General features: G+C 43.0%; 2 protein-coding genes and 1 long non-coding RNA gene across 5 annotated transcripts; 1 reads left to right on the top strand and 2 right to left on the bottom strand.

Annotated features, from left to right (window-relative positions):
* Window positions 1–33806: 33806 nt before the first annotated feature.
* On the top strand, window positions 33807–36062 carry LOC147453863 (putative aquaporin TIP1-1). Its single transcript, XM_086515926.1, has 3 exons — window positions 33807–33999; window positions 34831–35081; window positions 35230–36062. Exons 1-3 carry the CDS (start codon window positions 33879–33881, stop codon window positions 35608–35610), a joined length of 753 nt encoding a protein of 250 aa, XP_086372052.1. The 5' UTR covers window positions 33807–33878; the 3' UTR covers window positions 35611–36062.
* On the bottom strand, window positions 35643–113528 carry LOC147453862 (uncharacterized). The gene is made up of 2 exons (XR_015188569.1): window positions 113228–113528; window positions 35643–37867 (listed from the first exon to the last, which is right to left on the bottom strand). It is a non-coding gene; the product is annotated as an uncharacterized LOC147453862 (long non-coding RNA).
* A 23335-nt stretch (window positions 113529–136863) lies between these two features.
* LOC147453861 (uncharacterized) lies at window positions 136864–142131 on the bottom strand. 3 transcript variants are annotated; one of them, XM_086515924.1, is made up of 9 exons: window positions 141612–142131; window positions 140498–140906; window positions 139972–140204; window positions 139376–139459; window positions 139112–139267; window positions 138797–138862; window positions 137882–137947; window positions 137671–137739; window positions 136864–137592 (listed from the first exon to the last, which is right to left on the bottom strand). In XM_086515924.1, exons 2-9 carry the CDS (start codon window positions 140793–140795, stop codon window positions 137170–137172), a joined length of 1395 nt encoding a protein of 464 aa, XP_086372050.1. In that variant the 5' UTR covers window positions 140796–140906; window positions 141612–142131; the 3' UTR covers window positions 136864–137169. The 3 variants fall into 3 exon arrangements, with proteins under 3 accessions (XP_086372050.1, XP_086372049.1, XP_086372051.1); XM_086515923.1 differs by having other exon boundaries at window positions 141631–142130; XM_086515925.1 differs by having other exon boundaries at window positions 141970–142126.
* Window positions 142132–144179: the final 2048 nt, after the last annotated feature.

Here is a 144179-nt window from a genome sequence, read left to right as displayed (position 1 = left end):
CAAGAGCGGGCACTAGAAGCACCACCGCCACAACAACAACCACAACCAGTACCTACAAATGGAGAAGGTAGGGCTATCAACATCATTACCCTTGAGTATCAAGATGTGGACGTATTGGCCAATAAGAGAGCTAGGCATGATAGGGAGAAGAGAGGGAAACAAGAGCAAGGAAATGGAAGGCTAAAGTAGAAGATCAGCCAGAGAGCAGTAAGAGGTGGCGACAAAGAAAAAAAGGTCCCAAGTATTACCCTCTTGGCCGGGTGTTGAAGACTATGATATTGTTGATGACATACAAAATCAAAAGGCAAATATATCTTTTGGTTATTTGGTGGGTTTAAAAGCCAAATTGAGGTGGCGACAAAGAAAAAAAGGTCCCAAGTATTACCCTCTTGGCCGGGTGTTGAAGACTATGATATTGTTGACGACATACAAAATCAAAAGGCAAATATATCTTTTGGTTATTTGGTGGGTTTAAACGCCAAATTGAGGAGGCAATGGACAAAATGTATGAGTACACGGCTTCCTTCCAAAAAGGAAAATCATCAAAGCATGGTGTCATCCTTGAGGGTTGGTGACACAGTGGATATGGTGCCAATAGTTGAAGCTATGTTGGGAAAGGAGACGGAAGTGCAAGAATATGTGGATGGTGGTGCCCAGGTGTGTGTCATAACTGAGGCTATCATGAAGGAAGCAGGTTTCAAGATGTCAGTGAACGCTTCAATCCATACGAGAATGGCCAACCACAAAAAGGCAAGGTGTCTTGGGATAGCTGAAGATGTGAAGATAAAAGTCTTTGGATTGAATTCTTGGTTGATTGCTATGTTATGCAAGCAGGTGAGAATGCTTCCCCGATCATTTTAGGAAGGCCATGCCTTATAACCCTTGGTTCTCAATAGGATTGGGGCACGGGCTTGATCACCATCCCCGACCAAGAGAAAGGAAGGACCATTGTCTACAACATGAAGACACACGAGGGCCATACACATCCCCTAATGGAGATGCAAGATACGGATTCAAACAAAAACTACATCATATGATCGTGATTCCTTTTCTACGTCATCAAAAGAAAGTGTAGATGCAATTATGTCCAGATCTATTTGAGACAAGTGTCAAAAAGGAAGCATCAATGCATGATGTGGAGGTCAAGGAGGAGAAGGAGAATCCAAAAGCTACTGTAGAGTCTGCCAAAGTGAACGTAAGGAGCATGTTAGGAGAGGACTTGACAAAGAAAGAAAAGAAGGAATGTTTGCAGAGTTTCCAAAGCTATTTGCCACTGAATATACAAAGCTGCAAGGAGGAAAAGGGGTCAAGCATAGAATAAACCTAAAAGAAGGTGCCAAGCCAAAGGTCAAAAACGTATGAGGTTGGAGGTCATTCATGAGAGGGCACTTTGTGAAGAGGTAACAAAGCTTTTGGAAGAGGAATCTGAATGGGTCTCTCTAGTAGTTATTGTGTCCAAGAAGAATGGAAAATTTAGGATATGTGCTGATTTCAAGCCTATGAATGTAGCCACAAAAAGGAATCATTATCCACTACCCTTCCTAGATGAAATCCTCAATCAGTTTGCAGGTCATGAACGCTACTCAATCATGGATGGATTTTTTGGCTACTTTCATAGCATGGTAGCGATTGAAGATATATTGAAGATGACCTTCATTAATCCTTGGGATTGTTTTTCCTACAAAAGAATGCCTTTTTGGTTGGTTAATCCATATGCTACCTTCCAAGGGTGGATGAATAGAGTGTTTGGTCCCTAGTTGGATAACTTCACTTGAGTTTCATGAATGACATTGGATGTTCTAGCTCCAAGGTCACACATTTGGAGAAGTTGAGGTTAAGCTTTGAAAGGCTTCAACAAGAGGGTGGGCAACTCAACCCAAAGAAGTGTAAGTTTGCTCATGCTAGAGTCCATTTCTAGGAAATGTGGTTTGCCAAAATGGAATAGAAGCTGACCTAGAGAAAGTTAAGGCTTTGTTGCTTATGGATCCACCCAGCAACACAAAGGATTTGGCATCATTTGTGCATAAACTTAGGTACCTGTCACGTTTTTTTAGGATGCTATGTCAGTATTTATATCCTCTCCAGAAATTGATTCAAAGAGTTCAAGGGTTTAAGTGGAATGAATACATGCAATAGGCTTTTGATGGTATCAACGAGTTATTATGTGCTTTACCAATAGTGAGTCCTCTTGACTTGCAATTGATTTTCTATGTATCTATTAGTGTGGGGTTAGTAGCTTTTGGGTCGGTGCTCTTACAAAAGCAAGGAAGGAACTTCAAGCCAGTCTATTTTGAGAGCAAGTTGAAGAATGTAAGTGAGTTCTCCTACATGTAAATGGAACAGTGGGTATTTGCATTGGTTCATGCTTGTCGCAAGTTCAAAACATATCTATTGCCCCAAAAGTTCTATGTGCTCACCACATCAAACCTTTTTTCTGATGTAGTATAACATTTGAACTCTAGCAAGTGCATCTTAAAGTGGACTATGGAGATTCAAGAGTACGAGTTTGAGTTTAAAGTGGATCATTTCGTTAAATCTCACCTGGCGGACATAGTGGTACACAACGGAGGGGAGATGCCGTCTTACCAAAGAATTGACAAGGATGATCATGAAGAGGAAGTAGATATTACAAATGCATATACGATGATGTTTGATGGTGCATACAGGAAAGTTCTTCAAAAGGCAAGTGTCCGGGTAATCATTAAGAACCCAAAAGGCGATGTAATCTTTTCTAGAGCTTACAATCTTGATGAAGTTGAAAGTAAACAATGAGGCCGAGTATCTCACGCTTTTCCTTGGATTCAAGCAATGTGTTGAGTTTGGATTGAAGAGGGTCATTGTGAAAGAGGATGCATTGCTAGTCATAAATCAATTGCTTGGTTTGTGGAATGTTAAGAAAGACAATTTGAAGAAGTGGTTCTATGGCATTAAGAAGCTTTTGTGTGAGTTTGAGAAGATACATTTTAAGCATGTTCCCTGTGAGCAAGATAAAGAAGCTAATGATTTGGCTAGGGACAAGTTGGACGCCTTAATAGCTCCTTTAAAGGTCAAGGAAGCCTTGTATGCAAGAAGGAAATCACTGCAAGATGTAGAAGTATTTCTTGGTAAAGGGCAATGTCCAGAGGGTATGTCAAAGGTTCGGCATAAGAGAATAGTTGCAAAAGCAAGAAACTACATGTTGGTAGGTGAGGATCTAATGTTTTATGGCAGAGATATCATTCTACGGAAAGTGTCATCGTACAAAGAAGAAATAGGCTTGATTTTAAAGCACTGCCATGAAGAAACAAGCCATCAAGGTAAGGATCAAGTTGTATTTCATGTTTTGAGAGCGGATTATTGTTGGCCCTCTATGATGAGAGATGCTTATTTCTGGTGCAAGTCATTCCATGAATGCCAAGTGTTTGCAAACTGAAAGCTTTTGGTTGAGCCTCAAAAAGCTATAATTTCTTTTCAAGGATGGAGAAAAAGAATAAGAGGTTTTCAAAAAAAGAAATTAAAGAGGGAGGTATGGTGATGAGTACGATTCTTGCTTGGATTTCACTTTTCAGAAGAAGTTGAGGGACAAATGGTTGGAGCCGTACAAAGTGAAGCATGTATTTTATAACGGCACATATGATTCAAAAAGGCTCTCTGGTAAATGTTTTCACTATAGAATAAATGTTTATAGATTGAAGAAATATTTTGCAAGGAATGTGGTTCCAAATGCAGAAAGTCTCTTGTTTGAGCATAAATACTCTACCTACTTTTGGCATGTACAAAGTAGCATGTATATGCATGGTCATATGTAAATTAAGATGTAAATACATGCATTTGGTAGCTTTTCAAAGTGGTTTCAAGTTTCAAAAATGATGTGACGTGTACACATTGTAAACAGTCATGCTTGTGTTATAGCAGTTGGGCCCACATACATGCCTGGATAGCGTATCGAAGACTTGAATGTGGTCCCAAGTGGCTTCTTTTGACTCCAGGGAATTTTTTTGAGCTCTTTAGAATGTAGATAATGCAAGTGACAAGTGTAGGCACTCTCATCCCGCCCAAGAACATTGACACATGCGGTAATTGTCTATTCGTGATGCTTGATATGTAGCGGTAAACGAACCGCCCTAGAAGTGGTCAAAAGTGGAATGTGGGCATGTGGAAATTAATTTTTGGTATCAAGGTGGTGGATTTTGGAGTCCATTTGGTATGTTTCCTGTGAAAAATGTCTGTTGGGGGTCAAAACGTGTCAAAATTGGACTTAGAAAGGTCAAAAATGGTGTGAAAAGGATTCAAATTTCCACATCACTTATGGTTCCATGAAATTCTAGGCTGAAAGAGAACTTTTGAAACCAATATTCAGCACTTACACCTCTTGTGGGAGGAAGCAAGGTTCCTACAGGTGGTGTGGTGCAGTCCCATCGCATTCACGTCCTGTTTTTGAGTGTTGTGGAGGAGTGAATGAGATCTTTTTCTCTTCAATTTTTCATTTGTAAGAGTCTATGGAAGTTCTAATGTTTCCATGTATGTGTGTGTTTGTGTGTGTGTGTGTGTGTGTGTGTGTGTGTGTGTGTGTGTGTGTGTGAGGAATTGATGGAAGAAGGTGCGGCTTTCTGCAAGACTATGTGACCGTGTATCGGTGCCATTAGGAATGAAGCTACTCCAAAGAGTCCAACAGATTGGAGTTTGGTGAAGCTTTTTCAATTGTTTGAGAGAGCCCTTTCGTGGCTGGAGTTTTTGAGTTTTTGATGGGTTTTCTTATATATTCTAGACGCCATCAAGTGTGATTTTAAGTATTGATCAACTAGACTCACCTTGTAGTGTCTGCGGGCAAGCAAGGGCTTGTAGGTTGAGGGGTTTGGAGACTTAATTGAGCTTGTGGGTAGATTTTTCATTGAGCTCTATAACCATATACATGTGGTAGGATGTGTGTGAACACATTAGGATAGTCGAGGCATTTTTTCCCTCTTTAGGAGGTTTTTTCCCCCGTGCATTGTATCTATGCCCATCACTCTAGGGCTATCTATCTTTCCATTGCACACTAAGTAACACACTCTCTATTGTGTGCCTTGAGCTTCCTTCCTCTTCTCCAAGCTGTGTACGTTTCTTTGCAACCCTAATTCCAACAATTGGTATCAGAGCAGAATGCGTCCTCCTGGGTTTAGTCGCCAGCAGCTCCAGCACATGCTTGCTCACTTTCTCCGATTTTAGTGAGCTCATATTTCTGATTTGCGCTCATTATGGCCTTTGTTTCCACTACAGACAGTGCTGTGCAGGCTATTTTCTCATTTTGTGCAGAGTTTCAGTCAGTGCCATTTTTTGCAATAACAGGTGCCTTATAGTCTTCTACGGTTTGTGCTATATAGCACGTGTTGTTCCCGCTACGTTTCTCCTCTTTTCGGACGGTTTTCACATCAGGTGCAGCATTTACCATGGCTAACAACAACACAGATGTGTTCAAGATGTCTGCTACTGAGGACAGGTTGGAGGGGGATAATTGCCCTATGTGGCCTTACATGATGCAACATGTTCTCGTGTCAAACGGCGTCTAGAATATTGTGCAAGGCGTTGATGTACGTCCTGGTTCTGAGGATGCGGGCGATGTTGAGGATGTTGCAGGTCTTGCTACAAGGATTGTTGCTATTAGAGTTATTTTGCATATGGCAGAACAAGCTCGTTGGGATGTAAAGGATGTGCAGGCTCATGCATTGATTGCGTTGTCTATGAAGTGCACCATTGTTCCTCACATCCGTTCTGCAAAATCTTCAAAATAGGCTTGGGATATTTTGGCTGGTCTTTATGCAAGTCGCAATGAGGCTAAAATTACTTTGCTGTGTAAAGAGCTGGAGTCAAAGATTATGCATGAGGAAGATGATATGGACACTTTCCTTGCTAGTGTCAAGGATATCAATGAGCAACTTATTTCTGCAGGTGAAGTCATTTTAGACAGTTCCCTTGTGCAGACTGTTCTTGATGCCTTACCAGATTCTTACCAGACTTTTGCTAGTACTTGGAGACTTATGACCCAAGGAAATCCAGAAGTTGTCAAGTTTGATGCATTATGCACATTGTTGTTGCAAGAGTCACTTTCCAGAAAAAACAGGACTAGACAACGTGCACTTGAACAGGCTTTTATTGCTTCTCAAAGAAACGGTGGTAACAACAATGCAGCCACTTCTTATGGTTCTGCGGTGAGTGGCAAAACTTCTATTCCTAATGCTTCTGATGGCAGCACTTCGTCTGGCAATTCTGGTGATAAGTTCAAAAAGAAAATGCATTTCCATTATTGTAAAACTAATGATCACTTAATCAAGCAGTGTCCTAAGTTGAAGGCCAAAGAGGCTAAGAAGAAAGAGGGTGGTTCCACTACAAATGCTGGTTCCAATACAAATGCAGTCATTGTTGAGTCTTCTGTAGAAGGAGACTGTCATGCTGATGTTGATGTAGAATGGGCTTTTAGTGTAGAGTGCACTTTCAATCCTGTTGTCCATGATGTATGCATGTCAGTTGTGCTGCAGATTCACATGTGTGGTATTTCGATAGTGGTGCTACAAAGCACATTACCTCACATCGTGAATTGTTCACCTCTCTTGAGTCTGTACCTCATGGGAATTTAGTCACTTGTGCCAACAATGCCTCTTATCCGGTTTAGGGAGTTGGAAAGATTGTGCTTACTGCTGCTAATGGCAGTTCTTTCACACTTGTTGATGCACTTTATGTACCTGGGATCAAGAAGAATCTCTTGTCTATATCCGCACTTGCTAGACTTGGACTTGTAGTCAAATTTGTGGATGACAGATGTAGAGTCATGATCTCAATTTTGGTGATGAAATTCTTGCATCTGGGCTTTTGTGCCGTGGGCTGTATAAGCTCACTTTGTATGACAAGTGTGGACAAAATTTTGCAAATGCAATTGTAGATTCAAGGGCTATTTCAAGCGCAAAACTTTGGCATGCACGTTTTGGTCATCTGAATTTTGCCAGTTTGCTACGTTTGCAGAAATCTGATATGGTTGCTTCTTTGCCACCTCTTGAAGCACCTGTCAAACATGTTTGTGAAGGTTGTATTTTGGGTAAGATGCAGCGTTCTAAGTTTCCAAAGGATGGTTCAGTTCAGGCCACATGCAGGTTGCAGCTTGTGCATAATGATGTTTGTGGGCCCATGCAAACTCCGTCCTTGGGCAATTACCTGTACTTCGTGACTTTCATTGATGATTACTCCAGGCATGCATGGGTATTTCCACTTAAAGAAAAGTCTGAAGTTTTTATGTGCTTCAAACAATTTCTGGCTATGGCTGAAAATGTCTCGAAATGTACTATGGGCATCCTCCATTCCGATCGAGGGGGGGAGTATATGTCTCATGAATTCAATGCATTTCTAGCTAGTCGTGGGATAAAACACCAATGTACAGTGCCTTATACACCTCAGAAAAATGGTGTTGCTAAGAGGAAAAACAGGTCACTTACAGAAATGGCACGATGTATGGCAAAAGTCAAGCTTTGCCGCATTCTTTTTGGCTTGAGGCCATCATGTATGCCACTTATGTACTAAACAGGTGTCCTACAAAAGCTTTGCAGTCTATTACTCCATATGAAGCATGGCATGATAGAAAGCCTTCTATCGAGTATATGCATGTTTTTGGTTGTTTGGCATACTCTTTGGTGCCACAAACACAACGCAGAAAATTGGATGATAAGGCTGTCAAATGTATTTTTCTTGGTTATAGTGCTGAAAGCAAAGGTTACATGTTGTATCATCCGCAAACAAAGCATATTCTGCTTTCATGGGATATAGTGTTTGTGGAAGATTCTGTTCAACCCTTGTTGTCATGTACTAGAGACAGTAATGTAAGCTCACAGGCCATTTATGACACTTTGTTGCCTCTTTTCAGTGGTGGAAGTTCGAATGTAAATTCCAATGGGGCAAATGTACAGCCTATGGGGGTTTTTGAAAATGTTACAGATCGGCCTATTATTGATGCAGTGTACATGATGTACTTGATTAGCTTATTATTGATGCAGATGTACTTGATGAGGAAAGGGCTGAAAATGAGCAGGCTATAGGTATGTCAAAATGGCTGTGCATACATTGCGTGACAGTAAATTGGATGCACCTTTGTCTAGTCGTACTTATTCAGGCTCTCGCCATGCATCTTATGCATCAGATTTTTATGCTTTGACTGTGTCTAGCTTACATGATGTTGAGGAGCCTCTGTCTTTTGATGAAGCACAAAATTCAAAAAATTGGATGGTTGCCATGCAATCAGAATATGATGCACTGATAGAAAATGGCACATGGACTCTATGTGATTTGCCTCCTGGCAAAAAAGTCCATTGGTACAAAGTGGGTTTACAAGTTGAAACGCAAGCCGGATGGTGCGATCAATCGCCATAAGGCTCAACTTGTTGCAAAGGGTTATGCACAACAAAAAGGCATAGATTATGAAGAGACCTTTGCTCCCACTTGTCGTATGACTACTGTGCATTTTCTATGTGCATTGGCAGTTCATTTTGGTTGGGATGTACATCAATCAGACATTTTTACTGCTTTCTTGAATGGTGACATATTTGAGGAAATTTATGTAACACAGCCTCGCGGTTTTGTCAAGAAAGGACAAGAGGACAAAGTGTGCAAATGTAACAAGGCTTTGTATGGGTTGAAGCAATCTCCTCGTGCTTGGTATGAGAAAGCTGACACTCATTTGGTTAAACAAGTCTTTCGTAACAGTCCAACAGAAAGCACATTGTATGTAAAGCATGAGGGTGATGTACTTCTCATTGTGGTTCTTTATGTAGATGATTTGCTGATCACTGGACGAAATGAGAGACATATTGTTGAATTTAAGGCTGATTTGAATGCTACTTTCAAGATGAAAGATTTGGGACTGTTGCATCATTATTTGGGCATACAGTTTAAGCAATGTGATGGTGGTATTGCCTTGTGTCAAAAAAGTTACACAGAGACATTGCTATGTAAGTTTGGACTTGAGGATTGCAAACCTATTGCCACTCCCATGGAAATAGGTTTGAATTTGAGTCTACATGATGATGGTGATCATGCTGATATCACTCTTTACCAAACTGTTGTTGGTTGCCTCATTTATGTATGCAACACGAGGCCAAATATTCAATTTGCAGTCTCACAGGTCAGCAGAATTATGCATAGCCCAGGGTCTAAGCATTGGCAGACTGTCAAGAGGATTTTTCGCTAGCTTAGTGGCACTTTACATCTTGGCTTGTTTTTATCCCAAGGGGAGATCATTGCCGCCAGATTTACATGCTTTTTCGGACTCATATTGGGCTGGTTGTTTTGACACGCGAGTGTCCACAAGAGGTTTTTGTTTCATGCTTGGCAGTTCATGTATATCATGGTTAAGCAAGAAGCAACCTACTGTGGCCACTTTGAGTTTTGAGGCTGAGTACAGGGAAGTCTTCACAGCTACGGTTGAGTGTGTATGGCTCAGACGCCTTATGGATGATTTGGGTGTTGGACAAGACACTGCCAACACTATCTACACTGACAGTGAGAGCGCATTGGCAGTTGCGAGCCTGACCCAGTTTTCCATGCTTGCACAAAGCACATTGAGATGCATTACCACTATGTCAGGGAGAGGCTCTCAGCAGGACAGATCAGCTTGGCTTATGTGCCAACACAGGACAACCTTGCAGATCTTTTCACAAAGGCATTGTCTTGTGAGAAGCTTGAAGCTTTCCACAAAGATTTGGGCTTACTCCCCTTTGTGGACTGATCATGTCCTCAGGGCATGGCACTTCCCTTAACTCATGTGCCAGCTCTTGTTCACCGCATCACTCCAGGGGGGAATTTTTACCATATACATGTGGTGGTCATGTGTGTGTACACATTAGGACCATCGGAGCATTTTTCCCTCTTTAGGAGGTTCCTTCTCCCGTGCATTGTATATACGCCCATCACTCTAGGGCTATTTATCTTTCCGTTGCACACTAGGTAACACACTCTCTATTGTGTGCCTTGAGCTTCCTTCGTCTTCTCCAAGCTGTGTGCGTTTCTCTTCAACCCTAATTCCAACAAGGTCTTGAATGGTGGTGAGTGAGAAGAGGAAATTAAGTGAATACCTTATGTTGTGTTGAGGTGTCTGGGTGTGTGAGTGTGTGCATGGTGTCTTTTGCTCCATCAATGATTCCAACTTACAAAGATCTATATAGCATTGATTGTGGCTATAGGAGTGGTATTTCCAAGGGTATGACCCTGATAAAATCAAATCACTCCATGCGTGTTGATGGTCATTGATTGATCTCTTTGCAGTTGTACTATCAAGGAAAGAAGTTCAAAATCTTCCAATTGGTAGTCAATAAGTCAACTTTACAAGTTGATTACAATATTATTGGGTATGATAGACTAAGTTGGTCACTGTTTCAGCAATTTACATGTAGAATCTAACCAAGGGGTTTGGATTTCCAAGGTTCCAAGTCACATGTCAAACTTTATTAGTTGTATCTTTCAGGTTTGGCTGGTGCACTTATCTCCGGGGAAGTGAATGCTATCTTTATTCTCCAAGTAAGCCTATGTTTTGGTTTCATTTCATCCCTGTATATGATTTGAGTAAGTGTATTCGATACATTTTTGCATCATGCAGTTATAGACCTAAATGGTAGAGTTTGTTTGCCACATGTTGTCACAAGGGGTGCAACATGGCCTAGAAACTCACAGAGTTTGGTTTAGCCAGTGTGGAGCAAAGTTTACTAGGGTCCCTCTAACTCATGTCGTTGAGTGTTTACAGTTACCTCCACACACAATCATCTTCTTGGGAAATATTTATTTAAGATATATTCCATGTGTGTCGCGATAGAGTCCCTAAGTGCTGGTCCGTTTTGCATACCATCTTTAGCATGTAGTATCAGGACCGATTTCATTGGCCAAATAATTTTGCTAATTAGAGCGACTTGTTATGGTCACAAGTGCTACTAACCAACATTAATGGATGGTTATTTATGCATATAACAAGGCTATGTATTGTTAATGAAAATGTTTCATTGTTTGTACCTAGATGTGATTTATGTTTCACAATCTATTATGGTTTAAACAATTTAGCAAGACTTGCACATGATTGCAAGTCTTTAGTTTCCTCTCAGAACTATTTAATATCCTCTTTGATGTGTGTTATGAGCATCACATTTGCCATACGTATTGGCAGTTATAGTCATAAAAATGCAAGTTCATATTAGTTTTTGCTAAAGGCATGCACACTAGGTTTGCTTACCATGAGGCACATGTTGCAACTAGGTTTTGTCCCTTCATGTTTGAATCAAGTTCTTAACCTTGATCAGTAGTTATGGTGGGGTTTTCTACTGATGAAGAATGATGACAAGTCAAGGACTTATCCTTTGCTAATGATTTATGTCAGCCAGTTACTTTCATGGAAAGTGAGAAGAGGTATTCTTTAGACACCTCTTAGTTGTGATAACTCGTTTAGCATACTCAAGTGAGTTCTAAATGGAGTCTCTATGCTAAGTTGGATATGGTTTTGTTACATAAGACAGTTGCAAAGGGACAACAATGTAAAAAAATCAAGACTCTCTTCTTGATATCATTGAACGGTTTCCTACTAGACCGTGTTCTGGTCAAATGGACAGCTAGATCCATGAAGGATTCCATTGAGGAAAACATTAGTGTTCTTACGCAGATATCACCACATTTGTTTTTAGGAAAAAAAAAATTCTCCAAGGGAAGAGTAATGTCAAGCATAAGGTAGGTCTAGATAGTAAGCCAAGGGCAACAATGCTCATGCAATTTAGGGGGCTATATTTGGCAGGCTAAGGGCATATATACAGTGTGGTTGGGTGGAGAGTTGCATTCATCAGTTCCCTCTATCTCATATCTCAATGCTCACTACATCACCACAAGAACTAGTCATGCATGGACCCATCAATCCTGACTCTAGGGTAGTCATCACTCCCTCAGTGTTCGTAGGGATTGTATCCACATGTCTTGGCATCACCGTATCAGCCTCTAGCATGAGAATGTCAAAGAACTCCATATCGATCATCTCTGTGGTAAGAGGAATCTATGTCATCCTAAGAGGATCAATTTGCTATGTCTCACTAAAACATGGACCCTCTAACTCTATGTCTACAAACATGTCATGCACAACACTTTGGAGCTCATCCACAAAAGATACAAAGACACAATGCCCTCGTAGTGGGCCAAATGGGAGTAGATTAATGGATCAAGGTGTTATGAGGTGTTGAGGTTGTGGCCTTTGGCCTATACCTTTACTTGGTGTGTGAATCGTCTCTTCTAAAGTTAGCAGCCTAGTCATCATATGAGCATGTGAGTCACATGGTCTAGCATCATTAGCATGGTGAGTTGCACAAAAGTCCAAGATAGCCTCTCATATTTCTAGGAGCCACATATGGCTACTTGGTTGATTACTTGACCTTTCAAAAAGATGCTATGTGACCCTTGAGAGGTGCACCTAGCCACTTGCTACTACTACATAAAGTAGCTCATCTTGAACACTTCAAGTGTGTTGCTAGTTTATCAGCAATCAAGCTATCTTTGAGTCCTCTCTCTCTCTCTCTCTCTCTCTCTCTCTCTCTCTCTCTCTCTCTCTCTCACACACACACACACACACACACATTGAGAAATGAGTGTGTTGATCAATTATACTAACATGAATTCTATGCTTGCTAATCCCCCTAAATCTTTCAGCTAGTATTAGAGCCCATATGTAATTAGCATTTTCTAATCATGCTTTCAATCCTCTTGGTTACACATTTGGTTCATCTTTTATTAAGTGTTAGTAGAAATAAGGTACACAATTGCAACTCTCAATTTTGGTCACATTTATTGCAAGCCATTACCCTCATCTATGAGAGGAGCACATGATTAGTAGCAATTAGTGTGTGCATTAGCTTACATTTTCATTTAGATTGATTTCTTTGTGTCGATTTTGGGTAATTTGCATGTCAAATTAATTTTTTTGGCTTCATCTTTCATTTGCATGCTCATATCAGCTCAAAGAACTCTTTGCAAGCTTGTTAACAAGCCCCAAAGCTTGAATTTTGAGCTTTATTATCCCCATAATCTCAAGCTACAAAATTCTTTGGGTGGGTGGGTGGGTGTGCATGCATGCATGCGTGCGTGCATGTGTGAGTGTTTATGTGTGTGAGCCACTGCAAAGTCAAGCTTGACACTCTATTTTTTGAAGTCCTTAACAAGCAAATCCAAGAGAGTTAGAGGCTTAGGCCAGTGACTATTCTTGTTGGGGGGGGGGTTGGAATTGTCATGGGTTCAACATTCAATTCCTATTTTCAGTGAGCACCATGGGTGGATTTCAATTGGTGGAAACAAATCTGGCATCATGTGTCCAACATTCACTTCCTTTTCTTTTCTTTTAATAGCAGAACTCACAATGGTGAGTGAATTATATTGATCATGCCAAAAAATTACAAGGTCTTGCCATGCTCGTGTTGAGCCATGACATCATCCAAGGACCACAGTTACATCAGCTATATGGGCAGCCACCCCTAAGAACTGCCCCCCTATCCTTGATACACAAGGTCAATTATCATGTCCTTCTGAGAACTTCTATTTACCATTGGCCAAGGTTTTCCCCCTTCCTAGGCATTCCATCTGCTGGCAACAAGGCACCAGTAGTCCTAGACCAATCCTCTGAGTTTTGCTTGCACCCGAGCATCCATATTAGCACTTTGTCTTTCATGTATAATTTCTGCAAAGCTTGCCACCTCAGATCCACCTTCAAACACACGGTGGTTCCTTGTCTGCCATACATTATGTAAAAAGAAGTACTGATGATTTGAGTGCTGATGAGCAGGGCACGACTACCTGAATTCTTACCTCCAAGGAATAGATCAGTCTTGAAAAAACCAATTCACTTCTTATTTTAAGTGAGCACCATGGATGGATTTCAATTGGCAAAATTAAATCCGGCCTAAAGTGTTGGCAGGTTTGCAAGGGCCTTGTCCCACACCGAGTGCTTGCTCACTACCCTCCAAACCCGACCCCCTCATCGAATCCATTTTTGCAAAAAAAAAAATCTATGTTAGCGAGTGATTCCCATGCCCTTCCCTTGCTCCCTAAATCTCACTCAAGTCTTCTTGTAGGGTTGATTCGTGCAGGCTACCACAAGCTTCAAGGCCTGTAAGTGACCACTCCCACGAGATGCCAGCAAAGCAGCAAAGGCTTCCCATCAAGCTCTACCCCTTGCTCCACATCCCTATTGAAGGGTGCATTCCCAGTGCCGATGGAGCCCTCTCACTACAATCCAAGAAATCTCTCAATCTTCTCTAACCTTTCAGGGAGGTCTCACAAAACGGCAACCAAAGACATTCAAGAATAAAGCAATTTCTTTTGAGCTTTGAGAAAAGGAACTTCTCTCTCTCACACACCAAATTCCTATAGTTCAAAAAATCTTTTTGCACCCAAAGCACAATACATTGCAATGTATGTAATCGTTCTCCTTTTTGGAGATGATTTGAATATGTGCTACTATGAGGAGATAGACACTCCCCTTGAAGAGTTTTCAAGTGGTAAGACCTCTCCATTTCGTACCATGGGAGAAAAGAGATATACACCTTCAAGGGGAGGAGCACCATCACCCTGCATTGCATTTACCTTTCAATTTTCCAGTATCACAATTAGTTTTTCATCCACCAATAAAGGTGTCAAGAAATGCTACGAATATAAAAATCCCAAGCATAAAGCAAAGGATTGTTGAAGACTAAAACAGTGTACACATTGTGGAAAGATGAGGCATTCCTCTTCCAAGTGTAGAAGCATCCAAAGAGGAGCATACTAGAAGAGATCGATGTGAAGCCAGTGTCTCGTGACTTGGTAGTGACAGTGACAGCTTGTAGGTAGAATATGGGTGAACCTCATCCTCATTTTTTGGAGTCATCTTTGAGGGCATCTCAGTTTGTATGGACAACTTGGTCCTAAGAGACTCATGGTTCGAGGGGAGGAGTCTTTGGCCTCTGTGGCACCATAGTCCATTGAGTCACAATAACCTTTGTGGTATGGCCTTTGTAGCAAAATCTTTGTGGTTTGACCTTTGTAGTGTTAGCTCTTTGTAGTGGGTCATAACTTTAAACCAAAGTCCAAGGAGAGGTTTGTTGGGATTCTGGCCTTTGGCCTATACAAATAGTTGGTGTGTGAACTATCTCTTCTACAATCAGTAGTCCAATCATCATATGAGCGTGTGAGGGCACATGGCCTAGCACACTTAGCATGGTGAGTTACACAAGAGTCAAAGATAGCTTCTGATATTTCTAGAAGCGAAATGTGGCCACTTGGTTGATTCCTTGACCTTTTAGAGAGTTGTTATCTGACCCTTGAGAGGTGCACCTAGCCACTTGCTACTACTACATAAAGGAGCCTCATCTTGTACACTTCAAGCATGTTGTTAGTTTATCATCTACTCTCTCTCTCTCTCTCTCTCTCTCTCTCTCTCTCTCTCTCTCTCTCCCCATTAAGTAATTTGTGTGCTAATCAATTACGCTAACATGCTATGCTTGCTAATCCCCCCTAAACCATTCATCGAGATCCTCAGCCCTGCTATTCATGCAAAGGCCTAGGGTGCGAAATTTGTGGCCTCAATCACAAAGCAAGGCCAAGCATAGGCCATTATGACAAAGGACATGATTGACAAGGTGAAGCTCTTCTCTCAAGGTGGCCACTGGAAAGGGTTAGAGGTGCATGACAAATTGTTAGCCCCTTGGTGGTCGAGCCTGAGACTAGGTGGAAAAATGGGCGAGCTCGTACGTGAGTGTACTAGAGTCACTGAGGTACTGGAGTGGGGAGAGAGAACCAAATACTATCAAAACTCCAAAATCGATGGTCCCCTTGGATTGCTAAAGTGGGAAGCAACTCATTGAACCCATTTTGGAGAGAAATTTTCAAAAAGGTCCATAACAAAGGCCTCTGACGACTGCCCATTTTTGGGATAGCAACACCAAGAGCTAAAAAGAAACAAGCCAACTTGCTACCTAGTTTCACCTCAATGATATTGGAAGATTGTTGATCAATAGAGTTGTAAAAGGGCTCAACAACTACTTGGTGCCTATATGCAAGTCAAATTTTGAGTGGAAAGTTTGGTGGTGGCTCAAGAGAAAACATTTATGTAAGACACAAACCAAGGATATCTACCACACCATAATGTTCAAGACTCATTGGTTCCCCCCCCCCCTTAACAAGAAGTGGGGTGAGCAATGGCAGGAATCAAGATGGGTGGCAAGAGAAAAAAACATCTAGATTCCACAGTGGGCACTTTCAATGAAGATCTATTTGTGGAAGGTTCTATGGGGGGCTTTGCCAACTAGAGTCAATATTCTAGCTAGACATAGTGGATCATATAAGTGTTCGGGGTGTAAAACAACAAGTGAGGACCTCCCTAACTTATTCAATGGAGTGCCCAATGATTAGTGGTCTGGCAGGCAAGATCTGCAAATGGATTCAAAAGACTTAATACATGGGTTCTGCAAGAACAATCTATTCTTAGGAGGAAGTGGTGAAAATCCAAGCGCTTCTAATTTGTACATAAATTTTTAGATTATGTTATTTCCAGCAAGTCTAGATGCCAAGAACCGCTGAGTTTTTGAAAATGTCCTCTCTACAACTAGCTTCACAAAGATTATCCAAGAAAGTAGGGAAGTGATTATTGCCATTGGTAAAAGAAAGAACTTGGACGAGTGGAGCTCTATAGTTTTTGAAAATTTCCTCTCAACAGCTAGGTTCACAGAGATTATCCAAGAAAGCATGGAAGTGATTACTGCCATTGGTAAAAGAAAGAACTCGAACCAGTGGAGCAATGATCACCGTCATGACTACTAACAATGTGTAAGGGATCATGAGCTATGGCTCACCTCTGGATGGACAATGTAGCTTCTCGATGTATCACATGATCCCTCAAGGCTCGACACGAGCTTGAGGTTACTTTGTATATTCCTGTATGGAGAGTTTAATGCATCCACTCACGATTGTGAGTTTGGTAAAAAAAGAATTGTATGGAAACAAGCAATCAAAGCCATCACGATCTCAGTAACGACAAGATCACATCACAAAATGTAACATTTGAAGTAGCTTATGTCTATTTAGGGCTATGTACCTACATAATGTATCTTGTGGCCCCTCAAGGAACATCATGCGCTTTGTTTTTTCAAACTCACAATAGTGAGTGTATGTATTGTATTCGTCAAAATAATGTACAAAGATACCTCAAGCTTGTGTCGAGCCTTGAGGGACATAAGTGCGAGGAATTAAATTTAGTAAGAAGAAAATATTACACGGGGTAGCTCCAAGGACTAAGCCATCACTACCACAGCACCAGTCCAAAAATGTGCTTGAGGGTTTTTTATTAAATGATAAGCACAAGGAATTGAACTAGTAAGAAGCAAAAATTACACATGGTAGCTCCAAGGATGGAGCCATCACTACCACATTCCAAAAACGTGCTTGAGGGTTATTGTGCATTCCTTTTTTGGGTGAATTTTATATATCCACTTAAAGTTGTGGTATGGCCAAAAAAAACCAACAAGTGATAAAATCACCAGGCCGGCCAAGCATAGTAGAAATTTCTTTTTGACATGCAATTTTTCAAGCCCCCTTTCATATGCTTTGTGTAATGCAATCAACTTATATAATTTTCCATATATAACATTAACTCAAGGGTATAAACACAAAAGATGATAGGTAATTTTGAGATTCTAGTAGCAGTCAAATGACATGAGGTTTTATTTAAGCACTTGTTTTGATAGGCATAGCCCTTGACAAAAAAAACAAAATAGGTGTCATTTTTAGGCCTTGATCGGAGCCTTGATCCCACTTTAAAAGCTCTACATCTTTAAGCTTTTTTTTATTAAAAAAAAACATAAGCACATAGAATTGAATAAAAATAGCACCTCTAAGCTTTAGAGCCCTACACTTTAAAAATTATACATCTTTAAGCTTCAGAGCTTCGTTTACAAATTTAAAACTCTAAATTCGTAAGCTATAAATCCCACTTTAACAGCTGTAAAGTTCTAAACCCTATAACTCTAGCGCCTTGAAGAGACCCTCCGCTTACCTGTGAGTCCATGTAACCCTTTCACTTTCTTTAATTCAAATTTTTGCTTTCTTTACTAAAAAAAAACTCTAGGTCCTCATTGGAGACCTTGCTTTAAAAGTTATATATCCTTAAGTTCTAAACTTTGCTTTAAAATCTTCAAAAATAAAAATAAAATATTAAGATTCCAAAGGATAGATCGCTTGCTTACCATTATAGTTTGAACTAGCAAAAATGACAACTTTAGTCCATTACCTCAAGTTTCAACCGGTGAAGGAACTTTTTAAAATGAAAAGGTGGGTGAAAGAACTTATGAAAATGAAAAGGTGACTCTTGGGATTTTTGGAGCCACCCACTATCTTATTTCAACCAATAAACATTTTTTATTTATCAAAAAATGCTTGAAAATTTTAGTCGGTAAGAAGAAAAGGCATCTCTATAGTCTTTGCCCATTGGACGAAGCAAAGAAAGAATTGTATGGCAGTCTTTTTCTCGTGCCTAAAACCATCAACACTTATCCTAAGTTATTTATGTTGATGTGAAATCCCACGGTCCTTCATTTGCTCTACTTTAGCAAAGAGGAGCGCATCTATACCAAAAAGAATTAAGAACATTAATTTTTGTAATCATCAACCTCAAATCGGTATGGTTTTTTCACGTTAACAATGCGTTTGAAGATGATCACTCGAGACGTTTTTAGTAACACCCTTGTTTCCACGTTAACAATGCGTGTGAAGATGACCACTCCAGACGTTTTTAGTAACACCCTTTGTTTTGGTCTTTATTGTGTCCGTGTCCAATAGTTGCCCCCTTGAGGCACATGCATTGCTTGAGGGCGATTGTATACTTTTCAAGTTAATATAAATTCTCTCCACTCACAATTGCATGGCAAAAAATAAACTTTTTTCTGAATGTTTTGGTGCACATACAACTGTAAGGCATCCCGAATGCATGCAGGTTGACTTTTTATTTTTAGTTTGGACATGATAATGCAGAGAATCTCTTTACATCTCTATCTATGGGTATGTCAAAGACAAATGTAATCACATCGATTGAATGGGTGGGGCTTTGGGTACAAATAAAATGACAAAGTTGTACATGAGCATAAACCTTTTGAATAGTTAAACATCGAGTGATGCTGATGACAACAGACTATAAAAATCAGTGACCAACATCGGTGTTGAATTTTATGTATTGAGCTTTTGTGACTTATGCTTGACGTAGGCAACTTGCAAATTCCTCATTTTGCCAAGGCTTTAAAGCAGTGTTCGGGAAAATTTATTTTCACAAACATTCAAAAATCCCTCCAAGACAAATCTGAACCCGAAATTTTACAATACTAGCCAATATTTTTGCTATATTACACTATTTTCCATGTATTTTAAGTGGAATTTTCTCCTTCTTGCCCTCCCCTCAACCGGCTTCTTTGATTTTGCAACCGGCTCAAGGCTAAGCTGAGGCACACTTTTCCCGAACATTGCTTTAAAGAGTTGTAGCATGTCTATTAATCTTTCTATCTACTACACTGGTAATAGAAAAGTTAGTCCAATCTCTAGCCTCTCTCTCCCTCTCTCTCTCTCTCTCACAAGTCTCTTCATTATATGGCACAAACATATGGTCCAGATGGGATCTAGGACCAAAATTTGGGCAGGACGAGGCGGCTTTAATCTTAGTCATCGGATCATGTGGTGAACTAAGGTGAACTAGGGGTGAACTAAGGACAGGTAAACTAGGGTGCGATAATGTGTCATGCCAACATGGCCAGCAACACACGCTAGCGTGGTGGTAGAACATTCGTGTGGCAATCGAGAGGTCTTGGGTTCGATCCACACCCCGCGAGGCGGATGAACTCGAGGTGAACTTGGGGTGCCATTTTTTCCCCGAGATCACCCCTAGTTCACCTCGAGTTCACCTTTAGTTTACCACTCGATCGGACGGCTAAGATCAAAGCCTCTTTGCATCCCCAAAGTTGGGCCTTAGATCCCCCTTGATTGAGCCCATGTAAGATAGTGACAGGGGGGGGGGGGGGGGGGGGGGGGGGGGGGGGGGGGGGGGGATTTTAATGTCACTGAACAACTCTTAGAGACCAGGTTTGAAACCTCTAAACACCCTCTCCATTTAGTATTACTAATATTTGAAAGTATACTATCCAATCAATTCTAACAAACCCCAAAAACCCCCCCCCCCCCCCCCCCCCCCCCCCCCCCCCCCCCCCCAACAAAAAAAAAAAAAAAAACTACCAATCAATGTCACCCTTACTTATTAATGTTTTTTTTTCCCGAAACTCACAATCATGAGTGATTGTATTAGAATTCTATCAAGAAATGTAGAAATCCACCTCAAACTCATGTCGAGTCTTGAGTGACCGATAGTTACATCAGAGCCTAATCAATCGTACCACATATCGAACTATTAACGAACCTTCACACAGTATGGCTCAATTGGATGGCAAGAGTCACCCTAATCCATTCATCCGAGCTTTGCCCTTTTCCTACCATATACCAAACTATTAACGAACCTCACACAGGATGGCTCACTCGAATGGCGAGAGTCACCCTAATCCATTCATTCGAGCTTTGACCTTTTCCTACCACAGTTATTATCTCCTTACTTTCTTGTACTATCTCTAAGAAGCTAGCCACAGATAAGTCGCTGTCAAAAACCCGACAATTCCTGGCCTTCCAAAGATTACTGAAGAAATAGTATCTAACAATTTGAGTAGAAGCTAGAAGTGTAGGATTACAAAAATGTTTCCCACCCAAACACTAATCCTTCTTAAAGAATCCTATCATCCACGTTCTTTGTATCCATTTGCAAACCTTTCCTACTAGGCCTCTAATTGTCGGGCATTCTATGAACATGTGGGCGAGGTCTTCGCTAGCCAAGCTACACCCTGAACATCTATCAAACCCAATACCACGTGCCTGAATCTTGACACATGTCGGAAGAGCCCCTCAAAGCACCTTCCACAAAAAGACCTTCAATAATGGAGGCCACTTTGGATTCCATATGTTCTTCGTGACTTCAAGCCATCGAGCTTCTGACCATTGTAACTTCCACTAATTGTTCAATGTGGGATGAACCAATCAGCCTCCTACACTAACGCTTGGTAAATTCCCTTGGTTTGAGGTTTTAAAAAAAGGCAATTCTTGGGCCTTATCCAAGCTTTCTACTCGAAAGAAGAATCCCATACCGGCATCAAAATGTTACCCAGGCCTTCTACAACTCTACTGACAAGTAGCTTTTTCAGTCCCATCGAGTTGAAACTGGGCAGCCAGCTAGTTAGAGGATTTCTAACATTTGTTGTTTCCATCCCATAAGTTTATTAACCGTTGGAGTCCTTTATTGTTCACCCTTCTTGCAATTTCTCTCCAATAAGAGTTCAAGATTACACCAACGGTTTTTCACAATCAAGGGGACCAGTGTGATATGGAACTCTGAAAGTATCTGGTTAATTCAACCCATTCCAATACCCAAGCTGCCAGCTCTCCCGTGAGCTAGACCAACTTGGGGCTAATAGTTTGTCGTGTACCTCGATCCCTTTCGACTGAAATCCTTAAGAGAAAAGTTTTGACTTTTCTATCATATCCTTGGTCATGATAGCCCTAGGCTAGTATTGGTTGGCTAATGAGACCACAAAGTTGGGGCACAGATACTCGGCATGTACAACTGGGTATAGAATCCCGAGGCCACCCTGTAACCCCGATCGAGTGATGTCGTCCCACTTTTCCCATTGCCATGGCAGCGAGGCTTTAGTGTTGTTCCTCCATAAGAATCTTTTAACAGGTTTCAAAAACTCCTTCCATTTACATTTGGCTATTTTGAGGAGCGGGCTGGTGAAGGCAATGTAAGGAATCATAAATGAATTGATGACTTGGATTCGACTCAAGAAGGGAAGCAACACATACTCCCACCTTCTCATTTTTCTTTGTGTCTTTTCAAGGACCCAGTGGAACCTTTGCTTGACCTACAATTCTATCATTGAACAGTAGCTCAGAATGGCTACCTGCACCCAGAGTTTGTATAAATCGACAAAGGTGAGGTCCAAATCCCAATGATTTCATGACTTCTTCAATGAAGGACCACATAATCCTATCATACGCCTTGTCCATCTCTAGCTAAAGCAGAATACACTCTTGCTTTGTGAAGGCTGCGTACTCATGCCAACCATTGCTTCCAAGATATTGTCATGTATTGACCTTGCTTTAATAAAAGCGTGCTAATGAGGGGATATGATTCTGTCCAAGAGGGGGCAATTCTAAGAGCGGCCTGGCAATAATTTTGTATGCTATAGACATCATAGTTATGGGCCGCTAGTGCTTAAGCTGCGAGCAACAAACCTATTTTGGGATAGGTTTGATAAGTCCTCTTTTCAGGCTAGGATCCAGCGCCCCCTTGACTAAAGCTTGGTTAGCCATTTCGTGATTGGGACCTTGAGGTATTTCCAGAATTCCTTGAATAATTCAGTAGTCATACCAACCCAGCCATGTGACTTTTCCTTGCCAAGAGCTTGTAATGCATGTGAGCACTCCTCTTCAGAAAAGGACCTCTCAAGGTGATTGGCTTCGGGTTGAGGAATTTCCCTATTGACACTCTCGAGCAAGGTTGCTTTGCTTCATCGATGTCTTGAGAGTGGGTCTCTGGGTGGTCAATGATTTGGCTTAGATGATCAAGCATCATCCTAGCCATTTTGTCTTGGGCTTGCATAGCATTCCCATTCTCATCTGTGAGCGAGTGGATGGAGCCCCTACTTTTCTTGACTTTCAAGGCCCTGAGAAAGTGTTCTTGATTAGTAGCCTCTGGCTAGAGGAAAGTCTCCCTGGATATCAATCTCGCTCTCCTGACCTCGTCGAGTTGCTGCTCGATCAGGTTGGCTTTAGCCTGCTGTCAACTTTTGTGATCTTCTTCGGTCAACCCAATAGCTTTTTTGAACGTTAGCCGAGCAACCTCCTCTTCGAGTTGCTTCCCATGCTCTTCCCGTGCCTTTTTCATCCAAGGGCCTGAACTTTTGATCGCTTTCTGTATGCTCCGAGCAAAGAGGTCCCAAGATTCTCATTTTACTAGAGCAATATCTTTATTGAATTTACTCAAATCTTTCTTAGTCAGCCTTCTAAACAGAGGGTCTTTAAACATGTGTGCCCCAGTAACCAGCAGCTTCTTACTCCCTCTAGGGACCTGCCCCTCCCCTTTAGCTTTACCAAATTTCATGTGTAAAGAAAGGTGGTTCGACAAGCTCTTCATTGTCAATACCTTCATCTCAAGTAGTGGCGGGATCCAATCATCTTGGTGAGAGCAGCAGCATTTGTAAAGTCGGGAAGTCGTCCAAGCATACTGAAGGCTTGTGTATGTGAAGCCCGATGTGTTGTTCCAGGGGCACGCCTCCCACAAGTCCATCATAGCCCATTTCTCACAGAGACCCAGCCATTTAGTTTTTTCATAACCCGCCAACAGGCTGGTGGATCCTATTCTGTCCTTGCCTTTTTCCACCATTTAAAGTCACCTACTAACAAAAGCCACTCCCCTTACATCGGGGAATCCTTCAGGTGCATCCACAATTTGGCTCTATCCTTGGCATTGCAGGGGCCATAAATGTTTACTATGGTTATATGTTGGCCTTCCCACATGACTCTCACTCCTAGGACTCTCCCAGAGGGATGATTAAATACCACTTTGGGCTCCAAGTCCTTGTCCACAATAGAGAGAACACCACTGAATCCGTCCATTCCCTCTCCATAGAAAACCAACTTCTTCTCTAATGCCTGTTTTCTTTTGTTGTAAGCATCCATATGATGCACTTGGATGGCCCAACAATTAACTTCCTTATCCTTTCTAAATTCCTCCCATAAGAGGGTGTGCTTCTTCCGGGTCTTTAAACCTTTCATGTTCCAAGATTGGATAGCTAGAACTTATATCATTGGGAGAGCGGGACAAATTCCTCAACCTCCAATTCATGTCAAGCCTCTTGGTCCTCCCTGACTCCGAGAGAATCCGGAGGATCGCCTTGGTCAGGCGATTTTTTTCCTTGAAGGACGGTGAAGGGGTTGTGAAGTGGGATGGAACAAGCCCCGCTTCTAAGTTGATCGGGGGTGGGGAAGAAGTCTTTCCCTTTCAAGTCTCCAGTACCCTCTAGTTTCCTAGTCTCTCTCGCCACCATTGCTTTCACCCTTATGACCCTTTTCAGACCAGGGATTTGCACAGTCGACAAAGTTGTTACAGTCAGAGGCTTATGTGTAACGCGAGAAACACGAGGGCGTTCTCATAGTGTGTCCTTTGTGGGATATTCACTGTGAAGATTTGTTTCTCCATAGTCTTCTCTTGCAGTTTGGTGACCTCTTTGTCATAGACCATAGCCTCTTTTTCCTCCCTTGCTCTTATACCTTCGCTACTCTTTAAATGTTCCTCGCTCTCCATCCCAGTTGGACTCTTGGTAGTGTTCTGATTGTCGCCTCTTGATCTGGAGTCCTGTACTATGGGATCCGCATTTGCTTTTACCTTCATGGGACAGTCCTTTGCAAAGTGCCCAAATTTATTGCACTCAAAGCAAGCCCCAAAGTACGTTTCAAAATTGAGCGCAATGGTAATCAACCCAGCTCCCACATCGATCACCATGCTCTTTGGTGGGGTCTTAGATATATTCCAACCTATGCAAACCCTATTAGAGGATCTTCCCAAACCCCTCTGGTTGGGGACAAACAAGGGGGTGCCCAACTGAATGGTCACCAGCCTAATATTATCCCAGAGCCATATAGGCAACCCTGCGAATCCAACCCAACTAGATGAATCCCCTGGAGGGATTCGGTCAAATCAAAAATACAATCCCAAGATACGACACAGACAGTTGTTCTGTTAAACAGTAGGGCACCTTCCTCCAGAATCTTCAAAACATCAGATTCCTCCTTGAACCTGATTGAGCAAAATCCCTTAGCGAGATAAGAATTATTTTCGACTGCTCCACCATGCTCAAGGATTTGTGGACCCTGAATCCATTGAATTATCTTGTACCTATTAGGAACTCTCCCACTGAAGCCAAAGACAAGCATGAGCTTAGCTTGCATAGCTAACTGCTTTTTAATGAGTGCAGGTGGAATCGCCATAGTGACCGCCTCCACCTGTTGCGATGGAGCCTTCTTTAAAGCACTATAGGCTCTATCCGCAAGACCATCTTCTAGAAGCCTCGTGCTATTTGCCTGTGAGCTAGTTCTTTTATTATCGTTGGTGCCAGCCTCCAAGTGCATGTTCACTTCTTTGAGTTCCTGTTTGAGACGAGCCTTAGTGCTCTTCAGCTTTTCATGATCTCGAGCACATGCTGCCTCTACGGTTTTATCGAAGTCGCTTACCATATGGGTAGGACCCTTCAGAATGCTAGCAAAAGAGATGCCTGGTCTCAGGGATGCGGCACCGGCACCGACCTTGTTACTAGTCGTGTAGATCGAGCCCTGAGGTTCACCTTCCCTAAGTGTTTTCACCTCAAAATTGATGCCTTTTTCCGATTGATCAGTCAATTTCTCCTTTCCTTTGCCCAAGGGGGGCTCCTCCAGTGACCCTACTTTACCACCCCCTTGGTCGGACCCTTAACCGAGGCTTCTCCTGCCCTTATGTCCACGATTGATTCGTGCAGCTCCAATCCTTCCCCTTCTTCCATCGGCATGACCCCATCACAAAGTAGTAGTTTTCTACTTGCAAGCAACTGCAAAAATTTTATGAGGTCCTCTTCCATGGGTACAGAGACCGACTCCATAGCAGGCATTGCAAAAGTGCACTATGAGGCAAAACAGATGAGCGGGCACCCTACACCAGGGACTAGCTCGAAGAGGGATCGTAAACAAAAAAGTGTGAAGACCCTCTTATGAACACCCACCAAGCCATAAGAGGCGCTAAAGATTTTAAAAGAAACCACGTTGAATATAAGCCACCACCACAAATACAAAACGTTGGGAGTAGCTCATAAAAAGGCAATTGGTGCGTGTCCGAGATGCGTACCTCACTTTATAGGATAGCAACAACGGGTCATAAAAAGACGCTCGCCACTTGTGCAAGTTGTCACTATCAAGCGTCTTACTTTTCTGGTGGTGACAGTGACAATTTCACCAAAATGGTTTTCATGGACATTTTAAAAAATGAGACAAAAGGATTTTTCTACTAACGTTAGCCTTCTTTTCAATGGCTAAGGAGCATTCTCTCACTAGGGCTAAAAGGACCAAACATGAGTCCATTTCTTTGCTAATGTGGTTTCCAATAGAGATGATCACTTCCTTGCTTTGTTGAATAATCTCTTTGAAATTGGCAAAAGCATATAATTTGTGCGCAAATAAGGATGGCTTAGTTTTTCCAACACTTCCCTCCCAATAGCAAACCGTTCTTGAAGAATAGAATCTTCCAGGTCTTCTGTATCCATTTACATATTTCACCATGAGGAATCTTGTAGTTGGACAATAATAGAACAGGTGAAGGGGATCCTCACTAGACGCTTTGCACCCGTAGCATCTATCAGAGCATATCCCTCTAGCTATTATTTTGTCCCCATTAGACGTGGCTCCCCATAGAACTTCATTCTTAAGGGCCATTGAGGGTCCCAAGTGTTTTTTGTTGTCCATGCCCATTTGGATTCTAGCTAGTGCTTCCTCCACTGACTATTTGGTGGGGAGAACCAATTTTCTTTGAACATAAGTTTGCGGTAGATTGACTTGGTTTATAGTTTGGTGAAGTTTCTGTTCTCGGGCCACTGCTAGGCTTTCCAATCCAAATTAGCCTCACAAATTGGCTTAAGCACCTTGCTAAGACCTTGGACGGCCTAGTTGATCAGAAGTTGTTCACTTCCATTGAGATTATACTGGGAAGCTAGCTGCTCTGCTTCTTTCCATCCTCGGCTGCTTTCGTACCAAAAGTTGGTCAAATGTATAAGTCCGTTATTGAATTTCTTGCAAATTCTCTCCAAAAAAAATTTAAAAAATCATTTCCCACTTTGAAAGCCAAGGTGACCAGTGTATTATGGAGTTTTTTAAATATCTTGCTATCTCTCCCCATTCAAGTGTTTTTTATGCTTTTGAACGTGTGCATACCAATCCACTCGTATTACCACCCAGTTTCAGGTTTGTCCATCGAGGTGCTAGCAGTTTGCCAAGGATCTCGACCTCTTTCCATGAGCCCCCTTGGGAAATTAGCTTCACCTTGTCCATCATGCCCCATGTCATGATGGCCCATGATTGACCTTGTTTGGCAATTGAGACCATAAATTTAGCACACTGGGCTTCAACATGAATTGCAGGGTCGAGGATCCCAATGCTGCCTTGCTCCTTGGGTTTAGAAAAACACTCCAATTTAGCTCAGTGTCAGGGTCTCGTATCTTTGGTGTTATTTTTCCATTGGAATCTTTTCACTAGTTTCAACAAAATGCAATTAAAATTCCTTCCAATTGCATTTTGTTATTTTGAGAAGAGGCCCAACAAAGGACATATACGGGATCATAAAACAAATTGATTACTTTCACCCATGTTGTGGAAAGGGAGGAGCACATATTTCCACCTTTGCATCTTGCTCCGAACTTTTTCCGTGGCCCATTGGAACCTTTGTTTCTGAGATACTCCTACCCCTAGTAGGGCTCCGAGGTGGCAGAAGACTATTCATTTTGATATAATCTCTCTTGACCATTCAAAAGGGTCGAACAAGTCATTTTGTGACAAAGAGATCATTTCTTGATTTTTCCTTGTTGTACTTAGATCAAAGGTTGTGGAAAACGTTTGGACAAATTCTAAAGCTTTTCTCAACAGCTCAAGGCCTAGATTTTAAGAAAATTAGTGAGTCATCAACAAAAATCTTGGCCAAGAGTTACTTGTTATTAGGCAATGGCAGTCCTTGAATTTTCCCTCTTGCAGCACTATGGTGGCCAGGGGATGAGACCTGATTGCAAACAATAGAGGGGCTAGTGGGCGACCTTGTTTGATTGATCTTTTAATTTCGAAGGCACCCACAATCTTGTTGTTAAACAATAGCTCGGAGTGTCCACCTACTGTGTGAGGGTGTGCATGATCTCACAGAGCCGAGAACCAAAACCTAGCACTTTCATGACGTCTTCTATGTACGACCAAAGGAACTAGTCGTACGCTTCGTCTAGTCAAGTTGTAAGAGGATACATTCTTGATTGATGAAGTTTGCATACTCAATGTCGACCATTGTTGCCCATATGTTGTCATAAATTGATCTTTGTTTGATAAAGTTGTGTTGATGGGGGGTGATAGCTTTATCCAAGAGTGGAGAAAGCCTAAGGGAGATAGCTTCATCAATGATTTTATATGCTACTATCATCATTGTGATGGGTCGCCAGTGTTTTACATGAGAGCAGCAAACAAGCTTTGGGATAGATTTAATGAGACCACTTTTCTCGCTTGCATCCATCATCCCTTCTACCAGGGCTTTGTTGGCCAAACACGTAATAGGTCTCTTCATATTCTTCCAAAACTACTTGAAAACTTGGTTGCCATTTCGTCCCGTCCAAGAGACTGTGCAGCACTAGTGAGCATTCGTCTTTGGTAAAGGCCTTCTCCAACAAGCCGGCTTCTAAGAATATTATTGTTCACTTGACAGTGTTTAGGAGTGCAGTTTTTGCTTCTTCCAAAGTTCTTTTGACTAAGCTTCTGGTTTTCCAATGATTTGACTTAAGTGATTGAGCATTCGCTTAGCCATACCATCAAGGTCATGCACTACATCGTTCGTGATCGTGTTGATGGTACCCAGACATTTTTAAACTTTGAATGTTGTAAAGAAATGTTTTTACTTGACAACGTTAGGTTGGAGGTAAATTTCTCTCGATAATAATCTTGTTTTTCTTGTGGCATCCAAATGTTGTTCTATCATAGCTGCTTCTTCTTTGAGCCACCTCCTATGTTCTATTTTGAAGGCCGTCCCCTAAGTTTTTTGTTGTTCAACATTTCTACTTCCTCTTTAGCTTGTTTGTTGTTTTCCTCACAGGACTTCTCCACCTCACGGCCTCTCCTTTTAATCTTTGTTTATCATTCCGATCAAAGACATCCCAAGCTTTAGGATTCTCCAATTCCTTGTCTTTGTTGAGTGTTCTAAATGCTTTTTTGGCCAAACTTTGGAAGAGTGGGTCTTTGAAGAGGTGTGCCTCCATGATTATCTTCTTGTTCATTTCTTTGGGATAGGAATCATTCCCCTTGGATTTTTTAAGTGTAATGGAAAGTGGTAGGTGATCTGAAAAGCTTTGCAAAGTACCTAAGTCCAGTCAGCTTGATGGAACCGTGGCACCTATCAAGTCTGAGGCCGTTTGTGCATATTGCAAGCTTGCATAGGTGAAGCCTACTGTGTTGTTCCACGTCCCTACCAACTACAAGCCCACCAAGGCCACTTCTCATAGGCTTTTCCATTTTTCCTTTTCAGAGTTTGCAAAGGGACATGATGAACCGATTGTGTCTTTTCTATTCTCCACCATATTGAAGTCTCCTACCAAACACTAATCACCCTCAGCAAGGGAGTCATTGTTGAGATATACGTTTGGCTCTATACTTGGCATTGAAGGGGCCATATACATTAATAATGGTGATTGGTTGCACTGCCCAATTAATCTTTACCCCTAAGATTCTCCTGAAAGCATGGTTCAGGACCACCTATAGCTCTAGGCCTTTATCCACAATGGTGAGGACACCAATGCAACCATCTGCTCCCTCTCCATAGAACGCCAGCCTCTTGCCAAATTCTTACTTCATTCTGATGGAGGCATCAAGGTGATGCTCTTGAATAGCCCAGCAATTGACTTCCCTGGCTTTCCTTATCTCATTCCAGAACAAGGTATATTTCTTGTGGGTTTGATTCCCTTCACATTCAAAGACTGAATAAAGATGTATTCCATCATTGACAGAGGGAAACAAACTCCTCCACCTCGGGAGACTTGCCTTTTGTGTTCTATTTCAATGTGTCTTCCTCCATAAGCAGTTTCTCAAATTCAATCTAGGAGATAGCGAATTTGGTTGCCATTAGGTTCTTGAGATTGGCATCCTATAGGACCTCCAAAAGGTTCTCATACAAAATTGAGACTTTTGGGATATCATGAGTGTTTCCTGTAGTTGCCCAAGCTCTACTTGGGATTTTAAGCACTTGCACGAGATGTTGGAGAATTTTTGGCATCCTTCATGTGCCAAAGTTATGTAAAATTACCTTCAAGTCGGCCCCAATATTGAATACCATATTTTTGGGTTGGGTCTTATGTCCCAACATATGCACACCTTGTTTGCTACAATGCCTACTTTCTTTCAGGAGGGTACAAACAGCGGGGTCCCCAAGAAGGCTACCAAGTCTTTTAGATTATCCCTAAGCTAGATAGGAGGGTTGACAAACTCCTTTGAATCCCTCGATAGTTTTAAGGATCTTAGCGTTGTTTCTTAGTAATATGTTGCCAAGCCCTATATATTAATATGCAATCCATGCATGCTATCACCTTGTATAACGTTTAGTAGAAAAGAAACAAAGTTGCTCATAGAACGGAAGTCCATGATCTTCATTTTCTTGCACCACTACAAAGAAGTGATTATGGCACACACTATTTTCTGTTTGCTCAAAAAAGGAATTGAATAAGTGCTTGACAGAGTCTGAAATAATTTAACAAGTCAATATGTTGTTCAAAATAGGCTTGACCAACTTGTAGGAGAATTTTCATAAGTTTACGTGTTAGGTGTAAAATTCATACGTGAAAACTTTGTATATTATGATCCTAAAATGGTCGCTCATCAAAATTCCCTTTATCATGTGCGTTCAAAAGATTATGTTACATAGGGTAGAAGTGTCAATCACTAGTGATGCTCCAATCATGACCTACAACCTCCCCCATTATACGATTCTCCGATGAGTAGTACAAGGCCAAACGGTTATATAATTCAAAATAGAGAATTTCTACAAATGCCCATGGCAACATTGCATTGCTCTTTGCCCATGCGTGTTTTTTCCCAGTGGTTCCCTTTTCTTATCAACATGATCATAATAATCCTGGGATAAATTCTTTTGCAAATAGAAAATCAATACCAATATCTTTATAATGCCCTTGACAAGACCAATCAAACAAGCTCTACATCGCTAAAAATAGCACTTTGATGAGAGAGATTTAAGTCTACACATTTCATTGTCTCCATGCATGCTCCTTTAGCCTATTGTTTTTCACACTATGGGTCTTTTTTTTATAGAAGTCTTCCTCTTATATCTACATAATATAATATGCACATCAAGTATACATTTTTAAGTAAGCATAAGCTCCTTCAAATACATTCACATAATATAATATGATACACTTTTTGAGAAGTAAGGATGCATTTATATTAGAGTTAATCCTCTCTCTCTCTCTCTCTCTCTCTCTCTCTCTCTCTCTCAATCAAACACACAAATGAATCTTAACCATTTTATTACTTAAATCTTGAAATTCAAAAAGATTCAAAGTGTAACAAAAGATTTTCCTATCTCCTTGAGCCTACATACATATAAAAAAGTAAGAAGCTACAGTGAGAAAGACCTAGATATCACTAGGACTCCAATATCGACAAGAAGTACTTGTTGTAGCTAAAGGAAGTATGGAAGACATTGAGACTATATGTCGACAAGTGCAAGAAAGTATGAAGCTACTGTGAGGACCTGCTTGCAAGCAATCATTAGGACTCCAATCAAAATGAAATATTTGTTCTAACTGAAGGTTGGAATATATGACACATTGAGATGTCGATTGTCTTACCTACAACCAAACATAAAGCATAAATAAAGCTTACTTCGTTTACTCGTTGATCTTAGGCCAAAATTTATTAAGCAAGAATATATAGCTATTTGTTTACTATTTTTGTTTGTTATAAATATAATGTTTATTTGACCATGCAGGTAATGGATGTCCTTGTTCATTCGTATTTTAGCAAAGACGCACACATGATTATGTAGAAAAGAGTTATCTTACAATCATTGCCATTTCGGAGGTAATTAGCATGCCTTAGTGGTTTAGAACTTGAACTTGGAGCTCATCATTGTGCTCTCCCCATCAATAATTAAACTAAATAAAAGCTATAAGTCTCACTTTTTGTAAGCTTTACTTTTGTAGATGGCCTCTTCATTTAAATATGTTTAGGCTATACATAATTGCATGTGTAAGCATGCCACATTTATTTGAGTATATACAGCCTATCAGACGCAAGTGTACCATACCACATGAGTTAATTGGAGAGGATCAACCAAGCCAATAGGCTTCCAAGTCAAACCACCAAGCAATGTACATGTCACACTTTTACAAGAAAAAACATGTGAAGTGTAGAGCAGAAGCATTCATTTATTGAAATGTTTGCTCTTTCATGGAAAACAATAGATAGACTTCCATGCCAAAGAATTGTCTCCATGTTTCAGAAAAAGAAAACAAGGTGAAGGTTCATGTTGGCATTTTGAATAATTTTCTTTTTGAAGAGGACCCTAAAATCAAAGGACCCATTTACAAATTGTTTAAAAATTTGTACGCCTTTCTCCCTTCTCCTCCAAAGTTCCATAGCATTCAAAACAAGGTTCAAACTCAGATGGACTTTCTAAAACAAGAGAATCTTTTTTTTGCCATACTCACAAATAGAACACCCAAATCGTGGAGTTGTTTTCGTGTGGAATCTAAGGAAGTGCTCCAGGTCAGAAATTCTCTTTCAATTTGCAAAATTGAATGGTGACAAACTTTATATTCTTTTTTTTAAATAGCAAGGCGAAACTAACCGCCTCCCAAACGATCCCCCCCACCCTCAGGACTAAGTGACACGGGCATGGGAGGGTGAGATCTACGGCGAGGGCATTGTGGGCCGTAGATCCCAATGGCGGCGCCGAAAGTAAATTGGGGCTCCGTAGATTACTTTTTATTATCTCCGTAGATTACTTTTTATAATAAAAAGTAATCTACGATACCCTAATTTACTTTCGACGTCCGCCTCTAATTTACATGTTTTAAGTAAATTAGGGCCCCCATGTTTCACAACGCACGCATATGGCGTAGTGGTTAGGGTAGGCACCTCTCATGCGTGAGGTCCCGGTTTCAAACCCAACGCCCCAAAATGAGGGTACCCTAAATTACTTCCGAAATACGGGTACCCTAGATTACCCGCATTTGGGATCTACGGCCCACAATGCCCCCGTCGTAGATCCCACCCTCCCATGCCCGTGCCACTTAGTCCTAAGGCCCCCCCACCCTTTCTACAACGCTATGTCTGCGTGTGTGTGTGTGTGTGTGTGTGTGGTGACAAGCAACGATGGCTGCAACCTGGAGGAGTCCTCTGTGTGTGTGTGTGTGTGTGATACGCTAGCGCGCGACGTCACTATTGTTCGTGCTCTATGTCGACGACGGCAACTACGCTGCTCTCCTTGTTGTGTACCCCTCCCAGCTTTGTAAAATGCTAATACTAACCTTTGTGTGCCACAAAATAATTGTGACTGGAGATACAAAACTTATGATGCTTCAAATTTGTTTTTTTCTTTTCTTTCTTTTGGGGTTGGGGTTGTTTTGGGGGGGCTGGGGGGGGGGCGCTTGCTCAAGGATTAAATAATACAAGGTGCCAAATACAAGAGCTAAGGCCACATGGGAATGATAAAGATAAAGGGTGGCAGGGATAATGGAGGTAGGCCGGCTCGAGAGCACGACAGGAACCGCCCAAACCGCCCAGGAAAGGAAGCAAGCAGTGGGGCCTCGCCTTCACCACTACAAGCCAGATACGTCGCCTTCGAACGCCTCTTTTCTATTTCCCAGCTCCCGTCTTATAAGCGCTCGCACACACACAGCCTCTCTCCAAACACATTAGCCTCTCTCTCTCTCTCTCTCTCTCTCTCTCGCCGTGGAAAGCTTGCTTTTTGCTTTTGCGCCATGCCTTTCCGAAATGTTGCTATTGGGCGCTATGAGGACGACACTCTCAAATGCGTACTTGCCGAGTTCATCTCCACTCTTATCTTCGTCTTTGCTGGGGAGGGCTCTGTCCTTGCCTTTGGTATCTCTCTCTCTCTCTCTCTCTGGTTAGGCTGGCACCTTTGCGAGAGAGTCAGCTAGACTGATTACGTACTTGGGCTCTCTCTGTGGTTAGGCTGGCACCTTTGCGAGAGAGTCAGCTAGACTGATTACGTACTTGGGCTGAGAGAGAGAGAGAGAGAGAGAGAGAGAGAGAGGACACATTCTTACGCCGCAAAGCTCAACTTACAGAGTGCTAAAAGGTAAGGTTTGCCAAGTTCATTTTGGAAAGGTTTTGTAAAGACCAGCCCTCCATCAATGGACACTCTATTCAAGATCAGAAAATTTTACTCATAATATCTACAGCTATATGTTCACTCATATCTAAACTGCCATGGAAGTGACATAATACTCTGACCGTTCAGTTAAATGCGTGTCGTTAAGCGTGTGCGCAAGTGTACGCATAGGTACATGTGTGTGTGTGTGTGTGTCTGGGTGTAGGCTTGTGGGTGGCTTTTTAACCTAATTAGTGCACCCAAAGCTTATGCCTGAACTCATAACCTAAACATAAGGAAATTTTGCGGTGCTAGCCTCTTCCTTGAATTCCAAAGAACTAGATTAGCTTAGGCATACTGTTTTGTGATAACGGTGCCAAAAAGATGTGCGGTCACCGTCTTCATAGCAGGAGGATACCACCAATCAACACACACCATAGAGTGAGTCATATTGACCTAGCTAAGGCATAGAGGGATCCCACACTAGGTGGGAGACTAACTTCAAAAGCTAATAGTTTCTTCCTCTTTATTTTCCTCTGCAGTAAAATTTCCCATGCCTGTACTGAAAAAAAAACACTGATGTTTGGCATGAAATGCAGCCGAATTAACAAGTGGTGCAGATTTGACCCCCGAGGGTCTTGTGGCAGTGGCGCTTTGTCATGGGTTAGCTTTGTTTGTAGCTGTAGCCATTGCAGCTAACATTTCTGGCGGTCATGTTAATCCTGCTGTCACCTTTGGGCTCTTTGTGGGAGGCCACATCACTCTGCTCAAGGGCATCCTATACTGGATTGCTCAGCTCCTTGGAGCCGCCATCGCTTGCTTGCTCTTGCGCCTGGTCTGCAATGGTGCGGTGAGTCTCTCTCTCTCTCTCTCTCTCTCTCTCTCTCTCTCTCAAAAAGAAAAAAAGAAAGCCTTCAAGCATGGAGTGAATGTGCGATACTTGCTTTCAACTTTCAAATGAGTTGATGGGATGAGTATATATATGTGTGTGTCTGCAGACGACATCCCCACACGCACTATCTACAGGGGAGCCAGTGTATGCGGCGCTAATATTGGAGGTGGTGATTACCTTTGGGCTAGTGTACACAGTGTATGCAACCGCAGCAGACCCTAGGTCCAAAGGCAACGTCGGCATTGTAGCACCACTTGCCATTGGGCTGATAGTCGCAGCCAACATTCTGTTTGCTGGTGCCTTTGATGGTGGATCGATGAACCCAGCGCGCTCCTTTGGGCCCGCACTAGTCGCATGGGACTTCACTAACCACTGGGTGTACTGGGTGGGTCCCCTCCTCGGAGGTGCCCTTGCCGGTATTGTCTACGAGCTCTTCATAATGTGCCCTGAGCCCTCTCACCAGCCGCTACCAACTGAAGAATATTGAGACTCTCTCTCTCTCTCTACTCTCTCTCTCTCTCCCTCTTTCCCTCCCCCCACCCCCCCCCCCCCCCCCCCCAAACATTCCCAAACCCCACCCCACAACACACACACACACACACACACACACACAAAATACACATGCTATTGCTTTGTGTTACGCACATTGTACACTGCTTTTGTCAGCTGCTCTCTCTCTCTCTTACACATGCCCGCCCCACTTTGAAAACTGCCATCCCAATTTTAATTTTCGGATGACATGGCCGAAATAAAGGTGGGGGAAAGATTCTCTCCTCTGTTTTGTGAGAACAATAAGAGACTAGTGTACAGAGATTTCCTTGATTTGGATATTTTGTCGATCATGTATTCCAATCCTAATAATAGCAAGCCGAGCGGCAGAGCCCTGATGGCTTTCTGTATGGTGTTCAACTTCAATTTTATCCTATACATATTCATGGTGATCTTGCATTGAGAGAGATTTTGTACCCACCATGGGAAACATCGATACATCTTCGTCATGCATTTAGCCTCACGTATACATTATCAGGTGACAGGCATATCCAGTAAACCATCAGCTCCGTCTGCTATGTCATGCACAAAATACAAATAGGAAAAATTGTGAGACCAACTACATAGCACCTCTACCAGCTCTCAGGATGCAATGTCATTAAGCATATTGTAATAAAGAAAATCCCTGTCAAATTTACTGGCTGCTCAAACTTTGCTTCCCCTTCATCAGTGGCAGCACTTCCTCCCAAAGATGGCATGGCCCTCACTGTTTGGGACCACTAGTTCTAACTTCTCACAATTGTCTCATGCAGTGTCCCCGCCGGAAGAGAATCCTTTTATCCAACTCCTGAACTGCAACTCAGAAGAATAAATCAGACTGAAAATTGTGCAAATCAGGGGAACGAGCAAATAAAATATATCGACATTCTTTCTTGTCCTACTAAACCATAAAAATTTTCGGCACACTCCACTCCACAAAGTGCCACTGTACTCTCTCAGACAATAATTGTTGGCAAGAGGCTAAGTAATAAATTATAATAATTGGAGGTGGCCACGCTCGTAATCTGTAGGGCCTGGATGTTATCTCGGAATTGAAAAACACATGGGTGGTATCTTCTGGGTGAGGTCGCATTGGGAACAGAATTCATCCCCACTGCCATTTTTTTGAGCTTTAGCTTGGGTCCACACATCTTTGTGCAGTATTAGCTAGATCTGTATTGATTTCTCAGTGTGCTTCGTCCTCGCATAAAACACTAGATTTCTTGTAAATCAAATGTTAAGGTAGTCACAATGATTGGCAACCCACCCTTCTTTGTCCAAGTCTCAAAGCAACACCTATAACCATGCCACCTCACACGCTGCCATTGCACGACCCTCGTACTCTTACCTTTGTACTCGAAGTTGGATCTGCCCCATGCGACAGCAGCACTCCCAAATGAGAACACGAACCTATTGGTAGATTGTTGATCAAATATGCTACCAGCCAATCTGCACGTGTATGGTGTTGCATAATTCAAAGTATCACGTACTTGTCACGATGTGCATCTTATGGCATCCAAGTGTGGCTTCTTTGGAAGTTGAGTAAACTTGCTCTCCGGTCTCAAAATTGTCTAGTAGATCAAGCTGCCCACAAAATCTTCGTATACATGGTTGCATTTTTTAAGGCCTCACCTGCAAGTGCCTTCATCTTGAAGTCCTAATCTAAGGGTATAGCAATAGCTTTGCAAACAACCACGCCATCCTTCGATAGCATACTGGCTATGTGATAGCCAAATACCCTCTTTTGTCCATATCACGTCCATGCCAAGATAATAGCAACAAGAAAGTAGCGTAGTTCTCCCAAATCTTTCATATCAAAAGTCCTGCTTCAAGAGATCCTCCTAGCCTTGTGGCTGTTCCATCTACACCTCTTCTGACAAGTCACTATGCGAGAATGCATTCTTTAGATCCCCTTTGGTGTAAGACCCATCCTCTTGAGACAGCCACAGCTATAACTAAACAAACTGTGCCAAACTTGGCTATGGGGCCGTAATTGTTCTCATAATCAATCCCATAAGTTGTGCATAACCTTTGGCAACCAATCAAATTTTTATCTGCTTCCACTACCATCTGCATTGTGCTTTACCTTGTGGACCCACTTATCCCACTTTCTTTCTTCGATCTTTCTTCCCTTTTGGCAAAAGAAGCAACTCCCGAGAAAGATTTGTATCAAGTGTGGCCATCTCCTCATCCATGGCTTGCTCCCAGTTTTATATCTGCTACAGCATCCAGAAAACATGTTAGTGCTACGTCCTGCACAATCCTTGTCATATAAGCACAGTGACTCGCCACATAGCATCACATATCAATTGTTGCTACACCACTTTTCTCTCTCTTTTGGACCTGCATGGTCCTGAATGAATCTAAGGTGTCTTGTTTCCAGCTTGTGTCCTTACACCTTGAGCCTTCACAAAAGGTATCCCAACACCTCCTCAAGACTTTTCTCTAAGCCACCACAATCTTCATCAGCATCATCATGACCTACACTCAAATTTGGCAGCTTTACTACATTATTAACCTTTTCCCCTCCTTTCCATGATACATTTGATGAACTCACAGGACTAAGTCACTGAATATCTAAAGTGGAAGAGACAAAATACATGCATCCATGTTGATCACCACTGAAAAAGAGAAACCCAGTGCAGTAGCACAAGCCAAGAGGAGTATAATTTGGAGACCCCCCTGAAGAGGAACACTCTGACCAAAAGGAGAGAAAGCTGCCACGGTGGGAAAACGGCAACAAATCCAAGTCGAGAACTGTCTCACATAGGGCGGAAGGAGCCATCTCGAGGAAACATAAGCTGCAAGGTCTGTGCTGCAACATGTTCAGCACACAATATCAGGCATAGTAGTCAGAGAAGATGCTAGCTATATATATATATATATATATATATATATATATACCTAGATGAATCCAGGATAAGCCCAGATTCACCCTTGAAGGAAAGTGCAAGGTATAGACCCATGGTAGTCACCCACAAAACAATATAACCATCAGCTCCATCATGCATAGTATTGACTAAATACCACAACATCCCCACGAACGTTGTCAGTGCCCAATAGTGGGTGTAGAACTAGGTACTAACATATGCTCCCCAACACAACACACACCACACGCACACACACATGAGCATACATCAAACGCAAAGTTCAACGTACTGAGTTTCTGTCATGCCTCCGGAGATGAAGGGCAAACTCGGTCATAGTGAAGCCTAGCACTAAAAGAAGCATAAAATCAAAAAAATTAGCACAAAAATGAGGTTGTTGATAGGGCATACGCACCACAAAAGATAGAAAGAATTAGCACAATATCAACTGGTCGTAACTCGTACTAAAACTTCACAATGTGAAGTCTGCATGTCCGTTATACGACTAAAAAATACACCTAAACGAATCCATGATAAGCCCAGATTCACCCTTGAAGAAAAGTGCAAGGTAAAGCCTATGGTAGTCACCCACAAGACAATATACCCATAAGCTCCATCATGCATAGTATTGACTAAATACCACAACATCCCCACTAACGTGGTCAGTGCTGCCCAATAGTGGATGTAGAACTACGTACTAACATATGCTCCCCAACACAACACACACCACACACATACAAACACATGAGCATACATCAAACACAAAGTTCAACGTACTGAGTTTCTGTCATGACTCCAGAGATCAAGGGCAGACTCAGCCATAATGAAGCCTAGCACTAATAGAAGCATTACATCAAAAAAATTAGCACAAAAATGAGGTTGTTGATAGGCCATACGCACCACAAAAGATAGAGAGAATTAGCACAATATCAACTGGTCGTAACTCGGACGAAAACTTCACAATGTGAAGTCTGCATGTCCGCTATACGACTAACAAATATACCTAGATGAATCCAGGATACGCCCAGATTCACCCTTGAAGGAAAGTGCAAGGTATAGACCCATGGTAGTCACCCACAAGAGAAGATAACCATCAACTCCATCATGCATAGTATTAACTAAATACCACAACATCCCCACTAACGTAGTCAGTGCCCATTAGGTGGTGTAGAACTAGGTACTAACATATGCTCCCCAACACAACACACACCACACACACACACACATGAGCATACATCAAACACAAAGTTCAACGTACTGAGTTTCTGTCATGCTCCCGAGATCAAGGGCAGACTCAGCCATAATGAAGCCTAGCACTAAAAGAAGCATTAAATCAAAAAAATTAGCACAAAAATGAGGTTGTTGATAGGGCATACGCACCACAAAACATAGATAGAATTAGCACAATATCAACTGGTCGTAACTCGGACGAAAACTTCACAATGTGAACTCTGCATGTCCGCTATACGACTAGAAAATATACCTAGATGAATCCAGGATAAGCCCAGATTCACCCTTCAAGGAAAGAGCAAAGTATAGACCCATGGAAGTCCCCCACAAGACAATATAGCCATCAGCTCCATCATGCATAGTATTGACTAAATACCACAACATCCCCACTAACGTCGTCAGTACTAACATATGCTCCCCAACACAACACACCACACGCGCACACACATGAGCATACATCAAACACAAAGTTCAACGTACTGAGTTTCTGTCATGACTCCGGACATCAAGGGCAAACTCAGCCATAATGAAACCTTGCACTAAAAGAAGCATTAAATCGTAAAATTAGAACAAAAATGAGGTTGTTGATAGGGTATACGCACCACAAAAGATAGAAAGAATTAGCACAATATCAACTGGTCGTAACTCGGACGAAAACTTCACAATGTGAAGTCTGCATGTCCGCTATATACAACTAGAAAATATACCTAGATGAATCCAGGATAAGCCCAGATTCACCCTTGAAGGAAAGTGCAAGGTATAGACCCATGGTAGTCACCCACAAGACAATATAGCCATTAGCTCCATCATGCATAGTATTGACTAAATACCACAACATCCCCACCAACGTCCTCTACGCCCAATAGTGGGTGTAGAACTAGGTACTAACATATGCTCCCCAACACGACACACACCACACGCACACACACATAAGCATACATCAAACACAAAGTTCAACATACTGATTTTCTGTCATGACTCCGGAGATCAAGGGCAGACTCAGCCATAATGAAGACTAGCACTAATAGAAGCATTAAAACAAAAAAATTAGCACAAAAATAAGGTTGTTGATAGGGCATACGCACCACAAAAGACAGAAAGAATTAGCACAATATCAACTGGTCGTAACTAGGACGAAAACTTCACAATGTGAAGTCTGCATGTCCGCTATACAACTAAAAAATATACCTAGATGAATCCAGGCTAAGCCCAGATTGACCCTTGAAGGAAAGAGCAAGGTATAGACCCATGGAAGTCACCCACAAGACAATATAGCCATCAGCTCCATCATGCATAGTATTGACTAAATACCACAACATCCCCACCAACGTCCTCTAAGCCCAATAGTGGGTGTAGAACTAGGTACTAACATATGCTCCCCAACACAACACACACCACACGCACACACACATGAGCATACATCAAACACAAAGTTCAACGTACTGATTTTCTATCATTACTCCGGAGATCAAGGGCAGACTCGGCCATAATAAAGCCTATCACAAATAGAAGCATTAAAACAAAACAATTAGCACAAAAATGAGGTTGTTGATAGGGCATACGAACCACAATAGATAGAAAGAATTAGAACAATATCAATTGGTCGTCACTCGGACGAAAACTTCACAATGTGAAGTCTGCATGTCCGCTATACGACTAAAAAATATGCCTAGATGAATCCAGGATAAGCCCAGATTCACACTTGAAGGAAAGTGCAAGGTATAGACCCATGGTAGTCACCCACAAGACAATATAACCATCAGCTCTATCATGCATAGTATTGACTAAATACCACAACATCCCCACTACCGTCCTCAGTGCCCATTAGTGGGTGTAGAACTAGGTACTAACATATGCTCCCCAACACAACACACACCACACGCACACACACATGAGCATACATCAAACACAAAGTTCAACGTACTGAGTTTCTATCATGACTCCGAAGATCAAGGGCAGACTCAACCGTAATGAAGCCTAGCGCTAAAAGAAGCATTAAATCGAAAAAATTAGCACAAAGATGAGGTTGTTGATACGGCATACGCACCACAAAACATAGATAGAATTAGCACAATATCAACTGGTCGTAACTCACACGAAAACTTCACAATGTGAAGTCTGCATGTCCTCTATACCACTAAAAAATATACCTAGATGAATCTAGGATAAGCCCAGATTCACCCTTGAAGGAAAGTGCAAGGTATAGACTCATGTTAGTCACCCACAAGACAATATAGCCATCAGCTCCAGCATGCATAGTATTAAATAAATACCAGAACATTCCCACTAACGTCGTCAGTGCCCATTAGTGGGTGTAGAACTAGGTATTAACATATGCTCCCCAACAAAACACATACCACACACACATGAGCATACATCAAACACAAAGTTCAACGTACTGAGTTTCTGTGATGACTCCAGAGATCAAGGGCAGACTCAGCCATAATGAAGCCTAACACTAAAAGAAGCATTAAATCATAAAAATTAGCACAAAAAATGAGGTTGTTGACACGGCATACGCACCACAAAAGATAGAAAGAATTAGCACAATACCAACAAGTCGTAACTCGTACTAAAACTTCACAATGTGAAGTCAGCATGTCCGCTATACGACTAAAAAATATACCTAGATGAATCCAAGATAAGCCCAGATTCACCCTTGAAGAAAAGTGCAAGGTATAGATTTATGGTAGTCACCCATAAGACAATATATATAACCATCAACTCCATCATGCATAGTATAGTATTGACTAAATACCACATCATCCCCACTAACGTCGTCAGTGCCCAATAGTGGGTGTAGAACTAGGTACTAACATATGCTCCCCAACACAACACACACCACACTCACACACACATGAGCATACATCAAACACCCGTTCAACGTACTTAGTTTCTATCATGACTCCGGACATCAAGGGCAGACTCAGCCATAATGAAGCCTAGCACTAATAGGAGCATTAAATGGAAAAAATTAGAACAAAAATGAAGTTGTTGATAGGGCATACGCACCACAAAAGATAGAAAGAATTAGCAAAATATCAACTGGTCGTACCTCGAACGAAAACTTCACAATGTGAAGTCTACATGTCCGATATCTACGACTACAAAATATACCTAGATGAATCCAGGATAAGCCCAGATTCACCCCTGAAGGAAAGTGCAAGGTATAGACCCATGGTAGTCACCCACAAGACAATATAGCCATCAGCTCCATCATGCATAGTATTGACTAAATACCACAACATCCCCACCAACGTACTCTAAGCCCAATAGTGGGTGTAGAACTAGGTACTAACATATGCTCCCCAACACAACACACACCACACGCACACACACATGAGCATACATCAAACACAAAGTTCAACGTACTGATTTTCTGTCATGACTCCGGAGATCAAGGGCAGACTCAGCCATAATGAAGCCTAGCACTAATAGAAGCATTAAAACAAAAAAATTAGCACAAAAATGAGGTTGTTGATAGGGCATACGCACCACAAAAGATAGAAAGAATTAGCACAATATCAACTGGTCGTAACTCGGACGAAAACTTCACAATGTGAAGTCTGCATGTCCACTATACGACTAGAAAATATACCTAGATGAATCCAAGATAAGCCCAGATTCACCCTTGAAGGAAAGAGCAAGGTATAGACCCATGGAAGTCACCCACAAGACAATATAGCCATCAGCTACATCATGCATAGTATTGACTAAATACCACAACATCCCCACCAACGTCCTCTAAGCCCAATAGTGGGTGTAAACTAGGTACTAACATATGCTCCCCAACACAACACACACCAGACGCACACACACATCAGCATACATCAAACACAAAGTTCAACGTACTGATTTTCTGTCATGACTCCAGAGATCAAGGGCAGGCTCAGCCATAATGAAGCCTAGCACTAATAGAAGCATTAAAACAAAACAATTAGCACAAAAATGAGGTTGTTGATAGGCCATACGCACCACAAAAGATAGAAAGAATTAGCACAATATCAACTGGTCGTCACTCGGACGAAAACTTCACAATGTGAAGTCTGCATGTCCACTATACGACTAAAAAATATACCTAGATGAATCCAGGATAAGCCCAGATTCACACTTGAAGGAAAGTGCAAGGTATAGACCCATGGTAGTCACCCACAAGACAATATAACCATCAGCTCTATCATGCATAGTATTGACTAAATACCACGCCATCCCCACTAACGTCGTCAGTGCTCAATAGTGGGTGTAGAACTAGGTACTAACAGCTCCCCAACACAACACACACCACATGCACACACACTTGAGCATACATCAAACACAAAGTTAAACGTACTGAGTTTCTATCATGACTCCGAAGATCAAGGGCAGACTCAGCCATAATGAAGCCTAGCACTAAGAGAAGCATTAAATCGAAAAAATTAGCACAAAAATGAGGTTGTTGATACGGTATACGCACCACAAAACATAGATAGAATTAGCACAATATCAACTGGTCATAACTCGCACGAAAACTTCACAATGTGAAGTCTGCATGTCCTCTATACGACTAAAAAATATACCTAGATGAATCCAGGATAAGCCCAGATTCACCCTTGAAGGAAAGTGCAAGGTATAGACTCATGTTAGTCACCCACAAGACAATATAGCCATCAGCTCCATCATCTATAGTATTGAATAAATACCACAACATCCCCACTAACGTCGTCAGTGCCCATTAGTGGGTGTAGAACTAGGTACTAACATATGCTCCACAACAAAACACATCCCACACACACATGAGCATACATCAAATACAAAGTTCAACGTACTGAGTTTCTGTGATGACTCATAGATCAAGGGCAGACTCAGCCATAATGAAGCCTAACACTAAAAGAAGCATTAAATCGTAAAAATTAGCACAAAAAATAAGGTTGTTGACACGGCATACGCACCACAAAAGATAGAAAGAATTAGCACAATACCAACTGGTCCTAACTCGTACTAAAACTTCACAATGTGAAGTCTGCATGTCCGCTATACGACTAAAAAATATACCTAGATGAATCCAAGATAAGCCCAGATTCACCCCTGAAGGAAAGTGCAAGGTAAAGATTCATGGTAGTCACCCATAAGACAATATAACCATCAGCTCCATCATGCATAGTATTGACTAAATACCACATCATCCCCACTAACGTCGTCAGTGCCCAATAGTGGGTGTAGAACTAGGTACTAACATATGCTCCCCAACACAACACACACCACACTCACACACACATTAGCATACATCAAACACAGGTTCAATGTACTGAGTTTCTATCATGACTCCGGACATCAAGGGCAGACTCAGCCATAATGAAGCCTAGCACTAATAGGAGCATTAAATCGAAAAAATTAGCACAAAAATGAGGTTGTGGATAGGGCATACGCACCACAAAAGATAGAAAGAATTAGCACAATATCAACTGGTCGTCACTCGGACGAAAACTTCACAATGTGAAGTCTGCATGTCCGCTATACGACGAAAAAATATACCTAGATGAATCCAGGATAAGCCCAGATTCACCCTTGAAGGAAAGTGCAAGGTATAGACCCATGGTAGTCACCCACAAGACAATATAGCCATCAGCTCCATCATGCATAGTATTGACTAAATACCACAACATCCCCACCAACGTCCTCTAAGCCCAATAGTGGGTGTAGAACTAGGTACTAACATATGCTCCCCAACACAACACACACCACACGCACACACACATGAGCATACATCAAACACAAAGTTCAACGTACTGAGTTTCTATCATGACTCCTAAGATCAAGGGCAGACTCAGCCATAATGAAGCCTAGCACTAAAAGAAGCATTAAATCCAAAAAATTAGCACAAAATGAGGTTGTTGATACGGTATACGCATCACAAAACATAGATAGAATTAGCACAATATCAACTGGTCATAACTCGCACGAAAACTTCACAATGTGAAGTTTGCATGTCCTCTATACGACTAAAAAATATACCTAGATGAATCCAGGATAAGCCCAGATTCACCCTTGAAGGAAAGTGCAAGGTATAGACCTATGGTAGTCACCCACAAGACAATATAACCATCAGCTCCATCATGCATAGTATTGACTAAATACCACAACATCCCCACCAACGTCCTCAGTGCCCAATAGTGGGTGTAGAACTAGGTACTAACATATGCTCCCCAACACACCACACACCACGCGCACACAGACATGAGCATACATCAAACACAAAGTTCAACGTACTGATTTTCTGTCATGACTCCGGAGATCAAGGGCAGACTCAGCCATAATGAAGCCTAGCACTAATACGAGCATTAAATCGAAAAAATTAGCACAAAAATGAGGTTGTGGATAGGGCATACGCACCACAAAAGATAGAAAGAATTAGCACAATATCAAGTGGTCGTCACTCTGACGAAAACTTCACAATGTGAAGTCTGCATGTCCGCTATACGACTAAAAAATATACCTAGATGAATCCAGGATAAGCCCAGATTCACCCCTGAAGGAAAGTGCAAGGTATAGACCCATGGTAGTCACCTACAAGACAATATAGCCATCAGCTCCATCATGCATAGTATTGACTAAATACCACAACATCCCCACCAACGTCCTCTAAGCCCAATAGTGGGTGTAGAACTAGGTACTAACATATGCTCCCCAACACAACACACACCACACGCACACACACATGAGCATACATCAAACACAAAGTTCAACGTACTGAGTTTCTATCAGGCCTCCGGAGATCAAGGGCAGACTCAGTCATAGTGAAGCCTAGCACTAAAAGAAGCATAAAATCGAAAAAATTAGCACAAAAATGAGATTGTTGATAGGGCGTACGCACCACAAAAGATAGAAAGAATTAGCACAATATCAACTGGTCGTAACTCGTACTAAAACTTCACAATGTGAAGTTAGTACGACTAAAAAATACACCTAAACGAATCCATGATATGTTGCTAATTGACTATTTTCTTATTTTTAATGATTAATTTCTTTTTGAGGATATTTTATTATGTGCACTAAGAACTGTTAAAAGATTGTAGCTACAGGAACTGCCATCAGGAACGGACAACTCTGATGTGTCATTCGATGGGTGACGGTAAACATCGCGAAGGAGTTTCCGTATGTTCGGTGGAGAGGGCCGGGTTACGAGTGCCTGTGATGCGTCACGCAATGGGTGACGGATGCATCAGTAAGGGGGCATCCCGTAGGCTAAGGAGGAAATCCGAACTGAGTAAGAAAATACGCGTAAGAACGCAAGCACAAGAATAAAGATGGGTGCAATGAAGCTTTTTACGAAAAGCAGGAACAATCGCGGAAAGGCAGACGCTTTCCCGCGAGGAATCTATGTTTGCATTGCATTCGTGCATGTGGTTGCATCCAGGGACGCCTGGGAAGTGTTGTGAAATGCATTGGTTTTAACTTATAAAGTTTTATTGAGTTTGGGCAGGTTCAGACCAATTTTAAAATATGCCGGCCGCCCACTTAATAAGTGGGCAGCCACTTAGAAGATAAAGCAACAAAACCAGCCAGCGAATTCTCTCTCCCTATTTCGGATAGAACAACGCGAATTAAAAAAAAAAAAAAACGGCCGCGATCTCTATGCGAGCAGCTATTCGTGCCGTGGCCAGGGAGCTATAAAAGCACCACATGCCCTCACTCAAAGGGGGGTACCAACGTCAGCAAGAGAAGACTCTGCCGCAAGAGATCGCGAGACTACGAAGCACGGAAGTCGCTTTTTCCCGCGCAAGAGCGACAGGTATCTATTGTGGATTCGCCATACGAATTGTTGTCGCGTGTTTGTGTGGTTTGTTTTGCAGGAATCTCCCGTCTTACGGAAAGGCCCTTCACGGGAAGTACGGCTTCACGCCTAAGTCACTTACGGGAAAGTACGGCTTCGCGCCTAAGTCCCTTACGGGAAGGAACGGCCTTGTGCCCAAGCCCTTTACGAGAAAGCACGACCTTCGGGTCTAAGATTACAGAACGGAGGGGTTTCCTCGAGTTCTCGTGCTTGTATACGAATTCTCCCTGAATAAAAGAATACTCTTAACGGGGGGGGGGGACCAGCCCATCTTCTGGTTGTCACAAAGTGATGACGTGGCGGACAACAGAAACCCTAAAATTCCTGCAAACCCTAATTTCTGCCAGAAACCCTAATTTCCGGAAATCGCGGAGGCTATTATTATAAAAAAAAGAATTTTTTTTTTTTTGGAAAATGAAGAGCGACACGAATTTTGCTTTTTTTTTATAAAAAAAGAGAAAAAGACTCTCTAAGAGAGAGAGAACTGATGCTTTTGATTTTAAAAGCTTTTGGGGCTCTGCTTTTGGGCATCCTTTGTAACCTTTAAATTAGTGGTGAGGGCCTCACTTCTCAGAGCATCTGGACGCAGAGTCTGAGAGTGAAACCATAACCGCTCTCTTGTACTTTGATGATTGATTAATACAAAAAGAAATACCGGAAGGGGCGCCAGTCTTTGGGGCCAATATCTCTAGGCACGGAACTCCGCCGGGCCAGTGCAAATCTATTGTGATCTGTGAATTGTTTTGAAGTGGTTATTTGGTGCTGTCGCGGTTGATTCTTGACTTGGAGTGTCCAAGTCTGTTACAGTGGTATCAGAGCACGGCCGATTTCTCTTCTACGGAAAATCCGATCCCCGAAATTTTTTTTCCGCGGCACCTATGGCTTCAGGCAATGATCAGTCGACTCCCTCTGCATCTGGAGATGCGGGCTGGGATCACAACGAAGATTCAGACAGAGAGTATGGCCCGCCTCGGGCTACTCAGGCGGAGCAGCAAGAGATGGAGCGTCGTCAATTGATCGGCGATGCAACAAAGATGATGCTCAATTTTGCCAAGGACCTGAAGATGGAAAAATATATGAACCACACCTCTTTGGAAGAGGTACAGATGGAGTGGCAAACAACCACAACACCACTCCCGAAACCCGCTCTCAAGAAACCTTCTGCCTCCAAGAAAATATACGGAGAAGGAACTAGAGAATGTGGTTGATGCACGGATTGCTCAGCTCTTTGACGTGCAAAAGAAAGCCAAAAAGCACGGAAAAAAAGCAGAAGAAAAGCACTGACTTTGCAGGTTATTTGGGTCGTCGGACGACTTTTGACAAGGCAAAGAAACAGAAGAAGCGTGTTCGATTTGAAGGAGTACCCAGTTCTTCTTCTTCTTCTTCTGATAGTTCTTCTAGCTCCTCGGATTCGAGCGAAGAAGACAGAAAAGGTAAAAAGCGAAGCAAGAAACAAAGCTTCGGAAAGGGCAAGTAAAAGGCAAAGAAGGCTACATCTCTCTCAGAGACTGACAGTTCTACTGAGGACTCGTCTACAGACAGCTCAGATTCCGATGACGAAAAGTTTTATGCGAACAAGAAGAATTTTTACAAAGCCAACCAGTATGACTTTCTCGAAGATAAAAGCAAGAAAGTCCGAGAGTTTAAGGAAGGTGGCCACTCGATCAAGTTTGATACTTTTCAAGATACTCAGATGCTTCGAAGGCTTTGTCTTTTATACAACGGTTTGACATCGCTTTCGCGGGAGGACGCTATTCAGAGCACTCCAAGATTCGGAGAGCTACCTCTTACCTTAAGGGGAATGCTCGTACTTGGTGGTCCACGCTTCTTTTAACAAGAGTGCGCCAGTTAAATGGCTGAAATTTAAGAAGCTTTTTATTTCTTCTTGGTTGACGCAAGAATATGAACGAGATGTACGAGCTGCTTGGAACCATCTTCGGATGACCAAGAAAGATACAATCAATGCTTATTGTGAAAGATTCTGGAGCTCTTTTCTACCCGCCTCTTCATTCAAGAAGATCTCGTTCAGAGAATAGATTGAGCGGTTTACCTTGGGTCTACCTACAGAGATCCGAGATCACTGCTTGGAACAGAAGTCAACTTCTATTCAGGAGTTGATGAGTCATGCGAAGCGGGGCTTTGCCATTCACTCTGGCAGTCTAACCTACCCCATAGATGAGGCCATGACACAACGAGCCGAACAGACTTCTGGCAATGAAAGTAGAAAGAAAAAGAGCAACCGAGAGAAAAAGGATGCACGACCCAAGCTTACTCCTGAGGAGAGAGCTCGCTGCATCAGAGAGGGGAAGTGCTTTGGATGCGAAGAACATGGACATATCTCCACGAAGTGCCCTAAAAAGGCACAGAAAGAACAAAATGATAAAGACGACGACAGGTTTCAGAGTTCAAGAGCAGCTAAGGAATGTGGCAGAAAAAGGCAGATAGAAAAGCAGAACTGATACCACATGGCGTGGGACCTGCACGGAATCTAATGAATGAAAGTACAAACTTTGTCGCTTTTGGGGCAAAGTGAAGGATCAAGAAGCTCTTTTGAAGGAGCCAAGGCCAACTTCTTTTCACTTCGAATTGGCGGCTCGATTTGGAATTACGCCCGACAGACTGACGCCACAGGCAGAGGTAGTTCGACTGGCACACGGATGGGATGTTGCCATTACACCGAGCATTGGCAAACTTCGTTTGCAATGACAGGGGTGTTTAGGGCACGCGAGGGACGTTCTACTCAGGATCCCTTGGTACCACAAGAACTACGCCGTGGTTGACTACCGGGCCGAGAAAGCGACTTTGATAAATGAAGGGCTTAGAGATTGTACTTGATGAACTTCAATTTCTTACTCATTCTTTTGGGAGAGAACTAAACGATGGATAAAGGTTGAATATGTTTTGACCTGATCAAAAGAACGGCAAGATTTTTCTCCACACTCATGCCGATTGCTTTCCAGAGGGCCTCAAGGTCAGACCATTGATCTGATACCTAGAAGCACGCCACCGAATCGGCCACCTTACCGTGTGAGCCGAGTACAGAATGAAAAGGTTATGAACCCAGTGAAAGACCTCTTGGAAAAGGGTCTTGTCCAGCCTAGTACTTCACCGTATTGCTCTCCAGTGTTGTTGGTTTTTGAAGAAAGACGGATCTTGGAGAATGTGCATCGATTATAGCACTCTCAACGAAATCACCATCAAGAACAGATTTCTGATTCCTAGGATCGATGATATACTCGACAAGTTACAGGGATCCTCGTGCTTTAGCAGGATTGACTTGAAGAGTCGATATCATCAGATCAAGATAGCGCCAGGAGATGTCTACAAGACAGCTTTTCAGACGACTTTTGGGTTATTTGAGTTTTTGGTGATGCCTTTTGGCTTAACCAATGCTCCTGCGACTTTTAACCGAATGATGGACTAGATTTTTCGAGAGTACAGGCTATTGTTGGCACTTTCTTTGACGACATCATTGTTTTCTCCAAGAATGAGGCAGAACACAGAGATCATCTGCTTCAAGTCTTTCAGGCATTACGAGATCACACGTTAGTGATTAATGCAAAGAAAAGTGAATTTTTCCTACCAGAGATACACTTTTTGGGACACATTGTGTCAACAACAGGAGTGCAAATGGATCGGGTCAAGATAGAGACTATCTGTGATTGGCCCGATTTGAGGAATGTCCATGAAGTTAGAAGCTTCTTGGGACTGTGTTCGTACTACAAGCGGTTCATAGAAAGTTTGCAGAGGTTGCTTCCCCTTTGCATACCTTGACACAAAAAGGAGTACCTTTTTTGTGGGGAACCACAGAGGTGACTGCCTTTCGGACATTGAAAGAGAAATTGACTACGGGACCAGTTTTGACTTTGCCGGACTTACAGAAGTCATGTGAAGTATATTGTGATGCTTGTGGTCGTAGTTTGGGTGCGGTCTTGATGCAAGAAGGCCATGTCATAGCTTACGAGAGCCGTTTGTTCTCTAGGCCGGAGATGACAGCACAGATCTATGAGAAAGAGCTTTTGGCGGTTATCCATGCTCTTACTCAGTGGCGGCATTACCGACTTGGAGCGGATTTTACTGTCTTTACAGACCATCAGAGTTTGCGCTACTTCTTGTCACAGAAGCAGCTTTCGGAAAAGCAGATGCGGTGGGTGAACATCTTGTTACAGTTCCACTTCCAGATTGTCCATGTGCAGGGACAGAAGAATGTGGTGGCAGATGCTTTGTCTCGGAAACCGTTGGTTCTTGCTGTTTCCGCGATACATCATAGGAGCTTTGAGGATATGGTCGATCAGTATGCCACAGATACAGAATATGCAGATATTTTCACACGGATACGGGATGGGGAGATAGTAGCGATACTCCCTTCGGGAAGGCTACTTGATGAAAAAGACTATGTTGTGCGTTACACAGCCGTTGAGGGATAAGGTTATAACTGAATGCCACTGTCCACCTTTTACGGGTCACCGCGGCATTGCTACCATCATGAAGGGGGTAGAGAGATACTTCTTTGGGCCGAGACTCAAAAAGGATGTGGAAGAGTTTGTGCGCAGTTGCTTGGTATGCCAGAAGGTCAAGTTTGACAGGCATAAGGCACAAGGATTGTTACAACCTTTACCCATACCCACCCACCCCTGGGAAAGTATTGCAATGGATTTCATTTTTTATCTCCCAAGAACACAGAATGATCACGATGATTTTCCGATTACATGGCACGTCTGAGACGATTGTCTCCGACAGAGACCCCAGATTTATGAGTTTGTTTTGGAAGGCAATTTGGGAGAACATTGGCACGCACTTGCGAATCTCGTCATCGTTCCACTTGCAGACTGACGGGCAATTTGAGATTGCCAATTCAGTGATTTTAGATTTATTGAAGTCTAGTATCTCGGATCAGAAGACTCAATGGGAAAAGAACTTACCTTTGGTGGAATTTGCCTACAATAACACGATACACTCTTCGACGGGGAAGACGCCATGTGAGATTGTTGAAAGTGCTGCGAAGGTTCCATCCTTCCTGAGCACGAAAGATTAGATATTTGAAGCGGTCGAATATTCGCGAGATTTGGATACGGCTTTTGCCAAGGTTCGCGAGACTTTGCAGGAGTCTCAAGAACGACAGAAAAAGGCAGCGGATCGCCATCGTCGCGACTTGAAACTAAAGAAGGATGATTGGGTGCTCTTACTTTTGAGAAGGCACGCCTACGAAAGAAAAAGGGAAAGGAGAGGCTTTTTCCAAAGCTTAGTATGCGATACTACGGACCTTTCCAGATCACTGACAAGATAAATGATGTCTCCTTCCGATTGAAACTGCCAGATACTTGGAGGATTCATAATGCATTGCATGTGAGTCTCTTGAACCCTGTTAAGGGTGATGTGCCTGATGATGGGGAGCCTGATGAGCAACCCGAAGTGGAAGAAAACGAGGAGATCCTTGTTCCTGAACAGATTTTGGCACATAACGATACGAAGAAAGGTAAAGTCCGAAGGCGGTTCTTGGTTTAGTTCAAGAACTTTCCTGCATTTGATGCGAAGTGGATGGAGGAGGAGGACCTAGCAGATACTCCTCGGATTGTGAAACTTTACCTCGATGTTTTGGTTTAGCATATCTACTCCAAACGGAACCCAGAAACTCAGCTTGGCCGAAGATCTGGTGCAGTGGGATGCACAAGAGGGGAGTTACTCCGCTCCTTTGTCAACAGATGCCTTGATTTTGATACTAAAGTCACTGATGTCTCTTTGAGCTTCAGGGATACTGAGAGCTGACAGTATTCTGCTGGATGACTTTATGAAATGGAATTCCTGATAATGATACTGATTTGTTCTTGACTTCTTGTGAGTGCAGGAACTGATAGACGAAATAACTGCAGCATTTTGGTCTAATTGATCTCGAATAGACATGGTTGCAATAGGCGTTAGTCAATCGGACATCGTTGAGGTCCCGATTGGACCTAGATGTGATTGCTAGCCACATTGCCGATAAATCATGGTCTAAGATCCGAATGAATGTTGAATGTCATGTGATGTCCTGTGATGTCTGGTGATGTCCTGTGATGTGACTGTCGATTTTGTACATGTGCTAGATGTGTGTTCCTAGTATGTAGGTACTAACAGTCAGTGTCTGCTAAGACAGTTTATGGCTTTTGTCGGTTTTGCAGGCGTAATCGCGATCAATTACAATGCTTTCAAGAGGGGGGTATGTGACAAAGTGATGACGTGGCGGACAGCAGAAACCCTAATTTCTGCCAGAAACCCTAAAATTCCTGCAAACCCTAATTTCTGCCAAAAACCCTAATTTCCGGAAATCGCAGAGGCTTTTTTTTTCTTTTAAGATTTTTTTTTTTTTTTTTGGAAAATGAAGAGCGACGCGAATTTTGCTTTTTTTTTATAAAAAAAGAGAAAAAGACTCTCTAGGAGAGAGAGAGAACTGATGCTTTTGATTTTAAAAGCTTTTGGGGCTCTGCTTTTGGGCATCCCTTGAAACCTTTAAATTAGTGGTGAGGGCCTCACTTCTCAGAGCATCTGGACGCAGAGTCTGAGAGTGAAACCATAACCGCTCTCTTGTACTTTGATGATTGATTAATACAAAAAGAAATACCGAAAGGGACGCCAGTCTTTGGGGCCAATATCTCTAGGCACGGAACTCCGTCGGGCCAGTGCAACTCTATTGTGATCTGTGAATTGTTTTGAAGTGGTTATTTGGTGCTGTCGCGGTTGATTCTTGACTTGGAGTGTCCAAGTCTGTTACACTGGTCCCCAATATTGTGTTGATCTTCTCCCTTCTCACACATTTGCAAAGTATTTTAATTTTCAGATTTTCAAGTGCTCGTGTACGCTCCCGTTTTGTAACATGATAAGCCCAGATTCACCCTTGAAGAAAAGTGGAAGGTAAAGACCTATGGATATCAGTTATACGACTAAAAAATACACCTAAACGAATCCATGATAAGCCCAGATTCACCCTTGAAGAAAAGTGCAAGGTAAAGACTTATGGTAGTCACCCACAAGACAATATAACCATCAGCTCCATCATGCATAGTATTGACTAAATACCACAACATCCCCACTAACGTGGTCAGTGCTGCCCAATAGTGGGTGTAGAACTAGGTACTAACATATGCTCCCCAACACAACACACACCACACACATACAAACACATGAGCATACATCAAACACAAAGTTCAACGTACTGAGTTTCTGTCATGACTCCAGAGGTCAAGCGAAGACTCAACCATAATGAAGCCTAGCACTAAAAGAAGCATTAAATCGAAAAAATTAGCACAAAAAAGAGGTTGTTGATAGGGCATGAGGACCACAAACTAGTCCTAACTGAAACAAAAACTTCACAATGTGAAGTCTGCATGTCCGCTATACGACTAAAAATTTTACCTAGATGAATCCAGTATAAGCCCAGATTCACCCTTGAAGGAAAGTGCAAGGTATAGACCCATGGTAGTCACCTACAAGACAATATAACCATCACTTCCATCATGGATAGTATTGACTAAATACCACAACATCCCCACTAACGTCGTTAGTGCCCAATAGTGGGTGTAGAACTAGGTACTAACATATGCTCCCCAACACAACACAAACCAGACGCACACACACATGAGCATACATCAAACACAAAGTTCAACGTACTGAGTTTCTATCATGACTCCGGACATCAAGGGCAGACTCATAATGAAGCCTAGCACTAACAGAACCATTAAATCGAAAAAATTAGCACAAAAATGAGGTATAGACTCATGGTAGTCACCCACAACACAATATAGCCATCAGCTCCATCATGCATAGTATTGACTAAATACCACAAGATCCCCACTAATGTCGTCAGTGCCCATTCGTGGGTGAAGAACAAAACACATACCACACGCACGTCGCACACACACATGAGCATACATCAAACACAAAACACATACCACACGCACGTCGCACGCACACATGAGCATACATCAAACACAAAGTTCAACATACTGAGTTTCTGTCATGACTCCGGAGATCAAGGGCAGACTCACCCATAACGAAGCCTAGCACTAAAAGAAGCATTAAATCGAAAAAATTAGCACAAAAATGAGGTTGTTGATCGGGCATACGCACCACAAAAGATAGAAAGAATTAGCAAAATATCCATTGGTCGTAACTCGGACGGAAACTTCACAATGTTAAGTTTGCATGTCCGCTATACGACTAAAGAATTCACCTAGATGAATCCAGGATAAGCCCAGATTCACCCTTGAAGGAAAGTGCAAGGTATAGACCAATGGTAGTCACCCACAAGACAATATAACCATCAGTTCCATCATGCATAGTATTGACTAAATACCGCAACATCCCCACTAACGTCGTCAGTGCCCAATAGTGGGTGTAGAACTAGGTACTAACATATGCTCCACAACACACCACACACCACACGCACACACACATGAGCATACATCAAACACAAAGTTCAACGTACTGAGTTTCTATCATGACTCCGGACAGCAAGGGCAGACTCAACGTAACTGAAGCCTAGCACTTATAAAACCATTAAATCGAAAACATTTCCACAAAAATGGAATTGTTGATAGGACATACGCACCACAAAAGATAGAAAGAATTAGCACAATATCAACTGGCCGTAACTCGCACGAAAACTTCACAATGTGAAGCCTACATGTCCGCTATACGACTAAAAAATATACCTGGATGAATCCAGGATAAGCCCAGATTCACCCTTGAAGGAAAGTCCAAGGTATAGAGGCATGGTAGACACCCACAACACAAGATAGCCATCAGCTCCATCATGCATAGTATTGACTAAATACCACAAAATCCCCACTAACGTCGTCAGTGCCCATTAGTGGGTGTAGAACTAGGTACTAACATATGCTCCCCAACAACATACATACCACACACACATGAGCATACATCAAACACAAAGTTCAACGTACTGAGTTTCTCTCATAACTCCGGAGATCAAGGGCAGACTCAGCCATAATGAAGCCTAACACTAAAAGAAGCATTAAATCGCAAAAATTAGCACAAAAATGAGGTTGTTGGTAGCTCATACGCACCACAAAAGATAGAAAGAATTAGCACAATATCAACTGGTCGTAACTCGGACGAAAACTTCACAATGTGAAGTCTGCATGTCCGCTATACGACTAAAAAATATACCTAGATGAATCCAAGATAAGCCCAGATTCACCCTTGAAGGAAAGTGCAAGGTATAGACCCATGGTAGTCACCCACAAGACAATTTAACCATCAGCTCCAACATCCATAGTATTGACTAAATACCACAACATCCCCACTAACGTCGTCAGCGCCCAATAGTGGGTGTAGAAGTAGGTACTAAAATATGCTCCCCAACACAACACACACCAGGCGCACACACCCATGAGCATACAAAAAACACAAAGTTCAACGTACTGAGTTTCTGTCATGACTCGGAGATCAAGGGCAGACTCCGCCATAATGAAGCCTAGCACTAAAAGAAGCATTAAATCGAAAAAATTGCCACAAAAATGAGGTTGTTGAAAGGGCATATGCACCACAAAAGATAGAAAGAATTAGCACAATATCAAGTGGTCGTCACTCAGACAAAAACTTCACAATGTGAAGTCTGCATGTCCGCTATACGACTAAAAAATATACCTAGATGAATCCACGATAAGCCCAGATTCACCCTTGAAGGAAAGTGCAAGGTATAGACCCATGGTAGTCACTCACAAGACAATATAACCATCAGCTCCATCATGCATAGTATTGACTAAATACCACAACATCCCCACTAACGTCGTCAGTGCCCAATAGTGGGTGTAGAACTACATACTAACATATGCTCCCCAACACAACACACACCACACACACACACACACACACACACACACACATGAGCATACATCAAACACAAAGTTCAACGTACTGAGTTTCTCTCATGACTTTGGAGATCAAGGACAGACTCAGCCATAATGAAGCCTCGCACTAAAAGAAGCATTAAATCGAAAAAATTAGCACAACAATGAGGTTGTTGATAGGGCATACGCACCACAAAAGATAGAAAGAATTAGCACAATATCAACTGGTCGTAACTCGCACGAAAACTTCACAATGTGAAGTCTGCATGTCGGCTATACGACTAAAGAATATACCTAGATGAATCTAGGATAAGCCCAGATTCACCCTTGAAGGAAAGTGCAAGGTATAGACCCATGGTAGTCACCCACAAGACAATATAACCATCAGCTCCATCATGCATAGTATTGACTAAATACTACAACATCCCCACTAACCTCATCAGTGCCCAATAGTGGGTGTAGAACTAGGTACTAACATATGCTCCCCAACACAACACACACCATACGCACACACACATGAGCATACATCAAACACAAAGTTCAACGTATTGAGTTTTTGTCATGACTCCGGAGATCAAGGGCAGACTCAACCATAATGAAGCCTAGCACTAAAGAAGCATTAAATCGAAAAATTGTACCAATCGACAGTCACATCACACGACATCACCTGACATTCAACATGCATTCGGATCTTAGACCATGATTTATCGGCAATGTAGCTAGCAATCGCATCTAGATCTAGTCGGGACCTCATCGATGTCCGATTGACTAACCCCTATTGCAACCATGTCTATTCAAGATCAATTAGACCAAAATGCTGCAGTCATTTCATCTATCAGTTCCTGCACTTAAAAACAAGTCAAGAACAAATCAGTTTCATATTTCGGAATTCCATTTCATAAAGTCATACAGCAGAATACTGTCAACTCTCAGTATCCTTGAAGCTCAAAGAGATCAGTGACTCTCATATACAACAAATCAAGGCATCTGTTGTTGACAAAGGAGCGGAGTAACTCTCCTCTTGTGCATTCCACTGCAACAGATCTGCGGCCAAGCTGAATTCTGGGTTCCATTTGGAGTAGACTATGCTAAACCAAAAGCTTTGAGGTAAAGTTTCACAATCTGAGGAGTATCTCCTAGGTCCTGCTCTCCCATCTACTTCGCATCCAATGAAGGATAGTTCTTGAACTTAACCAAAAACCGCCTTCTTACTTGTAAGGTGCAGCGGAATGAATGTTGTATTTTCTCAAGATTAGTGATCTTTATTGCTCAAGGTTCCTTTTAGTTCTTAGGGAAAGAGAGAGCTTTCCGTCTTATGGAGAGTGCTACGATCACGAACAAAGTGAGTGGATATTGTGCATGCAAGTGAATGAGACTGAGAGAAGGAGAGAGAAGAGATACGACACCCGAGAGGTTGTAAAACCCTCCTCTGAAGGCCCCACTCTCGTCGGCAAGAGTGGTCTAACTTTGATTGCACAAAGGTGTACAATGCGTATGCAATGGGACTATGCCGATGACGACGACGGTGATGACGACGACGACTTGATGGCTGAAATCTGAGATCTTCTAATCGCTGAATTTCGGGGCTGTTTCGGTCGCTGAAAATGACTGTTTTGGCTGCGTTTTTATGGCTGAAAATGGAGGAAACCTCTGCAACCGTCTTGGGGTGGTCCTTCTACTGCGTCGTAGTGCTAGAAATGTTGTGGATCTGATGCAATAAGGGCTGAAAGTTAAAAACGCTGATGTTGCCTTTCTCATGCCAAAAACGCCAGGCAGTTTGGGGTCAGAAAACCAAAAATGGTGGGCTTTGTGGCTAAAATCCTGGCGTTAGTAATTGGCTGCAAAAACGCTAAGGGCTGAGGTGATTCTGTCGTGGGAAACACAGAGGATGGGGCTGATCTGCAAGAATCTACTAACGCTAGGGTACTATGGTTGATGGCGATGACTGCAAGAGAGGAAACGCCAGAGGTGGGAGTATAGCGATGGTCTACTGCTAGGGGGGGGGGGGGGGTTGGTACTGCTGAGAAGTTGCCTATTGAGTGGGAAGCTCCTGCTGCCTCTTCTGCCAGAAAGTGCTAACTTGGGTTTGCTTATATATTAACTTAGCAAAATTGCCCTACCTACTTTTGTTGGAAAGTCACTTAAAAATAATAAGTGAAAATAACCAATAAATAGGAAAATAGGCTAAATGCACTGGAAAATTCCCCTAACTGATGCTAATGGATTCTAATGGGAATTCCGATGATCATGCTGTGTGCAACCGGAGGATATGCATCTATGCTAAGTGACTGGGCATGCACGGTCTACGAATAGACTCACAAAAGTGCCAGATCACTGCAAATCTAAACGGACTTGATTGACGGGAACCCTGCTATGGTGTAGCTTGTCCACGAACACATAGGGTTGGGATGTGTCACGTGACATCCCCTCCTTTCCAAAGTGAGGTACTGGTACCGAACTGTATGGCGTTGAGGGAGATCGCCAACAGCATCCGGAATCCTGGAAGGGACTCTTCGCCGGCCCACTCTGATGTGTGGGTCGTGCGGTACTTGAACTTCATAAAGGTCTGCAACGCTTGCTTCTTTGGGCCGCGCCGAAAGAGACACAAAGTCGTTTGAACCTCCTTTCTTGCGTCAACTTCGTCGAGTATCCTGCTTCTTTCGTCTTCAAGAATCTCCATGGCTGAAAATTCTTGAAACCATCTCCAACACAAAATCATGAACATACCCATTCCATGTAAAGTGAAGGAAAAAAATATTGTCTTCTCTAAAGACTGTGTATGCAATGTAGACGAACATAGAGACGGAGTGGCAACCCGTTCATCAAACACATGCAAACAATGCGATCGAATCCTTTCTGTTTGATCGAAATCAATCAACTGTGGCAAATCACAATGAAAATGCCCATGCTTGTGCTCATACTATCATGTGCGTTTTCGGAAACTGTGTCATGCCAAGGAAGAGACATGGAATGCGACTTCCTTACATACAAACTTCTCAACTTTTCATGAACAATCCGCATACATTTGTGCTCATCCATGAGAGAAACGTGCTCAACATACAATATGTCATGCCTAGGAAAAGGGATCACATAACGATGCTGACTAAAATACAGGAAACCTTCACGAATCAAACACTCGAACAATGCGTGCGTATCAATCATGCGAACACATAATACTTCCTTTGATGGTTCTTTGGACCAAGGCTCGAGAGCCAAGATCGGTTCTTCCTGAAGGGGTTCTTGGGACCTAGGCTCAAGAGCCAAGATCAATCCTTCGTGATTGATCGAATCTGCAACGAGGTTAGCTTCGCTAGAAAAAGCATCCACTAACACCTCATCCTGGTGAACAATCACATCTTCTTCATGCAATTCATCATGCTTGTCTTTTTCATCCAAATCATCATGCAAATCATTATCTTTCAAATAATCATGCTTCTCATAATCATGGAAATCCTGTGTGTCATGCTGTGGAGAAAAAGAGATTGAGACAATCTCCTTATCCCGAATCCTTTCAACCTTGTTCTGCATATTAGCAATGAGAGATGGAGAAGGAGAAGTATCCACTCCATGAAAGACAGTAGGAGAATCACTTTTGGCATTGAGAGTTTAAGTGTTAGCCTCCCAATCAACGAGAGGGTTTAGTTCACGAAACCATTTTATGTCTAAAATCATATCACATCCTGAGAGAGGAGAAACAACAAATCTTCTAGTGAAGGCAGTCTGTTGAATTGCAAACAACACATCAAGGCACTCCTTCGTGATGAGAGCATCCATACCGGGACGAAAGCCAGAGACCTCGATAGGAGATCTCGGACTAACTTCGAGGCGGGCTCTCTCAACAAGAGAGGGACTGATCACATCATGCATACTACCTGGGTCAAACAATATGACAAAACGGTGATCCGACGTACGACCATAACATTTAATAAGAGAATCATCAATGGGAGGGTCCTCAGAAACTTTGAGCACACCTGTGTTATCATTCATTGCATTGACAGATGTAGTGGGTGTTGTGGGTTCTTTAGATTCAAGCTTAGGACATGTTCTTTTTATGTGACCCTTAATGTGACAATGAAAACAACGACCTTCTTTAGAATAAGTACTTTGTTCTTCCGAAAGGATGTATCCTCCTACAATTCCTTGTGCTACCTTTTCATCTGGAGTAAGCTTAGGTTTAGCAGTTGTGTTAGCCTTACCCTTAGATTCATTGGAAGAATTCTTTGATGAGATCCTGTTGGTAGATTGGTTAGACGAGTTATCATTCTTACCATTCTTACCGTTCTGAGAAGTCTACGAGATACTTGTGGAAGTCTTGTTCTCCTTAGGCTTTCCCTTGTTGTGTGTTATCTCCTGTGCGAGAGCAATCGCTACCGCCTTGTTGAGATCGATTGGATCGAGTACCTCGACATCGTACTTGATATACTCGTCCAATCCAAAGAGAAAAGCCTCTTTGCGCTCATCATCCGACATGCGTAATTGGGTACCTAGCTGCAAAACACGATTAGAAAAAGACATAACCGGCATACCATTTTGCTTGAGAGCACGCCAATTGTCTTTCAACCGTGCGAGGTACTGAGGGGGCATAAACCGCGCCTTGAGCTTGTCTTGGAAATCAGCCCAACTAAAAGAGAGGGGCGCAAAATCATCAGTTGCCTCTAGGTGCGCAGCTAGCTGTGCCTCTTGCCATGCATGGTACCAATTAATGGCATCACCGGCAAGGTACATAGCTGCCGTCAAAACTTTGCTATTGCTTGTCTTCTTAGTTGTCGCAAAATAAGCATTAAATTGATGCAACCAACAATGAATAACTGTAGCATCCATCTTACCGTCATACTTACTGAAAATCAACTTTTCTGTAACTGGATGGTTGGATTTCCGCGTCGTGGCTTGTGCCACTTGACAAACTCCCACGATCTTTGGGTGGTTTTCTGCTTTTCGTGCATTTCGTTCTTCGCGCTCGCATTCGAGAGCAAGTCGATTTTCTTCTTGTTGTGCGGCAAATCTTGCGTTTCTTTCGTCGCGCTCGCGGTCCTTGGCTGCGTGATCTGCGGCCATTCTTGCAATTCTGTCGTCGCGCTGACGGTCCTGAGCAAGGCGATGTTCTTCTTGTTTTGCGGCTAAGTAATAATAATTGGAGGTGGCCACGCTCGTAATCCATAGGGTCTAGCGTAGATGGCGAAGGGAGAGGGTTGAAGAAATCATCTCCGGGTGGGGACAAGTCTCCGTCACCTCTCTCATGCTCATCACCTGTATGCGAAGTATCCATTCCGCTTTGGGTGACGACCATACACTATGATCTTGGGGTCTTAAGCTCGCGAGGAACTTGGGTCTTGAGGTTCTTGAGGTCCTTGATTCGTGAGAATCTTGGGTTCTTGAGGTTCTTGAGTCTTGAGGGTCTTGGGTTCTTGGGGTTCTTGAGGTTTTCTTTCGCTTGCAAATCGCGTTGGAGAAGGATTTTCTCTTCACCCGAGTTCTATCCTTTTCTGCGGGCGCACCCCTTGGTAGCCTTGCGCTCACACCAAGGTTTCTTTTTCCCACCTCACGTCGATTGGCCGGCCGCTAAGTGCACGGTCCGCTCTCAATGAGTCAAAAGAGACACAAGGGGAGGCTAGACAAGCCCTTCTTTCTTGGGATTCCTGTCAACAAAACACGATTAGGAATCGCCACGCCCAAGAAAACTTGGGTTTGTGCGATCGCAACAAGCAAAAAAAATTCTTGTGGTTCTTGTGGTTCTTTCCTTGAGTAATGCAGAACACTTCCAAAGCTCTGATACCAATGTAAGGTGCAACAGATGAATGTTGTATTTTCTCAAGATTAGAGATCTTTATTGCTCAAGGTTCCTTTTAGTTCTTAGGGAAAGAGAGCTTTCCGTCTTATGGAGAGTGCTACGATCACGAACAAAGTGAGTGGATATTGTGCGTGCAAGTGAATGAGACTGAGAGAAGGAGAGAGAAGAGATACAACACCCGAGAGGTTGTAAAACCCTCCTCCGAAGGCCCCACTCTCGTCGGCGAGAGTGGTCTAACTTTGATTGCACAAAGGTGTACAATGCGTATGCAATGGGACTATGCCGATGACGACGACGGTGATGACGACGACGACTTGATGGCTGAAATCTGAGATCTTCTAATCGCTGAATTTCGGGGCTGTTTCGGTGGCTGAAAATGACTGTTTTGGCTGCGTTTTTATGGCTGAAAATGGAGGAAACGTCTGCAACCGTCTTGGGGTGGTCCTTCTACTGCGTCGTAGTGCTAGAAATGCTGTGGATCTGATGCGATAAGGGCTGAAAGTTAAAAACGCTGATGCTGCCTTTCTCATGCCAAAAACGCCATGCAGTTTGGGGTCAGAAAACCAAAAACGCTGGGCTTTGTGGCTGAAATCCTGGCGTTAGTAATTGGCTGCAAAAACGCTAAGGGCTGAGGTGATTCTGTCGCAGGAAACACAGAGGATGGAGCTGATCTGCAAGAATCTGCTAACGCTAGGGTACTGTGGTTGATGGCGATGACTACAAGAGAGGAAACGCCAGAGGTGGGAGTATGGCGATGGCCTATTGTTGGGGGGGGGGGGGGGGGGTTTACTGCTGAGAAGTTGCCTGTTGAGCGGGAAGCTCCTGCTGCCTCTTTTGCCAGAAAGTGCTAACTTGGGTTTGCTTATATATTAACTTAGCAAAATTGCCCTACCTACTTTTGTTGGAAAGTCACTTAAAAATAATAAGTGAAAATAACCAATAAATAGGAAAATAGGCTAAATACACTGGAAAATTCCCCTAACTGATGCTAATGGATTCTGATGGGAATTCCGATGATCATGCTGTGTGCAACCGGAGGATATGCATCTATGCTAAGTGATTGGACATGCACGGTCTACGAATAGACTCACAAAAGTGACAGATCACTGCAAATCTAAACGGACTTGATTGACGGGAACCCTACTATGGTGTAGCTTGTCCACGGACACATAGGGTTGGGATGTGTCACGTGACATTACTTTACCCTTATTCTTTGTGTCCTTATGTGCCAAAATATGTTCAAGAACAAGGATCTCCTCGTTTTCTTCCACTTCACGTTGCTCATCAGGCTCCCCATCTTCAAGCACATCACCCTTAAAAGGTTTCAAGAGACTCACATGAAATGCATTGTGAATCCCCCAAGTGTCAGGTAGTTTCAATCGGAAGGAGACATCGTTGATCTTTTCGGAGATCTGGAAAGGTCCGTAGTATCTCATACTAAGCTTTGGAAAAAGCCTCTCCTTTCCCATCTTCTTTCTCAGGCTTGCCTTCTCAAAACGTAAGAGCACCCAATCATCCTCCTTCAATTTCAAATCGCGACGATGGCGATCCGCTGCCGTTCTCTGTCGTTCTTGAGAATTCTGCAAAGCCTCACGAACTTTGGCAAAAGCCGTATCTAAGTCGCGCGTGTACTCATCCGCTTCAAAAATCTTATCTTTCGTGCTTAGGAAGGGTGGAACCTTCGCGGCACCTTCAACAATCTCAAATGGCGCTTTCCCCGTCGAAGAGTGTATCGTGTTATTGTAGGCAAACTCCACCAAAGGTAGATACTTTTCCCATTGAGTCTTCTAATCTAAGATATAAGACTTCAATAAATCTAAAACCACTAAATTGGCAATCTTAGATTGCCCGTCAGTCTGCAAGTGGAAAGATGACGAGAACTGCAACCGCGTGCCAATGTTCTCCCAAATTGCCTTCCAAAACAAACTCGTAAATTTGGGGTCCCTGTCAGAGACAATCGTCTCAGGCATGCCATGTAATATGAAAATCTGGGCCACAAAAGTCTCGCTAAGTGATCCGGCTTGACTGTTTTCTTCATTGGAAATCAGCCTGCTTGCTAAATCTGTCAATAACAGTCCATATACCATCGTGACCACTTTGTGTTCTCGGGAGATCAGAAATGAAATCCATTGCAATACTTTCCCATGGGCGGGTGGGTATGGGCAAAGGCTGTAACAATCCCTGTGCTTTATGCCTGTCAAACTTGACCTTCTGGCATACTAAGCAACTGCGCACAAACTCTTTCACATCCTTTTTGAGTCTCAGCTAAAAAAAGTATCTCTCTACCCCTTTCATGGTGGTAGCAATGCCGCGATGACCCGTAAAAGGTGGACAGTGGCATTCAGTCATAACCTTTTCCCTCAACGGTTGTGTAACGCACAACATGGTTTCCCTCATCAAGTAGCCATCCCGAATGGAATATCCCGCTACTGTCTCCCCATCCCGTATCCGTGTGAAAACGTCTGCAAAATCAGTATCCGTGGCATGCTGGTCGACCATACCCTCAAAGCTCCTATCATGTATCGTGGAACTAGCCAGAACCAACAGCTTCCGAGACAAAGCATTTGCTACCAAGTTCTTCTGTCCCTGAACATGGACATTCTGGAAGTGAAACTGTGACAAGATGTTCGCCCACCGCACCTGCTTTTCCGATAGCTGCTTCTGTGACAAGAAGTAGCGTAAACTTTGATGGCTTGTAAAGACAGTAAAATCCGCTCCGAGTAGGTAGTGCCGCCACTGAGTAAGAGCATGGATAACCACCAAAAGCTCTTTCTCATAAATCTATGCTGTCAAATCCGGCCTTGAGAACAATCGGCTCTCATAAGCAATGACATAGCCTTCTTGCATTAAGACCGCACCCAAACTACGACCACAAGCATCACACAAGGTGGTACCAAACGTACTGTACGTGGCGTATATGTACGTACTGTACGTTGTTCCGTACAGGAAAATTTTTTACGTACGTAAAAATACGTACTCTTGTAAAAAAACCGCAAAGTACTAAATTTTCTAGGACATTTCCAATAAAAAACAAGAGAGAAGCCAACAACTTATAGAGACATTCAAAGACACGTTTTACAAGACAACCATATACTGTGTAACTATTGCAAGAGATTTGGATTTTTATTTTAAATCAGCATTGTACGGGCTTCCCACACACCAAAAAAAAAAAAGGCGTACAGATCGTTCCGTACGATGCGGATCTGTACATAACGTCGTACAGTACGGAACGGATCAATACGTACGTTTTGATCCAACCTTGGCATCACAATATACTTCAAATGACTTCTGCAAATCCGGCAAAGTCAAAACTAGTCCGTAGTCAATTTCTCTTTCAATGTCTGAAAGCACCTTTGTGGGCCTTCACGAGAAAGGGACTCCTTTCTGTGTCAAGATATGCAAAGGGGAAGCAACCTCTGCAAACTTTCGAATGTACCACCTGTAGTACGAACATTGTAACAGACTTGGACACTCCAAGTCAAGAATCGACCACGACAGCACCAAATAACCACTTCAAAACAGTTCACAGTTCACAATAGATTTGCACTGGCCCGGCGGAGTTCCGTGCCTAGAGATATTGGCCCCAAAGACTGGCGCCCCTTTCGGTATTTCTTTTTGTTTTAATCAGTGTTCAAAGTACAAGAGTGGTTGGGTCTCACTCTCAGACTATGCGTCCAGATGCTCTTCAGAGTTGGAGCCCAATCCACTTATTTATTTACAAGGGATGCCAAAAGCAGAGCTCCAAAAGCTTAAAATCAAAAGCCTAAAAATAAAAGCAAAGGCTCTTTCTCTCACAAGCTCTCTTAAGCTTCTAAAAAATAAAGCAAAGGAGTTCTCTCTCTCTCTCTCTCTCTCTCTCTCTCTCTCTCTCTCTCTCTCAAATTGCGTAGAATAAAAGCATGGCTTTTCCCAACGCAAAAAAAAGTGAAAATCTGCAGTACAGTCCAGCCTCCGCAATTTCCGGTGTGATTTTCGGGATCTGCCTCTCTGTCTTTAGGGTTAGGGTTAGGGTTAGGTTAGGGCAGAATTAGGGTTTGGTAAAAATTAGGGTTAGGGTTTTTGGCAACATTTAGGGTTTCTGCATATTAAGGTTTCTAGCCATTAAAGTTAGGGTTTCAACAGTACAACCATGTCATCAAAACCATAATAATCGGGCAGCCATGTCATCACTTTGTGACATACCCCCCTCTTGAAAGCATTGTAATCGCCCTCGATTACGCCTGCAAAACAGACAGAGGCCATAAACCGTCTTAGCAGACACTGAATGTTAGCACCTACGTACTAGGAACACACATCTAGCACATGTACCAATCGACAGCCGCATCACTAGACATCACAGGACATCACATGACATTCAACATTCATTCGGATCTTAGACCATGATTTATCGGCAATGTAGCTAGCAATCGCATCTAGATCCATTCGGGACCTCATCGATGTCCGATTGACTAACCCCTATTGCAACCATGTCTATTCGAGATCAAGTAGACCAAAATGCTGCAGTCATTTCTTCTATCAGTTCCTGCACTTAAAAACAAGTCAAGGACAAATCAGTATCATATTCAAGAATTCCATTTCATAAAGTCAACAGCAAAATACTGTCAGCTCTCAGTATCCCTGAAGGTCAAAGAGACATCAGTGACTCTAGTATCAAAAAATCGAGGCATCCGGTGACAAAAGGAGCGGAGTAACTCCCCTCTTGTGCATCCCACTGCACCAAATCTCCGACCAAGCTTAATTCTGGGTTCCATTTGGAGTAGACTATGCTAAACCAAAAGCCTCGAGATAAAGTTTCACAATCTAAGGAGTATCTACTAGGTCCTTCTCCTCCATCCACTTCGCATCCAATGCAGCATAGTTCTTGAACTTTTAACCAAGAACCGCCTTCGGACTTTACCTTTATTCTTCGTATCCTTATGTGCCAAAATCTGTTCAAGAACAAGGATCTCCTCGTTTTCTTCCACTTCGGGTTGCTCATCAGGCTCCCCATCATCAGGCACATCACCTTTAAAAGGTTTCAAGAGACTCACATGAAATGTATTGTGAATCCTCCAAGTGTCACGCAGTTTCAGTTGGAAGGAGACATCATTTATCTTTTTAGAGACCTGGAAAGGTTCGTGGTATCGCATACTAAGATTTGGAAAACGCCTCTCCTTTCCCTTTTTCTTTCTCAGGCATGCCTTCTCAAAACGTAAGAGCACCCAATCATCCTCCTTCAATTTCAAATCGCGACGATGGCGATCTGGTGCCTTTTTCTGTCGTTCTTGAGATTTCTGCAAAGCCTCGCGAACCTTGGCAAAAGCCGTGTCTAAGTCTCGCGTATACTCATCCGCTTCAAAAATCTTATCTTTCGTGCTTAGGAAGGGTGGAACCTTCGCAGCACCTTCAACAATCTCAAATGGCGCCTTCCCTGTCGAAGAGTGTATCATGTTATTGTCGGCAAATTCCACCAAAGGTAAGTACTTTTCCCATTGAGTCTTCTGATCCGAGATATAAGACTTCAATAAATCTAAAACCACTGAATTGGCAATCTCAGTTTGCCCGTCAGTCTACGGGTGGAACAATGTCGAGCGTGCCAATGTTCTTCCAAATTGCCTTCCAAAACAAACTCGTAAATCTGGGGTCCCTGTTGGAGACAATCGTCTCAGGCATGCCATGTAATCTAAAGATTTGGACCACAAACAGTCTCGCTAAGTGATCCGGCTGGAATGTTTTCTTCACTGGAATGAAATGAGCCTGCTTGCTAAATCTCTCAATAACAGTCCAAATACCATCGTGACCACTCTGTGTTCTCGAGAGATCAAAAATGAAATCCATTGCAATACTTTCCCAAGGGCGCGTGGGTATGGGCAAAGGCTGTAACAATCCCTGTGCTTTATGCCTGTCAAACTTGACCTTCTGGCATACCAAGCAACTGCGCACAAACTCTTCCGCATCCTTCCTGAGTCTCGGCCAAAAGAAGTATCTCTCTACCCCTTTCATGGTGGTATCAATGCCACGATGACCCGTAAAAGGTGGACAGTGGCATTCAGTCATAACCTTTTCCCTCAACGGTTGTGTAACGCACAACATGGTTTTTCTCATCAAGTAGCCATCCCGAATGGAATATCCCGCTACTGTCTCCCCATCCCGTATCCGTGTGATAACGTCTACAAAATCTGTATCTGTGGATATTGGTCGGCCATATCATCAAAGCTCCTATGATGTATCACGGAAATAGCCAGAACCAACGGCTCCCGAGACAAAGCATCTGCCATCACATTCTTCTTTCCTTGCACATGGACAATCTGGAAGTGAAACTGTGACAAGATGTTCGCCCACCGCATCTGCTTTTCCGACTGCTTCTGTGACAAGAAGTAGCACAAACTGATGGTCTGTAAAGACAATAAAATCCGCTCCGAGTAGGTAATGCCGCCACTGAGTAAGAGCATGGATAACCGCCAAAAGCTCTTTCTCATAAATCTGTGCTGTCATCTCCGGCCTTGAGAACAATCGGCTCTCATAAGCAATGACATGGCCTTCTTGCATTAAGACCGCACCTAGACTACGACCACAAGCATCACAATATACTTCAAATGACTTCTGCAAGTCCGGCAAAGTCAAAACTGGTCCCATAGTCAATTTCTCTTTCAATGTCTGAAAGGCAATCACCTCTATGGGTCCCCACTAGAAAGGGACTCCTTTCTGAGTCAAGATATGCAAAGGGGAAGCAACCTCTGCAAACTTTCGAATGAACCGCCTGTAGTACGAACACAGTCCCAAGAAGCTTCTAACTTCATGGACATTCTTCAAATCGGGCCAATCACGGATAGTCTCTATCTTGGCCGGATCCATTTGCACTCCCGCTGCTGAGACTGTGTGTCCCAAAATGTGTATCTCTGGTAGGAAAAATTCACTTTTCTTCGCATTAATCACTAACTTGTGATCTTGCAATGCCTGAAAGACCTGAAGCAGATGATCTCTATGTTCTCCCTCATTCTTGGAGAAAACAATGATATCGTCAAAGAAAGTGCCAACAAATAGCCTGTACTCTCGAAAAATCCTGTCCATCATCCGGTTAAATGTCACAAGAGCATTGGTTAAGCCAAAAGGCATCACCAAAAACTCAAATAACCCAAAGTCGTCCGAAAAGCTGTCTTGTAGACGTCCCCCGGCACAATTCTGATCTAATGATATGCACTCTTCAAATCAATCCTGCCAAAGCACGAGGATCCCTGTAATCTGTCGAGTATATCATTGATCCTAGGAATCGTAAATCTGTTCTTGATGGTGATTTTATTGAGAGCTCTATAATGGATGCACATTCTCCAAGATCCGTCTTTCTACAAAACCAACAATACTGGAGAGCAATACGGTGACGTGCTAGGCTAGACAAGACCCTTTTCCAAGAGGTCTTTCACTTGGTTCATAATCTCTTCATTCTGTGCTCAGCTCACGTGGTAAGGTAGCCGGTTCAGTGGTGTGCTTCCAGGTATCAGATCAATGGTATGATCTCTTGGACGAGCAGGTGGTAACTCGCCTGGCAGGCCCTCTGAGAAGCAATCGGCATGAGAGTGTAGAAAATCTTTGCGTTCTTTATCAAGTTTAGACATATTTGTCCTATCCTTATCACTCAATTCTTTCATAAAGATCGAGTAAACAAACAGACTGGATTTCATTAATTTAGAAATGGCTGAAGCCGATACAATAGGAACAGACTCGCCCTTCAGCTTAATGTCAAGTACGATGGTTCTGCCCTTCTCTGTAGTCCATGTCGCTTTCCTCGCCCGATACTCGACCACGGCGTTGTTCTTGTGGTACCAGGGAATTCCCAAGAGAACATCACAACCTTCCAAAGGCATTATGTAAAAGTCCTCATGCCCCAAATACCCCTGACAATGCAACCGAAGTTTGCCAATGACAAGTGTAATGGCTACGTCCCTACCGGGTGCCGCTAGAACAGCCTCCACAAGTGGTCCCATCCGATCGGGAGTGATCTCGAGCCGCGCCGCCAATTCCAGTGATAAGAAGTTGGCCTTGGCTCCTCCATCAAAGAAGATCAGGGCCTCTTGATCTTTCACTTCGCCCCAAGCTCGGCAAAGTTCTGTACTCTCGTCCATGGTGTTGGGATCGGTACCCACACAATCTGGAACCGGTCATATTTTCATCTTGCCTTTCTTCCACATTCCTCAACTGCTCTCGAACTCTCAGGCCTTCCGTCGTCCTTGTCATTCTGTTCTTTCTCTGCCTTTTTAGGGCACTTCGCGGAGATATGTCCATGTTCCCCGCATCCAAAGCACTTCCCCTCCTTGATGAAGTGAGCTCTCTCCTGAGGAGTAAGCTTGGGTCGTGCATCCTTCTTTTCTGGGTTGCTCTTTCTCTTTCTACTTTCATTCCTTAAGTCTATTCGGCTCGTTGTGTCATGACCTCATCCAGTGGGGTAGGTCAGACTGCCAGAGTGAATAGCAAAACCCCGTTTCGCATGACTCATCAACTTCTGAATAGAAGCTGACTTCTGTTCCAAGCAGTGATCTCGGATCTCTGTAGGTAGACCACTCAATCTGTTTTCTGAACGAGATCTTCTTGAATGAAGAGGCGGGTAGAAAAGAGCTCCAAAATCTCTCGTAATAAGCGTCCACTGTATCTCTCTTGGTCATCCGAAGATGGTTCCAAACAGCTCGTATATCGCGTTCATACTCTTGAGTTAGCCAAGAAGAAATAAAAAGCTTCTTAAATTTCAGCCATTTAACTGGCGCAGTCTTGTTTAAAAGAAGCGTGGACCACCAAGTTCGAGCATTCCCCTTAAAGTAAGAGCAGCTCTCCGAATCTTGGAGTGCTCTGAGTAGCGTCCTCCCGCGAAAGCGATGTCAAACTGTTGTATAAAAGACTGCCTTCGAAGCATCTTTATATCCTGAAAAAGTCTCAAATTTAATTGACTGTCCACATTCCTTAAACTCTCGGACTTTCTTGCTTTTATCTTCCAAAAAGTCATACTAGTTGGCTTTATAAAAATTCTTCTTGTTTGCATAAAAGTTGCCGCCGTCAGAGTCTGAACTGTCTGTAGACGAGTCCTCTGTAGAACTGTCACTCGTCGGGCGAGATTTAGACTTCTTTGCCTTTTTCTTGCCCTTTCCGAAGCGTTGTTCCTTGCTTCGCTTTTTGCCTTTTCTGTCTTCTTCGCTCGAGTCCGAAGAGCTAGAAGAACTGTCAGAAGAAGAAGAAGAAGAATTGGGTACTCCTTCAAATCGAACACGCTTCTTCTGTTTCTTTGCCTTATCAAATGTCGACTAACGACCCAAATAACCTGGGAAGTCCGTGCCTTTCTTCTGCTTTTTGTCGTGCTTTTTGGCTTTGTTTTGCGCGTCAAAAAGCTGAGCAATCCGTGCATCAACCACCTCTTCATATTTCTTCTCTGAATATTTCTTGTGAGCAGAAGGTTTCTTGAGAGTGGGTTTCGGGGGTGGTGTTGTGGTTTTCTGCCACTGCTCGTGCACTTCCTGAAAAGAAGTCTCGCTCATATATTTTGCCAATTTTGGGTCCTTCGCATAATTGAGCATCATCTTTATTGCATCGCCGATCAATTGACGACGCTCCATCTCTCGTCACTCCACCTGAGTAGGCCGAGGCGGGCCATACTCCTTGCCGAAATCTTTGTTGTGATCCCTTCCCGCATCTCCGGATGCAGAGGAAGTCGACTGATCCTTGCGTGAAGCCATAGGTGCCACGGAAAAAAATGTGGGATCGGATTTCCCGTAGAAGAGAAATCGGCCGGGCTCTGATACCATCGTAACAGACTTCGACACTCCAAGTCAAGAATCAACCACGACAGCACCAAATAACCACTTCAAAACAGTTCACACTTCACAATACATTTGCACTGGCCCGACGGAGTTCCGTGCCTAGAGATATTGGCCCCAAAGACTGGCGCCCCTTTCGGTATTTCTTTTGTATTAATCAGTGTTCAAAGTACAAGAGCGGTTGGATCTCACTCTCAGACTCTATTTATTTACAAGGGATGCCAAAAGCAGAGCCCCAAAAGCTTAAAATCAAAAGCCTAAAAATAAAAGCAAAGGCTCTTTCTCTCACAAGCTCTCTAAAGCTTCTAAAAAATAAAGCAAAGGAGTTCTCTCTCTCTCTCTCTCTCTCTCTCTCTCTCTCTCTCTCTCTCTCTCTCTCTCTCTCTCTCTCTCTCTCTCTCTCTCTGAAATTGCGTAGAATAAAAGCATGGCTTTTCCCGACGCAAAAAGCGGAAATCTGCCGTACAGTCCAGCCTCGACAATTTCCGACGCGATTTCAGAGATCTGCCCTTGCTGCCTTTAGGGTTAGGGTTAGGGTTAGGTTAGGGAAGAATTAGGGTTTGGCAAAAATTAGGGTTAGGGTTTCTCGCAGCATTTAGGGTTTCTACACATTAAGGTTTTTGGCCATTAGGTTAGGGTTTCAGCAGTACAGCCGTGTCATCAAAACCCTAATAATCGGGCAGCCACGTCATCACTTTGTGACAAACACAGTCCCAAGAAGCTTCTAACTTCATGGACATTCTTCAAATCGAGCCAATCACGGATAGTCTCTATCTTGGCCGAATCCATCTGCACTCCTGCTACTGACAACAATGTGTCCCAAAAAGTGTGTCAACCACCTCTTCTAATTCCTTCTCTGAATACTTCTTGTGCGCAGAAGGTTTCTTGAGGGCGGGTTTTGGGGGTGGTGTTGTGGTTTTCTGTCACTGCTCGTGCACTTTCTGGAAAGAAGTCTCGCTCATATATTTTGCAAATTTTGGGTCCTTCGCAAAATTGAGCATCATCTTTGTTGCATCGCCGATTAATTGACGACACTCCATCTCTCGACGCTCCGCCTGAGTAGGCTGAGGCAGGCCATTCTCCTTGCCGGAATCTTCGTTGTAATCCCTTCCCGCATCTCCGCATGTAGAGGGAGTCGACTGATCTTTGCCTGAAGCCATAGGTGCCGCGGAAAAAAAAAATTGGGATTGGATTTCCCGTACAGGAGAAATCCGCCGTGCTCTGATATCACTGTAACAAACTTGGACACTCCAAGTCAAGAATCTACCGCGACAGCACCAAATAACCACTTCAAAACAGTTCGCAGTTTACAATTTATTCGACACTTGGCCCGGCGGAGTTCCGTGCCTAGAGATATTGGGCCCAAAGACTTGCACCCCTTTCGGTATTTCTTTTTGTATTAATCTGAATTCAAAGTACAAGAGTGCGGTGTTAGGTGTTGCGGAATGAATGTTGTATTTTCTCAAGATTAGTGATCTTTATTGCTCAAGGTTCCTTTTAGTTCTTTAGGGAAAGAGAGAGCTTTCCGTCTTGTAGAGTGTTGTGGTCACGAACAAAGTGAGTGGATTGTGCGTGCAAGTGAATGAGACTGAGAGAAGGAGAGAGAAGAGATACGACACCCGAGAGGTTGTAAAACCCTCCTCCGAAGACCCCACTCTCGTCGGCGAGAGTGGTCTATTCTTTGATTGCACAAAGGTGTACAATGCGTATGCAATAGACTATGCAACTTGGTCTATGCCGATGACGACGACGGTGACGACGACGACGACGACGACGATGGCAGAAATCTGAGATCTTCTAATCGCTGAATTTCGGGACTGTTTCGGTGGCTGAAAACGACTGTTTTGGCTGCGTTTTCTTGGCTGAAAAATGAGGTTTCTTAGGGCTGAAAACTAATGGTCTTTACGGGCTGAATCTGCTACACTTTAGGTGAATAATGCCGGTCTTAATTTGCTGCTGAAATCCAAAAACGCCAAGGGCTGAAATTGGTCCTTCTGTCGCCGGGGTTCTGCAAATGCAAAAACGCTAGGCTGATCTGCTGTGTCGTGATGACGCCGGGGCTGATCTGCTGTGCACAAATCGCCAAGGCTGATCTGATGCAAAAACACTAGGTCTTCTGTGGAGAAAACGCCAGAGTAGTCGCGGGGGTTGGTCTTGCTTAGAAGTTGCCTGTTGAGCAAGGTGCTCCTACTGCCTCTTCTGCCAGAAAGTGCTAACTTGGGTTTGCTTATATATTAACTTAGCAAAATTGCCCTACCTACTTTTGTTGGAAAGTCACTTAAAAATAATAAGTGAAAATAACCAATAAATAGGAAAATAGGCTAAATGCACTGGAAAATTCCCCTAACTGATGCTAAAGGATTCTGATGGGAATTCCGATGATCATGCTGTGTGCAACCGGAGGATATGCATCTATGCTAAGTGACTCGGCATACACGGTCTACGAATAGACTCACAAAAGTGCCAGATCACTGCTAATCTAAACTGACTGAACCCTGTTGTGGTGTAGCTTGTCCACGGACACATAGGGTTGGGATGTGTCACGTGACATCCCCTCCTTTTCAAAGTGAGGTACTCGTACCGAACTGTATGGCGTCGAGGGAGATCGCCAACAGCATCCGGAATCCTGGAAGGGACTCTTCGCCGGCCCACTCTGCTGTGTGGGTCGAACGGTACTTGAACTTCTTAAAGGTCTGCAACGCTTGCTTCTTTGGGCCGCGCCGAAAGCGACACAAAGTCTTCTGAATCTCCTTTCTTGAGTCAACTTCGTCTAGAGACCTGCTTCCTTTGTCTTCAAGAATCTCCATGGCTGAAAATTCCTGAAACCATCTCCAACACAAAACCATGAACATACCCATTCTATGTAAAGTGAAGGAAAAAAATCTTGTCTTTGCTAAAGACTCTGCATGCAATGTAGATGAACATAGAGACGGAGTGACAACCCGTTCATCTAACACATGCAAACAATGAGGTCGAATCTTTTCTGTGTGATCGAAATCAACCAACTGTGGCGAATCACAATGGAAATACCCATGCTTGGTGCTCATATTATCATGTGCTCTTTCGGAAACTGTGTCATGCCAAGGAAGAGACATGGAATGTGACTTTCTTATATACAAACTTTTCAGCTTTTCATGAACAATCCGCATACATTCGTGCTCATCCATGAGAGAAACGTGCTCAACATACAATATGTCATGCCTAGGAAAAGGGATCACATAACGATGCTGACAAAAATACAGGAAACCTTCACGAATGAAACACTCGAACAATGCGTGCGAACACATAATACTTCTTGGGAGGGTTCTTTGGACCAAGGCTCGAGAGCCAAGATCGCTTCGTCTTGAATGATCGAATCGTATTGTGGGGGTTCTTTGGACCTCGACTCGAAAGCCAAGATCGGATCTTCGTGATTGATCGAATCTACAACGAGGTTAGCTTAGCTAGGAAAAGCATCAACTAACACATCATCCTTGTGAACAATCACATCTTCTTCATGCAACTCATCATGCTTGTGAGAAATCACATCTTGATCATGCAAATCATCATGCTTGTCATTGTCATCCAAATCATTATGCAAATCATTGGCATCCAAATCATCATGCTTATCATTGTGCTTCAAATCATCATGCAAATCATTATCATTCAATTCATTATGCTTCTCATCATGCAATTCCTGTGTGTCATGCTGTGGAGAAGAAGAGATTGAGAGTCTCCTTTTTCCGATTCTGTTGCATCTGTGCCTGAGCTTGAGAAAAGAGTCGCAATAACTCTTGCATTTGAGCTTTGTTCTCGCGATAAAATTCTGCTTCTATGGCTGCCCTTCGTTCTTGGTACTTACGCTCGATGGCTGCCATATCTTCTTCGTAGGCTTTTCTTTCTGCTTCTCTTTCTTGGTCCAACTCCTCCATAGGAGTTAGTGCAATCTTTGTCGTAGATGGGGAAGGGTCAGAAAAACCTCCTGGTGGGGAAAATTCTTCTTCGCCTCTCTCATGCTCATCACCTCCAAGCGAAGTATTAACTCCGCTTCGAGTGATGACCATTCTGCAATCGTGGGTTCTTGTGGGTTCTTGGGGTCTTGGGTTCCTAAGTCCACGAGGAACTTGGGTTCTTGGGGATCTTGGGTTCTTTAAGTTCACGAGGAACTTGGGTTCTTGCGGGTCTTGAGGTTCTTGAGATTCTTGATTCGTGAGAATCTAGGGTTCTTGAGGTTCTTGAGTCTTGAGGGTCTTGGGTTCTTGGGGTTCTTGAGGTTTTCTTTCGCTTGCAAATCGCGTTGGAGAAGGATCTTCTCTTCACCCGAGTTCTACTCCTTTCTGCGGGCGCACCCCTTGTCGGCCTTGCGCTCACACCAAGGTTGCTTTTTCCCACCTCACGTCGATTGGCCGGCCGCTAAGTGCACGGTCCGCTCTCAATGAGTGAAAAGAGACACAAGGGGAGGCTGGACAAGCCCTTCTTTCTTGGGATTCCTGTCACTCTTCAATAAAACACGATTAGGAATCGCCACGCCCAAGTAAACTTGGGTTCGTGCGATTGCAACAAGCAAAAAACATTCTTGTGGTTCTTTCCTTGAGTAATGCAAAACACTTCCAAAGCTCTGATACCAATGTTAGGTGCTGCAAAATGAATGTTGTATTTTCTCCAGATTAGTGATCTTTATTGCTCAAGGTTCCTTTTAGCTCTTTAGGGAAAGAGAGAGCTTTCCGTCTTATAGAGTGTTGTGGTCACGAACAAAGTGAGTGGATTGTGCGTGCAAGTGAATGAGACTGAGAGAAGGAGAGAGAAGAGATACGACACCCGAGAGGTTGTAAAACCCTCCCCCACTCTCGTCGGCGAGAGTGGTCTATTCTTTGATTGCACAAAGGTGTACAATGCGTATGCAATGGACTATGCAACTTGGTCTATGCCGATGACGACGATGGTGACGACGACGATGACGATGGCTGAAATCTGAGATCTTCTAATCGCTGAATTTCGGGACAGTTTCGGTGGCTGAAAATGACTGTTTTGGCTGCGTTTTCTTGGCTGAAAAATGAGGTTTCTTAGGGCTGAAAACTAATGGTCTTTACGGGCTGAATCTGCTACACTTTAGGTGAATAACGCCGGTCTTAATTTGCTGCTGAAATCCAAAAACGCCAAGGGCTGAAATTGGTCCTTCCGTCGCCGGGGTTCTGAAAATGCAAAAACGCTAGGCTGATCTGCTGTGTCGTGATGACGCCGGGGCTGATCTGCTGTGCACAAATCGCCAAGGCTGATCTTATGCAAAAACGCTAGGTCTTCTGTGGAGAAAACGCCAGAGTAGTCGCGGGGGTTGGTCTTGCTTAGAAGTTGCCTGTTGAGCAAGGTGCTCCTACTGCCTCTTCTGCCAGAAAGTGCTAACTTGGGTTTGCTTATATATTAACTTAGCAAAATTGCCCTACCTACTTTTGTTGGAAAGTCACTTAAAAATAATAAGTGAAAATAACCAATAAATAGGAAAATAGGCTAAATGCACTAGAAAATTCCCCTAACTGATGCTAAAGGATTCTGATGGGAATTCCGATGATCATGCTGTGTGCAACCGGAGGATATGCATCTATGCTAAGTGACTCGGCATGCACGGTCTACGAATAGACTCACAAAAGTGCCAGATCACTGCTAATCTAAACTGACTGAACCCTGTTGTGGTGTAGCTTGTCCACGGACACATAGGGTTGGGATGTGTCACGTGACATGCGGGCACGCGCTCACACTCAGACTTTGCGTCCAAATGCTCTGAGTTGTGAGAAGCCAGCCCGCTTATTTAAAGTACAAGGGTTGCCAAAAGCAGAGCCCCAAAAGCTGCCAGAAAAAGCTTCCCATAAAAACTGCCTCTAAAGGCTTTCAAAATAAAGCAAAAGCCTTTTTCCCTCTTTCTCTTACTTAATGTAGGAAAATAAAGCAATCCAAAAGCTTCCAACGTAGCCAAAAAGCATCTCGCTCAAAGCTGCCAACGCCCATGAAAAACGCCGCAAAACGCGGGGATTCCGTACAACAGTCCACGTGTCAGCTTCCGTACGGCCAGCCACGTCAGCATTTTCCAGGACCCGCCAGCTGGTGTGTGTGTGTACTACTGCCCATAGCCAAGCCATGCCACGTCACTGATTTGTGACAGAGAGACGACACGCGACATGGAGTGACGGAATTCAACCCTAGAGAGTATTGGCCCCAAACCTTGGCGCCCCTTTCGATATTTCTTTATATTGCATCAACACAGTACAAGCCGGTGCTCGAGACTCTGCACCTTCTCCAAGAAGCATGCCAGAGAATGAGCCCTAACCTCATATTTAAAGGCCCTAGCCCCCAAAAGCAGTTTATAGTAAAAAGCCTTCAAACTCAAAAGCATCTGGTCCAAAAGCAAAGCCAAAAAGCTGCCACCGTAATTTACGAAAATCCGTACAGCCTGCCACGTCATCAACCAACGCAAAACGCGGAATTCCGTATAGCTTGCCACATCATCATGCTAGCGCAATTTTTCGAAAATTTGCCGCAAGTCTCTTTTGTGTGTATGTGTGTGTGAGAGTCCTGCTTTATTTTTATTCTTTATGTCACTTGGAGCCGCATCAGACGGGGTCCCCATAAGTTCGTAGGACCTCTTCTTCTATTACTTGTTCTTCTTAGGGTTTAAGCCCCTTGGCCGACATCTGCAAGTTGGCTCTCTTGTTCAGGGCTTTGACACGTCAGCAGTTTGTGACACAACACTGGAGAGCAGTAAGGTGAAGTACTCGACTGAATAAGACCCTTTTCCAAGAGGTCTTTCACTTGGTTCATAATCTCTTCATTCTGGGCTCGGCTCACATGGTAAGGTGGCCGGTTCGGTGGTGTGCTTCCAAGTATCAGATCAATGGTATGATCCTCAGGACGAGCTGGTGGCAACTCGCCTGGCAAGCCCTCAGAAAAGCGATCGGCATGAGTGTGGAGAAAATCTTGGCGTTCTTTTTCTAGATCAAAACATATTCGACCTTCAATCATCATTCACACTCTCAAGAAAATCGAGGAAAGAAGCTGAATTTCATCAAGTACAATCTATGTGTCCTTCATTTGTCAAAGTCGCTTTCTCAGCCCGAGAGTCAACCACGACATTGTTCGTATGGTACCAAGGGATTTCAAGAAGGACGTCACAACCTCCCAAGGGCATTACGTAGAAGTCCTCATGCCCTAAACACCCTTGACATTGCAAACGAAGTTTGCTAATGATCGGTGTAATGGCATCATCCCATCCAAGTGCCTCTAGAACTACCTCTGCCTGTGGCCTCGGCCAGTCGGGCGCAATCCCAAATCGAGCCGCCAATTCAAGTGAAAAGAAGTTGGCTTCGCTCCTCTATCAAAGAAATGAGGGCTTCTTGTTCTTTCACTTTGCCCTAGGTGCGGCAAAGTTTGTACTTACGTTCATCTGATTCGGTTCGGGCCCCATGCAATGTGGCACCAATTCTGTTTTCACCTACCTTTTCTGCCAGATTCCTCTGCTGCTCTAGAACTCTCTAGCCTGTCTGCAGGTTGTTCTTGCTGTGCCTTTTTGGGGCACTTTGCGGAGATGTGCCAATGTTCCCGGCATCCAAAAACTTCCCCTCTTTGAGATAGATAACCCTTTCTCTAAGAATCTGTCGGGGACATGTATCATTCCTTTCTTTGTTTTGGGAACTCTTTCTCTTTCTACTTTCATTGTGAAAGGTCTGTTGGGTTCTTTGAGTCAAGATCTCATCCGTGGGGTAAGTCAAAGTTCCCGACTGTATCGCAAAAACCCCGTTTCACATGACCCATCAATTCTTCAAAAGAATGCAACTTATGTTCCAAGTAGTAGTCTCGGATCTCTGTAGGAAGTCCGCAGCAAAACCTCTCAATCTGTTCCTTAAACAAGGCCTTCGCAAATGAAGAGGCTGGTAGAAAAGAGTTCCAAGATCTCTCGCAATAAGCGTCCAAAGAATCTCCCTTGGTCATCCGAAGATGATTCCAAGCAGTTCGTATATCTCTTTCGTACTCCCAAGTCAGCCAAGAAGAAAAAAGCCTTTCAACCATTTAACCGAAGCTTCCTTTCTCAATAGAAGAGTGAACCACCATGTTCGAGCATCTCGGAAAGGATTCAAATCAAGTGTCCACCTTCTTTAAATTCTTTTACTTTCTTGCTTCTATCTTCGAGGAAGTCATATTGGTTGCTTTATAAAAATGTTTCTTCTTTGCATAAAACATGTGAAAAGTCGGAGTCTGAAGTATCTGAGGATGAGTCCTCGATAGAACTGTCAGAAACTGGGCGAAATCTGGGCTTCTTTGCCTTTTTCTTGCCTTTCTGAAACTTTGCTTGTTTGCTTCGCTTGTCCATGTCTTTCAGTGAGTACAAGTTCTGGTTTTCTGCATTCGTCTGTCTTTTCGGCTTTACTCCCTACCTGAGAGGAGAAGCAATGGCTACACGCCGTCTCGAGTAAAGCTTATCAATCTAGTAATTCTTCCAATGTATCACCAATCTCGGGTCCTTGGAGTACTTAATCAATCTGTTCACACATATGCCAATCTGCAGTTTACGTTTGTACTCCTTTTCTGGCAAACTTGTCCGGAAAAAAAAAATTGTCCACATCTTCAGTCTTTTCTTCAGTTCCCGCGCCGGATCTTCAACTTTTATGTGCCTTCCCAAACTGAGAGGTGTCATCTCTGTCAGATTCTTCACCAGAACCCATGTGTAATCTGGGATTTTTAATGGCTTTATGCCCTGTAAGACAAAGCAATGAAGACGGGAGCGCGCCCGATGCGCGATGTATGAAGGGTGGGAGTGGCTAATAAGTCCGGGGTTGGGACACGAAGATTCTTTCCCAAAAGCTATGCGCGCTGTAAAAAGGATCGGATCCTCCGTTGAAGAAGAATCTTTCTACGCTTTGATACCACTGTAAAAACCCAAGTAAAGATTCTACCGCGACACAGCAGAGATTCACTTCAAAACAGTTCACAGTTCACACTTGATTCGAAACGGCCCGGCGGAGTTCCGTGCCTAGACAAATTGGCCCCAAAGACTGGCGCCCCTTTCGGTATTTCTTTTTGTATTAATCTGCAACTCAAAGTACAAGGAGGTGGAGGGGTCTCACTCTCGGACTCTGCGTCCAGATGCTCTGTAGAGTGGGAGCCCTGCCCACGCTTATAAAGGTTTACAAGGGATGCTAAAAGCAGAGCCCCAAAAGCTGAAAATCAAAAGCTGCCCTATTTTTATAAAGTAGGTTTCAAAATAAAGCTCCAAAAGCTCTCTCTCTCTCTCATACTTTGCGTAGGAGTTTTGCGTAGCCAAAAGCTGAATTTCCGTACGCTTTTGCCACGTCAGCAGTCTGTGTTTTCTGCCGGATTTTGCGCCGCAATTTGCGAGGGTCCGTACACTGCTGCCACGTCAGCCCTGCAACGCAATTCCCGGAACTGCTTGCCAGAAAAAGTGTGTGTGTGTTTGGTGTTTCCTCTGCCTAGGGCCATGCCACGTCACTTAGTTTGTGACATTGAAGCTCCTCTGACAAGCCTGAAAACTCTAGCCAGTCACCTAAGGTGCGTGTCGGACCCTCTGCCATGGGACCCCAAGAAACATGAGGCCTGTCACAAACGGGAGCGCATAACAATATAAAATACATTCGGATAAATAGGATTTATCACTTATTACTGAAGCCAGAGGATATAGAGAGAAATAAATAGAGAGAGAGATAGAGAGTGAGAAGATCGACACAGTACTGGGGACCAGAAGATGGGCTGGTCCCAGTACTGTGTCGATCTTCTCACTCTCTATCTCTCTCTCTATTTATTTCTCTCTATATCCTCTGGCTTCAGTAATAAGTGATAAATCCTATTTATCCGAATGTATTTTATATTGTTATGCGCTCCCGTTTGTGACAGTGGTATCAGAGCATGGTCTCCTCTCTTTCTCTGTAAAGGAGGACGACTCTGGGAAGATACGGGAAGAAGCCATGACAAGCCAAGAGAGAAGTAAGCAGGCGGAAACCTAAGTCCTGCAGGAAAAGCTCGCAGAGTTGGGATTTTTTTTTTTCTCTCTGCAAGAAGTCGACACAAGACTTGGGATTCTCTGAGAAGGCGACAAGAGCATGATGCTCAAGAACGTAGAGAATCCAAGGAGCGGAATGCTCAAGATCCTTAAGAATCCTCAAAATATCCATGAACATCAAACCATAACCATAGCCAAGAAATCCCGTCATTTCGGGAAGGATATGAAGAAGGTCTCTAGACCTAGGAACACTCCAGTGACCAGTCAAGTTTGATACTTTTGACGGAAGGGAAGATGTCCTGAAAGCTACTGCTTTCATTCGACAGTTTGAAGTTGCCTTTGCAAACGGCAATTTCTGAGAAGCGTCGAAGATGAGGCATGTGATTAAACAGCTCAAGGGGATTGCAAGTACTTGGTGGTATACCAAAGCTCTGCAAGGAACTTACAACAAGATGTGGATTCAATTCAAGGCTGAATTTTTCGACATTTTTTTTTTTCCTCTACACTTTGAGGAAGGCATCCAAGAAGATTGGGATGGGTTTGCCCAATAGGAACACGAGTGAGTCAAAGCAAGTAGTGGTTCACTCTTGCCAAGGTAGCTCCACTCTCGATCCTCTCTGTGGAAGGAAAGATGAAGAAATTCAACAAAGGACTTTTGCCCGAATTTTGTAGACGCATCTGCAAGATACTTTGCAGCAGATGGTGGAGTCAGCTATAAAAGCTGAAAGTGTACACCTTAGTGTACATAGACTTTAATCCCCGCAGTGGGACAAGAACCATTGAACCCAGAAACAACGAATTTTTGTTACCTCTCCTCGAAGGATACGTTGCTATCCGGAGAAAGTTTGGAGTAAGGGAATTCAATCTAACTCCTGAGTTTTTTGAATAGAAGACCCTCAAACTTCAAGTGAGAGGGCAGGTCTGATCAAAGTTACGTCTTTGAGGAAGTTACAAAGCGCGTTTTCTTTTTCGCACGAGGATTGCATAAGTCTAGCCAAGACTGATCACTCTTGAGTGCTTATGAGAGTAGGGTTGAGTCAGAACATTGTTTATTACGATGAACTACTTTGCTTAACCATCCGGAAGGTCCATAATTGATCTGGTATCCGGTAATTCTCGAACAAATTACCTGCTACTGCGGGTAGGAAATTATGAAGGAACCATTCTGAGCTTTCCAACAAAGAAAAGCTTTCATTAAGCTTGAGTACCTTATGAACCAACACCCCTACCCGGTAAGGGAAGATATGGTAGTGCTTTTTGCACAAGTGAATGAACACTCTCTTTAGGAGGGAAGGAACAAGCGACGACTACGGCCTGTGCTTGAGGAATCCAAGGATTAAAATCCTAGATTATTTGATGAGCGGGTTTTGCTCTAAGATCGAGCCAAGTGATCATCAAGTTGAGCGTCTTCGCTCTAAGGATTTTACGAAGGGAACTTAGGGAAGGTAATTTCCCAGGTTCACCAAAACTTTAACACAGCTTAAGAATTATGTACACTTTTGAGTACATGGATAACACACGAAGATGCAGACCTATGCCAAGGAACTGGATGAGAGTTTGTTATACTCTCTTGAGTGCCTTTTTGTGCGCAAGGATACTCCGACACGAGAATCTCTATTTGAGATGTGTTCGGTAGAAGGAATTTGAGCTTCTCTACGGAGAAGAGGTTTTCTGATGGTCGTTGATCATTGAGTACGCTATGTGCTTTTACCATTACAGTAGCAACTTTTGGTTGTGGTATATGTTTCTCCATGAGCAGGTCAAGTAGCATTTACACGTTGCTGGAATAAATTCAGACTATTTTGTTCGTAAGAATATAATTCGCCAACCGTTTTAAAAATGGTAAGAATTACCTTAACCACATATGGGAGAACATCATTGAGATCTAAAGCGTGTTCGCCCTTAAGTAGGCCGAGTTTGAACTTATGTTCACAGAATGATATGGCTAGAATTTTATCTGCCTAAGATTTTGCGAGGAGTCCTAGATGCTTGCAAGGATGGCCTCTGCAAGGAAGAGACGCCAATGGGCGTCAGGAAAACACTGTTGGTGATAATAACTTGCATGAGGAAAAGATTGGAAGGAAGTGCGCCGTGCACAAGGAATCTTCGGATTGGAACCGTCCGCCTACGTTGAGCGACGGCCCGAAACAAGAACCTTCTTTAAGGTGATCACACACTTTGTTTGTGAAGGAAGACATCAAGATTAATACTCTTATGATTTGGGCATTCCCTATGTGGGAGGACACAAGAGGTTTAATACCCTCTGGACTAACAGCGCAGGATTATACGCAAGGACAAATACCTAGATTGATTTCTAGGAAGATTATTCTTCTCGAAACAATTGGCCTACCCAAAGCAAAGGCCCGGAATAAGAACTTACTTTGGTAAGATGACACACTTTGTCTGCCACAGGAAGATTCACAGGAGCTTAATGCTCTCGACATGCCCTATGCGGGAGGATAGAAGAGGTTTAATATCCTCAGGGCTAATAGCGCAAGGTTATGCGCAAGGACATAGACCTAGATTGATTTCTAGGAGGAATTATTCTTCTCGGGATTGCGAAGGTGGAATTGAGCTAACAGATTCTCGGATAAGGAAAACTTCCGATCTGTTGGAAAGATATGAATGACGAGTTCTTACATGGCTCGTAAGTTTGATGATTGGTGAAGGATATCCTTGAGGTGCTAGAGGAAGGACATGAACCGGTAAGCTAAGTATTGAATTATTGGATTTTTGAATATTTGTTTAATTTAAATTTTAAGTTCTCTTTTAAGAAAGGACTAGCTCAACTCACCATTGAGCAAGATTTGGAATTTTTCCAGTTTCTCCTTGGCAGTTCAGTTGGACCTCTACAATTGAGGACAACTGTTTATAAGTGAGAGGGATGTTGCCAAATTGGCTTTATCTGACAGAAAAATAATTCTAAATGAATTATTGGATTTATAAGTGAGAGGGTTTTCTCGCTTGGAACACCAAGGAAAAATAATTCTAAATGAATTATTGGAATTTTAAGTGAGAGGGTTTTTATCACTGATCCGAGTACAGAATATTCCTAGTGCGTCATTCAGAGTAATGACGGGAGCACTGTGAAAGGGAATATCTGTAAGGCCACCAAGAACGGGTACTTCTGATGCGTCACATCGGATGGGTGACAGGGAGCATCGGGAAGAAGTATCCGACCATCCGGGAACGGACATCTCTGATGTGTCATAGGATGGGTGACATAGAGCATCGTGAAGGAGATTGTACCGTAAGTTCAGTAGGAAAGGACTAGGTGATGGGTATTCCTGATGCGTCACAAGGTGGGTGACGGGTGCATCGGAAAGGGAATATCCATAGTCGCGAGGAAATTCCGAACTGTGTTAAATTGTGCACAAGGAAAAGCAAGCACTTGAATGAAGATGGGTTCAGAGGAAACTTTGAGGAAAAACAGATGCTTTCTGAGAAAGCGGGATTGCTTTTCGGGAAAGCAGATGCTTTCCCGCGAGGAAGTCTATGTCTGCATTGCAACTGTGCGTGTGATTGCATCCAGGGACGCCTGGGAAGTGCTGTGAAAGCATTGTTTTTAACTTATAAGGTTTTATTGAGTTTTTGAGCAGGATCATACTATTTCTTAAAATACGCCGGCCGCCCATTTAATAAATGGGCAGCCATCTGATAAATAAGGCAACAGATCAGCCAGTGTTTTCTCGCTCTCTTTTTCTGGCAGAACGAAAAAAAAAACGGCCGCGATCTCTACGCGAGCAGCTTTTCGTGCCTATAAAAGCATTACATGCCCTCACTCAGAGGGGAGGACCAATCTTTGCAAGGAGGAGATGCTGCTGCAGATTTCAGCCGTAAAGAAGACGTTGCCGGTGATGCCCATGGCTGCCCCAAGTGTACCAGATGTCGCCAAGACCCAGTGCGCGAGTTCCCTCGCGAAGAAGTGCCTACGAAGCGTGTTTCCATCGCGACAAGTTGCTGTTTTTCTCTGTTTTCAGCCCATAAACGTCGTAGACAGGGCTGATTTACGAGAAGGAACCCGAGAACGCACCTCTTTTGTGTGTAGGATTGGAAGAGAGGATTTTCTATGGAGAGATCTCTTCCGAGGAATTGCTTTCGAGAATCGAGTTGCGTTTCGAGCGTCGAGACTTTGAAGGTAACGATTTTCATGTTCTGATCTTTGAGTATTTGATTGCAGGTGTACTTCCTCTTCGTGAGGGAGTAGGAGCAGAGGAAGGCATGAGCCTTTGCAGGAGAAAAGCGCTCTGAGGAACTAGAGCCAGATCAGCCCAAGGGTTTCCTACCTGAGTTTGGGAAGTAGATCCACGGATCGGAGAGAGGTAGTCTCTCAAGTTGTGATCCAGAAGTTGGGATTCCCAAGTAAGGACTTCGGGGAAAGCAGAGTTGTTCTACGGGAAGAGGACTCTGGAAAGAGAGTTGGAAAAGAGTTGCAGGGATGCCATACCCTGAGTCTGGAAGGTGAGATCCAGAGGCGAGAACCTTGATTCTCGAGGAATTGGAATAAGGAACGGAAGTTCCTTGGAATAGGGTTTTTCCCTAGGAATCGGAGGCTGAGGCTTCCAGGAACCATCAAGTCTTATTCTAGAACGAACGTGGTAATATATTCGGTTCAAGTGCTTGTATAGACTTCTCCTCAATAATAAAGATACTATTACGGGGGGGGACCAGCCCATCTTCGGGTCCCCAGTACTATGTCGATCTTCTCACTCTCTCTCTCTCTCTATTTATTTCTCTCTATATCCTCTAGCTTCAGTAATAAGTGATAAATCCTATTTATCCGAATGTATTTTATATTGTTATGTGCTCCCGTTTGTGACAAGGCCTACTACCAACCAAGTGGCCTCTCTGAGTGCTAACCATGGGGTTCCAAACAAGGGGCTGTCGCAAGCGCTCCTCCGTGCAAGTAGGCCGGTGCTGCTCCAGGCCTCTCCTCAGCTGCTCCCAGGAGCGGAGCAAACTCACAGCAAAACGGTCCTCCGATCTGTTGCTCGTGCCCACTCTGCGCATCTCTGTGAAAATCCATATGGTCGAAGGTCTCCAAGGGCCTCCAGCCTGGGGCACTCTAGCACTAAGCCGCTGAAGCAAAAACTCCTTCCAGGGCTCCTCCCCTGGAAGTAATCCTCTGACAACAAACTTCCCAAGAAGCGCTCTGCTCTGCTGTGCTAGGTCAATGATCCCCAACCCTCTCTGAGAACAAGGAAGAGTGATGACCTGCCAGGCCACTCTAGCCCGCGCTATCTGAGTGTCGCGCCCTGACCAAAAGAAGTTCTTGATCAACCTCTCTACCTAGCTGGTGCAGGAACTCGAAAAGATCCAACAAGAAGTGACAAGAAGTGATGTACCACATAGTAGCCAACAACACCTGGTTAGCCACTACAACTCTGCCAGCCAGAGAAAGTCGGAGCTTCAATGTAACAGTTTCCTCCTGATGAGGAGGGGAGCAATCTGCTATTCAGGAGACAAGTCCAAACCAACCTGACAACCCAAGTATCGAACTGCAGTCCCTGGAGGAATCCATCTGAAACCCTCACCTAGTAGCCAATCAAGCGTAAGAGCACTACCAACCGAGAAAACCACTGTCTTTCTCCGGTTGATCAATGCGCCTGATGCACAATAGAAGGTCTCAAGAGCCTGCTCACACCTGTGAAGTTTGGCCTCCTGGCCCTCCAAGTACAAAGCTAAGTCGTCTGCAAACTCAGCATCCAGTAGCTCATCACCTCGAATAGGGAGCGCTAAGCCACGTAGACCAACCTACTGTGAAACCAAAAACCTGCTCGTCGCCTAAGCATAGAACAGAAAGAGGAAGGGGCCAAGAGGGCAGCCTTGTCTGACCGAACGTGTGAGCATGAAGTGATCTCCTCTACCACCTGCCAACAGCACCTGACTATGTGCCCGTCTGTAAAGAGTTGACACACCTCTAATCCAGGCATCTGAGAAACCCATCCTGCGTAGAGTGCCCTCTAAAAAGTCCCAATCCACTCTATCGTAGGCCTTCTCAAAATCGAGAAGAAGTATCAAGGATATTACGCTCCTTGACAAAACCTGTCTGTGTCCCATGTATAATGCTCTATAGAAGTGGCTGAATCCTCAAACTTAGAGCCTAGGCAAGAATTTTGTAGGCTGAGTTGAGGATGATGATGGGCCGCCACTGTCGAATCTCATCCAAGGAGCCACCCTCCTTGGGAATGAGGTAGATCAAACCCTCACTCATGTTGTCACGCATCTCTCTGCAACGCTTTCTAGTACATCCTGTACACGAGAGATGATCTCTCGTGTACAGGATGTACTGGAAAGCGTTGCAGAGATATGAGCCAAGCAAGTCCCAGTACTCTAAGAAAAAGTTGGGAGTCAAACCATCCTCACCTGGACAGCTACCACGGGGAAGTGCTCTGAGGGCCGCGTGGAGCTCCTCTAGCTGAAGAGGCAGCTCAAGCCTCTGATGCATCTCCTCAGTCACAATACAAGGCATCTGTGCCCAAACTTGCTCTCTGCATGCATCCTGACGCTCTGACTGAGGCTCTACTGACAGCAGGTCACGGTAGAAGTCAGTAGCAACTACTCGCATGTCCTCTGGCTCTGAAGCAACTGACCCATCAGACCTCCTCAACTGGCTAACCCTAGCATGGGCATGTCGGGGTCCCACTGCCTTAAAGAAAGCCCTGTCACTCTTCACCCATCTGGGGCCAAGATGCATGTCGATGGAAAGCAAACTCATGGCGCCTCTCCTCTGTGATGGCAAGCTCCTGGCGAGCCTGCTGCAACTGCTCCTCCAACCAGGGACTGTCTGGATGCTGCTCCTGCATCCTCTGCAAGGAAGCAACGCCTCGTCGGAGACGCTGTTCCTCCACTCTCGCTGCAGCCAGGCGGGCCGTAGACTCCTGGAGAAAAAGCCGACTAAGCGGAGCAAGTCCAGAGGCCACTCTGTCGGTAGGAGAGTCCTGCATGTCTAAGCCCTTTGTCCAAAGAGCCACCACTCGCTCTCTGAGCGCAAAGTCCAGCAAGACCCTCTTAGAGATACGTAGCATCGTGCTCCACCTCCTCTGTCTATCTGTCATTGTGAGGATCACTAGTGCATGGTTCGAAAAAGAAGTCCAAGCCAGAATGCCAACTGTCCCACCCAAGTCACACAAGTGGTCACTAGTGTAGAAGCGATCTATCCGAGATAGCTTCACTCCTCCCACTCTACGGTCCGAACGAGAGAAGGCTAGGCTGTCTGGGGGCCTCACAAAGCTAGAATGCTACCACACATCTGAAACCCGCAGTCATACATAACCTCTCCCAACCTGCCAACTTAACTCCATGTACTGTAGTATGGCTACCTCCAATCCTGTCAGAGGGGTCCTCCAATATGTTGAAGTCACCCCAATGCACCATTGCTCTGCCTGTGGCAAAGACTCTACAATGTGAGATCAAAACTCTGCACGTGCACTCGCCACATTGGGCGCATAGATGTTCAGGAAGCCCATGAGGCAACCCTTAACCTGCATAGTAATCCCCTGAGCCTTGCCTGGCACAATAATCCCTTTGCCCACAATGGCCTGTTGCAAAGAATCCGCAATAGTCATACATACCACTCCTTGGATGCGTCCAAGTCCAAATGCAACTGACCAAAACGTCTCACAGCGACCACGCAAAATCTAACCACACCGTCTAATGCGGCTCTCACAAAGATGATGCTCTTGTCGCATACGAATGTCAATCTCACCACCCACAAGGCATCTTTGAAGCTCCTGACGCAGCCGACCCCTCTGGCGCTGAAACTAGGGCCCTCCTAATCCCTGCACATTCCATGAGATAATCCTCATGGAGTCAGTGGGAGAAAACAGATGCTGCCACAACAACCAACCTCGCTATCTTTGAGGCCGGTTTGGGTGGGGAGTAATCCGCATCCGATGATCTCTAGATAAGCGCGAAAGAAGTGATTGTCCCACCGAGGCCCAAGGCAAGCGTGCAGCCCGAAGGGCTACATCCTTTGTCCAAGAATCCTCAGGTACAAATACATAACAAGGAGGGCTCTGAGTGTCAGCAAACAAATGCACCACAATGTGCCTGCAACCCACTGCATCCGGAGGCATCACGCTGAACTTGGCAAGAGGCCAAAGTGTCTGCACTAGATCTGTTGACCCTAAGTCCCCTGTGTGGTGTGAGAACTTAGTAGCCTGAGTCTGGAGCCAGTCGAGAACTGTGTGTTGGGTCCACTGTGGAATCTCTACTGCACAGCGGAAAGGAGAAACCTACTACTGTGTCCAAATCCTTAGTGCCTCTAGCGGTAAGAAAGAGGACATGAACTCGAAAGCAAGCCTCCTCCAGGTCGGGAGAAGAGTCACCCAGGAGCCGTGTGAAGCTGTAGTCGAAGAAGTCCCAACGTCTGCATATGTCAAAGCTAGTCCCAACCTCAAGGGACTGTTGCAAAAGGAGAAGTCTGCACCAGAAAAGGCGGCCTCAGGTGGGGTTGTCCCTCTTGAGCCACACGGCTCGTAGCTAAAGCACTGCCAAGAGATCGCCTCGCGGCAGGCGCATGTCCAGTCCCCTACGGCTGAGGAGGAGTGGAGGAGGGGTCGGGAGATGAGGTGGAGGGCCCCACCGGGGAGAGAGGAGGGACGAGAGGCGAAGCGGTAGCGTCAGAGGGAGGTGGAAGTGAAGGAATTGAAGTGGACAGGGCCTCCTCAGGCGGGTCCTACTACAGGGGGTCAAAACGGTTCCCAATCGGAACCCAGTGCTCTTGTGCTGCAAAAGGTCGGCCACCAGGGGGAGCAGTGGGGCAAGCCCGCCCTTGTCGGCGGTGGCCAGGCACCTGCTGCCAACCGTCAGTTGTCTGATAGCTGGTCTCTGTCGAGGTACCAGCCTGTGCATACTGTGTATCTGGCTGTTGAGCCTACTCAGCCTTGGGAGGTTGCGCGTGTGCTGTGGGTCGAGGTCTCCTACGAGGACAGGCCTTTGCCAAATGGCCCATCTGTCTGCAAATGAAACACTGATTCGGGAGGCCCGAATACTCCACGCTCTAACGGAACCAACCTCCACTCACCCAAGGTAGTAGGATGAGCATGAGGAGAGTGTGGGTGTCCCAAACCAGAACACATACTGTGGAGATGCCGGTCGCCTTGGCAGCTACAGAGACCAAGGTTGCATCCGTACGTACGTACTGTACGGATCTGTACGGTACAACCGTACAGTACGAATATTTACGTACTGATAGGTACTGTACGGCGAAGTTCCTCCTTTTTAAAAAATCGACTCCATCGCGAAAACAGGTCGGATAGCGCTGAGAGTTTGTAGATAAGGGGGCACTTACCCTAGGGGTTTCAAGCATAAAAAATCAACGATTGCTAAAAAGCTCTCAGCGAGTCAACCTTGCATGCGTTTTGCAGAGACCTGCGCAATGCGTTTTAATTTATCAAGTTCAGAGCTCTCAGCTTCTACAGACTCCAGAGTTTGTGCCCACTCTCTCCAAGGTATTCCTCTTCCCTCTCTCATGTTCTCTCGCCTGACTCTGCGTTCTTCTCGTGAGACTCTCCGTTCTACCAAGTTCTCAGTGCTCACGAGTCTTTCCATCCTCGAGCGACGCGACTTTTTGAATCTCATGAGTTTATGTTTTATGTACATTGCACAAGCTTCATCATGCCGCGCCAGAGCAACGCTAACTGGTCACTCCACACAAACATTGTCCAAATTGTCAACACTCCTTCGCAGAAAGGGACAGGCACGCGTCAATGGCAGTGCAAGTATTGTGGATTGATACGCACAAGCACGATCACTCGCGTCATCAGGCATCTGACAGGCAAAGAATGCACCAACAATTGTGGTCCTTGCCCAAATATATCACAGCAATTGAGAGACGAATTGATTGCAGAGCATTATCCAGGAGGAGCTACTTCAGGATCTTCTGCGAGAGGGAGTCAAAGTACACAGGATGTATTACATGATGCTTTAGTGGGGGAGTTGTCTGATACAGGTGCCGACGAAGGAGTGGATGCGGGTGGTTCTGGTTCAGGACAACCCTCAAGCTCTAGGAAGAGAGCACGTGTATCTGAGGATGCGGAGGATGTATTGCCTACTTCTACAAGTGAGGGACGCCCCCCAACAGGTCCAAGACAAACCACCATACCTTCTCGCATCTCAGCCCAATCTTGGGTAAAGGAGCGACAGAGGGTTGCAGAGATGGAAATAGCTCGTACTCTCATTGAATGCAACATTTCATTCAATGTATTGAGGACAGATCACTGGAAGAGGATGGTGCGAGCCATTTCACAGGTTGGTCTAACAGAAGGGTGGAGTGGTTTGGATTATACGAAGATGCGGACCACTATGCTAGTTGAGCAAAAAGCCTTGATAGACAAGGCATTGGTCCCAGTGAAAGCAGGGTGGCAGCAGTTTGGATGCACAATTATATCTAATGGTTGGAGTGACATCCGTAGGCGTCACATAATCAACATCCTTGTGTCCTCTTGCTTGGGTACTTACTTCTTGCGTGCAGTGGATGCTGGAAAGGCTGGAGAAAAGATTACAGGGGAGTTCATATTCAAGCATATACGCCAAGCAATTCTTGAGGTTGGAAAAGATGATGTTGTACAGGTTGTGACGGATAATGCTAGCAATTGCAAGGCTATGGGAGAGATGGTCGAGAGAGAGTTCAAGCGTATTGTGTGGACTTCATGTGCATCACACTGTCTTGATTTGTTGATGGAGGACATTGGCAAGTTGCCTTGGATGCAGCCCATTGTTGCAGATGCAACAAAGATCACCACATTCTTTCGAAAGAAGCACCAGGCGCTTGCCATCTTCAGGAGTCATAGCACATTGAACATGGTGAGACCTTCGAAGACCAGATTTGCCTATATGTATCTAGTCTTGCAACGGCTCTTCAAGCTTAGGGATCCACTGCTTCAGACAGTAGTTGATCCAAAGTGGAGAAATATGCACAATTCCCAGGACGAGCGTACAAAGTATTTACAGAGAAAGGTACTTGATGAATCTTTTTGGGCAGAGGTGCAAAGTCTCACAGTGGCTTTCCAGCCTGTATATGTTCTTCTACGTCTCACGGATATGGAGGGCTCTACCTTGGGGCTGGTCTTTCATCTTTTTCAGCAGATGAAGGACCACATCACCAAATGCACGAAGTTATCTGAGGAGCGGTGAGCGTACTTATCTTTTTGAGACTTGTTTTTTGCTTTTTCAAGTATATTCTTGCATTATTTAAATTTTAATCCTCTTCATCTGCGAATCACATCACTTAATACTAAATTCTCTTGTTGCTTGCACAATCATCATTGCAGCCGAGCTGACATTTTAGGCATTGTAGAGACACGGTGGACGTTTATGTGTCGTCCTATTCATGGGATGGCAGCATTGCTCCATCCTCTCTACAAGAAGCCTGAATTGTACACGGACACTGCCTTGTCCAAGCTACATTCAGATTATGTGGGCATTATGTTTGATGAGGAGGACCAGCTTCTTATTGATGCAGAGTTCTGTAGCTTCATGAATAACCCTTGGGCCATCCTTCTCAAGAGCGGTTGCATTGAGAAAGGAGATTACAAAGGTTCCTCTCACATGGTGGAAGACTCATGGCAGGACAGGAATACCTAACCTTGCTCGTCTCGCTCTTCGAATTCTCTCTCAGGTAAGGGATCTTCACCTAGTACCATGGTCCTAGACTCCTAGTAGCCTACTTGCATGGATGATGGATTTACCCTTGGCTTTGCACTACAAATTACGCAGGATTGTTCAGCAGGTGCATGCGAGCGTAATTGGAGCACTTATTCATTGATTCACACCAAGATCCGCAATCGCTTGAGCACTAGTCAGCTGGAGAAGCTAGTTTATTGCAGAGCCAACATGAGGCTTGTGCGGAGTTTTCACGCTTTGGGGACCCCAAAGCAGGTATGTCAAAAATTAGTGGTTTGTAATGCTAACTTTGTGGTGACTCATGACGTTTGTCAGTCTTGGGTCCAGACTCAAGTTATCTAACTTGCTCCTTTTTATCAAAAAATAGGTGGATCCTACGACCTTGAAGATGGTGGCAGATCCTACTACAGAGGAGATTAACACCCAGATTAGAGATGAGCAGGAGGACATCCTTCGAGAGCTCCATAAAGAGCTCGAGAGTGTGGATCGACATGTCACCAGGTCTCGTGCTCGAGCACTTACTATTCCACTACAGCCTGGTACTCAAGATCCTCCTACTACCCAGCGGGAGCTCATTCGCAAGGGGAAGCTCCCTGTTCGCACTCATCGCAAGCGTGAGAATGAGGCCGTGCGTCTCATTGAGACTCAGAGTTCAGAGCAGGTTGCGGCAGATGATGAGGATGTGGAGCTACTTCAGCTTGATCCTCCAGTGGTTACAATTGCAGAGCCAGAGTATGATGATGAGGGCAATGTCTTGACAGATGGAGACATGCCCGATTCAGCATCATCATCATCTGCATCTGATGATGACTTTTGAGCAGTGATTTAGGGTGGTTTTGATGGATTTTGACTCATGACTTTTGACAGTAGATGCATTTTGCTGTGTTCCCATTTCTCTGTCTTTTTGATGGTAGAGTCTAGACTGGTCGCTCTCTATGATGTATCCATCTTTGTATGACTCTTGATGTTTTAAATATGTTGATTCTGCAATCTCGAATTTGGTATCATGTATGTACTATGTTGAAGTTTCAAGTTTTAACTTTTCGTAATCGTGACTTATGTTTAGTGCTATTGAAATTAAACTAAGTGATGTATTCTAAGAGTTAAGTACGGATAATATTTGAAGCAGTATGATGTATCTAATGGACATTGAAGCAGTATCTAATGGATGTTTGAGCAGTATCTACGTCTAGACTCTATGTAGTTACTAGTATGTATAGGCTGAAAAAGACTGAAGCCACTATTCTTTTTGTTGTTACAAATGTTATGTACTGGTCTGTCACAAAGTGATGACGTGGCGGACAGCAAAAACCCTAATTTCTGCCAGAAACCCTAAAATTCCTGCAAACCCTAATTTCCGGAAATCGCGGAGGCGGAATATTAATTTTATAAAAAAAAAAGGGAAATTTTGAGCGACGCAAATCTCAGCTTTTCGCTTTGATTTGGGAGAAAGAAAGAGAAAAAGAGAACTTGCTTTTTATTGACTCTCATTGAGAGAGAGAGAGAGAATCTGCTTTTGCTTTCGAGCTTTTGGGGCTCTGCTTTTGGGCATCCCTTGTAACCTTTAAATTAGTGGTGAGGGCCTCACTTCTGAGAGCATCTGGACGCAGAGTCTGAGAGTGAAACCCTAGCCACTCTCTTGTACTTTGATGATTGATTAATACAAAAAGAAATACCGAAAGGGGCGCCAGTCTTTGGGGCCAATATCTCTAGGCACGGAACTCCGCCGGGCCAGTGCAAATCTATTGTGATCTGTGAATTGTTTTGAAGTGGTTATTTGGTGCTGTCGTGATCGATTCTTGACTTGGAGTGTCCAAGTTTGTTACATGGTCCCGTACCTTAAAGGCCGATCCGTACAGAAGTACATACCTTACGTACTGATTACGTATCGTACACTACGTACCTTTCCACCTTGACAGAGACTGCCGTGCGAGGTGTCTCCAGGACAGTCTCAATCGTTGAGCCTATCCTGGACATGAGCGGAAGGTACTCCCTCCTCATGCCGGGGAAGCATACTGAGATGGGCAGGTCGAAACCGTGGCGCCACTGTCGAAAGTGTGCTCTAACTGCTCGGATGGCCAGGGGGCTCATCGCAATGACCTTGGACGCTATCTTAGGAGTCTCAAACACTATCTGGTAGTAGCCACGTTCGAGAAACTAAACATCGAGAATCTTGCCCACCTCAGTGAGAAGGCGGGCTTGAAGGAGATTGCGCACTTGCCCTCTGCTGGGTCTGGTGCCGAGAATCTTACAAATAATAGAGGTGGCCTGAAGGCACGTCACCTCTGCCTCTAAGCTCGCTTGCTGTGTCGGCAAGAGAGCAAGTCGGATGGTGGGTTCTGCGGGGTCGGGCAAGGGGACTGCAGTGGAGTCCCTCTGAGGCGGAGCAAAAACCTCCATCTGTGTCTGTTGCTACGAAGACGAGGAGCGAGAGGGAGTCGAGGGCGTCAATGAGGGCGAGGTGAAACGAAACGGCGAGCCGATGCCGCTGTAAGGCGACTCCGAAAGAGAACACACGGAGAGGGGGAGGAAGGGGGGAGGGGGGGGGGGGGGGGAGGGGGCAGCACTGGCAAAGCGGGTAGCTGAGGCTCAAAGGGCAGCTCACAACAGGCAGCTGCGGGCAGCACAGGGCAGCGCATAGGGGCGGGCGGGGGGGGGGACTGTATATTACTTCATATGTGTGTATTATATTTCTCCATAAGACTAGAACTAGAAAGATAACTCTGACAAGAGACTCAAGAGACTGTGTTTGATTGAATGAATGAAAACTGAGTACAAAGGGTTTCTTTTATAGGAATTGAAGAGTCACTAGTGAAAAGGCACGTCTCATGGTGAAGAGACAAAGTTCAGCAACTGAAGTTATATCGAGTATAATCAGCTCTACCTCGACCTCTACCAGTAAAGTTTTGATAACGTCACCTTCCTGCATGTAAGGTGCAGCGGAATGAATGTTGCGCTTTGCTCAAGATGAGTGCTTCGAACTGTGCTCAAGGTTCCTTTTGTTCTTATGGAAGGTAGAGCCTTCCGTTCTTAATGAGAGAATGCTATGATTACAAACAAAGTAAATGGACACTGTGCACGCAAGTGTATGAGAGTGAGAGATAGAGAGAGAAGAGAATACGACACCAGAGACGTTGTAAAACCCTCCTCCAAAGGCCCGACTCTCGTCGGCGAGAGTGGTCTACTTATGATTGCACAAACTGGTACAAATTGAATGCATGTTGACTGATGCAAGTCTAGGCTATGTCGACGATGACGACGGGGATTGTTGGAATTAGGGTTGCAGAGAGACACACACAGCTTGGAGAAGACGAAGGAAGCTCAAGGCACACAATAGAGAGTGTATTACTTAGTGTGCAATGGAAAGATCGATAGCCCTAGAGTGATGGGCGTATATCCAATGCACGGGGGAAAAAACCTCCTAAAGAGGGAAAAAATGCCTCGGCGGTCCTAGTGTGTTCACACACATCACTACCACATGTATATGGTAACAAATCCCCCCTGAGTGATGCGGTGAACGAGAGCTGGCACATGAGTAAAGGGAAGTGCCATGCCCTAAGGACATGATCAGTCCACAAAGGGGAGTAAGCCCAAAGCTTTGCGGAAAGCTTCAAGCTTCTCACGAGACAATGCCTTTGTGAAAAGATCTGCAAGGTTGTCCTGTGTTGGCACATAAGCCAAGCTGATCTCTCCTGCTGAGAGCCTCTCCCTGACATAGTGGTAATGCACCTCAATGTGCTTTGTGCGAGCATGAAAAACTGGGTTCCTCGCAACTGCCAATGCGCTCTGACTGTCACTGTAGATAGTGTTGGCAGTGTCCTGTCCAACACCCAAATCAGCCATAAGGCGTCTGAGCCACACACACTCAACCGTAGCTGTGAAGACTGCCCTGTACTCAGCCTCACAACTCGAAGTGGCCACAGTAGGTTGCTTCTTGCTCAACCATGATATACATGAACTGCCAAGCATGAAACAAAAACCACTTGTGGACACTCGAGTGTCAAAACAACCAGCCCAATCTAAGTCCAAAAAAGGATGTAAGTCTGGCGGCAATGATCCCCCCTTGGGATAAAACAAGCCAAGATGTAAAGTGCCACTAAGGTAGCGGAAAATCCTCTTGACAGCCTGCCAATGCTTAGACCCTGGGCTATGCATAAATCTGCTAACCTGTGAGACTGCAAACTGAATATCCGGCCTCGTGTTGCATACATAAATGAGGCAGCCAACAGCAGTTTGGTAAAGAGTGACATCAGCAGGATCGCCAGCATCATGTAGACTCAACTTCAAACCTATTTCCATGGGAGTGGCAATAGGTTTGCAATCCTCAAGTCCAAACTTACATAGCAATGTTTCTATGTAACTTTTCTGACACATAGCCATACCACCATCACACTGCTTAAATTGTATATCCAAGTAATGATGCAACAGCCCCAAATCTTTCATCTTGAAAGTAGCATTCAAATCAGCCTTAAATTCAGCAATATGTCTCTCATTTGGTCTAGTGATCAGCAAATCATCGACATAAAGAACCACAATGAGAAGTACATCATCCTCACGCTTTACATACAATGTGCTTTCTGTTGGACTGTTACGAAAGCCTCGTTTCACCAAATGAGTGTCAGCTTTCTCATACCAAGCACGAGGAGATTGCTTCAACCCATACAAAGCCTTCTTACATCTGCACACTTTGTCCTCTTGTCCTTTTATGACAAAACCGCGAGGCTGCGTTACATAAACTTCCTCAAATATGTCACCATTCAAGAAAGCAGTAACAATGTCTGATTGATGTACATCCCAACCAAAATGAGCTGCCAATGCACATAGAAAACGCCCAGTAGTCATACGACAAGTGGGAGCAAAAGTCTCTTCATAATCAATGCCTTTTTGCTGTGCATAACCCTTTGCAACAAGTCGAGCCTTATGGTGATCGATCTCACCATCCGGCTTACGTTTCAACTTGTAAATCCACTTCGTACCAATGGCCTTTTTGCCAGGAGGAAAATCACATAAAGTCCATGTGTCATTTTCTATAAGTGCATCATATTCTGATTGAATGGCAGCCATCCAATTTTCTAAATTTTGTGTTTCATCAAAAGACAGAGGCTCCTCAACATCATGTAAACTAGACACAGCCAAAGCATAACAATCTGATGCATAAGATGCATGGCGAGAGCCTGAACGAGTACGACTAGACAAAGGTGCATCCAATTTACTGTCACGCAAAGTGTGCACCAGCCATTTTGGCATACCTCTAGCCTTCTCATTTTTAGCCCTTTCCTCATCAAGTACATCATGTACATCTGCATCAGTAATAGGCTGATCTATAACATTCAGAAACCCCCATAGGTTGTACATTTGCCTTGTTGGAACTTACATTCGTATTTTCACCACTGAAAAGAGGCAACAAAGTGTCATAATGTGTCCTGTGAGCTTACATTACTGTCTCTAGTACATGACAGCAAGGGCTGAACAAAATCTTCCACAAACACTACATCCCGTAAAACCAGAATACGTTTTGTTTGCGGATGATACAACCTGTAACCTTTGCTTTCAGCACCATAACCAACAAAAATACATTTGACAGCCTTATCATCCAATTTTCTGCGCTGCACTTGTGGCACCAAAGCATATGCCAAACAGCCAAAAACACGCATGTGCTCAATAGAAGGCTTTCTATCATGCCATGCTTCATATGGAGTAATAGACTGCAAAGCTTTCGTAGGACACCTGTTAAGTACATAAGTGGCACACATGATGGCCTCAAGCCAAAAAGAATGCGGCAAAGCTTGACTTTTGACCATACATCGTGCCATTTCCGTCAGTGACCTATTTTTCCTCTCAGCAACACCATTTTGCTAAGGTGTATAAGGCACTGTACATTGGTGTTTTATCCCACGACTAGCCAGAAATGCATTAAATTCATTCCCCCCCTCGATCGGAACGGAGGGTGCCCATAGTACATTTCGAGACATTTTCACCCATAGCCAGAAATTGTTTGAAGCACATAAAAACATCGGACTTCGCTTGAAGCGGAAATACCCATGCATGCCTGGAGTAATCATCAATGAAAGTCACGAAGTACAAGTAATTGCCCAAGGACGAAGTTTGCATGGGCCCACAAACATCACTATGCACAAGCTGCAACCTGCATGTGGCCCGAACTGAACCATCCTTAGGAAATTTAAAACGCGGCATCTTACCCAAAATACAGCATTCACAAACATGTTTGACAGGTGCTTCAAGAGGTGGCAAAGAAGCAACCAGATCAGATTTCTGCAAACACAACAAACTGGCAAAATTCAGATGACCAAAACGTGCATGCCAAAGTTTTGCATCTGAAATAGCCCTTGAATCTGCAACAGCATTTGCAAAATTTTGTCCACACTTGTCATACAAAGTGAGCTTATACAGCCCACGACACAAAAGGCCAGATGCAACAATTTCATCACCAAAACTGAGATCATGAACTGTACATCTGTCATCCACAAATTTGACTACAAGTCCAAGTCTAGCAAGTGCGGATACAGACAAGAGATTCTTCTTGATCCCAGGTACATAAAGTGCATCAACAAGTGTGAAGGAACTGCCATTTGCAACAGTAAGCACAATCTTTCCAACTCCCTGAACCGGATAAGAGGCATTGTTGGCACAAGTGACAGAATTCCCATGAAGGACAGACTCAAGAGAGGTAAACAATTCGCGATGTGAGGTAATGTGCTTTGTAGCACCACTGTCGAAATACCACATATGTGAATCTGCAGCAACTGACAAGCATGCATCATGGACAGCAGGATTGTAAGTGCACTCTGCGCTAAAAGCCCATTCTGCATCAACATCAGCATTACAGTTTCCTTTCACAGAAGACTCAACAATGGTTGCATTTGTAGTGGAACCAGCATTTGCAGTGGAACCACCCTCTTTCTTCTTAGCCTCTTTGGCCTTCAACTTAGGACACGACTTGATCAAGTGATCATTAGCTTTACAATAATGGCAACGCATCTTCTTTTTGCCCTTATCACCATAATTTCCAGACGCATTGCTGCCAACAGAAGCATTAGGAACAAAATTTTTACCACTCACAGCAGAACCATAAGAAGTGGCTGCATTACTGTTACCACCCTTTCTTTGAGAAGCAATAAAAGCTTGTTCAACTGCACGCTGCCTAGTCCTGTTTTTTCTAGAAAGTGACTCTTGCAACAACAATGTGCATAATGCATCAAACTTGACAACCTCAGGATTTCCTTGGGTCATCAGTCTCCAAGTACTAGCAAAAGTCTGGTAGGAATCTGGTAAGGCATCAAGAACAGTCTGCACAAGGGAACTGTCTAAAATGACTTCACCTACAGAAATAAGTTGCTCATTGATATCCTTGACACTAGCAACGAAAGTGTCCATATCATCTTCCTCATGCATAATCTTCGACTCCAGCTCTTTACGCAACAAAGCAATTTTAGCCTCATTGCGGCTTGCATAAAGACAAGGCAAAATATCCCAAGCCTGTTTTGCAGATTTTGCTGAACGGATGTGAGGAACAATGGTGCGCTTCACAGACAACGCAATCAATGCATGAGCCTGCGCATCCTTTACATCCCAACGAGCTTGTTCTACCGTAGGCAAAACAACTCTAACAACAGCAATCCTTGCAGCAAGACCTGCAACATCCTCAACATCGCCTATATCCTCAGAACCAGGACGTACATCAATGCCCTGCACAATGTTCCAGACGCCCTTTGACACAAGAACATGTTGCATCATATAAGCCCACATAGAGTAGTTGTCCGCATCCAACCAGTCCTCAGCAGCAAACATCTTGAACACATCTGTGTTGTTGTTGTCAGCCATGGTAAATGCTGCACCTGATGTGAAAACTGCTCGAAAATAGGAGAAATGGAGCAAGAACAACATGTGTTATATAGCACAAACCGTAGAAGACTATAAGGCACCTATTATGCAGAAAACGGCACTGACAGAAATTCTGCACAAAATGACGAAATAGCCTGTGCAGTACTGCCTGTAGTGGAAACAGAGGCCGAAATGAGCTCGAATCGAAAATCTGAGCGACCAAGCTCTACGAGCTTGCCCAAAGTATTTGTCGACCTGCGAACGCTCGCCAAAGCTCACTGAAATCGGAGAAAGTGAGTAAGCGTGTATTGGAGCAGCTGACGACTAAGCCCGGGACGACGCGACCTGCTCTGATACCAATTGTTGGAATTAGGGTTGCAGAGAGACACAGCTTCGAGAAGATGTTGCTAAATTGGCTTTATCTTACAGAAAAATAATTCTAAATGAATTATTGGATTTATAAGTGAGAGGGTTTTCTCGCTTGGAACACCAAGAAAAAAAAAAATTCTAAATGAATTATTGGAATTTTAAGTGAGGGTTTTTCTCACTGGAGACATCCGAGTACAGAATATTCCTAGTGCGTCATTCAGAGTAATGACGGGAGCACTGTGAAAGGGAATATCTGTAAGGCCACCAGAAACGGGTACTTCTGATGCGTCACATCGGATGGGTGACAGGGAGCATCGGGAAGAAGTATCCGACCATCCGGGAACGGACATCTCTGATGCGTCATAGGATGGGTGACATAGAGCATCGTGAAGGAGATTGTACCGTAAGTTAGGTAGGAAAGGACTAGATGATGGGTATTCCTGATGCGTCACAAGGTGGGTGACGGGTGCATCGGAAAGGGAATGTCCATAGTCGGGAGGAAATTCCGAACTGTGTTAGAATTGTGCACAAGGAAAAGCAAGCACTTGAATGAAGATGGGTTCAGAGGAAACTTTGAGAAAAAACAGATGCTTTCTGAGAAAGCGGGACTGCTTTTCGGGAAAGCGGATGCTTTCCCGCGAGGAAGTTTATGTTTGCATTGCAATTGTGTGTGTGATTGCATCTAGGGACGCCTGGGAAGTGCTGTGAAAGCATTGTTTTTAACTTATAAGGTTTTATTGAGTTTTTGGGCAGGCTCATACTATTTTTAAAATACGCCGGCCGCCCACTTAATAAGTGGGCAGCCATCTGACAAATAAGGCAACAGATCAGCCAGCGTTTTCTCTCTCTTTTTCTGGCAGAACAGAACAAAAAATTATTAAAAAATTTATAATAATAAAAAAACGGCCGCGATCTCTACGCGAGCAGCTTTTCGTGCCCATGGCTAGGAGCTATAAAAGCATCACATGCCCTCACTCAGAGGAGAGGACCAATCTTTGCAAGGAGGAGATGCTGCTGCAGATTTCATCCGTAAAGAAGACGTTGCCGGTGATGCCCATGGCTACCCCAAGTGTACCAGATGTCGCCAAGACCCAGTGCACGAGTTCCCTCGCGAAGAAGTGCCTACGAAGCGTGTTTCCATCGCGACAAGTTGCTGTTTTTCTCTGTTTTCAGCCCATAAATGTCGTAGACGGGGCTGATTTACGAGAAGGAAACCGAGAACACACCTCTTTTGTGTGTAGGATTGGAAGAGAGGATTTTCTATGGAGAGATCTCTTCCGGGGAATTGCTTTTCGAGAACGGAGTTGCGTTTCGAGCGTCGAGACTTTGAAGGTTACGATTTTCATGTTCTGATCTTTGAGTATTTGATTGCAGGTGTACTTCCTCTTCGTGAGGGAGTAGGAGCAGAGGAAGGCATGAGCCTCTGCAGGAGAAAAGCGCTCTGAGGAACTAGAGCCAGATCAGCCCAGGGGTTTCGTACCCGAGTTTGGGAAGTAGATCCACGGATCGGAGAGAGGTAGTCTCTCAAGTTGTGATCCGGAAGTTGGGATTCCCAAGTAAGGACTTCGTGTCCGGGAAAGCAGAGTTGTTCTGCGGGAAGAGGACTCTAGAAAGAGAGTTGGAAAAGAGTTGCAGGGATGCCATGCCCCGAGTCTGGAAGGTGAGATCCAGAGGCGAGAACCTTGATTCTCGAGGAATTGGAAAAAGGAACGGAAGTTCCTTGGAATAGGGTTTTGCCCTAGGAATCGGAAGCTGAGGCTTCCGGGAACCGTCAAGTCTTATTCTAGAGCGAGCGTGGTAATACGTTCGGTTCAAGTCCTTGTATAGACTTCTCCTCAATAATAAAGATACTATTACGGGGGGGGACCAGCCCATCTTCTGGTCCCCAGTACTGTGTCGATCTTCTCACTTTATCTCTCTCTCTCTCTATCTATTTCTCTCTATATCCTCTGGCTTCAATATTAAGTGATAAATTTTGTTTATCCGAGTATATTTTATATTGCTATGCGCTCCCGTTTGTGACAGTGGTATCAGAGCATGGTCTCCTCTCTTTCTCTGTAAAGGAGGACAACTCTAGGAAGATACGGGAAGAAGCCATGACAAGCCAAGAGAGAAGTAAGCAGGCGGAAACCTAAGTCCTGCAGGAAAAGCTCGCAGAGTTGGGAATTTGTTTTTCTCTCTGCAAGAAGTCGACACAAGACTTGGGATCCTCTGAGAAGGCGACAAGAGCATGATGCTCAAGAACCTAGAGAATTCAAGGAGCGGAATGCTCAAGATCGTTCAGAACCCATAAGATATCCATGAACATCAATCCAGAACTATAGCCATGAAATCCCGTCATTCCGGTAAGGATATGAAGAAGGTCTTTGGACCTCAGGACACTCCGGTCAAGTTTGATACTTTTGACGGAAGAGAATATGTCCCGAAAGCTACGGTTGTCATTCGACAGTATGAAGTTGCATTTGCAAACGGCAATTTCTGAGAAGTGTCGAAGGTGAGGCATGTGACGAAACACCTCAAGGGGATTGCAAGTACTCGGTGGTATACCAAAGCTCTGCAAGGAACTTACAACAAGACTTGGATTCAATTCAAGGCTGAATTTTTCAACAAATTTTTTTCCTCTACGCTTTGAGGAAGGCATCCAAGAAGATTGGGGTCGGTTTGCCCATTAGGAACACGAGTTATTCCAAGCAAGTAGTGGTTAACTTTTGCCAAGGTAGCTCCATTCTCGATCCTCTCTAAGGAAGAAAAGATGAACAAATTTAACGAAGGACTTTTACCCGAATTTTGTAAACCCATCTGCAAAATACTTTGCAGCAGATGGTAGAGTCAGCAATAAAAGCTGAAAGTGTATACCTTAGTGTACATAGAATCCAATCCCCGTAGTGGGACGGGAATCATTGAACACAGAAAGTTTGGAGTAAGGGAATTCAATCTAACTCCTGAGTTCTTGAATAAAAGACCCTCGAACTTTAAGTGAGAGGGCAGGTTTTCAAGCGAAGTTACATCTTTGCGGAAATCATAAAGTGCATTGTGCTTGTTTGCTCTTTTAAACGAGGTATGGTTGTGTCTAACCCGGACAATCACTCTCGAGTGTTTATGAGAGTAAGGTTGAGTCAGATTATTGTTTATACAATGAACTGCTTTGCTTAACCATCCGGAAGGTCCATGATTGATCTAGTATCCGGTAATTCTCCAACAAATTACCTGCTATTGCGGGTAGGAAATTATGAAGGAACCATTTTGAGTTTTCAAGCAAAGAAAAGCTTTCATGAAGCTTGAGTACTCTTTAAGCCCACACCCCCTACCCAGTAAGGGAAGATATGGTAGTGCTTTTCGCACAAGTGAATGAACACTCTCTTTATGAGGGAAGGAACAAGCGACGACTACGGCCTGTGCTTGAGGAATCCAAAGATTAAAATCCTCGATTATTTGATGAGCGGGTTTTGCTCTAAGATCGAGCCAAGTGATCATCAAGTTGAGCGTCTTCGCTCTAAGCATCTTACGAAGGGAAGGTAATTTCCCAGGTTCACCGAAACTTTAACACAGCTTAAGAATTATGTACACTTTTGAGTACATGGATAACACACGAAGATGCAGACTTATGCCAAGGAACTAGACGAGAGTTTGTTATACTCTCTTGAGCGCCTTTTTGCGCGCAAGAATATTCCGACACGAGAATCTCTATTTGAGATGTGTTTGGTAGAAGGAATTTGAGTTCCTCTACCAAGAAGAGGTTTTCCGATGGTCGTTGATCATTGAGTGCGCTATGTGCCTTTACCATTACAGTAGCAACTTTTGGTTGCGGTATATGTTTCTCCATGAGAAGGTCAAGTAGCATTTACACGCTGCTGGAATAAATTCGAACTATTATGTTCATAAGAAAATAGCTCGCCAACCGTTTCAAAATGGTAAGAATTACATATGGGAGAACATCCCTGAGATTCAAAGAGGGTTCGCTCTATTGTGAACTAGGTTTGAACGTACATTCAGAAAATGTTATGGCTAGAATCCTATCTGCCTTAGATTTTGCAAATCGTCATTGATGCTCGCAAGGTGAATCATTTTTTATGATTTTGTAAGGAAGAGACGCTAATGGGCGTCGGGAAATCATTGCAGGTGGTAATAACTCGCAGGAGGAAAAGATTGGAAGGAAGTGCCGCGATGCACAAAGAATCTTCGGATTGGAACCGTCAGCCTACGTTGAGCGACGGCCCGAAACAAGAACCTTCTTTAAGGTGATCGCAAACTTTGTTTGTGAAAGAAAGACATCGAGCTTAATGCTCTATGACTTGAGCATTCCCTATGTGGGAGGACACAAGAAGTTTAATACCCTCTGGACTAACAGCGCAGGATTCTGCGCAAGGACAGATACCTAGATTGATTCTAGGAGGATTATTCTTCTCGGATTGAGAAGGTGGAATTGAGTTAACACTCTCGAATGAGGAAACGTTCGATCTATTGGAAAGACGCGAATGACGAGTTCTTCCACGGCTCGTAAGTTTGATGATTGGTGAAGGATATCCTCGAGGTACTAGAGAAAGAACATGAACCGGTAAGGTAAGTATTGAATTATGATTTTTTTTTTTCTTTAATTTACTTTTAAGTTCTCTACTGAGAAAGGACCAGCTCAACTCACCATTGAGCAAGATTTGGAATCTTTCCGGTTTCTCCCCCGTAGTTCAGTTGGACCTCTACAGTTGAGGACAACTGTTTATAAGTGAGAGGGATGTTGCTAAATTGGCTTTATCTTACAGAAAAATAATTCTAAATCAATTAAAGTGAGAGGGTTTTCTCGCTTGGAACACCAAGGAAAACATAATTCTAAATGAATTATTGGAATTTTAAGTGAGAGAGTTTTTCTCACCGGAGACATCCGAGTACAGAATATTCCTAGTTCGTCATTCAGAGTAATGACGGAGCACTGTGAAAGGGAATATCTGTAAGGCCACCAGGAACGGGTACTTCTGATGCGTCACATCAGATGGGTGACAGGGAGCATCGGGAAGAAGTATCTGACCATCCGAGAACAGACATCTCTGATGCGTCATAGGATGGGTGACAGAGCATCGTGAAGGAGATTGTACCGTAAGTTCGGTAGGAAAGGACTAGGTGATGGGTATTCCTGATGCGTCACAAGGTGGGTGGCGGGTGCATCGGAAAGGGAATATCCATAGTCGGGAGGAAATTCCGAACTGTGTTAGAATTGTGCACAAGGAAAAGCAAGCACTTGAATGAAGATGGGTTCAGAGGAAACTTTGAGGAAAAACAGATGCTTTCTGAGAAAGCGGGACTGCTTTTCGGGAAAGCCAATGCTTTCCCGCGAGGAAGTTTATGTTTGCATTGCAATTGTGCGTGTGATTGCATCCAGGGACGCCTGGGAAGTGCTATGAAAGCATTGTTTTTAACTTATAAGGTTTTATTGAGTTTTTGGGCAGGTTCATACTATTTTTAAAATACGCCGGCCGCCCACTTAATAAGTGGGCAGCCATCTGATAAATAAGGCAACAGATCAGCCAACGTTTTCTCTCTCCCTTTTTCTGGCAGAAAAGAAAAAAAAAAAAAAAAAAATTTATTTTTTTTTTTAAAAACGGCCGCATCTCTACGCGAGCAGCCTTTCGTGCCCGCGGCTAGGAGCTATAAAAGCATCACATGCCCTCACTCAGAGGAGAGGACCAATTTTGCAAGGAGGAGATGCTGCTGTAGATTTCAGCCGTAAAGAAGACGTTGCCGGTGATGCCCATGGCTGCCCCAAGTGTACCAGAGGTCGCCAAGACCCAATGCGCGAGTTCCCTCGCGAAGAAGTGCCTACGAAGCATGTTTCCATCGTGACAAGTTGCTTTTTTTCTCTGTTTTCAGCCCATAAACGTCGTAGACAGGGCTGATTTACGAGAAGGAAACCGAGAACACACCTCTTTTGTGTGTAGGATTGGAAGAGAGGATTTTCTATGGAGAGATCTCTTCCGGGGAATCGCTTTTCGAGAACGGAGTTGCGTTTCGAGCGTCGAGACTTTGAAGGTAACGATTTTCATGTTCTGATCTTTGAGTATTTGATTGCAGGTGTACTTCCTCTTCGTGAGGGAGTAGGAGCAGAGGAAGGCATGAGCCTCTGCAGGAGAAAAGCACTCTGAGGAACTAGAGTCAGATCAGCCCAGGGGTTTCGTACCCGAGTTTGGGAAGTAGATCCACGGATCGGAGAGAGGTAGTCTCTCAAGTTGTGATCCGGAAGTTGGGATTCCCAAGTAAGGACTTCGTGTCCGGGAAAGCAGAGTTGTTCTGCGGGAAGAGGACTCTAGAAAGAGAGTTGAAAAAGAGATGCAGGGATGCCATGCCCCGAGTCTGGAAGGTGAGATCCAAAGGCGAGAACCTTGATTCTCGAGGAATTGGAATAAGGAACGGAAGTTCCTTGGAATAGGGTTTTGCCCTAGGAATCGGAAGCTGAGGCTTCCGGGAACCATCAAGTCTTATTCTAGAACGAACGTGGTAATACGTTCGGTTCAAGTGCTTGTATAGACTTCTCCTCAGTAATAAAGATACTATTACGGAGGGAGACCAGCCCATCTTCTGGTCCCCAGTACTGTGTCGATCTTCTCACTATCTCTCTCTCTCTATCTATTTCTCTCTATATCCCCTGGCTTCAATATTAAGTGATAAATTTTATTTATCCGAGTATATTTTATATTGCTATGCGCTCCCATTTGTGACAGGTCACAGAAGACAAAGGAAGCTCAAGGCACGCAATAGAGAGTGTATTACTTAGTGTGCAATGGAAAGATCGATAGCCCTATTGATGGGCGTATATACAATGCACGGGGGAAAAAACCTCGTAAAGAGGGAAAAAATGCCCCGGCGGTCCTAGTGTGTTCACACACATCACTTCCACATGTATATGGTAACAGGGATGGCGAAGCCGATCTAAGGGCTGAAATCTGCAATCCTTTATTTGCTGTCCAAAAACGCTATGGGCTGAAATCTGCTGTTGCTGAAAACGCTAAGGAAAACGCTGATTTTGCTGGTCTTTAGGGCTGAAAATCTGCACTTCCTTAGGGCTGAAACTGCAGGGTCTTAGGGGCTGAGACTGATGGTCCTTTCGGGCTGAATCTGCTACTCTTTTAGGGCTGAATTTGCAGGTTCTTTATGGCTGAAAAACGCTGCATACTGAGGTTCCATCTGCTGAAAACGCTAGCCTTATGAAAAAGGCCAGGGTTGCAATCTGGAAAACGCTAGGTCTAGGGCGTGTGGGCGATGATATCCTGATGCAAAAACGCCAAGGACTGGGACTTGCTTGGCGATGGTGCTTGATGAAGAAAACGCCAATGGGGGATGGTTCTTCTTGCCTGGAGGGGGAACCACCAAGGGGGTCTTGCTTGAGAAGTTGCCTTTTGAGTGGTGGAGCTCCTGTTGCCTCTTCTGCCAATTAGTGCTAGTCTAGGTTTGCTTATATACAAACTTACTCAATTTGCCCTACCTACTTTCCAACAAAAGTCACTTAAAAATTATAAGTGAAAAATGTCAAAAATAGGTAAAATAGGCTAAATGCACTGGAAAATTCCCTTGAAGGATTCTGATGGATTCTGATGGGAATGCTTATGATCATGCTGTGTGCAACCAGAGGATATGCATCTACACTAAGTGACTGGGCATGCAAGGTCTACGAATAGACTCACAAAAGTGCCAGATCACTTCTAAATCTAGATTGATTGGACTGACTGAACCCTTGTCGTGTTGTAGCTTGTCCACGGACACATAGGGTTGGATGTGTCACGTGACATCCTACCATGTTACTAGTATTGGCCCCATTATCGACATTCTCTAACATGCCCTCTTGCTTAGCTGGTTCTGGGTTTGTCAGAGCTCTCAAGAACACATATTGCCTTCCTTAAAATGGTGCATTCTGATTTTACACAAATGTCTAAATGCTTTACAGTAGATATATTGGCAACACTCATCGAACTTATGCTCTTTTGATTTACATTTCGTACACAAGGTCTCTATCTTCCTGACTGCACGTGTGGTCTTGGACATTTCAAAGATTTGCTTGGACAGTTACTTGATCTTCTTGGTCCAAGCTCCCTTCTTATTCTTGGATTGCTCCTCTGATTCACTGTCCGAGGAACTAGAGCTGGTGTTGGACCCCTCCGTGGACTTATTACTGCGGTGTTGCTGAGGTGCTAATGGGTGCTATTGGAGATGCTTGGTACTGCGACGACAACGACGATGATGATGAGGTGTACTTCGACGACGATATTTGGTAGAGATGTTGGTATTACGAAGCTATGACTGAATGTTGAAACGCTAATGATGTCAATGGTTCGGGTCTGCAACCACGACGAGGCTATGGCTGGCTGCTAAAGACGCTGGTACTAGGGCTGAAACACGTTGGTGGCTGAATGCTGAAAATGGACTGTTGGGCTGAATTCGTTGCAATGGATGTTGAGGGAACTGCAGGTGCTTGATGCAGGTGTTGTAGACAGGTACTTAGCCACCAATCGGGAGTGGAAGGGGGCTGATCTCAGGACTGTTTAGGGGCTTATGTGATGCTGATTGAGAAGGACTGAAAACGCTAGTACTGATTTGATACTTCTGCTCCTCTGCCTCTTCTGCTTGCTAGCGCCCCTCTAGGGTTGCATAAATATCATCCAAAAGCTAGGTCGAGCAGCCTACTAACTAAACCCCACGACTTGCTGATTTAATGCCAAAAAGTCACTTATTGATAAATTGGTGCACTATTAATAAGAGGTGATTCACGCGCCTATATGCCGACTGACTGTACTGTGCAAGAGAGGGTATGCAACTATGACCGGCATGGGCATGCACGTCCTGCTAGAGGCTCACAAAGTGCCACGCTAGATGCTAAGCTAGACTATGACTGACAGCAGATGCTTGTCCACGTGGCCCAAGTGAAGTGAGCACGTGACACCAGCACACATTCAAGCAAGGAAGGAAGTAAAGATTTGTAGAAGTAGATCTTCTGTCACAAACTGTTGACGTGTCAAAGCCTAAAGAATGGAGCCAACTTACAAATGCCGGCCGAGGGGCCTAAACCCTAAGAAGAGCAAGTAACAGAAGAAGTCCTACCAACTTATGAGGACCCCGTCCGATGGGGCCCCAAGTGACATAAACGATTAAAATAAAGCAGGACCCGCACACACGCAAAAACTGATGACGTGGCAAATTTTCGAAAATTGCGATGGCATGATGACGTAGCAAGCTGTTCGGATTTCTGCGTTTTGCAATGGCTGATGACGTGGCAGTTGTACGAATTTCCGTAAATTACGTTGGTAGCTTTTTGGCTTTGCTTTTGGACCAGAAGCTTTTGAGTTTGGAGGCTTTTCATGTAAACTGCTTTTCAGGCCAAGGGCCTTTAAATATGAGGTTAGGGCTCATTCTCTGGCATGCTTCCTGGAGAAGGTGCAGAGTCTGGAGTACCGGCTTGTACTTTGATAATGCAATATAAAGAAATAGGTTTGGGGCCAATACTCTCTGGGGTGGAATTTCGCCACTCCGTGTCGCGTGTCGTCTCTCTCTTTCAGTTCAGTTGTTATTGAAGTGCTAAAAGTTTGTTCAGTCTGCTCTTTTCTATTGGCACGTGGTGCCCGTCTTGTGACATCTTCACAACTTCAATTCGGCTGCACTTGACAAGAAAATACACACAAATCTACCAAAAGCTCTTTGTGCCTCTGGCGGTGTCAAGAAAAATCTGACCTCCTGCAGACAACTGCAAGGAAAACATGTCAACACATAGTGGTCCATCCCTCGATGAAATATTTGGAATCTCCAAGACCACATGCAAAGAAATAGGCAAGTAAAATCGGGGCATCTGCCGATGACACAAAACCTACTGAACAATCCAAATCCTCGGCTAATTGAGGAGACTCACTCCTCCTACTTGTTGATCCTCATGCTCTATTTGAATCGAGGCTATTTAGAAGAACTGGTACAAGATATTCAAATTGCCACTTCGCAACTTATACTTACATTGCCTAGACTTCAAAACAAATATCCTCAATTTGTGGAAAAAGAAGATTTTCAAGTCCTTTTGACATTTCATTGCATACTTTACCTCGACAAACTAACAAATCTCAACTACAAACTGTTCAATCCCAGCTTCCTTAACGCAAGTTCCACCTTATTTTTATTGCCTCTTCTACCTTCTGCTCTTGTAACATCCATTATTCCACATCGCTCCTCACTCGTGGAGTTTTTTGTGTCATGGCTCCCTTAATATTATCCATCCATGAGTACTGCACCACACAGAGAATGTGCAAAATTGGGGCCATGCTCGGGAGAGGCAAGCTGGTGACGAAGGGATTGAGAAAGGACCACAACATCCAACAGCGAACATCGTAACTCTCTCTCTCTCTCTCTCTCTCTCTCTCTCTCTCTCTCTCTCTCTCTCTCTCTCCACAAAACCATTTACGAAAGGTGCTTAAATAACACACCTAGATTTGCTGCAGAGAAATCCTGTTGTTACGCATTGCCACAGCACGTCCTCCCAAGGGTCTCTCCGTCTTCATTGTTGTCCTCATTTGACCGCAGAAGCCTGTCTCGCTCCCTGCCTCTACCAAACTGCCCCCCCGGGTGAAAATTACAACCTTCCCTTGAGATTTGCCGTGCACAACAATGGCATTTTTTTTCTTGGATCTTTTGGGGTGTGTTTATTCGTGTTTTGTCTTTACTTCAAATGAGGGTGATTTGTCCAAAAGGGTACTTGTCTGTTGTGTCGTAAGTGTTATTGTAGATTATGTGTATAGGAAGGAATTGAAATGGTCTTTCCTACAATGAGAATGTGGGGGTTGTATTCACTTTAAAGTCCCTTGTTGAAGTTTTGAGAACAAGATATCGTAGAAGTGCTCGTCACGTTGTTGGTTTATGGTATACAATTATTAATGTGATAGTAATTCGAGAATAAATATGAATTGTTGTTAATGTAACTTTAAACATTGTAGTAGTGATGATATGGTGTTCGTTGAGATGTATATATCGTTTATTAGCAATAGGACTAGACATAGGTGGAGTACTTAAATATAATTGTGCTTCTAGTTGATTTTCTTTTGTTTCTTGCAAGCATCAAGTATGTTCTTCCATCAAAATGTTGTTAAATTGAGACGTCTTATTGAGAATTGTTGTATCACAAGGGTGTCAAACTACAGTGTAGTTGCTATGTTTATACTTGAGAAATTTTATTTAATATTAAGGAGTCAATGGTCATGTGTTCTAATATAATTTATAGCGGAGGTAGAGATTCTAGGGGTCTCAAACATGTGGAACCCCTATATATGTTATCCCATGAGTACCATTAAACCTATCAATTCCTTTAGTTTCCATAGTGTGCTATAGAGGGGTCTTAATCAAGGAGAATCTCATTTGATGCGTGTCTAGCCTCTTCAGAAGAGCACAGTGATGAAATCATCTCCATCAACAAATATAAAGACGTATATTTCAATGTTATGCTTTTGGATGCAAAATTTTTAATCTTTTCAGCTGAGAAAAAATCCTTAAACCTTCTTCAAAAATGTCGTTGAAGTTTTGATGAGGTGAGTGATCTTTGCTTTGATAAACTCCTCTTTGTGAAACAAGCCTTCAACTGCTTGTGGGACAATTTTTAATCAATGACAAGACTAGTTTCTTATGTGTGTGCAATCGTAGCATAGTGTAACACCACAAGATCAATACAATCCTCAAATATTCAATCCAAGGAAGGCAACTCGGCTAGGGCTTGGTGGTGTCTCACAAAAGTGAGAGAGCTCTTTAGTATTGGTGATAGAAAAGAGACCTTGGTGGAAGAGTAGAAGCTCAAAGAGAGAAGTCATGGAAGGGCCAATATCTTGCCTCTTCTCCTTTACCTCTATTACCCTAATTTAGATGGGCGTTGTTGTCTCTCAATGCAAAGATTGTCTTTCCCTTTTTTAAAAGCATACTGCCCAATGCTCAAAATAAATTTTTTTATAAAACCTTAAAAAAAATTACACATGGAACATGTGAGAAGTAAATTGAGTATATTTGAAGGTTTTTACACTAAAATACTCCATATTTTGTAGGTTATCTCACCTTCTAATTTACTATTTAGGGGTAGATTGCAAAATTTGTGGGTGGGACTACACTAAGCCTAGTTATTTTTTAGCACTAAAACACATGAATAGCGGCCCTCGTGTCAGGTAAAACACTTATCTCAAACAAAAAATCCATTTAAGGGAATCTTTAATGAAAATTTAAGTATGTTTCATCTGGGTGTATGATCAAGTTCTATAGAGTATCATCTATTGAAAAAAGTCAAATTCTTCTTATCTTTTGCGAAATGTGTACTCTACTAATTGCCTTTTGTGGTATATTGATTCTTTCTATTTTAATCGTTATATTTTATGTTGATTGAGTGTACCCTACACCTCTAAAGTCAAGATAGAAACTTAGTTTGTTGAAATGTGTAAGCTCATGTATGTGTGCATGCATGCGTGTGTGCGCATGAGTGTTATGCTAAGAGATTTCCTCCTTGGGGGTCTATGCAAGAAATATACAATTTATACTTTTCATCAATTTAAATCTTTCAATATACATCAGAGGGAAAAATCAATAGCTTAGGGGAGAGAACTCTCATGCATGACCTACCAAGGAGTTTAGCCATGAGTAGCATTGCACATAGAGGTAGTTAGAGACAAGTGCTATCCCTGAATGTGTATGAGTGAAAGCATACTTAGAAAATAACAAAGTGGAGGATGAATGTATGTGTACACTGCATCTAAGAGAGAGAGAGAGAGAGAGAGAGAGAGAGAGAGAGAGAGAGGAGTGAAGGTTGAATAGAGTGCTTAGATGACACAAGAGAATACTTAAGAGAATCTATAAATTCCCTAGCTAAATGAAATAAGCAAACCATGAATTTATACTATCAAAAGTAAGTTAAGCATAACCTTCAAGCCAAAAATGACTTGTAAGAGGACAGAGAGAATCTCACTTCATTGAGAGTGAACCAAAACACCTCCATTCCATACCACATTGCGAATGAGACTGCTTCTCCTCCTTTTTATGAGCTTGAGTTATAAAAGGATTCCAAAATATCTGGTAAATACCAATAGGTGGCAGAAAATCAACAACAACCATACCGGTTTAGATGATACCTTGGTGCCTCTTTGGTGCCACACCAGGTGTTTAGGCTAAGCCAAGGTAAGGTCCCTGATACACTTGCAGTGTATCTTTAGTTCAATCCCCAACGCACTAGCTGTGTAGACAAGCCTAACAAAGATAAGATCTTAGAAGCATCCACAATTCAACATAGCCCCAATAGAGAGCCGTTCTTGATGTAATTATTAAGTTAATTACAAGAGAGATTAGAGAGAGAAGTTGACTCTAATACAAGTAGAAAAGCATGATTAGATTAATGGCAAACTAATATGTAAATGGTGGATACAAAGTAGGGTAGAGTGATGACTAGTGCATGGATGTAAGTTGGATACAAAGTGTAGCTTAGGCTTCTCTTATAGACTTGAGAGAGGGCATATGATGACCTTATCGATGATGTTAAATGTGTAGGCTTTCAAAGTAGAGGGTGTTCTCATTTATAGTGGTGCGGATCTGTCACACACCCCAACAAGCCTCCCCGTGTGTGATACAGTAGCACCCAAAAGTACAAAGGTGTCCTTCCCAGAGAATTGTCAACTGGGTAAGACCAAAGTCAAAACATCCTCTCTAGAGAATTGTCAGCTGGGTGTAGGATCAAAATGTGCACCTCCCCTAGAGAATGGTAGGCAACTAGGTGTTATGCCAAATCAAAATACAAATGGAGCTTTCTTTTATATCGGAGACCAAAAGGTGAAGTCCTACTGCAAATTGTCAATGCATATCATTGTTACCGATTTTGACTGTAAATTGTTGTCGTTGTTGATGCTCCTCCCCTCCAAATGTCTCCTCAAAATCAAAGTGGATGCAGATGTCAGCATGGCATACAAAACATATTTTTTTGTGCAAATGTGTGTGAGGATGGTCTTACTCAATGTCGGACAGTGTTTGATCCTTGTACAAATGTTTTTCTTATGAATCCAAGTGGTTGTGCTTTGTTCCAATACAAAAAGTGAATGGGAAATGCAAAGAGTTTTGTGCAAAATGCAAGGATGTTGTGAAGTCGATAGTGTAATCTTCATATTATGTTTTGCATACATATCAATTGTGAAGCTCATGGATTTGTCTTCTTTTTGTGTGAATGGCCCTTGGGGATATAAGGGTAGCCTTATTGCTTGAAAATGCCATGGGGAGAAGCCTCAAGAGAATGGCACCGGCAGTGGGAATGACCTCTATATATGTGTGTCAAGCATGTGCCTATCGATGTTAAGTAGTGTAGGCTGTTGTGAGAAATGTGGGCCAGTAGTCAAGTGGGTGGTTGAGCAGCACAATGATGTGAGCTTGATAACAGGGATCACTATTTGAAAGCTTGGGTGATAACACCAATGTGGGTAATGGCCCACATTCCCACAATCAGCATGATGCCTTATCCACTGTTGGTTAAAAATCGTGGGCAAATTTGATGATGAGGCAACGGTTTGTCAGTGATGGTATTGAGCACCAAACGGGGGTCCCATAGTTGTGGGATGAAGCCAAGGTGACGAAGATGCTCCAAAAAAGGGAGATTTGACTTGAAGGCTACTGTTGCACCACTCCCAAAAATGGATTTGTGTGGCCTTAGGATTAGTAAAGGTTTAACAAGGCTAAGAGCGATTAAAAGATGAGCAATTACATGCACACTATTAGATTGCCCTCCCAAAGCTCAATGTAAATCAATTTATGCAATTGAAACTAATGTACTTGCACAATTAGATGCTAGTATGGATTCCAAAATGAATATCTTATCAATACACACACTGTAATGAAAGAGATTAATACATACTCAAACTAAATGCAAAATGTAAACCTAAATGCTAATGCAATAGAGAATAATGCAATCGATTAAGCTTTTGAGGATGATCAGATAAGGAGATTATTAGGCTTAGGAAGAACCATCGGCTGTGATACCACATGATGGGAATGGTGGTTATGGCAAAAATGATGGAGGGCTATTCATGACGTAATTATTAAGTTAATTACAAGACAGATTAGAGAGAGAAGTTGACAACAAGTAGAAAAGCATGATGAGATTAGGCAGATACAAATTGGTAGATACAAATTAGGGTAGAGTGATGGCTAGTGCCTGGGAGGGCATCTGATGACCTAATCAGTGATGTGAAATGTGTAGGTGTTGCAAGAAAGGGGGGAGACCGGTTGCTTAAACCAATTCAACACTTGCTTACAAACATCACCATCAACATGTCAACCTCGTTTTCCAATTTCCAAGCATACACACACCTAGACTATCACACACACACACACACACACACACACACACACACATTAAAAGCATATAATTGACAGAGACAAGCTGTAAGAGGGTGTAAGAACATGGAAGAGAAGATGTAGATTTAATTAAGGAGTACACAACAAACACAGAATAGCTTAAGAGATGGGATATGAAAAATTGAGAGCATCTACACAAGAAAGGCCTAAAATCATAGCCCCAAACTCACTCCACGGCACCTCTCTTGTGGAGTTGGTATTTGATATTTTGATTTATTATTAGTGACAAAATTGGAGGCCCCTCTTTTACACTTTAGTTCTACTTTAGTTATGAGTGGTACACACTAGTTATTGCATGACCCTCTTAGGGTGGGTTCTCACTGTCCTATTTACAAAGGAGCCATAGTGGCTTATTTCTAAAATAATGTGCTAGGATAAAATGACAAAGCATTATTATTTTTCGGCGCCTCCTAGTCAACTCCCAGAGTTCCAATCTACAAACCATCATGCACTCACTGTTAGTAAAATACAAATAGACATCACATAATTAACCATTAAGCCAGTTATCCCAATTGCAGTTAACCACATGCAACAGGAGGGTCCCCAGTTTCGTAACATCCCTCCCACCAGGGATAGCAATTGTCCTCAGTACTCACTAAAGAATCAGCTAGACCGTGAGTGATGAAAAGTGTGGAGAAGGTCTGGGAAATTGTGGAAAAGAAATCCAGGCATCCATTTGGCATCCTCTCGAGGGTGGCCTTTGAAGGTCAAAAGATAGCGGTTATAAACCATGCCAGTGCGTGTGGTGGTGGTCTCCTGATCAACTATTTGTGCAGGTATGAGTTGTTCCTCTTGGTCCACAAGTGAAGGTGGATCCTCATAAATGTGATGTGTAGGTAGGGGTCCTCTGAAAGGTCTTAAAAGACTAATGTGGAAAGAATTGTGAATGTGCTAATGTGAAGGTAGGTCTAAACGAAATGAAACATCATCGATCACAGCAAAAAATTTGAAAGGACCATAAAAACGAAGAGCAAGTTTAACAAAAACATTAGTGTCAATACTTTTGATCCTTCGTTTTTCAATGCGAAGCATAACATAATCACCTTCTTTGAATTGGTGTGTCTTGTGGTGCTTGTTAGCATGCTTAGTGTAAAGTTCTTGTTGTGAGTGTTTAATCGCAGAATGTACACTTGCATAAATATCATGAAAATTAATAGTAAAATCTCAGCGAGAGGCACAATATTGAAAAGATGAGAAGTAGGAGTAGGCAGAGAATGACCATAAACAATTTCAAATGGAGATTTACCTGTGGCAGTGTGAGTGGTGTTGTTATATGCAAACTGTAGAATATGCAGGTAATCATCCCATTTCTTGGGTTGAGAAGAAACATAAGCTTTTGACAAGTCAATGATGGTGCGATTAGTGACTTCGGTTTGACCATTAGAATTAGGATGATGGAATGCATAAGTAAATCAAGTATGGTTCCAAGATTTTCAAAAACAGTAGTCCAAAAAGCACTACAAAATTTGGAATCTTGATCCGATATTATAACTTTAGGCAAACCATGATGTGGAAAGACAACTTTGAGAAATAGAAGTGCAGCTTGGTGTGTTGTGAGCGTTTTCTTACAAGGAATGAAGTATGCTTGTTTGAAAAAACGCTCAATGAAAATCCAAATTATATCATGCTTGTGAACAATGAGTGGAAATTCAATGACAAAATCCATTGAAATATGTTCCCAAGGTTTTTCAAGAATAGGGAGAGGGTATAAAAGTCCCAATTTCTACCTGTTGTTGCTGCTTTGACTTTTTGACAAATTAAACAAGTTGAAACATACTGTTTAACATTAGTTTTCATAGTAGGCCAAAAGAAATCATGACATAAGTTTTGAAAGGTAGCAGCAAATCCTCTCTGTCCAGCATAGGGTGGTTTGTGCAACTCTTGAATGATCAATGTACGAAAAGATGTAGTTACACACAATTTCTGTTTGAAATAAAGAAATTTTTCTTGAATAGTGTATTCCAAAAATGTGTGCACAGAGTTCTCAATCATATGCAACCATGTGGTTTTGAAATCATCATCTTGTGCATAAGTGTCAGGCATTGAATCAAATGAAGTACCCGTAATGGTTGATAGATTGTTAAGAGAGGGTCTTCGACTCAAAGCATCAGCTACTACAACATTCTCCTTACCCAGTTGGTATTGAATGTTGGGTTGAAAACTTTGAATAAAGGCAGCCCACTTAATATGTCTAATCATCTGTTAAGGGTTGAGAGAGTAAATACTTGATACTCTATTGATCAGTTTTGATGATTAAATCAACACCCATTCAATAGTGTTTCCAAATATTCAAAGCATGTACAACAACAATCAACTCTTTGTCATATGTACTAAATTTTACTTCAGATGGTTTAAACTTACGACTTTCAAATGGGAGCGGATGGTTTAAACTTACGACTTTCAAACGAAAATTGTGTGTAACTAAACCTTTTCGTACATTGATCATTGAAGAGTTGCACAAACCACCCTATGCTGGACAGAGAGGATTTGTTGCTACCTTTCAAAACTTATGTCATGATTTCTTTTGGCCTACTATGAAAACTAATGTTAAACAGTATGTTTTAACTTGTATAATTTGTCAAAAAGTCAAAGCAGCAACATGTAGAAATTGGGACTTTTACACCCTCTCCCTATTCTTAAAAAACCTTGGGAACATATTTCAATGGATTCTGATAATAAATTTCCACTCACTGTTCACAAGCATGATATAATGTGGACTGTCATTGACGGTTTTTCCAAACAAGCATACTTCATTCCTTGTAAGAAAACACTCACAGCACATCAAGCTGCACTTCTATTTCTTAAAGTTGTCTTTCCACATCAGGGTTTGCCTAAATTTATAATATCGGATCAAGATTCCAAATTTTGTAGTGCTTTTTGGACTACTGTTTTTGAAAATCTTAGAACCACACTTGATTTTACTTTTGCATTCCATCGTGAGTCTAATGGTCAAACCGAAGTCACTAATCGCACCACCATTGACTTGTCAAAAGCTTATGTTTCTTCTCATCCCAAGAAATGGGATGATTACTTGCATATTCTACAGTTTGCATATAGTAACGCCACTCATACTGCCACATGTAAATCTCCATTTGAAATTGTTTATGGTCATTCTCTGCCTATTTCTGCGTCCTGTCTTTCCAATATTGTGCCTGTCTTGCTGAAGATTTTACTGCTAATTTTCATGATATTTATGCAAGTGTGCATTCTGCCATTAAACACTCACGAAAACTTTACACTAAGCATGCTAACAAGCACCGCAAGATACACCAATTCAAAGAAGGTGATTATGTTATGCTTCGCATTGACAAATGAAGGATCAAAAGTGTTCACACTAATGTTTTTGTTAAACTTGCTCCTCATGTTTATGGTTCTTTAAAATTTTTGTTGTGATTAATCATGTTTCATTTTGGCTAGACCTACCTTCATATTGTCACATTCAAAATGCTTTCCACATTAGTCTTTTGAGACCTTTCAGAGGACCCCTATCTACACATCACATTTAAGAGGATCCAGCTTCGCTTGTGGACCAAGAGGAACAACTCATCCCTGCAAAAATAGTTGATCACGAGACCACTACCACACGCATTGGCATGGTTTATAACTGCTATCTTTTGACCTTCAAAGGCCACCCTCGAGAGAATGCCAAATGGATGCCTAAAAAATTTCCCGCAACTTCCCACATCTTTTCCACACTTTCCATCACTCACGGTCCAGTTGATTCTTTAGTGAGCAATTGAGGACAATTGATATCCCTAGTGGAAGGGATGTTACGAGACTGGGCACCCTCTTGTTGCATGTGGTTAACTACAATTGGGATAGTTGGCTTAATGATTAATTATGTGATGTCTATTTGAATTTTACTAACAGTGAGTGCATGATGGTTTGTAGATTGGAACTCTGGGAGTTGACGAGGAGGCACCGACAAATAATAATTCTTTGTCATTTTATCCTAGCACATTATTTAGAAATAAGCCACTATGGCTCCTTTGTAAATAGGACAGTGAGAACCCACCCTACGAGGGTCATGCAATAACTAGTGTGTACCACTCATAACTAAAGTAGAACTAAAGTGTAAAAGAGGGGCCTCCAATTTTGTCACCAATAATAAATCAAAATATCAAATACCAACTCCACAAGAGAGGTTCCGTGGAGTTTGGGGCTATGATTTTAGGCCTTTCTTGTGTAGATGCTCTCAATTTTCCATATCCCATCTCTTAAGCTATTTTGTGTTTGCTGTGTACTCCTTAATTAAGTCTACATCTTCTCTTCCATATTCTTACACCCTCTTACAACTTGTCTTTGTTAATTCCATGCTTTTAGTGTGTGTGTGTGTGTGTGTGTGTGTGTGTGTGTGTCATACTCTAGGTGTGTGTGTATGCTTGGAAATTGGGGAAAGAGGTTGATAGGTTGATGGTGATGTTTGTGAGAAAATGCTGAATTGTTTTAAGCATTTGGTCTCCCCCCTTTCTCCCAACAGATGTTACAAGACTGGGCACCCTCCTGTTGCATATGGTTAACTGCAATTGGGATAATTAGCTTAATGGTTAATTATGTGTTGTCTATTTGAATTTTACCAACAGTGAGTGCATGATGGTTTGTAGATTGGAACTCTGGGAGTTGACGAGAAGGCGTAGACAAATAATAATTCTCTGTCATTTTATCCTAGCACATTATTTTAGAAATAAGCCACTATGGCTCCTTTGTAAATAGGACAGTGAGAACCCACCCTAAGAGGGTCATACACTAACTAGTGTGTACCACTCATAACTAAAGTGTAAAAGAGGGGCCTCCCATTTTGTCACCAATAATAAATCAAAATATCAAATACCAACTCCACAAGAGAGGTGCCCTTGAGTTTGGGGCTATGATTTTAGGCCTTTCTTGTGTAGATGCTCTCAATTTTTCATATCCCATCTCTTAAGCTATTCTGTGTTTGCTGTGTACTCCTTAATTAAGTCTACCTTTTGTCTTCCATGTTCTTACACCCTCTTACAGCTTGTCTCTGTTATTTCTATGCTTTTAGTGTGTGTATGTGTGTGTGTGTGTGTGATAGTCTAGGTGTGTGTGTATGCTTGGAAATTGGGGAAAGAGGTTGACAGGTTGATGGTGATGTTTGTGAGTGGGTGTTGAATTGTTTTAAGCAATCGATCTCCCCCCTTTCTCCCAACACTGGTATCAGAGTCTCAGGTTCGAGGAAATCGGCAATCAAAATTTAAATCCGAAGAGGAATTTTCCAATTGGTAATATCAAATCTGCAAATTGAAGCTAATCTGTGATCAATCGATAAATCGACAAGTCGATAAATTAATCTGCTTATCGACATCGAGATTCGATTTGCTCAATTTAAATTTTAATTGATGGATAATTCCTGTCGATTGTGAAGGTGAGAGAGATCAAGAGTCGAAGAAAGCAGAGGACTTGAAGATTCAGAAGAGCCTTGGGTTCAACAGAATTGGCAATCGAAGTCGATTTTAAAAGAGATTTATGAATCAACGACATCAATTGCGAGGGCTTTCAAAGAAGGAATTGAGAAGACTTTGAATTTCGAGTAGTTTGAATCAAGTTGGTGATTCGGTGAGAGGAAGTCAAGACAAGAAACTCGCCATCGGGAGGCGTAAAGGAAGAGAATGAAAAGCGGAAGAAGCAATCAAGCCGACAAGAAGCAAAATCGATCCAAGAGCTAATCAAATTGACTTTTCTTTTTTTGACTCACACTTGACATGAGAAGGCCCACTTACACATAGAATTTCAAGTGGCCTCCCCTAACCAAGGAAGTGAGTACATTGAGTCAATTCCCTGCCGTGAGAAGGCCCGCCTACATACCTCCAAGCCACAAAATCGACTTGCACGAGAAGGCTCAAAATTGCTGTCAAATGGATCGCCTTGGACCGCTGGGCAAAATTTTGGTCGTGCACGCAAGCTGGAACTCCTTCTGCACGTTGCCTTGTCCCTTCTCTCCCTCTCGCGTTGTCAACATCGTCCACTGCACGCTGGGAGGCTATTTTGGTCTTCAAAAAAATTCCTCATGCAATTTACACTTGAGTTAAAAGTGCTAGTTAATTGTCCGGCCACCCAAGACTTACAAAAACAAAGTATATCTATAATTCCTCTTTAGAGGGAATTCACCCTACCCCAAGCCTTTGTACAGCCAATGACACAGTTGGCAGCTACTAATTACAAACTTTACGACCGATCAACATCAATATTTTCTTCTTTTTGCTACACCATTTGCAACTACCGCCGACTCTACCAATTTAATTTTACGATGAAGAGTAACATAAATTGCCGATTGTATTGCCATTATTTTTGGGATACGAGAGATTGGACGCCGGGAACTCGATCGACTCACAGACCAACCGTCTGACCGCTCACTTTTTCAGCAATTTCCTCGCATGTCGCCATTCTGGAGTGGATGCCAATGCAATCTTAAGCTAAGTAAAGTTTATTTCTATCATTTCTTTTCCTCTCTCTGTCTCTCTCTCTCTCTCTCTCTCTCTCTCTCTTATTTTTCATATTGCATCTGTAAAAATCTCCATATAGCCATTTGAAATCTCAAAACACATATAAAAAAAAGAAAGGAAAAAGAAAAAAGAAAAAGGAAAAAGCAAAGCAAGCAATCATGGCACACCATTCGCAAGCACCCACAAGTTCTGAATAGCTTGTCAATCTGCAACAATCTCTCATGTATGAACGCATGCAAAGGCAATAGCTTGAAGATAAATTATTGCATTCTGCACGCATAGAATCTGCATTGGCACCCAAGAGAAACAAAATTAGCAGAAAAGCCTTCACTTTCAAGGATTTTGATGGCACTAAAGATGCTAGCACGGTTCTAGCATGGGTTAGTCAATTAAATGACTATTTTCATGATGAAGACTTTTCCGAACGTGAAATGGTAAAATGTGCATCAAATCATCTCATCAGTAGCGTTGTACTGTGGTGAAACGCCACCAAACAGGATGGAAAAAGACCACGTACCTGGCATGCATTCAAAATTTTGTTTTTACCTCAAATTTTGTCCACACAGTATAAAGCTAAAGCACGACACCAGTGGGATTTAATTCGATAGGGTTGAAATGAAGATGTCGAAGGCTATACTAATCCTTTTTGGAACTGTTTAAATCAATTGCAAGCTATTGAACATGTCAGTCTCGTAGGAAATTAAAGCGTAAATATATCTCTGGCTCAGCACTACAAATTGGTGTGTTGCGCTAGATATGTTTGAACCGGATTCACTGTCAAAGGCTATTAATTTGACCCTTAATGGGAGAAGAAGAAAGGTGGACAACCCTCTCACATCAAACAAATTGCTAATACTAACCGTAACAAGAGAGCTTCTTTCTCTCCTAACTTTGGTAGCAACAAACATCAAAGTTGTACCTTTTCCAAGAGAGCAGATTTGATAATTCTGTTACAACTTCTCAACCTCATAGCAATAAAACAACAACACGCAACAACGAGGCAACCAAAATTCTTTCAACCAACGTCCTGCTCAAAACTCTAATGGTAATAAAAAGGTGAAGTGTTTCAAATGTTTTCAATATGGTCACTATGCAGATAAGTGCCCAAAAAGTCCTGCTAAGAGCAATTGCCAATCCAATGGCCAACCCAATGGAGTCAACCGAAATCCAAGCCAAAAACCCTTCAACAACAATCGCCCCATGGTGCTACTGTTAAGCTCATCGAAGATGCCAATCCTGACAACATTGAAGGGGAAGCTAATTACGGTGAGGGATATGATCCTGAGTATGATCACGATGACAACCCATCTTCTGGTACACCTATATCTCCTCACACTTTGGTTAAAGGGCAAGGCACAATCAAGGGTGAAAGTGTCACCATTCTTTTAGACGACGGCAGTAGCCATGATTTTATTTCTGCACTCTTGGCACAAAATCTATCTCTCTCTAAAATTTCTCACCTCACAAGGTCAAAATTGTTTTTAATAATCAACATTTTAATTGGAAAACCCAAGTCACTATTGAAGTTTGCATTAGTGAATTTACACAAGCACATACATTTTTGGTAGCATCATTGCATGGTCTTGATACGATTTTGGGAATGCCATTTCATCATGAATTTTATCCGTTGATTAATCAGATAAAACACATACCATGTCTCTCACTCATAATAATAAAAGTTTCTCCATTCAAGCAATACTAGCACACCAAAAAATTTCGCTCCTTTCTCACACTCAAGCCAAAAGAGCCATTCGAAAACAAGGGAAAACATATCTAGTGTTGGTAAATCAAGTTTTCGTTGGAACCGAAACCTCACTAAGAGATACCCCTTCCCGGGGGTCTATGCACAAAATATACAATTTGCACTTTTATACAAATTTCAATATATATCAGAGTTGTGGAAGCATTTGCATAGGGGAGGAGCTCTCAGTGCTCGACCAAGCATGGAGTTTAGGCTATGAGCCGGACTGCATCCAAAGGTACCTAGCGACTAGTGGTACCCCAGGCTTTTTTGTTATAGCTTCCCCCATAAAGAGAGACGTGGTACAATACAAGCTTTGTGTTCCTTGCGACCTTGATGGTGCAGTGAAGATAGATAGCTTCATGCACCACAATTATGCCAATAACTTAGCTAAATGAAAGCATTAACTTGTCCCTGGCCTTAGTCCCAAGACCTCAAACACCTTCAAAGGTGGAAAGAGCTAGCAGGGAGTGAGGGTAGGGAAGAGGAAGAATAAGTAACTTATGAAAAAGAAATAATCTCCTCACTTGTATCACTCTTGTATCTTAGCATAGCATAGTAGCATAGTAATGGAGATGAAGAAGATGGCAGGCTTGCACTTTGGAGCATGGCTCTTGGTTGGATTTTCATTCCATAGCCAAGAGTTTTTGGTGTAGGTTCTCAACTTCTCAAGCTTGGAGAAGGAGATGGAGTTCTTGCTCAACACACCATGAGAAAATGAGTCTGTGTGTGAGTGAGTGAGTGAGAGAGAGAGAGTATATGGTCAAGCTACCCCCCTCCTTGCTTGGATCGAGCCTCTTCCTAGCTTAAGCTTGAAGTTGATGCATTAGACATATCAAGCAACCATGATAGCATTTGGACAAGTGTCCTCCTTTCCCCTTTGAGAGAGAGGGCTTGAAAAATGCTTAGACAATTAATTAAATAAACTAAATTCTCATTGGACCCCTTTAGAGGTCAACCAATAAGCTTTAGGCACTACATGAGGGCAGCATGTGTAGGTGCTTGACATGTGTCCTTGTTGCCTCTTAGGTCTTGGGCTTGCCTTGAGTAAGTGTGTGTGTGTTCTCTATCATGCCTCTAGCTTTAGGACTCGCCCCCCTTCTTGTAGGGATCATGTTGAATTTGGAACACCTCACCCCCTTGAGCACCTTAGTCATGAAGCCCCTCAAGCACCTTAGTCATAAAACATGTTGACTTTGGAACACCTCACCCCCTTGAGCACCTTAGTCATGAAGCCCCTCAAGCACCTTAGTCATAAAACATGACAAGAACTTCAAGCACCTTAGTAAGCAAGCACAACAAGCACCTCAAGCTTGGGCTGGGTTCCCACCTCAAGCTCAACCCTAGATTGCTTAAGGTCCTAGGTCTAAGGACTTTTAACAATAACCTTTGGAGGTCTTTGATGAAGCTAACCCTAAGGTATTTCAAGCTCCATTAGCTAACATTGCTCTTTGACATACCATCTCTCATTTGGACCCATTGACTTTGATCCCGTGCTGAGATAGATCCATAAGCACATGTCTATATTCTAACTCTTGTTCCCATTTATTCTCCCACATTAAATGATCATTTCAGTATGAGAAAATCATTCGGGTTAGTTAGATATTTGATTTTATGACAATGGAGTTGCAACTTTTTTAACTCCATGGAGATTCCCTTCTCAGAAATAACTTACCCCAAAAAATCGACTTCCGACTAATGAAATGAGCACTTCTCTAGCTTTGCATACAAGCTTGTCTCCCAAAGTTTATGCATGACTATTTGTACATGTTGCTCATGCTCCTCTTGATTCTTAGAAAATATCAAGATATCATCAAAATAGATCACCACAAAATCATCAAGATGGTCACGAAAGATCTCATTCATTAAGTGTTGAAAGAATATTGGAGCATTTGTGAGACCAAATGGCATGACAAAATAATCAAAATGGCCATACCTTTTGTGAAAATCTGTTTTCCATTCATCACCTTCCTTTATCTTGACAAGATTCTGGGCATCACACATGTCTATCTTTTCAAAAATCTTTTCTTTTCCAAGTCGCTCAAGAAGTTCTTGAATGAAGGGGAGGGGATAACAATTCTTAATGATGATCTTGTTGAGACCCCTATAATCCACAGACATTTGAAGGGATCCATCTTTCTTCTTAACAAATAGTATTAGAGCCCCTGCTAGAGATTTTCAATGACGTACGAATCCCTTGGCAAGATTCTCATCAATATACTTCCGTAGCTCTATCAATTCATCTTGAAATAGCTTGTATATTGGGCCAAAAGGGCATTGAGTCCCTTCTTGCAACTCTATAGCACAATTGAATGGCCGATGCTCTGGTAGTAGATCTACATTCTCCTTCTTCAAAAAGTTATTTATAATCTTGATATTGAAGGGGCAATGCTTCCACGCTTTTTTCTGCTGGTGTGTCAATTTGCATTGCAAATGTAAAAAAAGTTGGATTCTTTTTGTTGCACGCATGAAGACCTTGGCTCCAATGTATATAGGATTTGTATGCTTCCTTTTCTTCTTTTGACCTTATCCTGGCTCAATACTTCAATCCCTCCAATCAATGTTAGGGTTGTGTAACTTGAGCCATGGTAGACCAATAACAATTGGACTACTTGGACATTGTATGCTTGGTTTCAACTACCCTTGCTCTATCAGTATCCCCAAAGGTCGCAGAAATTCCAGTATAAAAGCTTCAAAATCATGGAGGAGGGGAGATTCCTTCAAGCAAAGGAGCAAACCAAGAGAGAGACATACCTGAGAGGCCTCTGCCATTAAAGTCTACTTGAAAAGCATCATCTAGATAACACTCTTCTTGCAATATACAAGAGCTTGAAACTTGATTTGCAACACTAAACTTTGATCACAAGACTTAATACTTGATTAAAAAAATTGGATTACAAAGCTTGAATTACAAGACAAGATTCAATTACAATAAGAAGACTTGATAACAAGACAAGAACTAGAAGAGGACTTACCTTGCAGGAGCCTCACAACTGGTGTTGGCAAGACTAAGGGGCTTGTAACCCAACACCTCTATTTATACTAAGGACTAAGGAGGTTAAGGCCCTTCTAGGCTCTTCCATCTAAGGAGGTTAAGAACCTCTCGGGCTCTTCCTTCTAGAACCTTCTAGTGATGATATAGGTGATGACATAAGCAATGATGCAAGCCATCTTCTAGAACCTTCTAGAACTTTTCTCAGTCTTCTACAATCCTCCACACCATTCTTCTAGAATCTGTCAAACCCTTCTATAATCTTTTAGTGCTTTCTCAAGAAGGTTGACTCTGAAACATCCGTGACATTGAAGACGTGAAAACCAACAAATATCATACATTCTCAAAACGTCATGAGATGATAAATGAATCTCATCGACTAGCTACTCTTCATGGCTCTTGTATGAGCCTCACTCGTTTGCAAGCTTTTTTCATAACCTTGTCCATGCCGTCAAAAATTGGAAAGGCACCCATTGCATCTAACAGTGGGTAAAGCACTACAACAATGGTTTCAAGGTATCCTCAATTGTACCCCAGAGTGTACCCCCTAATGGAGACATGGACGATCCAAATTGGGATCCTATTCTACCGATTCCTCTGATAAATGTGCATGTGTGCACTCTTCATGCCCGTCTACGAATTCTTGACAAGTTGCTTATGCTCCATATTAATAATGCTTGGAATATGGAGCCTGCAAAAAGAAGGGAAGAGTGTACCAGAGAACTCGATTCTATTCTATCAAGTGTTGGTCTACATGGGGGTGTAGTAGAGTTATCAAAGGACAAGAAGGCATCTGAAAGTACACAGGATCGTCCTAATAAAATATGTATGGGTGGTAGTAAAGCTAGGCATATGCTTTTAGACTATTCTGACTCCCAAAGTCCCAATGAGTTTCAATTGTGGAAAAAGGTCTGTGACATTACCACAGGTGCATAGGTAATGAAGCAGCCCTAGGAATTAAGCGTGCTCGTGTGTGGCAGTCTGTAGATGATATTTTTCGTTTTCTTGGAAAGGCAAAGCTAACTTCTGCTGAGATATCCACCTTAAAGTTTGTAATCAATAGTTTCACATCGCAAATGGTGGATGCCTGGGGGGAGATGCACATAACACATTACATGGTGGGTTGAACACTTTGTCTTTGCAGTAAAAAAACATCAGTGTTTGAACGAAAGTTTTATATTTTTGCAGCACATTATTTTTGCTCATAGCTCATTTTTTCTTGACACATTTAGCTCATTGGGCATCTGCAGTAGCCAAGGAATGGAGTGCTCAGACTATCAAGCAAAAGCACTGGATTTTAAAAAATACACGGCATGGAGGTGGGAGAAAAAAGAGCAATACCCTACACGAAATGTTCAATTAGTTCTACGGAGTTGTAGCGGGGAGAGAGAGAAAGAAGACCAAAGTGCAAAGAAGCTTGAAATGCAGAATAGAAAAAGTGGTTAGTGTGAGGCAATCACAATCATATCATGCTTCTAGTGCAAAAGATCAATTCCGACAATGGTTGGCGACAAGGCGACAAAATGGCAGGCGTTGGGTGAAAAACCAATAAATTTTTGACACTAACCACTTCTATATTAAACATACATTGTAATGCCACGTGATTTGTTGATGCCCCAATCAGTGGTTCTATGTAACAAGCTTCAACAATTTTGGAGTTTTTTTAAATTTTAATGGTATTATTGAGTTTTAAGTTAAAAAAATAATAATTAGTACTAGATAAGTCAAAACTCACAACTTGAAGTTCATTTCTTATTTGCATATTCTAGAAGATCCACTCGAGCACAAACGTGCATGCACTCATATCTTGCACCACATGGACGATTCACACGAGCAAACTGGCACTACGCACAACAATACCACCACAGCCACTCACACCGCAAAAATCTGCAGCCTGAACCCCATGCAGAATCTATGGCTTCAAATCCACATCCCCAACCACAAGTGAATAACCCAGCGCCCAGCCTGCTCCAGACACCCTAGAGCCTCCCCAACCATCAAATCCAGATGATTTAACCACCATGCGACATATTTTTGGAGATCTTAGCGATATAAACCATGCCACTCACACACCTTTTCCAGATCCCCCACCAATTTCACCTCTTGGCAGAGCCACGCACGAAACAAGAAGAATACCGAAGTCTGCTTGAAAATCCGGTGCCCTTGCCTGCTGTCACAACAACTGGTGCTCAAGTCACCACAAAAACCACGCCGTGAAAGTTTCCACCGCGAGTTAAGCAAAGAGTAATCAAGGTTATACCAGGCGACCCGGTTTCTAAAGCACGAGATGCAAAGAGGAGGAAAAGAATGAGGGAGATGGAAAAGAAATAGGCAGCTGAGAAGGAAGTGCAGATAGTACAAGAAGATCAAAGAAGACAGACAGAGCAAGAGGAATGGCAGAGAGCTAAGGCCGAGAGGGCTTATTTGGCAAATTTACAAGCACGAACAGAGGCAGAGAGAAAGGGGGTAGAGGATAGAGCTCAAGCCACCCAACAAGCAAAGGCTGGGAGCTCAAGGCCTTCAAAAATCCCTCAGAGAGCCAAGCAATGTGCAAAGAGGAAAACGGACAAGGTTATACTTGAAGAGCAACAAGCCCAAGAGGAGAGGAGGAAAACGTATAAAGATGATCCTCCTTAATGGGCCAGGCAGGCGGCTCCTCCACCACCACCACCAACAGTACCGAAAAAGCGGAGATGGAAGCCAGGCACAGTTGCTCTGTGTGAGATCAGAAAATATCAAAAGAGTACTGAGCCAATCATACCCAAAGTGGCCTTCTCTTGGGTGGTGAGAGAGATGATGGATGAATATACCGACTCGGTTACACGAATACAACATGAAACTCTACTGGCCCTACAGGATGCCGTCGAAGACATTTTGGTGCAACTTTTTCAGGATGGCCTCTCCTGTATGGTGCATGCAAAGCGTGTAACATAAAAAAATACGGATTTAGCCTTAGCAATCAATTTAAGAAATGAAGAATCCTTTATCAGAAACAATCTCTCCCATGTACTCTCTCTTGATGAGATTTGTAATTTATTTTTTTTTGAGAAAAAGATCCTTCTATTAGTTAATGAAACTGCCCATGGGGCTACAACCTCCTCTACAAGAGAGGACTACAATAATCATGCTGGGGAGACTCTCCCAATGAAAAAACAACATATGTACAATGAGGCTAGATTAAGGGATGGGAGGAGGGAAGAGCCACACAGGTGGACGGTAGTGCCATCTGAGCACACCCTGGACCATGGTGAAAAATGGCCCAGGACGCTAAAGTCGAAGGAAGGCCTCTCTGCACTCCCTCATGCGGTAGGAACTGCCCTGGAGTCTCTCGAACTGTCCTCTGAGAGTATGGACCAGCTCAAGCCAAAGGTCCCGAACAGTCTCTGCTGGTAGTACAAGGCGAGCCTCGAAGATACGGAGCAATGGGCCTGCCAGATGAACCAGAGTGTGAGGCCACTGATGAGCTCCTAACACACCTCTCTCTCACTGCACCACTCTTGTGGAGAAAGCTCTGGCAGGCTGGAGTGTAGGTCGCCCCCCCTGCATGACTATCATCTTGCTGGTGGATGATAGCTCAAATTGAAGTGCCGGTCCCGTGAGAGTGGACCAAGCAGCTGCCCCCCAAGTGTATTGCCGGGCCGTGGAAAGAGTGGGCATCAAGATGTTTCTATTAATGTAAGAACTTTTTGCTTATGGGAATTTAGGAGTGAATGTGTTTGTTTGAGGCTTTTATTCTTGCTGATTAGAACCTTGCTTATTTTGTTATTGAAGTACAAATATTCCCTTTATTTGTTTACCTAGGAAACTAACACAAGTTGTTTGCTTAAATAAAGCTTTGAAATAAGACTTTCCTTGTAGTTTAATAAGTTTTGTTATTTTTTTAGCAGTTAAAATGGCTCCCAAGTCTAGCGGTAATGTATCTAAACAACTGTCTTTGAGCCAAGCTTACAATTTGACAAAGAGGGGAAGAGAGGCTGACACCTCCCAAGTTGCCCCTCAACTTGATTTGAATGTAGACTCCACTGAGCTTCCGAGTGAGTCGGAAGATAAGAAGAAGAGAAAAGATGCTTATAAGCGTACTTTTCTTTCTTCATGGAGCATTAGCCATCCATGAGCTTATTCCATTGTTGATAGTGATGGAATAGAACGTGTGAAATGTAGTAAATGTGTGGAAGCTAAAGAGAAGGGCCGTTTTGCTAGTATTGGTGCCGTCAACGTACAAAAAGGGGCATTGCGTCATCATGAGGCCTCTGACCCTCACCGGAATGCAATCAAGAGACTTGCTATGTTGGCTAAGTTGCCAGAAAGGGTCATAGAGAAGCATGTAGAGCTAATGGTTGATGCGGAGAAGAATCGCATCATTAGCGTATTGCAAGTTTTGTGGCACATAGTAGTGCATGATGCTTCCATTGAATCCTTTGAGCGAGAATGCAAATTCCATGTGTTTATGGGGACTCCACAAATGCCTTTGACAAATGAGTATTCCTCGTACATGAATGCAAATGCTGTGAAAGAGTTTCTCAAAGCAATGTACGAGGTTCAATGGCAAAGTTTGAGGGAAGATATTTGCCAGAGTCACTTTTTCTCAATCATGATCGATGAGAGTACTAATCGTCAATATGAGAAACATCTCATTATCTATATCATGTATCTTTCCAATGGTGGATATGGTGTTCCTATGACACGCTTTGTACGGTTGGTGCATGTTAGGGATGGAAAAGCCCAAACCATGTATGATGGAATTATGAAGCTCTTTGTGGATATGAAGTTAGATGTAAAGAAACTTGTTGGATTTGCATCAGATGGAGTGAGCTCCATGGTGGGAATTCGAGAGGGTGTAGTGGCAAAATTATGGCAAGTGGTGCCTCTTATCATTGGTGTGCATTGCATTGCACATAGGGAAAACCTTGCAGTCAAGGATGCTTGTGAAAACTTTGTTGAATTTGTGCAAGTAGACAAATTTGCAAATAAGGTTAGAGAGTGGATTGGCCATTCTACTCTACGTAGAGAAGAGCTTTGTGAGCTATATGACGCGTTTCATATGAAACATTATCAGATTTTGCAAATGCATGGAGTTAGATGGCTGTCACGTGGAAAAGTGATGATGCGTCTCGTAAAAATCATGCCAGTTTTACTTGCAGATTGGAAGTCTAAGTATCCAAAAATGTATCAAAAGTCAACATCATTTCAAATGCAATTTTTGATACATTCTCTTGCTGATTTGCTTGAGCAAGTTAATATGTTGAACTTAGTGTTTCAAAAAGAACATGTGGACATTACATCTATTGGGTGTGAGATTGATGCAACGATCACTACTCTCACTACGATGTACTTGGGCCATAGATTTGGAGACGGATCCAAATGCTTGAATTTATTCTTGAAAAATGTTGAGGCTGATGAGCTCAAATTCAAAGACAAGAAGGGAAATGTATTGGGTGTTCATAAGTTACGTTTCGAAAGCTTGCCAGAAAGTTCTAATGGTGGAACATTGGAGGCCAGTATTGAATTGAGTAGAGAATTTGTAAATGATTTGTTGGCCAAAGTAAGCGAGAGATTTTTTGACAATGCATTGTTTAATGCTACAAAGTTGTTCTCTCCAAAGAATTATCCAAGCGAAATTAAAGATAGAGGCCAGTTTGCAAAAGGTAAACTTAGCAATCTTTGTACCAGGTTTTGCATAGGAAGTCCATCTTTCATTGATAAAGAACGGTGTGAGGGTGAGCTCATTCGATTTGTGACATACTTAATGGATTCTTATCCAACAAAGGGACTTTTTGAGACATGGGCTCAATGTTGCGGTGAGATAGAATGGAGTTAGATGTTTCCTGAACTATTCAAGCTATTTCAAATTATCATGGTTCTACCAGCAAGCTTGGTAATGTGCGAACGAGGGTTTTCTAAGCAAAACAAGATTAAAAGCCATGGTAGAGCTTCACTTAGCTTGAAAATGTTGGATAGACTTCTGTTCATGTCTCTATTGCCTGAAAAAGTTCCACACAAAGTGGATTGGGATGCATACTTTAAAGCATGGAAATCAATGAAGGAAAGGAGAGTATGCAAGGTAAAGAAAACTGTAGATGTTGTTATCGCATAATTTTTTGTTACCATATCATGGTGTTGATGTATGCAAACATGCTTAGGATTGTCGGGGCACTTTTTTCCCTCTTTCGGAGGTTTTTTTCCCCGGCTTGATATTTGTATTGGCATACTCAAGAGTCGATAATTGTTATTGATATTATTTGTTATCTCCTAAAATATTTTGGTAACAATTTAGCAAATATTTATCATTTTTATGAGTGGTTTTATCGTGTTTCAAAATTTGAGAGGAGTTTTTGAGATCATTGGACCCGGACACTGGCTTAGGCCGGATTGGAGAGCTGCAACAGCAGGATTGGTGATTGGATCCGGAGCCTAAAGAGATAAGAGAGCTTACTATATAGCCCTCACCGACCTCCTTGCTCCAAAGCAACCCTTGGAGAGCACGGAGCCCTTTGGGATAGAGGTGTGGACTTATGTCAGGCAGTGCGTCATAGAGGTATGCGGACTCGTTTGGAGATGCCATTCTTAGAGGCTTATTTCTTTCCTTAACTCTGCCTAGAAAATTCTTGAGATGTCTCTGACTTTGAGGTCCAAACACTCCTTGGGTCGGTTCTGATTCCATGCTACATAGACAAGGAGCGTGGTATGCTTGATAATATCTTCACAATTTGATGGCCATGGCTTTGTATTCGTGTTGAGGGATTCATGGTGCAGCTTTTGGACTTTGAGAAAGCTTATAATCGGGTGGATTGGAGATTTCTTGAAGGGACTTTGCTGAAAATGGGCTTTTTGCAGGTTTGGATTAGGAGTGTTGGAGTGCTATAGACCGCTGCTTGCGCAGAGTATCCTTGACAACGTCATCACTTTTTGAGAGGCCAAGCGGCTCTTATGCCTGATGAGGATTTGGTGTGCGAGAAGGTGGAGTGGAGCTCTCTTTAAGAGACTACGCTGAGGATGGCCTTTTCAGAGGCTTGGCCGATCATGTGCGTTACAGTGCTGTACACCACTCTCAAATATAGTGAAGTGCTAGGAGTAGGCCGGTGGCGGGGCCTGAGGTTTGCATAGTCCAGACAGGTCAGATAGGGAGGAGTCCTTGTGCCCTTTCTGTTCTTGGTCTTGAGCCCTAATAAATGGAAAGTTTCAAGGATTTTTCTTCAAAAGTCACAGATTTTTAAAGGACAACAAATAGAAGAGGTCGATTGAAATCGACTACTTTGTAGTTTACAGATGACTTACAATGTTCAACATATATGTCTACCAGAATGCAAATACCCAGAGCTATTTTTATTCAGTAGCAAGAAATTAAAGATTCCATAGGTGGAGACGGCATCTACATACAGTCACAATCCTACCGGAGATTACATGTGGGAGAACGATTGTTTTTGAACCAACTATTGCAACAACTCTCAACTCGCATGGGTTTGAGGATTTCTCTTCTTCATGTACACGCTGATTGTGATGCAAAGCTGCTCACAAATTGATCAAGTGCATTTTGATCATCCAAATTACATGCAGAGAATGTGGTCAGGTGTTCACACACAATAATTTCCGTCTGAAGGAGCAATCAACATGTCCACACTGCTTCACCTGCTGTTGTCGGCTTCATTGTGGTGTTCCAACGATGTGTGTTGTTGGTGGTTCTATGAATGTCCGTTTGATTTTGTTGACTGAAGGGGGGAGCTCAATAGAGCATTACACAAACAATAAAGCTGCAAGTCAAAACGAATTTATCATTTTTTCTCTTCGGGTGGAAGAGGAGGATAATGTATATGCTCAATTCATATTTGTCGAGGGCTTTAGTCCACATTTGAATGATGCTGCCACAATGGGCTGTGTAAGAGTTTCCCTTGAGCTTTGGATACCAGAAGAAACTTCATTAGCAATCAAGTCACCAGTGGTAGTCAGAGATGTTAATGAGATAACAACATTTGACGATGGCCTAATGGAAGCCGATGTGGCGTCATTTTTTCCACGGGAAGAGTTTGTCATTGGTCTGGTGTTGCTGCTTGACATTGATGTTGCCATAGTGGTGGGCATGAGGCACAAGCCTTTGCTTTGGAGAAATTGCAAAGCAGAACCCATACTCTCCTCCATCAGCTGAGCAACCTGTTGCTCTATTGCAATTATGTCATCTTGAGAGGAACACACAGCACTTCCTTCCCTAAGCAGTGTTGTAGCAGCAAAATCAAAAGGGCCCTGGACATATTATAATACCATCAGTGACACTATCCTAATCCAGGATTAATGGTGGTTCAAAGGAAAAAAAGGGGATACCTCCGAGGGAATGCCTGCAACAAGCGGTACCATAGCACCTGTGCCGCTTAGCCTACTCATACTGAGGATCTGAAGTACGAGACAAGGCCGATTAGTCACTCGCACAGAATAAAAAACATGCGTGTGTTTGAAATTATGGGTCTTGTTAATATGAGTTGATTGATTATCTGGGGGAGTATGTGGGTGTGTTTTGAGAGAGATGATTTCTTGCCTTTACTTGCAGTTGCAAAAACCTCACATATTCTATGATCTCATCAAGCATCGATGCTTTGTCCGTCTGCAAGTATTAAATTCAAGAATTAGTGACAGTACTAGGAAAACGCAATAGGTGATTTATAGAGGGTTTGGGAGACATGCCATAGAGCACCATCGTTCTTGACCGGGCAAACAAGTAAATTTGCATTTTGACTGCAAAGAGGGTACATCTGGAGTGGCATTAATGCAGCACTACTTAAATGAAGACCAAACCCCTTCCTAAGTGCCCACATATCTTCTAAAGTGTGTGCGCATACAGCTCAGATAATGTGGTATATGCAAAATGACAGGTTTTGTAGTTAGTACTTCTGGTGACAAAAAAACTTCCAGAGGACTCTAGTGTGAGGGAGGAAAACCAAAAAAAGGGTTAACTTTTCACAATCCGATGCACGCACAGGATTGCTAAAAGCATGGTTAGGTTTTCTCAATCCATTGCGTACTATAGTAATCATTGCTCATGTTCCGTGTTTCTTAGAAGAGTCTCATTGCCAAGACTTGTATAATAAAGGAGGGCTTCTAGCAGGCAACTTAAATGCTAGAGGACCTTGAAGGTATTTGTGGATTGGCCGATATAGCTTATCCATAAACCTAGAAGTAAAGTATTAGGGGCAAATTTTCAAAATTTTTGACAAAAATGGCACTTCACAATGTATTTCTGGCAAACTCATCTTCCAAACTCACAGAAAATTGAAAATTTTGGGCTGAACCTTTGACAAATGATTTTTCTATAATACCCAGATGATCGAATCCTTTAAAAATAGGTATTGGGCTATAAATAGCCCTTGTTTTTTCCCCTTGATTAACATGCTTATCAAAGCCATGAAGAGGAAGTAGGAGTGTACAAACCCTAGAAAAGCAATTTGTTGTGTACCTTGTTTGCATTTGGGACAAGTTCTTGCAAAGCTTTCATTCTGTCTGCAATTCTCTCTCGACGATTCTGCAATTAATCATAGACCATGAAAGAACATCACAATCATGAAGGACAATCAGCAATCTGCCCAGAACTTGTCACATGTATGCTGGAGATGGTCGATCATTTCCATGTACAGAGATTTCTTAGAGGTTTAATTGAAGACATAATCTTTTCTAATTAACAGAAACACCCAATTAGATGGTAAGTGAATGCTCAAGGCAAATGCATGCAATATCAAGGCAACGATCAAATTTATGTAGGGAAGTCTCATACTCGCTCTGCAATGCTGTGGGGGTCAGTGGCTTGTCCTCGTCGGGCCCTTACACGAGGTCTTGCTGCTCCGGTGCTGCCTGTGCCTGCAGCAGCACCTTGCGGCTGGCCGAGGCCAGTGTGGGTTGCATAGGGGGTTGCAGACAGCCCATGTGACACCTGAAAGGGGTCTATTGTTAATTACGCAATACAGGACCTGCCCTGAACATAACCACACAAAATAGCAAAACATGTTTATCTATTCTCTTATCACGTGCTTGCACAAACCTGTTGGCTAGACGTTGTTCGGAGATGTTGTGCTTGCGGTCCACATATGGGCACAAACGCACCTTCATTCGGTCGAATTTGTGCCTGTAGTGTATATATGCCAAAGTGACAATCAAAAACAACATTGTCTTTGCAAAGTTATAATGCCTTCCTTTTCAACAACCCAAACAAGAGAAACCCGTTGGAAATTAATTAGCAGTTACCCACCCAAGAAGCAGCACATTAACAGACAACAAAGCTCATCTGAACCAGTAATATAACAAGCACAAGCATAGAACCTGTCAATTAGTAAGAGGTTTGGGTTTATAGACAATCCGATTGAAAGCTACGTCTCAATGCAATTCTCTGACCTGGACTGATATTGGAAGACCTAGCTAGGCCTTTGTAGCTCTTACTTTGTACATCAAACCTAGTCACTATTTTTAACACAACTTACTTGCACAGTACTCTCTGCTTCAAACAGCATATTGTCACATTAAACTCTAGCCCTAGCCACTAATTAGAACTAGTGACACTGTCGACGAGTTAGGTGCTCCTTCATGAGGCTAACTTTTTATGAATCTTTTAGTGACAAATGATAAAATGCCTGGCCTTACTTTATCAGCTGGTGTTCTTTCATAGAGATGAGCAGAATTCGGTGGTCCGTCTGGCAGCATAAAAGGTTCTACTTTGGGTGCTGGCCCCAAACCAAGTGTAGGCGATGGTATCCCTTCCATATAAGGTTGAGACAATGTAGTTGTCAAAGCCCGCAGCTCATTGACAGATGAATATGCCATGTCACAGCTACTACTGATAGGTAGAGATGTCGACTTCCCCAAATTACATGAACCTGCATAGACCGCGATCCGCCAATCAAGACAGTCAAGAAATGAAACAGAATGCTGGAGAACTTATGCTAGTGCGGATGACACCTATGGACTGGTACAAAAAAATGCACAGAAGGACCCGCTATTGATCCAAATTTAGAGCTCAAGAGCGACATGCGGATTATAGCAGCAATAAACATTGTGTTCCTAGTGTTCAAAAGATCAGAGCAGAGACTTGAAGCCGTTGTATGTATGCCTACAGAATGTTCACCAACTCACATGATTAGGAATTAAACAGAAAATACATCTCATGCACCTTCTTGCAATCTTCGCAGCACATCGAAGGTCACAGCCTCGTGCATTCCTGGAGGAAAAGGACTTCCACTGCTGACATCTGAGGAGAAACAGTTTACCCTGGAGGCGCTATGCATGGAGTTTGCCAAGGTTTCACAAAGTGCCTGCTGCTGACTTAAATGAGATACAGCCATAAGGTCTGTAGGAGATGCATAATGTGAATGCCCAAGAGTCCCACTGTGGCAATCCCACGGAAACTTGCTCATTGTGTTAACTTCCAGCCATGTCGGCAGCGTAAACATCTCTTTCAAATCATCCATGGATGGAATCCTCTTAAACTCTTCTCTTTGTACAAAACTGGGTGTTTGAGTTGAACCGTTGTATTCGAGCCTTGAGAAAGTTCAATAAGTTCTATTCTTGATCTGTATTGACTGCATACACAAAAATACCCCATCAGCTTCTCTCAAGTCAATGAGCTTGTGCTAAATATGCCTGTAATCTCAAATCGGATGGCATTTACAAATTTAGAGTGTTGTGCTAAGCTTTATGTTGAGAAGATTCCACACAGTGAACTATGCATGAAAGCCTAGCACATGCTCATGAATACAAAGAAGCCTCAGATTTTCAGCATGCAACTACTGCAGTTTGCACCAAGGCAATATCTATCAGAGGACTGCCCTGCTTGAAACTCACACCGCCACTTCAAGTGCGCTGCAAAAGTAACCTCTTTTGGGCTGAATTTGTGATCATCTTCAACAAAACAATTCAAGCCAGTAGCAAAAAAGACGAGCTCAATGACTTATGAGCAGGCTTAATACAACCAGGCAAAGCCAGAAAGCAAAGAGATTAGCTCCACAAACACTGCTGATTGAGTGATCAAAAGGCCTCTCAGATGAAAGCCAGGAGTAAATCAAGTTTCTCATAATACAATTCCAGCAGGGGGAATTTCATCAAATCCCGTTCTTTCTTAAACAAGTTAATTTTTATCTTTGCTTGTGCGCCAAAAACGTGGACATACAGAAGATTTAGATACATTCATTTTCATTCCTACAGAAATTGAAGCACCTCATTGTAATGCAAGCCAAACAGTAACTAGTGCAATGGAGTTAATAGCAGAAAGACTTAATTCTACTTACGACTGCTGAGTTAGCTTACATGAACCACCATCGAACACGATGAGGTTGAAGGCTGAATTAGCAGTCGATTATTACCAAACAAGGCGATAAAGCGGAGTTCATGCAATCTAGTGCGGATGCCTGCTCGGATTTAGCAGCGACACAAAAGGAGAGTCATGGACCTCATTATTGATCTGAAGCAAAAGGCAATCAATTTGTAGGAAACTAAGCTCTCTGCTAATGAGTAAGATTGGAAGACATGAGCTTCATCTAAGAAGAAACAATGAATTTAGAGGTGCAGTAAACTCCGTGTGCTCACTTGAAGGGGAATAGAGAGAAGAGCTGAGTAATAGAGGTCGAGGTTAAAAGCTCCACTCACCAATATAGGCCTAGAGAGGAGACACAGACGAAGAGAGAGAGAGAGAGACAGAGGGGCGGCTTGTTAGGAAACGGCCAAAAAATATAGCACACACCCACATGAAGCTGATGAGGACAAGGAATGAAAGGTGGGAGACTGGAGTCTGGAACTGGGAAAAGGGGGGCAATGCAAAGACAAAACTGAGGAACAGAAGACTCACAAGAGAGAATGTTTTGATGGAATCAAAAGCTGATGAGAATTTGAGTCTTGAGAATGACCCATATTGTCCAATGTCACCCACACTGTACACCTCTCTCTCTCTCTCTCTCTCTCTCTCTGTGTGGGTGTGTGTGTGAGAGAGAGAGAGAGACCCACATTGAAAATTTGAGTCTTGAGAAAGACCCATATTGTCCAATGTCACCCACATCTCTCTCTCTCTCTCTCTCTCTCTCTCTCTCTCAAGTAATCACAGTTTGAAAATTGAAAAAAGACTCGCCTAATCTCTCTCTAAATTCAAGCCAGCTAGAATATTGTGAGCAAGACTTCCCTGATCTCTTTCTTTCCTAGATGATGAGAATTTTGAGATTCTCTAGTCCCATATCTCTCTCTCTCTCTCTCTGTGTGTGTGTGTGTGTGTGTGTGTGTGTGTGTGTGTGTGTGAGATGCATATTGTATGTACATTGTATAGGAAAAGGGGAGAGGGAAGGTAAGGAAAAAGAAGTCTGGAAAAGCAGAAAAGGGGACCCAACAGCTTGGCCAGATGGGTTTCTTGGCTATGATAGTGAAGGCCCCATTCACAAACAAACGCTTGATTGAGAGTCCTAGCCTTGCCTTTTGTGGGGTACCCTTGTTTATCAGATTGAACCTAAGCTTGTAGCAATCATGATCCCTTACTCCTCTCCTTGTATATTCCTTCTTATACAATTTTATGGTTTTTCAAGGTGAAGTTTGTTTCAAACTTTCATCTGTTGTCATCATGCAAGGTTTTCTTTAATAGCCAATTGGAGGGTCACCAATTTTCCATTTAATAGATGTGTATGCCGAGAAGCAAACATTAAACCTCAGTCTTTGCTCGCCCACACAAACACTCTCTCAGCTATATCTAACACGTGCATGGGAGATGGGATCAAAGACTCCCATCAATCTAGGGCCTCTACATTAAGCAGGCGCCGTAGATCTTAACGCAAAAGTATTTTTATAAACCTGGACTTTACATTTTTCCCGAGTTTAGTTTGCCCAAGTTAGCCTGAGATCTACAATGCTCAATCATCCTATCGTAGATCCCATCTCCTCCCATGGCCATGTGAGATATAGGTGAGGCAAACACTCAAACAAGGCTACAACAATGTTGGCAGAACCTCTCCTAAACATATCAAAGTACTCTTTCTGATAACTCTTACTCTATAAGATACTAGGATCAATATGTAGAGCGGAAATTGCAAAGCATGTAAGAAAGGGAGAGGAAGCTCTTGGCTAAACCAATCTTTGGGGAACATCCCGAACCACACACAATTCCTCTCTATTTTTTTCCAAAAGAGGAAAGTTAAGAAATTTGACCTATTTTTCACAGTTTTTACATTGGTTTTCTTGTATTTTAGGTAGAATAATTCCTTTTCCTCTTGCTCCTACCTACATTTTTTAATTTTTTCAAGCAACACGATTGTCAGCTGAGGCACACTTTCCCTAACATTTGGCTAAACCATCAAGAGACCTCATCCAACAACTTCAAACTGTATGTCTTGTTGTAATCGTTTAATATATCCTCTATGTGTGACTCCAACCCTATCCCAAATATATATAATCTAGTTGAGGACCTAAAATTGACACATGTTTTTTCATTATTTTGCCTATCAAAATAGGTGCTTCAAGAAAACCTCCGGTCATTTGACATGCAAGAATCTTGAAATTGCCTGTCATCATCTGTTTATAGGCTACAAATTATGTTATATATGGCAAATTATGTAGATTGGTCACTTGACACAAAGCATATGAAAGGGGGCTTGAAAAATTGCCTCTCAAAAGAAATTTCTACTATGCTCGTCAATTTTAGGTCCCGATCTAGTCCTTGTTGCCCTTTCTTTAAAAAAGAGAGAGTAGGAACTTGAGATTACAACTCACACACCCGAGTCCATGAGGTGGACCATTCCAGCCACATAAGGTACCCATCATATAGAGTTGGGGAACAACCCCTAAGGACTACATGGCACACGAGCTATCAAGGCGGTTTGAAC

Source organism: Adiantum capillus-veneris, chromosome 7, assembly GCF_014529385.1.
Source record: "Adiantum capillus-veneris isolate H3 chromosome 7, ASM1452938v2, whole genome shotgun sequence".
NCBI lineage: Eukaryota > Viridiplantae > Streptophyta > Polypodiopsida > Polypodiales > Pteridaceae > Adiantum > Adiantum capillus-veneris.
Note: the sequence above shows the minus strand (reverse complement) of the source record. Positions and strands in the feature narration are given on the sequence as shown.

Coding starts and splice junctions, on each gene's coding strand:
- LOC147453863 (XM_086515926.1), top strand. CDS start 33,879: ATGCCTTTCCGAAATGTTGCTATTGGGCGCTATGAGGACGACACTCTC. Junction 34,000..34,830: donor GGGCTCTGTCCTTGCCTTTG/GTATCTCTCTCT, acceptor CATGAAATGCAG/CCGAATTAACAAGTGGTGCA. Junction 35,082..35,229: donor GCCTGGTCTGCAATGGTGCG/GTGAGTCTCTCT, acceptor GTGTGTCTGCAG/ACGACATCCCCACACGCACT.
- LOC147453861 (XM_086515924.1), bottom strand. CDS start 140,795: ATGGATGATTTGAAAGAGATGTTTACGCTGCCGACATGGCTGGAAGTT. Junction 139,460..139,971: donor AAAGAACACCAGCTGATAAA/GTAAGGCCAGGC, acceptor TATACACTACAG/GCACAAATTCGACCGAATGA. Junction 137,593..137,670: donor TTGCAGGCATTCCCTCGGAG/GTATCCCCTTTT, acceptor TAATATGTCCAG/GGCCCTTTTGATTTTGCTGC.